The 134,381-nt window shown below is 45.9% G+C and overlaps 7 protein-coding genes and 1 long non-coding RNA gene across 11 annotated transcripts; 2 read left to right on the forward strand and 6 right to left on the reverse strand.

Annotated features, from left to right (window-relative positions):
* The first annotated feature begins 26,609 nt into the window (after positions 1 to 26,609).
* On the forward strand, positions 26,610 to 27,985 carry LOC311342499. The gene is made up of 3 exons (XR_014633405.1): positions 26,610 to 27,224; positions 27,545 to 27,740; positions 27,851 to 27,985. It is a non-coding gene; the product is annotated as an uncharacterized lncRNA (long non-coding RNA).
* A 32,811-nt stretch (positions 27,986 to 60,796) lies between these two features.
* dynll2a (dynein, light chain, LC8-type 2a) lies at positions 60,797 to 63,345 on the reverse strand. Of its 2 annotated transcripts, none has more exons than XM_084466790.1 (3): positions 63,213 to 63,345; positions 62,565 to 62,704; positions 60,797 to 62,472 (listed from the first exon to the last, which is right to left on the reverse strand). In XM_084466790.1, exons 2-3 carry the CDS (start codon positions 62,694 to 62,696, stop codon positions 62,335 to 62,337), a joined length of 270 nt encoding a protein of 89 aa, XP_084322916.1. In that variant the 5' UTR covers positions 62,697 to 62,704; positions 63,213 to 63,345; the 3' UTR covers positions 60,797 to 62,334. The 2 variants fall into 2 exon arrangements, with proteins under 2 accessions (XP_084322916.1, XP_084322917.1); XM_084466791.1 differs by having other exon boundaries at positions 62,565 to 62,701; positions 63,213 to 63,339.
* A 339-nt stretch (positions 63,346 to 63,684) lies between these two features.
* srsf1a (serine and arginine rich splicing factor 1a) lies at positions 63,685 to 67,497 on the reverse strand. Of its 2 annotated transcripts, XR_014633355.1 has the most exons (5): positions 67,038 to 67,497; positions 66,194 to 66,435; positions 65,455 to 65,627; positions 64,446 to 65,280; positions 63,685 to 64,058 (listed from the first exon to the last, which is right to left on the reverse strand). XR_014633355.1 is itself a non-coding variant. In XM_084466528.1 (4 exons), the coding sequence occupies exons 1-4, from the start codon at positions 67,226 to 67,228 to the stop codon at positions 65,083 to 65,085; spliced, it is 804 nt and encodes a 267-aa protein (XP_084322654.1). In that variant the 5' UTR covers positions 67,229 to 67,497; the 3' UTR covers positions 63,685 to 65,082. The 2 variants fall into 2 exon arrangements, 1 of the variants encoding a protein (XP_084322654.1); XM_084466528.1 differs by having other exon boundaries at positions 63,685 to 65,280.
* Positions 67,498 to 68,415: 918 nt separating this feature from the next.
* Positions 68,416 to 71,706, reverse strand: LOC311341839 (fructose-bisphosphate aldolase C-like; the record flags this gene model as incomplete). Its single annotated transcript, XM_084466656.1, has 8 exons — positions 68,416 to 68,567; positions 69,204 to 69,403; positions 69,522 to 69,696; positions 69,800 to 69,883; positions 69,997 to 70,157; positions 70,297 to 70,351; positions 70,623 to 70,830; positions 71,591 to 71,706. 8 exons carry the CDS (start codon positions 71,704 to 71,706, stop codon positions 68,475 to 68,477), a joined length of 1,092 nt encoding a protein of 363 aa, XP_084322782.1. The 3' UTR covers positions 68,416 to 68,474.
* Positions 71,707 to 74,612: 2,906 nt separating this feature from the next.
* On the reverse strand, positions 74,613 to 77,921 carry LOC311342385 (ribosomal protein S6 kinase-related protein-like; the record flags this gene model as incomplete). Its single annotated transcript, XM_084467226.1, has 6 exons — positions 74,613 to 74,743; positions 75,200 to 75,296; positions 75,687 to 75,775; positions 76,885 to 76,912; positions 77,037 to 77,217; positions 77,854 to 77,921. 5 exons carry the CDS (start codon positions 77,919 to 77,921, stop codon positions 75,201 to 75,203), a joined length of 462 nt encoding a protein of 153 aa, XP_084323352.1. The 3' UTR covers positions 74,613 to 74,743; position 75,200.
* Positions 77,922 to 83,190: 5,269 nt separating this feature from the next.
* On the reverse strand, positions 83,191 to 113,709 carry LOC311342629 (bridge-like lipid transfer protein family member 2). 2 transcript variants are annotated; one of them, XM_084467490.1, is made up of 40 exons: positions 113,577 to 113,709; positions 112,867 to 113,013; positions 112,316 to 112,442; positions 112,135 to 112,184; positions 111,882 to 112,023; positions 110,915 to 111,033; positions 110,513 to 110,573; positions 110,243 to 110,426; positions 109,444 to 109,567; positions 109,125 to 109,249; positions 108,435 to 108,502; positions 108,191 to 108,327; positions 107,663 to 107,781; positions 106,984 to 107,192; positions 106,179 to 106,569; positions 104,649 to 104,854; positions 103,052 to 104,108; positions 102,473 to 102,664; positions 101,423 to 101,625; positions 100,712 to 100,830; positions 97,812 to 98,035; positions 96,133 to 96,323; positions 95,738 to 95,837; positions 94,865 to 95,064; positions 94,085 to 94,382; positions 92,761 to 92,918; positions 92,361 to 92,567; positions 91,704 to 91,803; positions 90,303 to 90,485; positions 89,758 to 89,879; positions 89,390 to 89,545; positions 88,651 to 88,772; positions 87,856 to 88,036; positions 87,318 to 87,404; positions 86,609 to 86,719; positions 86,266 to 86,401; positions 85,470 to 85,591; positions 85,267 to 85,368; positions 84,006 to 84,140; positions 83,191 to 83,462 (listed from the first exon to the last, which is right to left on the reverse strand). In XM_084467490.1, the coding sequence occupies exons 2-40, from the start codon at positions 112,938 to 112,940 to the stop codon at positions 83,274 to 83,276; spliced, it is 6,831 nt and encodes a 2,276-aa protein (XP_084323616.1). In that variant the 5' UTR covers positions 112,941 to 113,013; positions 113,577 to 113,709; the 3' UTR covers positions 83,191 to 83,273. The 2 variants fall into 2 exon arrangements, with proteins under 2 accessions (XP_084323616.1, XP_084323615.1); XM_084467489.1 differs by having other exon boundaries at positions 107,663 to 107,817.
* A 342-nt stretch (positions 113,710 to 114,051) lies between these two features.
* glod4 (glyoxalase domain containing 4) lies at positions 114,052 to 116,651 on the reverse strand. The gene is made up of 9 exons (XM_084466306.1): positions 116,522 to 116,651; positions 116,325 to 116,374; positions 116,082 to 116,202; positions 115,835 to 115,979; positions 115,083 to 115,219; positions 114,855 to 114,941; positions 114,639 to 114,752; positions 114,473 to 114,559; positions 114,052 to 114,381 (listed from the first exon to the last, which is right to left on the reverse strand). The coding sequence occupies exons 1-9, from the start codon at positions 116,609 to 116,611 to the stop codon at positions 114,316 to 114,318; spliced, it is 897 nt and encodes a 298-aa protein (XP_084322432.1). The 5' UTR covers positions 116,612 to 116,651; the 3' UTR covers positions 114,052 to 114,315.
* Positions 116,652 to 117,080: 429 nt separating this feature from the next.
* mrm3a (mitochondrial rRNA methyltransferase 3a) lies at positions 117,081 to 119,875 on the forward strand (the record flags this gene model as incomplete). The annotated part of the gene is made up of 4 exons (XM_084466471.1): positions 117,081 to 117,454; positions 117,982 to 118,226; positions 118,660 to 118,821; positions 119,024 to 119,875. The coding sequence occupies 4 exons, from the start codon at positions 117,081 to 117,083 to the stop codon at positions 119,626 to 119,628; spliced, it is 1,386 nt and encodes a 461-aa protein (XP_084322597.1). The 3' UTR covers positions 119,629 to 119,875.
* Between the last annotated feature and the right edge of the window lie 14,506 nt (positions 119,876 to 134,381).

Consider the following 134,381-nt stretch of genomic DNA (forward strand, 5'->3'; position numbering starts at 1 on the left):
ACGTCTACTCTTTAGAATGTCTATGATAGCTGTTTAGCAAATCACACACTATAAATATGATAGAGAAGCAGAAACAGGGCGAGTAAAATCAGCTATTTTAATATGTTGAAGAAACAATTAACATATGATTAGGCTATATATAAATACACACATAGCCTACATAATATATATATTCTGGCAACTCCGATAGTCGGCGGGGGGGTTCTCAAATCACACGCACAAACAGGGTTGCAGTGCAACCGTTTTTATTTCATGCAACTCACAAAAAAAGGAGAATCATAAAGCAACACAGGTTATTCCCCAGCGGGCCAAACAACAAGGGAAAGCGTCTCCGAATCGGGTCCGTCCGGGAGGGTGGCGTGGCTCTCGCTCCCGGCTTCCCCCCGCTCAGCGCTGTGGGAGAAAAGTTCCAGCGTCAGTGCGCTATGTGGATATCGGTGCCTTACCCCGACTGTCTTCCACTCGACTTACTCCTCGTCTCCAACGTGCCCGGTCCTTAAAACCCCTCTGCCGTCTTGCTCCCCCAGGTGATCCCAATGTCCCCGATTGCCCTGGTTTGCTGGATGAGCCCTCCAGCGCGCCGCGGTAAATGGCACGTAGCCTATCTCCCGCGGACGGAGCCGCTCGGGGTGCTGGCGCTGTTCGTCCACGCCAGACAGCGCGGGGTTGCCACAATATATATATATATATATATATTATATATAATATAAATATAACTTGTGAAACACACACACAAGCAAGTCCGGTTGTCACACTGAGTCCGACAGCTCAAGTGTACTGACTCACGTGTTGCTTGTTGCTGTCGTGCGGTGAACGGGGGGCGTTCAAAGACCGTCGGAAAGTTGAATTAGTAAACAATAGCCGTACCGACACTTTCGGGTGGCAGAACGCGAGTGGCTACCACTGACCTGAAGCCAACCAGCCGGCTGTAAACATACACATAGTCAAAAAACGAAGAACATAGTGTGACGTCATGGTGAATCGTCGACTCACCTGTTGCTCTGTTGTCGTGCGGTAAACGGGGGACGTTCAAGGACCGTCGGAAAGTTGAATTGTTTTCAAACAGCCTAGTAACGCCACTGATACACAATACATACACACAATACACAGCTGCACAGTGCTCCGACATCTTGTTAGGGACTGAGGCAAAACTGGAATTACATCAATTCGCGAAAATTTTTAAAAATGCGCTTCTTTAAAAGTGTGCTTCTTTAAAACTGCAATTCTTTAAAGCTGTGCTTCATTAAAACTGCGCGCAGTGATGAACGGGACCTCGTACTCCGACATCTTGTTAGGGACTGAGGCAAAACTGGAATTACATCAATTCGCGAAAATTTTTAAAAATGTGCTTTTTTTAAAAGTGTGCTTCTTTAAAAGTGTGCTTCTTTAAAAATGTGCTTCTTTAAAAGTGTGCTTCTTTAAAAGTGTGCTTGTTTAAAAGTGTGCTTCTTTAAAAGTGTGCTTCTTTAAAACTACAATTCTTTAAAGCTGTGCTTCATTAAAACTGCACGCAGTGATGAACGGGACCTCGTACCGGCTTGCGGCCGCGTCACGTGCCGTCGTAACATGTGCACACTTGTCAGCGCACATGTTACAACGGCACGTGACGCGGCCGCAAGCCGGTGCGAGGTCCCGTTCATCACTGTGCGCAGCCAGAGGCTCAAAATCACTCAGCAAAGACCGTAATAGTTATGAATATGAAATTCACAGGACACGTGTAAACTGGTGCCTTTAGCTCACATACCAAAATTCGTATTTGTCATGTTTGTAGCGGCCCCTACAGGAACTTTAAAAAGCAGCCCCTGCGCCACGTTTCACCAATATGTATGAAAATCGGTGGGCAGGTATAACGTGGCAATACCTACAGAAAAGCCCATGCCCCAAAACCCACCGGAAGTCGGCTAATTGCATTTGTATTTTTCACTTTGGGCGGCAAAGTTCACTTTTGCGCCTTGTATTTCAACAAACTCCTCCTAGGGAATATATCGAATCTGCTTCACAATTAGTCAGTACAGTCAAAAAATGGTGCTCAACCAACGCCGTGTTATTTGTGACTGGCCGTTTAAAATTTGTTGGCTTATTTTCGCTTTTTTCACCTTGTATTTGAACAAACTCCTCCTAGGGAATTTATCGGATCTGCTTCACAATTGGTCAGTACAGTCAAAAAATGGTGCTCAACCAACGCTGTGTTATTTGTGACTGGCCGTTTAGAATTTGGTGGCTTATTTTCGCTTTTTTCACCTTGTATTTAAACAAAATCCTCCTAGGGAATTTATCGGATCTGCTTCACAATTGGTCAGTACAGTCAAAAAATGGTGCTCAACCAACGCTGTGTTATTTGTGACTGTACGTTGAAGGGCGTATCCGTGGCGTGCCGTCAAATTTACCCGTTTTCAATGGAATTTTGTCACTTTTTCACCTTTCACATTTCAACAAACTCCTCCTAGGAAATTTATCTCATATGCTTCTACAGATTACATAAGTTCACAAAAAATTTAAATTACATAAGTTCGCGAAACATTAAAATTAAAACAGCGGGCAGTGATGAACGGGACCGAGCACCGGCTTGCGGCCGCGTCACGTGCCGTTGTAACATGTGCGCTGACAAGTGTGCACATGTTACGACGGCACGTGACGCGGCCGCAAGCCGGTACGAGGTCCCGTTCATCACTGCGTGCAGTTTTAATGAAGCACAGCTTTAAAGAATTGTAGTTTTAAAGAAGCACACTTTTAAAGAAGCACACTTTTAAACAAGCACACTTTTAAAGAAGCACACTTTTAAAGAAGCACATTTTTAAAGAAGCACACTTTTAAAGAAGCACACTTTTAATTAGGGACCGAGCCAAACTTGGCAAGGACCCTATTGAAACCCTCATGTTTATTAGGGACCGAGCCAAACATGGCAAGGTCCCTATTGAAACCCTCATGTTTATTATTATTCTTCTTCTTATTTTCCCTCATCTTCGACTGCATTTTTCCCCCCCTGAACATATTCTAAAACTAAAATTTTTTTGGTGCAATTGTGGGGACTGGTGAAAAATTTGATATTCTAGCCCTCAAATTCACATTCGCCCCTAGGTGGCGCTATAGCAACTGTTCAAAAGTGCAAACTTTGCACAAGCAGCACGCGTCACCGGTTTGACCTACACTCATGAAACTTTGCACACACATGAAAATCCTCATGATGAACAAAAAAGTCTCTTGAACTGAACACTTCCGGTAGCCATATTTTCCGCCATTTTGAATTTAGTTAAAAACAGTAAATTCCCCAAGGATCCCAGGTTTTTCGACTTTGACCAAAATCCTTTGGCACATATCATGTATGGCCCATTATCTTCAATCTGACTTAAGGATTAGTCTGTACAATAAAGTTTAGAGCACCAATGAGTTCTAAAAGGGGTGTGGTTGAAACCTCGAAAATAGTTAATTGCTCATATCAACGTCAAGTTGGACGCCTATGATGTTGGCCCCAATACAAAAGTTGTTCAGAATCAAATTCTGAACAAGATAAAGTCAACATATTTTCAAATGGGGCGTGGCATCGAAATGGGCGTGGCCTGACACTAAAATCGCCACAGTTCATAGACGCAATGTTTGATTTCAGCAGGACCGACTTAGTGGCCGTTAGGTACCAAAGTTCTAACTGCTCACCAAAAATTTAGTCGATTTAAAAAACAACATGGCCGCCAGAGCCTCAAAATCACTGTGCGGAGACCGTAATAGTTATGAATATGAAATTCACAGCACACGTGTAAACTGGTGCCGATAGCTCACATACCAAAATTCGTGTTTCTATTTTTTGTAGCGCCCCCTACAGGAACTTTAAAAAGCAGCCCCTGCGCCACGTTTCACCAATATGTATGAAACTCAGTATTCACGTACAATGTGCCCATACCTACAGAAAAGCCTCTTGGACCCATGCCCCAAACCCCACAGGAAGTCGGCTATTTGCATTTCTAATTTTCACTTTTGGCGGCCATTTTGAATTTTTTTCACTTTTTTGCCTTGTATTTGAATGAACTCCTCCTAGGGAATTTATCGGATCTGCTTCAAAATTGGTCAGTACAGTCATGAAGTGGTGCTAAACCAAAATCGTGCTATTTGTGACTGTACGTTGAAGGGCGTGTCCGTGGCATGCCGTCAAAGTTGGCCATTTTTGAATTCCGTCGCCTTGTATTTGAATGAACTCCTCCTAGGGAATTTATCGGATTTGCTTCAAAATTGGTCAGTACAGTCATGAAGTGGTGCTAAACCAAAATCGTGCTATTTGTGACTGTACGTTGAAGGGCGTGTCCGTGGCATGCTGTCAAAGTTGGCCATTTTTGAATTCCGTCGCGTTGTATTTGAACTAACTCCTCCTAGGGAATTTATCGGATCTGCTTCAAATTTGGTCAGTACAGTCATGAAGTGGTGCTGAACCAAAATCGTGCTATTTGGGACTGTACGTTGAAGGGCGTGTCCGTGGCATGATGTCAAATTTGGCCATTTTGAATGGAATTTCACTTTTTCGCATTGTATTTGAACGAACTCCTCCTAGGGAATTTATCGCATCTGCTTCACAATTGGTCAGTACAGTCATGAAGTGGTGCTGAACCAAAATCGTGCTATTTGTGACTGTACGTTGAAGGGCGTGTCCGTGGCGTGCCGTCAAAGTTGGCCATTTTTGAAATCCGTCGCCTTGTATTAAACTAACTCCTCCTAGGGAATTTATCGGATCTGCTTCAAAATTGGTCAGTACAGTCATGAAGTGGTGCTGAAACAAAATCGTGCTATTTGTGACTGTACATTGAAGGGCATGGCCGTGGCGTGCTGTTAAAGTTGGCCATTTTGAATGGAATACTTTCACTTTTTCGCCTTGTATTTCAACTAACTCCTCCTAGGGAATTTATCGGATCATTGATGTAGGGTTAATAATGTTAGTTAAAGTTGTTACAACATGTAATTCAGTTAAATGTGGTCTTACATGTTAATGTCAAAACAATCAGTAGGACACCACAGGGCACCTCTGCTTCTACAGATTACATAAATTTGCGAATTTTTTTTAAAACTGCGCTTTTTTAAAACTGCGCGCAGTGATGAACGGGACCTCGTGCCGGCTTGCGGCTGCGTCACGTGCGGTCCTAACATGTGCACATCTTGCCAGCACACATGTTACGACGGCACGTGACGCGGCCGCAAGCCGGCGCGATTTTTTTTTAAAACTGCGCGCAGTGATGAACGGGACCTCGTAGTGGCGGCTGCAAGCCGGCGCGAGGTCCCGTTCATCACTGCGCGCAGTTTTAATTAGGGACCGAGCAGAACCTGCAAGGTCCCTATTGTTTTTGATCCGATTATTATTAGGGACCGAGCAGAACCTGCAAGGTCCCTATTGTTTTTGATCCGATTATTATTATTATTATTCTTTTCCTTCGTCTTCGACTGCATTTTTCCCCCCCTGAACATATACAAAAACTCCATTTTACTTGGTTCATTTGTGGGGACTGCTGTAAATTAGATATTCTATGCGTCAAATTCACATTCGCCCCAAGGTGGCGCTATACCAACTGTTCAAAAGTGAAAACTTCGCACTAGCAGCACGCGTCACTGGTTTGACCTACACTCATGAAATTTTGCACACACATGCAAATCCTCATGATGAACAAAAAAGTCTCTTGAACTGAAAATTTCCGGGTTGCCAGATCTTCCGCCATTTTGAATTATGTTAAAAACAGCAAATTCCCCAAGGATCCCAGGTTTTTCGACATTGACAAAAATCCTTTGGCACATATTATCTATGTCCCATTATCTTCAATCTGACATAAGGAGTAGTCTGTACAATAAAGTTTAAAGCTCCCATGAGCCTTTGAGTTCTAAAATGGGTGTGGTTAAAAATTGCTCAAAAGTTAATTGCTCATATCAACACCAACTTTCACTCCTATGATGTTGACCCAGATACAAAAGTTGTTCAGAATCAAATTCTGAACAAGATAGAGTAAAAAAAATAAATTATGGGGCGTGGCTTCAAAATGGGCGTGGCCTGACACTAAAATCGCCACAGTTCATAGACGCAATGTTTGATTTGAGCGGGACCAACTCAGTGGCCTTTGGGGACCTAAGTTCTAACTGCTGAAATCAAATGACGTTGATTGGAAAAACAACATGGCCGCCAGAGGAGGGTAAATCACACTGCGGAGACCGTAATAGTTATGAATATGAAATTCACAGGACACGTGTAGACTGGTGCCTGTAGCTCACATACCAAAATTCGTGTTTGTCATGTTTGTAGCGCCCCCTACAGGATCTTTAAAAAGCAGCCCCTGCGCCACGTTTCACCAATATGTATGAAACTCGGTAGGCACGTACAACATGCCAATACCTACAGAAAAGCCTCTTGGACCCATGCCCCAAAACCCACCGGAAGTCGGCTGTTTTCTTTTTTAATTTGCACTTTTACCGGCAAATTTCACTTTTTTACCGGCAAATTTCACTTTTTCGCCTTGTATTTGAACGAACTCCTCCTAGGGAATTTATCGGACCTGCTTCACAATTGGTCAGTACAGTCATGAAATGGAGCTGAACCAACGCCGTGTTATTTGTGACTCTATGTTGAAGGGCGTGTCCGTGGCGTGCCGTCAAAGTTGGCCATTTTGAATGGAATTTTTTCACTTTTTCGCCTTGTATTTCAACAAACTCCTCCTAGGGAATGTATCTCATCTGCTTCTACAGATTATATGAATTCGCTAAAAATTAAAATTAAAACTGCGCGCAGTGATGAACGGGACCTCGTGGCAGCGCACATGTTACGAGGTCCCGTTCATCACTGCGCGCAGTTTTAAAAAAGCGCACATGTTACGAGGTCCCGTTCATCACTGCGCGCAGTTTTAAAAAAGAGCACATGTTACGAGGTCCCGTTCATCACTGCGCGCAGTTTTAAAAAAGCGCACATGTTACGAGGTCCCGTTCATCACTGCGCGCAGTTTTAATTATTATTATTATTCTTTTCCTTCGTCTTCGACTGCATTTTTCCCCCCCTGAACATATACAAAAACTCCATTTTACTTGGTGCATTTGTGGGGACTGCTGTAAATTAGATATTCTATGCGTCAAATTCACATTCGCCCCAAGGTGGCGCTATACCAACTGTTCAAAAGTGAAAACTTCGCACTAGCAGCACGTGTCACTGGTTTGACCTACACTCATGAAACTTTGCACAGACATGCAAATCCTCATGATGAACAAAAAAGTCTCTTGAACTGAAAATTTCCGGGTTGCCAGATCTTCCGCCATTTTGAATTATGTTAAAAACAGCAAATTCCCCAAGGATCCCAGGTTTTTCGACATTGACAAAAATCCTTTGGCACATATTATCTATGGCCCATTATCTTCAATCTGACATAAGGATTAGTCTGTACAATAAAGTTTAAAGCTCCCATGAGCCTTTGAGTTCTAAAATGGGTGTGGTTAAAAATTACTCAAAAGTTAATTGCTCATATCAACATCAACTTTCACTCCTATGATGTTGACCCAGATACAAAAGTTGTTCAGAATCAAATTCTGAACAAGATAGAGTAAAAAATAATAATTATGGGGCGTGGCTTCAAAATGGGCGTGGCCTGACACTAAAATCGCCACAGTTCATAGACGCAATGTTTGATTTGAGCGGGACCAACTCAGTGGCCTTTGGGGACCTAAGTTCTAACTGCTGAAATCAAATGACGTTGATTGGAAAAACAACATGGCCGCCAGAGGAGGGTAAATCACACTGCGGAGACCGTAATAGTTATGAATATGAAATTCACAGGACACGTGTAGACTGGTGCCTGTAGCTCACATACCAAAATTCGTGTTTGTCATGTTTGTAGCGCCCCCTACAGGATCTTTAAAAAGCAGCCCCTGCGCCACGTTTCACCAATATGTATGAAACTCGGTAGGCACGTACAACATGCCAATACCTACAGAAAAGCCTCTTGGACCCATGCCCCAAAACCCACCGGAAGTCGGCTGTTTTCTTTTTTAATTTGCACTTTTACCGGCAAATTTCACTTTTTTACCGGCAAATTTCACTTTTTCGCCTTGTATTTGAACGAACTCCTCCTAGGGAATTTATCGGACCTGCTTCACAATTGGTCAGTACAGTCATGAAATGGAGCTGAACCAACGCCGTGTTATTTGTGACTCTACGTTGAAGGGCGTGTCCGTGGCGTGCCGTCAAAGTTGGCCATTTTGAATGGAATTTTTTCACTTTTTCGCCTTGTATTTCAACAAACTCCTCCTAGGGAATGTATCTCATCTGCTTCTACAGATTATATGAATTCGCTAAAAATTAAAATTAAAACTGCGCGCAGTGATGAACGGGACCTCGTGGCAGCGCACATGTTACGAGGTCCCGTTCATCACTGCGCGCAGTTTTAAAAAAGCGCACATGTTACGAGGTCCCGTTCATCACTGCGCGCAGTTTTAAAAAAGCGCACATGTTACGAGGTCCCGTTCATCACTGCGCGCAGTTTTAAAAAAGCGCACATGTTACGAGGTCCCGTTCATCACTGCGCGCAGTTTTAATTAGGGACCGAGCCAAACATGGCAAGGTCCCTATTGAAACCCTCGTGTTTATTATTATTATTATTATTATTTTTAGCCACTTCGACTGCATTTTTCCCCCCCTGCACATATTCTAAAACTCAAAATTTTTTGGTGCAATTGTGGGGACTGGTGAAAAATTTGATATTCTAGCCCTCAAATTCACATTCGCCCCTAGGTGGCGCTATAGCAACTGTTCAAAAGTGCAAACTTTGCACAAGCATATCTCGCCACCGGTTTGACCTACCCTCATGAAACTTTGCACACACATGCATATCCTCATGATGAACAAAAAAGTCTCTTGAACTGAACACTTCCGGTAGCCATATTTTCCGCCATTTTGAATTCAGTTAAAAACAGTAAATTCCCCAAGAATCCCAGGTTTTTCGACTTTGACCAAAATCCTTTGGAAAATATCATATATGGCCCATTATCTTCAATCTCACTTAAGGATTAGTCTGTACAATAAAGTTTAGAGCACCAATGAGTTCTAAAAGGGGTGTGGTTGAAACCTCGAAAATAGTTAATTGCTCATATCAACGTCAAGTTGGACGCCTATGATGTTGGCCCCAATACAAAAGTTGTTCAGAATCAAATTCTGAACAAGATAAAGTCAACATATTTTCAAATGGGGCGTGGCTTCGAAGTGGGCGTGGCCCGTTACTAAAATAGCCACAGTTCATAGACGCAATGTTTGATTTGAGCGGGACCAACTCAGTGGTCGTTAGGTACCAAAGTTCTAACTGCTCAATTAAAATTGAGTCGATTGAAAAAACAACATGGCCGCCAGAGCCTCAAAATCACTGTGCGGAGATCATAATAGTTATGAATATGAAATTCACAGGACACGTGTAGACTGGTGCCGGTAGCTCACATACCAAAAATCGTGCTTCTCATCTGTGTAGCGCCCCCTACAGGAACTTTAAAAAGCAGCCCCTGCGCCACGTTTAACCAATATGTATGAAACTCAGTATTCACGTACAATGTGCCCATACCTACAGAAAAGCCTCTTGGACCCATGCCCCAAACCCCACAGGAAGTCGGCTATTTGCATTTCTAATTTTCACTTTTGGCGGCCATTTTGAATTTTTTTCACTTTTTTGCCTTGTATTTGAATGAACTCCTCCTAGGGAATTTATCGGATCTGCTTCAAAATTGGTCAGTACAGTCATGAAGTGGTGCTGAACCAAAATCCTGCTATTTGTGACTGTACGTTGAAGGGCGTGTCCGTGGCGTGCCGTCAAAGTTGGCCATTTTGAATGGAATTCTTTCACTTTTTCGCCTTGTATTTCAACTAACTCCTCCTAGGGAATTTATCGGATCATTGATGTAGGGTTAATAATGTTAGTTAAAGTTGTTACAACATGTAATTCAGTTAAATGAGGTCTTACATGTTAATGTCAAAACAATCAGTAGGACACCACAGGGCACCTCTGCTTCTACAGATTACATAAATTTGCGAATTTTTTTTGAAACTGCGCTTTTTTAAAACTGAGCGCAGTGATGAACGGGACCTCGTGCCGGCTTGCGGCTGCGTCACGTGCGGTCCTAACATGTGCACATCTTGCCAGCACACATGTTACGACGGCACGTGACGCGGCCGCAAGCCGGCGCGATTTTTTTTTAAAACTGCGCGCAGTGATGAACGGGACCTCGTAGTGGCGGCTGCAAGCCGGCGCGAGGTCCCGTTCATCACTGCGCGCAGTTTTAATTCTTCTTCTTATTTTACCTCATCTTCGACTGCATTTTTCCCCCCCTGCACATATTCGAAAACTCATTTTTATTTGGCACATTTTGTGGGACTGGTGAAAAATTTGATATTCTAGCCCTCAAATTCACATTCGCCCCTAGGTGGCGCTATACCAACTATGCCAAAATTTCAACGTTTGCACAAGCATAACTCGTCACCGGTTGGACCTAAACTCATGAAACTTTGCACACATATGCAAATCCTCATAATGAAGAACTTTGCAGATACTAACTTAGCACTTCCGGTAGCCAGATTTCCCGCCATTTTGAATTTAGTTAAAAACAGTAAATTCCCCAAGGATCCCAGGTTTTTGGACTTTGACAAAAATCCTTTGGCACATATCATCTATGGCCCATTATCTTCAATCTGACATAAGGATTAGTCTGTAGGATAAATTTCAAAGTACCCATGAGCCATTGAGTTCAAAAAGGGGTGTGTTTTTCACCCCAAAAATAGTAAATTGCACATATCTACATTAATTGGACTCCTATGGTGTTGGACCTCTCTACTAAAGTTGTTCATAATCAAATTCTGAACAAGAATAAGTCAACAATTTTTCAAATGGGGCGTGGCATCGAAGTGGGCGTGGCCCGTTACTAAAATAGCCACAGTTCATAGACGCAATGTTTGATTTGAGCGGGACCAACTCAATGGCCGTTAGGTACCAAAGTTCTAACTGGTCACCAAGAATTAAGTCGATTTAAAAAACAACATGGCCGCCAGAGGAGGGTCGATCACTCTGCGGACACCGTAATAGTTATGAATATGAAATTCACAGGACACGTGTAAACTGGTGCCTCTAGCTCACATACCAAAATTCGTGTTTCTCATATGTGTTGCGCCCCCTACAGGAACTTTAAAAACCAGCCCCTGCGCCACGTTTCACCAATATGTATGAAACTTGGTAGGCACGTATAAGGTCCCATGACCTACAGAAAAGCCTCTTGGACCCATGCTCCAAACCCCACCGGAAGTCGGAAATTTAAATTTTTTCATTTTCACTCTCGGCGGCCATTTTGAAATTTTTTCACTTTTTTGCCTTGTATTTGAATGAACTCCTCCTAGGGAATTTACTGGATTTGCTTCAAAATTGGTCAGTACAGTCATGAAGTGGTGCTAAACCAAAATCGTGCTATTTGTGACTGTACGTTGAAGGGCGTGTCCGTGGCATGCCGTCAAAGTTGGCCATTTTTGAATTCCGTCGCGTTGTATTTGAACTAACTCCTCCTAGGGAATTTATCGGATCTGCTTCAAATTTGGTCAGTACAGTCATGAAGTGGTGCTGAACCAAAATCGTGCTATTTGGGACTGTACGTTGAAGGGCGTGTCCGTGGCGTGATGTCAAAGTTGGCCATTTTGAATGGAATTTCACTTTTTCGCATTGTATTTGAACGAACTCCTCCTAGGGCATTTATCGCATCTGCTTCACAATTGGTCAGTACAGTCATGAAGTGGTGCTGAACCAAAATCGTGCTATTTGTGACTGTACGTTGAAGGGCGTGTCCGTGGCGTGCCGTCAAAGTTGGCCATTTTTGAATTCCGTCGCCAATAGTTGCCTATTTTTGAATTCCGTCGCCTTGTATTTGAACTAACTCCTCCTAGGGAATTTATTGGATCTGCTTCAAAATTGGTCAGTACAGTCATGAAGTGGTGCTGAACCAAAATCGTGCTATTTGGGACTGTACGTTGAAGGGCATGGCCGTGGCGTGCTGTCAAAGTTGGCCGTTTTGAATTCTGTGGTCTTATTTTCGCTTTTTTCCCCTTGTATTTGAACAAACTCCTCCTAGGGTATTTATCGGATCTGCTTCACAATTAGTCAGTACAGTCAAAAAATGGTGCTCAACCAACGCTGTGTTATTTGTGACTGTACGTTGAAGGGCATGGCCGTGGCGTGCTGTCAAAGTTGGCCATTTTGAATGGAATTCTTTCACTTTTTCGCCTTGTATTTCAACTAACTCCTCCTAGGGAATTTATCGGATCATTGATGTAGGGTTAATAATGTTAGTTAAAGTTGTTATAACATGTAATTCTGTTAAATGTGGTCATACATGTTAATGTCAAAACAATCAGCAGGACACCACAGGGAATCGAACCCCATCCCAGTAAACCAGGAGTACCATTACTAGTGTCTTTTTGCTTTTTGACAATACATGAAAGGTAAAGCAAAAAATGCATCAGCAATAGCATTTAAGTGTTTACAATTCTAAATATGCCACAGTTGCATTTCATTTGATAACTTTAATGTCTGTAGTTATTAATAACTGTTGGATTATATAAATGATTATCAATACTTTTTTTTAGTTACAAATGCTGTTGCAATGCAGAAACGAAACCCTTTGATGATATTTAACATGCAATAGAAGAACCTATAAAAAACATGCATATTAGAACATTTAATGTTATCATGATAGAAAGAAGCCAAACCAGCATGACCAAGAGCAAACAGCATGCAGGAACTTTTATTAATTTCATCATATTATTCACATTAACATCATTCATTACGCCTAGATGTAAATGAACATCAAGAGCAAACAGCATGCAAGAACTTTTATTCATTTAATTATTTTATTCACAGACATGCACATTATCAATACAGTTTTTTTCTAAACTCCTAGATGTAAATGAACATAGAATCCCTTCATGGCCTTACATGTTAATGTCAAAACAATCAGCAGGACACCACAGGGAATCGAACCCCATCCCAGTAAACCAGGAGTACCATTACGAGTGTCTTTTTGCTTTTTGACAATACATGAAAGGTAAAGCAAAAACTGCATTAGCAATAGCATTTAAGTGTTTACAATTCTAAATATGCCATAGTTGCATTTCATTTGGGATATTTCATATACATAACTTTAATGTCTGCAGTTATTAATAACTGTTGTATAATATAAATGATTATCAATACTTTTTTTTGTTACAAATGCTGTTGCCAATGCAGAAACGAAACCCTTTGATATTCAACATGCAGTAGAATAAACTATATATAATTCATAAAACATGATTTCATTATTTTATTCACATTAAGATAATTCATAAAACACAATATCAACACAGTTATTCAAGTTGTCCCTGTTCATGTTCTAAACGCCTAGATGTAAATGAACATAGAATCCCTTCATGGTCACTGAAATATGTCGGAACGACAACAGCCTGTACATCATAATGTGATGTTTTCACATACACATGATCAATTAATGTGCCTTTTTCTGTTGTAGCTTGTTTGACAATTTGGATAAATCCTTTATCGATCATGAACTTGCAGACAGTTGATGATTTCAAAATGTTGTCATTGAAATCTCCCATGACAGCAATTGTGGTACTTTGATGATTTAGCCAATCAAGTACTTTGTCAAGGTTTTCTTTGAACAATGTCATGGTATATGATGGTGGGCGATAAATAATGCCCATTAATATATCCTGTGTAGTGCAGTGGTAAACCAAACATTCTAAATTTACAGTTGGTACCTGGATAATACTGTATGCCAAATTGTTTGCACTATACATGCCAACTCCACCATGTTGTTGGTCTTGAATTTCTTGGAATAAGGAGTTGCTGCTATCGTAAGACAGACTCCTTGGATGGTTGTGAAAAGCATAACCATCCAGTCGTACAGTTTCCAATGAGGAAGCTGCCGGCAACCATGTTTCAGTAACAGCAATACAGTTAAGCTGCAGATGCTGTGTACACAAAGCCAAATCTGTCACATGTCGAGTCAAACTTTGCACATTCATCAAAAACACATTAAATGGTGGTGTAGTGAAATTATTAACTGGAATATTTGGGACCAAGAAGGGAGGCATGGTTGCAATTGCATCCTGAATTTTGGGTTTGCAATATATCGCTTTCTCGTTAAAGTCCTGAATAATTAAACCCGAATAATCTGTAACGCGACTTAAAGCCACATATGCTTGACCAGCTGCAAAGATTTTCTTTAGCGAAACTACGGCTTTATCTACAGTAAGTCCTTGGACTTTATGGACTGTACAAGCCCAGGCAAGCCTCACTGGAAATTGCCGGCGCGATCCACCATGTTTGGTAACTCGTTCCTCTTCTGCTTCAATGCCCGTGGAAAGCATTTCAACAGCAGGGGAAAATGCAGAGCAATTCCTCCTTTTAGTTCCTACTTGATGATCATCAAACTTTACATAAACGGTCTTTGGGAACCTATCATCATTAGGTGGATAAACGATATGTGTGATTATGCCACACACACCATTCACTAAACCGTCATCGACATCCAGATTTTTCAGCAGCATGACACGAGCACCTACTCCCAAAAGCAGGGTCTCTTCCAGACATGTACTGTATGTTTGGGTATGATGTCCATCCCTCAACTCGAGCTTGCCTGTTTTCTTACTATTTACAAAATCTTTTGCTTCGATCGTAACATATGCAGGACAACTCTTGAATAACTGTTGAATGTTATGCTCATTTACTTGTCGGTTCGTAGGGAAAATGTGTAAAGCTGAGCTCACTTCACCAGTTTCACAACGCTTTAATGATTGAATGTCCGAAGCCAGCATGGGGGTCCCTTTCGCACGACATCTAACCCTGTTCAACAACTCCGCAAAGACACTATCTTTTTGACGGACAACAGTTTTCAGTTCCACTACCTGAAAATGTGTCCACAAACCGACAGTAACATCCTCTGAATACAACGCTTTCCCTTTCACTGGAGGCAACTGATAAAAATCCCCAACTGCAATTATGCAAACGTTTCCAAACGGGGAGTCACCACACTGTTTAATTTGTCTTAAACGTCCATGGATGTAGGCCAATAGGTTATGATCAACCATGGAGATTTCGTCGATTATCAAAATCTGCAAGCTACTATATTTAGCACGCAAAGAATTGAGCTTTGCCTCACCCAGTGGAATGTAAGGCAAGCGCACGTCTTTACCAATGCCAAATGAACTGTGAATAGTACCTGCATGTATATTGTGTGCAGCTATCCCCGTAGGAGCAGTTAGCAAAACGCAAACGTCGTCCGGATTACGACAGCCTCGTGACAACAACCTCATTGCCTCGTACTGCACAGCCTTTATTAAGTGGCTTTTACCTGTCCCTGCACCACCTGTGACAAAAACGCGCAACGCAGCTACCTTCTCGCCATTAACCTTACTTAAACACCACTGCCTAATCCTGTAAAAGACAGACAGCTGGGTTTCATTAAGAGACCGAATTAACGCCAAGCCATCACTCCTGCACAGTACATTCTGTCTCTTCTCTAAATGACTAACTTCTCTGCTATTAACCACTAAATCCGGAATAACTTCTACAGGCCCATCTGAAGCTTCTTCACTCTCCCTACGCTCTTCCAAACACTGTAGACGCTCCTGCTCTTGCTCCGGGCAGAGCTCACCCCAGGCGTCTTCTAAAACCACATCACTGTCTACCGAATTCCGTATATTATCTAACTCTTCAGCATTGATTTCAAATCCCCTGCGATTTGAATCAACTATGGACTTCACTGAATGCAACAGTCCATCACTTAATCTAACATGACCACGACTATGGAATTCTTCAAACGTTTCGAAACCTGCGGGTCTCAGGTGCATATCTAAACGAAACGGTAAAAACAACTGCAACTGACTCTGATAAAACAATTCTGGATTCTTCGTTTCTGAAAAGCGCGCATAACGAACCACTGCAGGTTCGGAAAGCGTTCTTTTCAAAATGAAGCCACAATTGTTCTCTAGTTCTATCCTTTTGGCAGATCGCTGTGATTTGCTCAAAACGCGGTACTCTGAGGCTAATGTCGCCATACACATATCATTAAACACACTGTCCCTTGGCCTATTCTTATATCTATCCATAAAAGTAGTCATCCACATGTCCTCTGTGCTAAGGTCATTGGATGATGCCTTTTGTTTTAACACAGATAAAGGCAAACTCATTTTAACACTATTCTCCCCAACTGGAACAAACACAACTGCCCTAGAACACTCCCTCAAATGCATTCCTGTCAACCTATACACAGACTCTTGGGCACACACATCTCTATTGTGTAAATACACACTTCCTAACTTTTTAAGTGCGTCCTTAGCACTACTATTTCTATCCTTAGCCGATTCCCTCTGTGCATTCCCTAACAATAATCCTATCTCCCGCTCTGCTTTTGAAATATACGAAATAATGTACACTACACACGCATACGCGTCAACAACATATTGGATATCAATATTTGCATTCCAACATTTTAAAAGTGGTTTGCTATAGTGATTAATCCAAACCTCACTAGTTTCCCTGCTTAAAACAACACTAGTCTTCCTAGCACAAATACCGTACGCCTCCTCAAACACCCTTTGGTCTACCTGTAAATGATCAAACAACTGCTCCACACTGTCAAAACTGGGATTGTCATCTGAAAGGGCCTCTTTTATTTTGGTCATAGTGCGCACTGCCATTTGTTTTTGTTCCAATTTAATCCGTTTCCTAAGTTGACATGCACATTCTGACAATGTCAGTGCTCCGTCTTCTTGACATGTGCATGTTTTGTCCTCCTCCTCCTCAATAGGCGGGCGAGATATAAAAGTTCTCGCAGACGGAGGCTTAGGAAAATTAAAACGGCAAACAGTTCCATTTTTCTTACATGTTTTTGAATGCCGTTTGGAATGCTTTTGCACAGATGAAACGATGTCCAATAGTGTCTCATCCTGTGCGGGTAATTCACATGTTACGTAATTATCTATAAATTGAATTACCTCTTCATCTGAATTTCGATCAATTATTGGAGCATTTTCGATCCAAAACAGGCAGTGAACATGCGGTGAACCACGCTGCTGGAATTCAACCCTATAGAAATAATCCTTAATTTTCCCAATAGGATTAGACGGAGACATCAAAACCTCTTTCAGAAAACAATGCCACCTAAAATCAAACATCCTCGCCGCAGTAACCGGATTACGCCGCAACAGTTCACACCTATCTGCCCACTCCAGCTGTTCAGCCGTCTCCGTCCTACCTTCCTGCTTCAAAATGCTACTCAAAAGATTCTTCCACCGCATGTCGGCAGAAGAAAAGGAACAAAACCACGTCGGGATCCCCAGCTGACGGACACAAGCTAACAAATCGCGCTGCACGCCCTGCCAATAAGATGGGGTACCTCTAATAGGTTTAAGAAAACGATACCCATCGTCAAACTGCAACAACTGCTTGAATTGATCCTCGTCGTTTAATACGCTTGTGCTAATCTTTTTATATTGCCCACCCTTTCCCTTCCGTAACGCTATTGATACGTTTGACACAACCTGTTGAACCTCAGACATGTACTGAGCAAAGAAGATGTAATCAACATTTTGTGCAAACCTACCATCAGCGTGTAAAATACGATTATTAAAATAACGACACAAAGTTAAGCGGTGTGGCCTGGCGTCGTGGTACGTCGCGGATCCAGTCGGAAACAACACTGGGAAACATTTTGCTTCATTTGAATGATCAGTCAACAACTTGACGGGACTGTTTCCCTCTGCTGGAGCTAAATTTAATATGTTATCAAAATATTGATCAAGGGCTTCTTGACCAATGTCAACAGGCATAAGACAAGTGTCTTGAAACATACAATGCTGTTGTCTGTCATGCAGAAGCTCATCTTCCTCAGCAGCATCGTTACCATTAACGTCTACTGCTATGTTACCGTTATCTACTGCTATGTTACCGTTATCTACTGCTATGCTATCCTTATCTACTGCCACACTCTCTTGTTCCCTACAAAACTCATTTAGCCACACTTCGTTAAATTCGATATCTTTATAATGTGCATTAGACCGTTTCAGATACTGCAAAGCCTGCTTTATGCGCAAACTATCAACATACTGGTACTCATAATGCCCTTTGTATGTGAGCTTGCGCTTCAATTTAACAGGTAGCAAAGATCCATCCATGTCTGAACGTGGAAGCAAATTGCTCGTCTGCACAATATTAGCAGGAACACACGTCACAGGCCCATGGACGCCATTTTGCCCACCTTTAGGCAACGCTAGTAACTTCATGAACGGAATATGCAGCGCGATTAAATGTTGCTCTAAATTATTCAGGCATGCCAATTCTGGGGGAATGTAACACGTCTCCAAATTATTTATAGCACACTCAGGTGGCATTTGACCTGTACTAATTTTATGGTGACACGTAGAACAAATCCACAGCTTGCCCCTAGCTGTATCTAACCACTGACAAGGCAATACGCAGTCTGTACTACATTTATGCAAATACGCATCACTAATACATTTACCTGCAATTACTGTTATTTCTTTAGTTTTACTATAATCCTTGATGCTACAAGGTGAAACTTGATTCCTAAACAACTTTCTAAAGCACACACAGCAGACAAAATCCGGGCCATCAGTTACTTTGGCCAAAAACTGCTGCATAACTAAATCAAAATCTTTCAATGTTGCTTTTATATGTTGCCTCTTCAATTTTACATCTGCAATAACACGCTGCCTATGCTGACAATTTCCAAGATATTTAGTTTTACTACTTTCCTTTTTGGTGTCCCTGTGAGAGTTATTTGTACGATATTTAGTTTTACTAATTTCCTTTTTTGTGTCCCTGTTAGACTTATTTGTACGATATTTAGTTTTACTAATTTCCTTTTTTGTGTCCCTGTGAGACTTATTTTTACGATATTTACTTTCACTAATTTCCTTTAATGTGTCCCTGTGACACTTATTTTTACGATATTTGGCTTTACTAATTTCCTGCAATTTTACCTTGTACAAATTTTTTTCCTGATAAATCTTTTTCACCTTTTCTATAAACTTTTGCCTGTTTACCTGATATTTTATTCTATATTGTAAATTAATTTTATTTACTAAATAATTAGACTTAGATTGGGCTTTTACAGATGTAATACACTGCTGTTTTATTACATTTTGTTCAATAATGTCTACTTTAGCTTCAAAAATTGAGGACGCAACCGAAGTCAAATTGTCTGCACAAACCCTATGTTTTCTAAAATTGTAGCTAGACCCACCCACTTTGCAATACCCATAGCAACACTGCATGTTTGGCTGCTGAACACAAACAACAGTCTCATAATGATTACCATTACAATTTTCTAAATAAATTCCCTGATCTGACAACGACTCGTACTTACAACTATATTCAAGCCAGCGACCATCACAGTAAGTGAATATACTTACTCCCAAAATGTCTGCCGCTGCTTGAATCTCTACTTCAGTGGCCCAACTACCAACATAGGCCATTTTTGAGACTGTGAGATATTCCTCCATGGAAGAATACTCAGTTCTCAAAACACCACCATTAGCTTTCAAATGCTTAACTACAGCAAGTCTAATTCTCCTGTGATTCTTTTGTGTACCACACACAGACTGACAAACTGCTCTAAAGAAACAATTACCATCCCCAACAATTTTCTCCTTTAGACAAGGAGCACCCAATGGACCAACTTGTGTAGAAACTAAATCTACTTTCTCAGAGTCAACATGTAACTGTTTGCACAGAGTTTCTACAACTTCACCAGAAAGCGGTTTAAACTGGAGGGCTTTACTCGAAACATCAGCTACAAAAACAACATCCGAATCATTAACTTCACCAGAAAGCAGTTTAAACTGGAGGGCTTTACTCGAAACATCAGCTACGAAAACAACATCCGAATCATAATCACTGTTTATGAACTCCTTCGATGAAGACCCAGTCGTTAATGTCGGTAAACTACAACCCAGCTGATTTCCCCTGCCGTCTACTGCTACTTTTGAACCAGACCTCTGGAAAACACAAACACCGGCAATCTCAAACGGTTTGGGAGGTTTCAATGCTGTTGCAAATTTGCAGATGTGCTCAAAAACATCATCTAGGCACGTGAAATACACTACAACACTCTTCCCGTCCCCGTCCACCATCCCGTCCGCACTGCGCGCATGCGAATCAACGATAGCAAAATGTCCACCTTGACTAATGACTGCGCATGTACTAGCACCCAATGTCAGTAAACATGTGCGATATTTAACAAACATCTTTAATAATCCAGATCTGAGACTGATGAGAAAACCACAATCAACCAGCTCACCTGTCACCACATCCACATGTCCACAAACATGTTCCCCATACTCAAAGTCAAACGTTTGTCCATCAATAACAGACTGTAGAGGCAAATCAGGAACACTAAGCAGTTGCGAACCATTGCTGGTGGCATTGCTGTCCCTCAACCTATTGTACAGTTGATCCCCCAAAACAACAACCTTGTCCAGATTGTCGGTCTGCCACGAAAACACGCTATCAATGGAGTGTTTTGCTATGGCTACCAAACTGATAGCCATACACTGAACTCCATTGTGTCGAAACCGAGAATCTCCCTGATGAAAAGATCCCCTGACAGAACTTGTTGCGACTGTGACATCAACATCTACATCTGTCTGCAATGTAGCACTGTCAATGTCAGAATCCGCCCCCACAGACAAGCTGCTAATGGCATACCACTCTGCACCCAAAGACTTCTTTAGATTCTGAATATGCAACATCAGATCAGCCAGACACGTGTTAAAGACAGCTACAGACCTGCCAATATTAGTTGGAGAACCAGATACATCACAAGTACTACAATCAACTACCACAAAGTAACCATTGTGCTCAATGACAACACTCACGGCACCGTGAAGGTTCAAGAGACACATTCCATCAGTCAACAAAGGTTCCTGTAGCTTTTCAAAGAACACAGAGTCGTCAGAGCTGAAACCTCTGTAGACTGATGGACCAATGGTTACATTCCACTTTCTGCCAAAAACACTGTGCTGTTTTAAGAACTCACACAGATCACTATCAAAGCCACTATCCCTAGTTGACGTACCTACAGAACTAGCCAACTTCTCGCCTTCTGAACAAATGGTATCGACATCTCGACCACCCCATGTACACACAGGGGCAATAACGTGTTTAAGCGCAGCTACAACACCGCACGCAATAGACACATCCGTTGCTGTCGCCGCAACTTTGCCATTAACGCCGGAAACACCAGCAGGTGACGGGGCACCTCTGACATTAGCACCAGAAACAACAGCCTGTGGCTGTTTCTCGGCACACCTGCAAGAGTGAGGGTTAGCGTCAACCTTACTTTGGATGAATCTTGATGGGCGCTGCTGCTCCTCCACCTCCTCCTCCTCCGACAAGGTCACGGTCACGGTCACGGCACTCGGCGTCGCATCCCCCTAAAAAAATGAAGAAAATACATTAACAAAGCTGTCATTATTGCATTTGAGAGAACTTGCTAATCATATACAATCATTTGGAACAATTTGTTTTGGCCAATGCACACAAAATTAAACTGATTTAGAATAAAGTGTACCAACCTCCTCCACAGCAGTGGTAGGCGATGGCTCCGAGGACACGGTCACAGCAGCAGGAGGAGTCGCATCCCCCTAAAAATTAAAAAAAAATACATGAACAAAAGTGTCATTATTGCATTTGAGAGAACTTGCTAGTCATAGCAATAATTTTGTATGTGTATTACACAATTTGTTTTGGCCAAAGACACATGCACATAGAATTAAACTGATTAAGAATAAAGCGTACTAACCTCCTCCTCTGCAACCACGTCCACAACACTGGCACGTGTCAGCCTGGGAGACACCCCAACGCTGGGTGCCGCCTTGACCTGTTTACGCAAAACAAAACCATGTATTTTATTATCGTTTTCAATAATTGCCAAAGTACTAAACAAGTAAAGCAAAGAAACGATTGCATTACATTAATAAAATGAAATGAAGACAAACCTGGCACATTGCAAGTCTCCTCTTGCAGGCAACACGTCTCGGACGCTGCTCCACCACACACGGTGTCTGATTAAAGAAAATCAAACACACTTTTAGAACATATATAGGAATGTTTTAAGGGAGAGGATAGAGTTTTAAAAGACCTCAATCAACACATCACATTTTCAGCTTACCTTTGTGTGTTGTGGAACAGCAGCTGGAACCACGGCGTCCATCGCAGCCAACATGGCGGTGCTGAAGATGACAGGGTTGAGTGGGATGAAACACTCCTTCAGCACGATGGGACGTCCGTCCACCTGTGAAATAAATACAGAAACAGAATATTAGTCACAATTACTGTTGAGTAAATCAATGTGCATAGATATATAATCAATATACATATGTTAACAATTAATGTTACAATATACTACAAACCTGATGCCGAACCAGGCGCCTTTTTGACGGGCTGAAGAGCCGATCCGCAGCTTGGATCCTCTGCAATGACGAATAACAATTATTTGATTAAAATGAATGCATGGTGAACATTTTTGAATTTGAACTATGAACTGTTTTGCAAATATCAGTGGGAAAACACAAGTACTGTATGCAAATATTACCGTCTTGCCGTTCACCACTTCCATCCAGACATACGGGTCAGAGGGGGGAGACGAAGGGGGAGAATCCCTCACAATCACCCTGGGAGGGGTGATTGGACCCGACGATGCTGGTCTGGGAACATCCGGCGCCGCTGGCGCTGGCGCCGGCACTGGGACGTCCAGTTGCATGTAGGCAGCATGCCACAGCAACTTGGCAAAGATACCCATGCCCTCCTCATCGCTGAGGTGAACCTGAAAATGATAGAATAATACATTCACTAACAATAACATTAACTTTCAATTAATAATACTATCAATTCAGCTACAAATAAGTGTAAATGATCAACCTCCTTTGCACACAGTAGGCTACTTACACTATCTCTGACCCAGAGATTCAGGTCACTGAAGGGGAAGTGGTCGAACGTGGCGTAGTACGCGATACCTAAGAAATGAAAAAAAATGTATATATAAATATACTTGCATATATCAACAAATAAAGTAAGCATAAATCTGTTTGTAATACATGAGAAAATATGATTCATTCAACATGTAACATAAACATCTGTTCGAAACATACCCATCGACTTCGCCACAGAACGGAACTCCCGGCTCATGTGCTCCTGCAGTTCTGGCGCAACTGTCAGGCGTGGAACAAAGTCCACCACAAACACCTACACAATAACAGAATAACAGATTTTAAATACAAATCTAGTTTTGTTCAAAATGACATTCCATTTAAACACATGTACGCTGTACTGCAACACCTCATTTACGCATTTTAATAACTGAACAAAAAATGGCACGTTACACACAATCAACGAAATAACTTACATTCTGCCAACGCTGACGAGCGCTGATCAAGAGCTTCCCAAACTCTTGTCCAGCCACCTCGTGGGTAGGGCTGGTCGTCAGGTTGTTACCAGGGGCAACGATGCAGACTGCGTCAGGCGTCCGCGGCAGCGTCGCGTGGATCAGCTCCGTCCTCAGATGAGACGCGCTGGCCCCCGGGGTCGACATGATTCCAAAGGAAAGCCTTCCTTTGGAAATCCCGACCGTCCCATCCGCAAAGGCACGCAGATGGGAATCTCCAATGATAAGAACAAACTGGGAAGATAGAAAAACCTCTTTAGAAATCACGTTTTTACTCTGAACATTTGTTAACAAATTCTTAAACAATAAATTACCTTCTTATCAGGAGAAGGAGCCGGAACAACCAGCTTGTGCGTCTTCCCAGACACAGACACAGGGTACTGGCTCACACGACGGCGTGTCCCTGTACCACAGCCTATTCACAGAAAGAAAAATATTACTCATCTTGATTACACAAATATTGACCTAATTTACTAAACAACTTCACTGTGCACATAGAACTTGGTTAAAAATGGAATAAACCAACTGCTACATACTTGGCACAAACTCGGGACTTGCACGCAGCAGCTCCACCTCTGCTGGCCGTCGGCCTGCCTCTCTCCTCCTGGCTGCCTGAGAGAGGCGGTACGACTTGCCGCGTGGCATCTAAAAACATATAAACATAAGATTATAAAAACCTAATGAAACCTGTTATGAAACATTGTGTTGTGTGTTTAACATTAACCACTACATTTGTTGTAGCCTACATTAGTTTAAAAAAGTAAAAATGTATTCAAATGAAACATGTCCACTTGTAGTTAATAACTATGGCAATAACTAATAATTACGTGTATACTAATCAATGTTTCTGATGATACTGTGAGAATTTCATTCAACTGCATTTATTATGGTAAGGGTTTCCATAAATAGATACATACATACATACATAGATATACAACAAATCCGCCACACATTGCTACCTGGTCTGTGGGACCCACTGAGAGAGAGAGAGAGAGAGAGAGAGAGAGAGAGAGAGAGAGAGAGAGAGAGAGAGAGAGAGAGAGAGAGAGAGAGAGAGAGAGAGAGAGAGAGAGAGAGAGAGAGAGAGAGAGAGAGACAGACAGACAGACAGACAGACAGACAGACAGACAGACAGACAGACAGACAGACAGACAGACAGACAGACAGACAGACAGACAGACAACAAATCCGCCACACATTGCTACCTGGTCTGTGGGACACACTGAGAGAGAGAGAGAGAGAGAGAGAGAGACAGACAGACAGACAGACAGACAGACAGACAGACAGACAGACAGACAGACAGACAGATAGATAGATAGATAGATAGATAGATAGATAGATAGATAGATAGATGTACAACAAATCCGCCACACATTGCTACCTGGTCTGTGGGAAACACTGAGATAGATAGATATATAGATAGATATAGATACATCAGTGTTTCCCACACATAGGCCAATGTGTGGCGCTGCGCCACAGATTGAACAACGAGCGCCACAAATTGATTCTCTACTTTTCTTATTTATTTTTATTGAACGCGATTTTTTAATGTAACTCCGCCACTCCCCCGTCAACAACACCCCCCGTCCGCCCGCAACACAACTCTCCCCCACCGCCCCCCCATTCCGAGTCCTGTGTGCGCGTATGCAAATTAGCCATGTGCGCCCCCCATTCCGAGTCACGTGCGCGTATGCAAATTAGCCATGTGCGCCAGCAGTAGGGCCCTATCTTGCGCCCGGCGCAATTGACTTTCTACACGGACGCATGTGTCGTTGCTAGTTTACACCCGGCGCAAAGCCCCCTCCCCCCCCCCCCCCACCTCCCCCCACCGCGGTGGAATCCCTTTATTATTTTAACGGCGCTACGTGTGCAGTGCGTACCTATGACAAAGTCCTTCTATAGTGTGCATACCTGTGACTATACCAAATACAGTTACCGATAATTATAAATAACTGCATTCTTCTCAGATAATCAGACAGTGTGCTGAGTACATACAGTGCTAGTAACCAACATTGTAGTAACAATATGACAAAAACAGCTGCTGTTTATTATTTAATACACAGCAGATATATACATATAATCAAGTTTACATTTAATAACAAATGAAGTATGAGAAATTAACGAACCGTAAGTAGAATGAAGATCACGTAGTTGAAAAGGGTTGAAACGTTCAAATGGACACTCTCTAAGCCTTGCAAATGCAAACACTCCTCTCCACAGTTTGAAAACAAGAGCCAGATCCCTTCTTCGACAAAGTATTTTTGTACCCTTCGCGCCACACAGTTTGAATTCAGCCAATCACAACACAGGGATGGAAGTGGGCAGCTCCAAAACCCGAACAAAGACCCCCTGTCGATTTCGATCCCTATCACGGTTATAGTGCTATTTGTGCCATTTATAGATATATGATTTATATGATTTATGCAGAATATATACCCAACATTTGAGTGAACATACATGTTATATGTATGTTCAGGAACATACATGTCCCTACATGTTACTCCCGTGTACCACAATACAATGCGGGCGCATTTACTGACGCAAATGACGTTCAGAATTGTTCACCGTAGTGTCCGAATTCTCGTTTGTTCGTACCCTATATAGTTCACTATATCATAAACATTATATAGGTAGTAACCCGCCAATAATAATAATAAACAAGTCTGTTACAACACTATATAGGGAATAGTGAGTGAGTGAGGGAATAGGGAACGATTTCGAACACAGCTCAGTGCTCCGCCATCTTGTGTCTAACTACGGCCTATGGCGGCCGCATTTCTAACGTCCAAGCAATGCCATAATGGCATACATATACAGAGATTTCGCATGAGCTGCGCTGTTCAGTGGAACATAATAATACGTCGATGCCACCGCTATCTTGCCACGGGCTACAACCACCCACCTAAATGAATGAATGTCGATGTCGATCTTTCCCAGTCTAAATGGCTCTAAAACGCCTTTTTAGGGAAATCTTCAATCGGGTCGGGTCAAACGTGTGTTTATGGTAATGCTAGTAAATATATATATATATTACACGTCCGACCTATGTCAGCAACCAACCGGCTTGAATATTGCCGTAATAAGGCGTTTTACAGTGATTTATACTCGGAAAGGACCTTCATTCTTCACTTCCTTCATTCATTCATTCAGATGCCAAGATGGAGGCATTGTTTACGAATACTATCTAGTCAGTAAACATCTGAGCCAATGCAGCGTCTACTCTTTATAGATGATGATAGGTATTTTGCTAATCACACACTATAAATATGACTAAGAAACAGGGGCAGTAAATTCAGATATTTTTGTTGTTACAACGTTACAACGGATAGAACGGATTCATATAGGCCACTTACACACAAGATGGCAGCCGCATTTCTTGCGTCTAGGCAGCCAATGATTGTAAGCGAAATGTGTATTCGCCAAGTGCCGCGAGTGCGCGGGATTTGAGCACGCACCTCTCCTATATAAAGCCGGACCGACAGATGTGTCTGGCAGACGTATTCAGCAACGGTAAGACGCGTTTGTGCTTGCCATGATTGTATTTTATGTTTGTGTGAGAAAGTCATTTGCAAAGGTTTTTTCCACTTTATTCAGTGTTATTGATAGTATGCATTGATGGGTTAACCTCTTCACGGTTTTATGTTTTACAGAACATGGCCAAGTACAATTCCCCAACCAAGTTCCCGACGATGTCGTCCAACTGTGTGGAGGTCGTGAGGCGGGACCTGCAGTTGACTTCTGTAAGTATTAAATGTGTTTCTGTTCTTATAGTGGTTTTATTATTAAGACAGTGTTTAAAGAACTATATTCGTTTGCAGTTGTTCTCAACAACAATGTGTACAATGATGTAGCTACATTTTCCATATAGCCTATGTTTGGTGCTACATTAGTGATGTTTTATTTATTCATTTGTATTTGGGTGAACATTGGTGTAAAAATATGATTGTAGGTTAAAAGGAAAGAGGTGGATTGTTAAAGACTTTATTCAGTGTGATTGATAAACAGTTCTATTAACTCGTAGCCCTATGTATAAATAATATTTGCTTTTGTTTGTTCATAGTATGCCGCCCTGGATAGTAGTATATCCAGAGAGGAACTGTATCATATGATGTTGGCCTCCCATGGCCTGGCCCTAGACGCCCTCATCCGGTCCACAAGAAAGAGTACCTGCGGAGAACAAAAGATGGCCGTAATGAAAACCCTACTACAATCTAAAATAAACGCGTTAGAGCTGGAGCTCATGCTCTGCAGAGCTGGTACGTATGTTATGTTTTATTGTGTGTTGGTGAATTATTTGGAACAACACATTAGATGGAATAAATCCTTTACTGTCACAATTGAGAATATATATTTTGTATGTGTGCAGATCAAGCGCAGGACCTGGCCAACACACAGGCCCACACACCAGCAGAGGACCCAGGGGACCCTGATGAGGACATGTAATTTTTGTTTTCATATTTTTTTTGCTTTTTTTTAATTTGTTTAATTTAATAAATATTTTTTTTGTGTGGCCTATTTGTGTGTTGTGGTTATTTGGTGGATATGTAAAAGTGGATGTGTAGAAAATATATCTGAATTGTTGCGCTTTTCGTTTCTAACAATATCAGTAGAAAATACCGTTTTATTATTTAGAACTTAATTTTAATCTCCAGAAACATTTGTTAGTGCTTTAGTTATAAGATTGATCCACAGGGAAAATGTGTTAATGTGGCACAGACAGTGCCACTGACATCTTGGAGCAAGCTAACCACCCACCAGAAAGAATGTGGGTCTTCTGTCCCATCAATATTCATTCAGGTAGGTGGTTACCATGCCCCAAGATGGCAGCATTGTTGACAGATGCTTAGAAGCCGAATGCAACATCTAGTCAGTGTATATATCTATATCTAGTCAATATACATCTATGAGCCAATGCAGCCTCTACTCTATATAGATAGGTATTTGGTAAATCACGCACTATAAATATGACAAAGAAACAGGGACAATTAATTCAGATATTTTTATGTTGACACAATTCTATTAGGCTATATATTTATTATTATTTCTCGGCACTTTGACTGCATTTTTCCCCCACTGCACATATGCGAAAACTCAATTTTTCAAATATACACAGCCTACATAAAATATATATTCTGGCAACCCCGATCGTCGGCGGCGGGTTCTCCAATCACACGCACAAACATGGTTGCAGTGCAACGGTTTTTATTTCATGCAACTCACAAAAAAAAGGAGAATCATAAAGCAACACAGGCTCCTCCCCAGCGGGCCAAACAAAAAGGGAAAGCGTCTCCGAATCGGGTCCGTCCGGGAGGGTGGCGTGGCTCTCGCTCCCGGCTTCCCCCACGCTCAGCGCTGTGAGGGAAACGTTCCAGCGTTAGTGCGCTATGTGGATATCGGTCCCTTACCCCGACTGTCTTCCACTCGACTTCCTCCTCGTCTCCAAAGTACACGGCCCTTAAAACCCCTCTGCCGTCTTGCTCCCCCAGGTGATCCGAATGTCCCCGTTTGCCCTGGTTTGCTGGATGACCCCTCCAGTGCCGCCGCGGTGAATGACACGTAGCCCGCGGACAGGTAGTCCGCGGGGACGGAGCCGCTCAGAGTGCTGGCCTTGTTCGTCCACGCCAGACAGCGCGGGGTTGCCACAATATATATATATATATATATATATATATATATATATATATATATATATATATATATATATATATATATATATAACTTGTGAAACACACACACAAGCAATGACAACAAGTCTGGTTGTCACACTGAGTCCGACTGCTGAAGTGTACTGACTCACGTGTTGCTTGTTGTTGTCCTGCGGTAAACGGGGGGCGTTCAAGGACCGTCGGAAAGTTGATTTGTTTTTATTTTAGAAAACAGCCTAGTGACGCCACTGCCACACAGTGCATCCACACAATACACAGCTGCACAGTGCTCCGACATCTTGTGTCGGATCTGCTTCTACATTGGTCAGCACACATGTTACGACGGCACATGACGCGGCCGCAAGCCGGCGCGAATTTTTTTTAAAACTGCGCGCAGTGATGAACGGGACCTCTTACCGGCTTGCGGCTGCGTCACGTGCGGTCCTAACATGTGCACATCTTGCCAGCACACATGTTAGGACGGCACGTGACGCGGCCGCAAGCCGGCGCGAGGTCCCGTTCATCACTGCGCGCAGTTTTAATTAGGGACCGAGCCAAACTTGGCAAGGACCCTATTGAAACCCTCATGTTTATTCTTCTTCTTATTATTATTTTTCAGAACTTCGACTGCATTTTTCCCCCCCTGCACATATTCGAAAACTCATTTTTATTTGGCACATTTGTGGGGACTGGTGAAAAATTTGATATTCTAGCCCTCAAATTCACATTCGCCCCTAGGTGGCGCTATAGCAACTGTTCAAAAGTGCAAACTTTGCACAAGCAGCACGTGTCACCGGTTTGACCTACACTCATGAAACTTTGCACACACATGAAAATCCTCATGATGAACAAAAAAGTCTCTTGAACTGAACACTTCCGGTAGCCATATTTTCCGCCATTTTGAATTTAGTTAAAAACAGTAAATTCCCCAAGGATCCCAGGTTTTTCGACTTTGACCAAAATCCCTTGGCACATATCATATATGGCCCATTATCTTCAATTTGACTTAAGGATTAGTCTGTACAATAAAGTTTAGAGCACCAATGAGTTCTAAAAGGGGTGTGGTTGAAACCTCGAAAATAGTTAATTGCTCATATCAACGTCAAGTTGGACGCCTATGATGTTGGCCCCAATACAAAAGTTGTTCAGAATCAAATTCTGAACAAGATAAAGTCAACGTATTTTCAAATGGGGCGTGGCATCGAAATGGGCGTGGCCTGACACTAAAATCGCCACAGTTCATAGACGCAATGTTTGATTTGAGCGGAACCCACTCAGTGGCCGTTAGGTACCAAAGTTCTAACTGCTCAATTAAAATTAAGTCGATTGAAAAAACAACATGGCCGCCAGAGGAGGGTAAATCACTCAGCGGAGACCGTAATAGTTATGAATATGAAATTCACAGGACACGTGTAGACTGGTGCCTCTAGCTCACATACCAAAATTCGTGTTTCTATTTTTTGTAGCGCCCCCTACAGGAACTTTAAAAAGCAGCCCCTGCGCCACGTTTCACCAATATGTATGAAACTCAGTATTCACGTACAATGTGCCCATACCTACAGAAAAGCCTCTTGGACCCATGCCCCAAACCCCACAGGAAGTCGGCTATTTGCATTTCTAATTTTCACTTTTGGCGGCCATTTTGAATTTTTTTCACTTTTTTGCCTTGTATTTGAATGAACTCCTCCTAGGGAATTTATCGGATCTGCTTCAAAATTGGTCTGTACAGTCAATAAATGGTGCCGAACCAACGCCGTGCTATTTGTGACTGTACGTTGAAGGGCGTGTCCGTGGCGTGCCGTCAAAGTTGGCCATTTTTGAATTCCGTCGCCTTGTATTTGAACTAACTCCTCCTAGGGAATTTATGGAATCTGCTTCCAAATTGGTCAGTACAGTCATGAAGTGGTGCTGAATAAACGCCGTGCTATTTGGGACTGTACGTTGAAGGGCGTGTCCGTGGCGTGATGTCAAATTTGGCCATTTTGAATGGAATTTCACTTTTTCGCATTGTATTTGAACAAACTCCTCCTAGGGAATTTATCGCATCTGCTTCCAAATTGGTTAGTACAGTCAAAAAATGGTGCTGAACCAACGCCGTGCTATTTGTGACTGTACGTTGAAGGGCGTGGCCGTGGCGTGCCGTCAAAGTTGGCCATTTTTGAATTCCGTCGCCTTGTATTTGAACTAACTCCTCCTAGGGAATTTATCGGATCATTGATGTAGGGTTAATGAACATGTAATTCAGTTAAATGTGGTCTTACATGTTAATGTCAAAACAATCAGTAGGACACCACAGGGCACCTCTGCTTCTACAGATTACATAAATTCACAAAAAAAATTTTAAACTGCGCTTTTTTAAAACTGCGCACAGTGATGAACGGGACCTCGTGCCGGCTTGCGGCTGCGTCACGTGCGGTCCTAACATGTGCACATCTTGCCAGCACACATGTTACGACGGCACGTGACGCGGCCGCAAGCCGGCGCAATTTTTTTTTAAAACTGCGCGCAGTGATGAACGGGACCTCTTACCGGCTTGCGGCTGCGTCACGTGCGGTCCTAACATGTGCACATCTTGCCAGCACACATGTTAGGACGGCACGTGACGCGGCCGCAAGCCGGCGCGATTTTTTTTTAAAACTGCGCGCAGTGATGAACGGGACCTCGTAGTGGCGGCTGCAAGCCGGCGCGAGGTCCCGTTCATCACTGCGCGCAGTTTTATTCTTCTTCTTATTTTCCCTCATCTTCGACTGCATTTTTCCCCCCCTGAACATATTCTAAAACTCAATTTTTTTTGGTGCAATTGTGGGGACTGGTGAAAAATTTGATATTCTAGCCCTCAAATTCACATTCGCCCCTAGGTGGCGCTATAGCAACTGTTCAAAAGTGCAAACTTTGCACAAGCAGCACGCGTCACCGGTTTGACCTACACTCATGAAACTTTGCACACACATGAAAATCCTCATGATGAACAAAAAAGTCTCTTGAACTGAACACTTCCGGTAGCCATATTTTCCGCCATTTTGAATTTAGTTAAAAACAGTAAATTCCCCAAGGATCCCAGGGTTTTCGACTTTGACCAAAATCCTTTGGCACATATCATATATGGCCCATTATCTTCAATCTGACTTAAGGATTAGTCTGTACAATAAAGATTAGAGCACCAACGAGTTCTAAAAGGGGTGTGGTTGAAACCTCGAAAATAGTTAATTGCTCATATCAACGTCAAGTTGGACGCCTATGATGTTGGCCCCAATACAAAAGTTGTTCAGAATCAAATTCTGAACAAGATAAAGTCAACATATTTTCAAATGGGGCGTGGCATCGAAATGGGCGTGGCCTGACACTAAAATCGCCACAGTTCATAGACGCAATGTTTGATTTCAGCAGGACTGACTTAGTGGCCGTAAGTTACCAAAGTTCTAACTGCTCACCAAAAATTTAGTCGATTTAAAAAACAACATGGCCGCCAGAGCCTCAAAATCACTGTGCGGAGACCGTAATAGTTATGAATATGAAATTCACAGCACACGTGTAAACTGGTGCCGATAGCTCACATACCAAAATTCGTGTTTCTATTTTTTGTAGCGCCCCCTACAGGAACTTTAAAAAGCAGCCCCTGCGCCACGTTTCACCAATATGTATGAAACTCAGTATTCACGTACAATGTGCCCATACCTACAGAAAAGCCTCTTGGACCCATGCCCCAAACCCCACAGGAAGTCGGCTATTTGCATTTCTAATTTTCACTTTTGGCGGCCATTTTGAATTTTTTTCACTTTTTTGCCTTGTATTTGAATGAACTCCTCCTAGGGAATTTATCGGATCTGCTTCAAAATTGGTCAGTACAGTCATGAAGTGGGGCTGAACCAAAATCGTGCTATTTGTGATTGTACGTAGAAGGGCGTGTCCGTGGCATGCCGTCAAAGTTGGCCATTTTTGAATTCCGTCGCCTTGTATTTGAACTAACTCCTCCTAGGGAATTTATCGGATCTGCTTCAAAATTGGTCAGTACAGTCATGAAGTGGTGCTGAAACAAAATCGTGCTATTTGTGACTGTACATTGAAGGGCATGGCCGTGGCGTGCTGTCAAAGTTGGCCATTTTGAATGGAATACTTTCACTTTTTCGCCTTGTATTTCAACTAACTCCTCCTAGGGAATTTATCGGATCATTGATGTAGGGTTAATAATGTTAGTTAAAGTTGTTACAACATGTAATTCAGTTAAATGTGGTCTTACATGTTAATGTCAAAACAATCAGTAGGACACCACAGGGCACCTCTGCTTCTACAGATTACATAAATTTGCGAATTTTTTTTTAAACTGCGCTTTTTTAAAACTGCGCGCAGTGATGAACGGGACCTCGTGCCGGCTTGCGGCTGCGTCACGTGCGGTCCTAACATGTGCACATCTTGCCAGCACACATGTTACGACGGCACGTGACGCGGCCGCAAGCCGGCGCGATTTTTTTTTAAAACTGCGCGCAGTGATGAACGGGACCTCGTAGTGGCGGCTGCAAGCCGGCGCGAGGTCCCGTTCATCACTGCGCGCAGTTTTAATTAGGGACCGAGCCAAACTTGGCAAGGACCCTATTGAAATCCTCGTGTTTATTATTATTAGGGACCGAGCCAGAACCGGCAAGGTCCCTATTGTTTTTGGTCCGATTATTATTCTTATTATTTTTCAGGAACTTTGACTGCATTTTCCCCCCCCTAAACATATACGAAAACTCATTTTTGTTTGGCGCATTTGGTGGGACTGCTGTAAATTAGAGATTCTAGCCGTCTAATTCAGATTGGCCCCAAGGTGGCGCTATAGCAACTATGACAAAATTTCAACGTTTACACAAGCATAACTCGTCACTGGTTGGACCTACACTCATGAAACTTTTGCCACACATGCAAAACCTCATGATGAACACATTTGCAGATACTAACTTAGCACTTCCGGTAGCCAGATTTCCCGCCATTTTGAATTTAGTTAAAAACAGTAAATTCCCCAAGGATCCCAGGTTTTTCGACTTTGACAAAAATCCTTTGCCACATATCATCTATGGCCCATTATCTTCAATTTGACATAAGGATTAGTCTGTACACTAAAGTAGCAAGTACCCATGAGCCATTGAGTTCGAAAAGGGGTGTGGTTTTTACCAAAAAATTGGTAAATTGCACATATCTACATGAATTGGACTCCTATGATCTTGGACCCCTCTACTAAAGTTGTTCAGAATCAAATTCTGAACAAGATGAAGTCAAAAAAAATTCTAATGGGGCGTGGCTTCAAAATGGGCGTGGCCTGTTACTAAAATAGCCACAGTTCATAGACGCAATGTTTCATTTGAGCGGGACCAACTCAGTGGCCTTTGGGGACCAAAGTTCTAACTGCTCAAGTAAAATTAAGTCGATTGGAAAAACAACATGGCCGCCAGAGGCTCAAAATCACTCTGCGGAGACCGTAATAGTTATGAATATGAAATTCATAGGACACGTGTAGACTGGTGCCTGTAGCTCACATACCAAAAATCCTGGTTGTCATGTTTGTAGCGCCCCCTACAGGAACTTTAAAAACCAGCCCCTGCGCCACGTTTCACCAATATGTATGAAACTCGGTAGGCACGTACAACATGACAATACCTACAGAAAAGCCTCTTGGACCCATGCCCCAAAACCCACCGGAAGTCGGCTGTTTTCTTTTTAAATTTGCACTTTTACCGGCAAATTTCACTTTTTTACCGGCAAATTTCACTTTTTCGCCTTGTATTTGAACGAACTCCTCCTAGGGAATTTATCGGACCTGCTTCACAATTGGTCAGTACAGTCATGAAATGGAGCTGAACCAACGCCGTGTTATTTGTGACTGTACGTTGAAGGGCGTGTCCGTGGCGCGCCGTCAAAGTTGGCCATTTTGAATGGAATTTTTTCACTTTTTCGCCTTGTATTTCAACAAACTCCTCCTAGGGAATGTATCTCATCTACTTCTACAGATTACATGAATTCGCTAAAATTTAAAATTAAAACTGCGCGCAGTGATGAACGGGACCTCGTGGCAGCGCACATGTTACGAGGTCCCGTTCATCACTGCGCGCAGTTTTAAAAAAGCGCACATGTTACGAGGTCCCGTTCATCACTGCGCGCAGTTTTAAAAAAGCGCACATGTTACGAGGTCCCGTTCATCACTGCGCGCAGTTTTAAAAAAGCGCACATGTTACGAGGTCCCGTTCATCACTGCGCGCAGTTTTAAAAAAGCGCACATGTTACGAGGTCCCGTTCATCACTGCGCGCAGTTTTAATTATTATTATTTTTAGCCACTTCGACTGCATTTTTCCCCCCCTGCACATATTCGAAAACTCATTTTTTCTTGGTGCATTTTGTGGGACTGGTGAAAAATTTGATATTCTAGCCCTCAAATTCACATTCGCCCCTAGGTGGCGCTATACCAACTATGCCAAAATTTCAACCTTTGCACACGCATAACTCGTCACCGGTCAGACCTAAACTCATGAAACTTTGCACACATATGCAAATCCTCATAATGAAGAAATTTGCAGATACTAACTTAGCACTTCCGGTAGCCAGATTTCCCGCCATTTTGAATTTAGTTAAAAACAGTAAATTCCCCAAGGATCCCAGGTTTTTCGACTTTGACAAAAATCCTTTGGCACATATCATCTATGGCCCATTATCTTAAATCTGCCATAAGGATTAGTCTGTAGGATAAATTTCAAAGTACCCATGAGCCATTGAGTTCAAAAAGGGGTGTGTTTTTCACCCCAAAAATAGTAAATTGCACATATCTACATTAATTGGACTCCTATGGTGTTGGACCTCTCTACTAAAGTTGTTCAGAATTGAATTCTGAACAAGATTAAGTCAACAATTTTTCAAATGGGGCGTGGCATCGAAGTGGGCGTGGCCCGTTACTAAAATAGCCACAGTTCATAGACGCAATGTTTGATTTGAGCGGGACCAACTCAATGGCCGTTAAGTACCAAAGTTCTAACTGCTCACCAAAAATTAAGTCGATTTAAAAAACAACATGGCCGCCAGAGCCTCAAAATCACTGTGCGGAGACCGTAATAGTTATGAATATGAAATTCACAGGACACGTGTAAACTGGTGCCTCTAGCTCACATACCAAAATTCGTGTTTCTCATGTGTGTAGCGCCCCCTACAGGAACTTTAAAAAGCAGCCCCTGCGCCACGTTTCACCGATATGTATGAAACTCAGTATTCACGTACAATGTGCCCATACCTACAGAAAAGCCTCTTGGACCCATGCCCCAAACCCCACAGGAAGTCGGCTATTTGCATTTCTAATTTTCACTTTTGGCGGCCATTTTGAATTTTTTTCACTTTTTTGCAAAATCACTGTGCGGAGACCGTAATAGTTATGAATATGAAATTCACAGGACACGTGTAGACTGGTGCCGGTAGCTCACATACCAAAAATCGTGTTTCTCATGTGTGTAGCGCCCCCTACAGGAACTTTAAAATGCAGCCCCTACGTCACGTTTCACCAATATGTATGAAACTCGGTAAGCACGTACAAGGTCACAATATCTACAGAAAAGCCTCTTGGACCCATGCCCCAAAACCCACCGGAAGTCGGAAATTTTAATTTTTTCATTTTCACTCTCGGCGGCCATTTTGAATTTTTTTCACTTTTTGGCCTTGTATTTGAATGAACTCCTCCTAGGGAATTTATCGGATCTGCTTCTAAATTGGTCAGTACAGTCAATAAATGGTGCCGAACCAACGCCGTGCTATTTGTGACTGTACGTTGAAGGGCGTGTCCGTGGCGTGCCGTCAAAGTTGGCCATTTTTGAATTCCGTCGCCTTGTATTTGAACTAACTCCTCCTAGGGAATTTATCGAATCTGCTTCCAAATTGGTCAGTACAGTCATGAAATGGTGCTGAACCATAATCGTGCTATTTGTGACTGTACGTTGAAGGGCGTGTCCGTGGCGTGATGTCAAAGTTGGCCATTTTGAATGGAATTTCACTTTTTCGCATTGTATTTGAACAAACTCCTCCTAGGGAATTTATCGCATCTGCTTCACAATTGGTTAGTACAGTCAAAAAATGGTGCTGAACCAACGCCGTGCTATTTGTGACTGTACGTTGAAGGGTGTGGCCGTGGCGTGCTGTCAAAGTTGGCCATTTTGAATGGAATACTTTCACTTTTTCGCCTTGTATTTCAACTAACTCCTCCTAGGGAATTTATCGGATCATTGATGTAGGGTTAATAATGTTAGTTAAAGTTGTTACAACATGTAATTCAGTTAAATGTGGTCTTACATGTTAATGTCAAAACAATCAGTAGGACACCACAGGGCACCTCTGCTTCTACAGATTACATAAATTTGCGAATTTTTTTTAAAACTGCGCTTTTTTAAAACTGCGCGCAGTGATGAACGGGACCTCGTGCCGGCTTGCGGCTGCGTCACGTGCGGTCCTAACATGTGCACATCTTGCCAGCACACATGTTACGACGGCACGTGACGCGGCCGCAAGCCGGCGCGATTTTTTTTTAAAACTGCGCGCAGTGATGAACGGGACCTCGTAGTGGCGGCTGCAAGCCGGCGCGAGGTCCCGTTCATCACTGCGCGCAGTTTTATTCTTCTTATTATTTTTCAGAACTTCGACTGCATTTTTCCCCCCCTGAACATATTCGAAAACTCATTTTTTTTTGGTGCAATTGTGGGGACTGGTGAAAAATTTGATATTCTAGCCCTCAAATTCACATTCGCCCCTAGGTGGCGCTATAGCAACTGTTCAAAAGTGCAAACTTTGCACAAGCAGCACGCGTCACCCGTTTGACCTACACTCATGAAACTTTGCACAGACATTAAAATCCTCATGATGAACAAAAAAGTCTCTTGAACTGAACACTTCCGGTAGCCATATTTTCCGCCATTTTGAATTTAGTTAAAAACAGTAAATTCCCCAAGAATCCCAGGTTTTTCGACTTTGACAAAAATCCTTTGGCACATATCATATATGGCCCATTATCTTCAATCTGACTTAAGGATTAGTCTGTACAATAAAGTTTAGAGCACCAATGAGTTCTAAAAGTGGTGTGGTTTAAACCTCAAAAATAGTTAATTGCTCATATCAACGTCAAGTTGGACGCCTATGATGTTGGCCCCAATACAAAAGTTGTTCAGAATAGAATTCTGAACAAGATTAATTCAACAATTTTTCAAATGGGGCGTGGCTTCGAAATGGGCGTGGCCTGTTACTAAAATAGCCACAGTTCATAGACGCAATGTTTGATTTGAGCGGGACCAACTCAATGGCCATTAGGTACCAAAGTTCTAACTGCTCAATTAAAATTAAGTCGATTTAAAAAACAACATGGCCGCCAGAGGAGGGTAAATCACTCAGCGGAGACCGTAATAGTTATGAATATGAAATTCACTGGACACGTGTAGACTGCTGCCTGTAACTCACATACCAAAAATCCTGGTTCTCATGTTTGTAGCGCCCCCTACAGGAACTTTAAAATGCAGCCCCTACGTCACGTTTCACCAAAATGTATGAAACTCGGTAGGCACGTACAAGGTCACAATACCTACAGAAAAGCCTCTTGGACCCATGCCCCAAAACCCACCGGAAGTCGGAAATTTTAATTTTTTCATTTTCACTCTCGGCGGCCATTTTGAATTTTTTTCACTTTTTTGCCTTGTATTTGAATGAACTCCTCCTAGGGAATTTATCGGATCTGCTTCAAAATTGGTCAGTACAGTCATGAAGTGTTGCTAAACCAAAATCGTGCTATTTGTGACCGTACGTTGAAGGGCGTGTCCGTGGCATGCCGTCAAAGTTGGCCATTTTTGAATTCCGTCGCCTTGTATTTGAACTAACTCCTCCTAGGGAATTTATCGGATCTGCTTCAAATTTGGTCAGTACAGTCATGAAGTGGTGCTGAACCAAAATCGTGCTATTTGGGACTGTACGTTGAAGGGCGTGTCCGTGGCGTGATGTCAAAGTTGGCCATTTTGAATGGAATTTCACTTTTTCGCATTGTATTTGAACGAACTCCTCCTAGGGAATTTATCGCATCTGCTTCACAATTGGTCAGTACAGTCATGAAGTGGTGCTGAAACAAAATCGTGCTATTTGTGACTGTACATTGAAGGGCATGGCCGTGGCGTGCTGTCAAAGTTGGCCATTTTTGAAATCCGTCGCCTTGTATTAAACTTACTCCTCCTAGGGAATTTATCGGATCATTGATGTAGGGTTAATAATGTTAGTTAAAGTTGTTACAACATGTAATTCAGTTAAATGTGGTCTTACATGTTAATGTCAAAACAATCAGTAGGACACCACAGGGCACCTCTGCTTCTACAGATTACATAAATTTGCGAATTTTTTTTAAAACTGCGCTTTTTTAAAACTGCGCGCAGTGATGAACGGGACCTCGTGCCGGCTTGCGGCTGCGTCACGTGCGGTCCTAACATGTGCACATCTTGCCAGCACACATGTTACGACGGCACGTGACGCGGCCGCAAGCCGGCGCGATTTTTTTTTAAAACTGCGCGCAGTGATGAACGGGACCTCGTAGTGGCGGCTGCAAGCCGGCGCGAGGTCCCGTTCATCACTGCGCGCAGTTTTATTAGGGACCGAGCCAAACTTGGCAAGGACCCTATTGAAACCCTCATGTTTATTCTTCTTCTTATTTTACCTCATCTTCGACTGCATTTTTCCCCCCCTGCACATATTCGAAAACTCATTTTTATTTGGCACATTTTGTGGGACTGGTGAAAAATTTGATATTCTAGCCCTCAAATTCACATTCGCCCCTAGGTGGCGCTATACCAACTATGCCAAAATTTCAACGTTTGCACAAGCATAACTCGTCACCGGTTGGACCTAAACTCATGAAACTTTGCACACATATGCAAATCCTCATAATGAAGAACTTTGCAGATACTAACTTAGCACTTCCGGTAGCCAGATTTCCCGCCATTTTGAATTTAGTTAAAAACAGTAAATTCCCCAAGGATCCCAGGTTTTTCGACTTTGACAAAAATCCTTTGGCACATATCATCTATGGCCCATTATCTTTAATCTGACATAAGGATTAGTCTGTAGGATAAATTTCAAAGTACCCATGAGCCATTGAGTTCAAAAAGGGGTGTGTTTTTCACCCCAAAAATAGTATATTGCACATATCTACATTAATTGGACTCCTATGGTGTTGGACCTCTCTACTAAAGTTGTTCATAATCAAATTCTGAACAAGAATAAGTCAACAATTTTTCAAATGGGGCGTGGCATCGAAGTGGGCGTGGCCCGTTACTAAAATAGCCACAATTCATAGACGCAATGTTTGATTTGAGCGGGACCAACTCAATGGCCGTTAGGTACCAAAGTTCTAACTGGTCACCAAGAATTAAGTCGATTTAAAAAACAACATGGCCGCCAGAGGAGGGTCGATCACTCTGCGGACACCGTAATAGTTATGAATATGAAATTCACAGGACACGTGTAAACTGGTGCCTCTAGCTCACATACCAAAATTCGTGTTTCTCATATGTGTAGCGCCCCCTACAGGAACTTTAAAAACCAGCCCCTGCGCCACGTTTCACCAATATGTATGAAACTTGGTAGGCACGTATAAGGTCCCATGACCTACAGAAAAGCCTCTTGGACCCATGCTCCAAACCCCACCGGAAGTCGGAAATTTTAATTATTTCATTTTCACTCTCGGCGGCCATTTTGAAATTTTTTCACTTTTTTGCCTTGTATTTGAATGAACTCCTCCTAGGGAATTTACTGGATTTGCTTCAAAATTGGTCAGTACAGTCATGAAGTGGTGCTAAACCAAAATCGTGCTATTTGTGACTGTACGTTGAAGGGCGTGTCCGTGGCATGCCGTCAAAGTTGGCCATTTTTGAATTCCGTCGCGTTGTATTTGAACTAACTCCTCCTAGGGAATTTATCGGATCTGCTTCAAATTTGGTCAGTACAGTCATGAAGTGGTGCTGAACCAAAATCGTGCTATTTGGGACTGTACGTTGAAGGGCGTGTCCGTGGCGTGATGTCAAAGTTGGCCATTTTGAATGGAATTTAACTTTTTCGCATTGTATTTGAACGAACTCCTCCTAGGGCATTTATCGCATCTGCTTCACAATTGGTCAGTACAGTCATGAAGTGGTGCTGAACCAAAATCGTGCTATTTGTGACTGTACGTTGAAGGGCGTGTCCGTGGCGTGCCGTCAAAGTTGGCCATTTTTGAATTCCGTCGCCAAAAGTTGGCCATTTTTGAATTCCGTCGCCTTGTATTTGAACTAACTCCTCCTAGGGAATTTATCGGATCTGCTTCAAAATTGGTCAGTACAGTCATGAAGTGGTGCTGAACCAAAATCGTGCTATTTGTGACTGTACGTTGAAGGGCGTGTCCGTGGCGTGCCGTCAAAGTTGGCCATTTTTGAAATCCGTCGCCTTGTATTAAACTTACTCCTCCTAGGGAATTTGTATTTGAACTAACTCCTCCTATGGAATTTATCGGATCTGCTTCAAAATTGGTCAGTACAGTCATGAAGTGGTGCTGAAACAAAATCGTGCTATTTGTGACTGTACATTGAAGGGCATGGCCGTGGCGTGCTGTCAAAGTTGGCCATTTTGAATGGAATACTTTCACTTTTTCGCCTTGTATTTGAACTAACTCCTCCTAGGGAATTTATCGGATCATTGATGTAGGGTTAATAATGTTAGTTAAAATTGTTACAACATGTAATTCAGTTAAATGTGGTCTTACATGTTAATGTCAAAACAATCAGTAGGACACCACAGGGCACCTCTGCTTCTACAGATTACATAAATTTGCGAATTTTTTTTAAAACTGCGCTTTTGTAAAACTGCGCGCAGTGATGAACGGGACCTCGTGCCGGCTTGCGGCTGCGTCACGTGCGGTCCTAACATGTGCACATCTTGCCAGCACACATGTTACGACGGCACGTGACGCGGCCGCAAGCCGGCGCGATTTTTTTTTAAAACTGCGCGCAGTGATGAACGGGACCTCGTAGTGGCGGCTGCAAGCCGGCGCGAGGTCCCGTTCATCACTGCGCGCAGTTTTATTAGGGACCGAGCCAAACTTGGCAAGGACCCTATTGAAACCCTCGTGTTTCTTCTTATTATTATTTTTAGCAACTTCGACTGCGTTTTTCCCCCCCTGCACATATTCGAAAACTCATTTTTTTTTGGCACATTTGTGGGGACTGGTGAAAAATTTTATAATCTGGCCCTCAAATTAACATTCGCCCCTAGGTGGCGCTATAGCAACTGTTCAAAAGTGCAAACTTTGCACAAGCAGCACGCGTCACCGGTTTGACCTACACTCATGAAACTTTGCACACATATGCATATCCTCATGATGAACAAAAAAGTCTCTTGAACTGAACACTTCCGGTAGCCATATTTTCCGCCATTTTGAATTTAGTTAAAAACAGTAAATTCCCCAAGGATCCTAGGTTTTTCGACTTTGACAAAAATCCTTTGGCAGATATCATCTATGGCCCATTATCTTCAATCTGACTTAAGGATTAGTCTGTACAATAAAGTTTAGAGCACCAATGAGTTCTAAAAGTGGTGTGGTTGAAACCTCGAAAATAGTTAATTGCTCATATCAACGTCAAGTTGGACGCCTATGATGTTGGCCCCAATACAAAAGTTGTTCAGAATCAAATTCTGAACAAGATAAAGTCAACATATTTTCAAATGGGGCGTGGCATCGAAGTGGGCGTGGCCTGACACTAAAATCGCCACAGTTCATAGACGCAATGTTTGATTTGAGCGGGACCCACTCAGTGGCCGTTAGGTACCCAAGTTCTAACTGCTCAATTAAAATTAAGTCGATTGAAAAAAAAACATGGCCGCCACAGGCTCTGGTGTCAGGGTAAATCACTGTGCGGAGACCGTAGTAGTTATGAATATGAAATTCACAGGGCACGTGTAGACTGGTGCCTCTAGCTCACATACCAAAATTCGTGTTTCTCATGTGTGTAGCGCCCCCTACAGGAACTTTAAAAAGCAGCCCCTGCGCCACGTTTCACCAATATGTATGAAAATCGGTAGGCACGTATAACGTGCCAATACCTACAGAAAAGCCTCTTGGACCCATGCTCCAAACCCCACCGGAAGTCGGAAATTTTAATTTTTTCATTTTCACTCTCGGCGGCCATTTTGAATTTTTTTCACTTTTTTGCCTTGTATTTGAATGAACTCCTCCTAGGGAATTTATCGGATCTGCTTCAAAATTGGTCAGTACAGTCATGAAGTGGTGCTAAACCAAAATCGTGCTATTTGTGACTGTACGTTGAAGGGCGTGTCCGTGGCATGCCGTCAAAGTTGGCCATTTTTGAATTCCGTCGCCTTGTATTTGAACTAACTCCTCCTAGGGAATTTATCGGATCTGCTTCAAATTTGGTCAGTACAGTCATGAAGTGGTGCTGAACCAAAATCGTGCTATTTGGGACTGAACGTTGAAGGGCGTGTCCGTGGCGTGCCGTCAAAGTTGGCCATTTTGGAATTCCGTCGCCTTGTATTTGAACTAACTCCTCCTAGGGAATTTATCAGATCTGCTTCAAAATTGGTCAGTACAGTCATGAAGTGGTGCTGAAACAAAATCGTGCTATTTGTGACTGTACATTGAAGGGCATGGCCGTGGCGTGCTGTCAAAGTTGGCCATTTTGAATGGAACTCTTTCACTTTTTCGCGTTGTATTTCAACGAACTCCTCCTAGGGAATTTATCGGATCATTGATGTAGGGTTAATAATGTTAGTTAAAGTTGTTACAACATGTAATTCAGTTAAATGTGGTCTTACATGTTAATGTCAAAACAATCAGTAGGACACCACAGGGCACCTCTGCTTCTACAGATTACATAAATTTGCGAATTTTTTTTAAAACTGCGCTTTTTTAAAACTGCGCGCAGTGATGAACGGGACCTCGTGCCGGCTTGCGGCTGCGTCACGTGCGGTCCTAACATGTGCACATCTTGCCAGCACACATGTTACGACGGCACGTGACGCGGCCGCAAGCCGGCGCGATTTTTTTTTAAAACTGCGCGCAGTGATGAACGGGACCTCGTAGTGGCGGCTGCAAGCCGGCGCGAGGTCCCGTTCATCACTGCGCGCAGTTTTAATTATTCTTCTTCTTCTTATTTTCCCTCATCTTCGACTGCATTTTTCCCCCCCTGCACATATTCGAAAACTCATTTTTTCTTGGTGCATTTTGTGGGACTGGTGAAAAATTTGATATTCTAGCCCTCAAATTCACATTCGCCCCTAGGTGGCGCTATACCAACTATGCCAAAATTTCAACGTTTGCACAAGCATAACTCGTCACCGGTTGGACCTAAACTCATGAAACTTTGCACACATATGCAAATCCTCATAATGAAGAAATTTGCAGATACTAACTTAGCACTTCCGGTAGCCAGATTTTCCGCCATTTTGAATTTAGTTAAAAACAGTAAATTCCCCAAGGATCCCAGGTTTTTCGACTTTGACAAAATTCCTTTGGCACATATCATCTATGGCCCATTATCTTCAATCTGACATAAGGATTAGTCTGTAGGATAAATTTCAAAGTACCCATGAGCCATTGAGTTCAAAAAGGGGTGTGTTTTTCACCCCAAAAATAGTAAATTGCACATATCTACATTAATTGCACTCCTATGGTGTTGGACCTCTCTACTAAAGTTGTTCAGAATCAAATTCTGAACAAGATTAATTCAACAATTTTTCAAATGGGGCGTGGCTTCGAAATGGGCGTGGCCTGTTACTAAAATAGCCACAGTTCATAGACGCAATGTTTGATTCGAGCGCGACCAACTCAATGGCCGTTAGGTACCAAAGTTCTAACTGCTCACCAAAAATTAAGTCGATTTAAAAAACAACATGGCCGCCAGAGGCTCAAAATCACTCTGCGGACACCGTAATAGTTATGAATATGAAATTCACAGGACACGTGTAAACTGATGCCGATAGCTCACATACCAAAATTCGTGTTTCTATTTTTTGTAGCGCCCCCTACAGGAACTTTAAAATGCAGCCCCTACGTCACATTTCACCAATATGTATGAAACTCAGTATTCACGTACAATGTGCCCATACCTACAGAAAAGCCTCTTGGACCCATGCCCCAAACTCCACAGGAAGTCGGCTATTTGCATTTCTAATTTTCACTTTTGGCGGCCATTTTGAATTTTTTTCACTTTTTTGCCTTGTATTTGAATGAACTCCTCCTAGGGAATTTATCGGATTTGCTTCAAAATTGGTCAGTACAGTCATGAAGTGGTGCTAAACCAAAATCGTGCTATTTGTGACTGTACGTTGAAGGGCGTGTCCGTGGCATGCTGTCAAAGTTGGCCATTTTTGAATTCCGTCGCGTTGTATTTGAACTAACTCCTCCTAGGGAATTTATCGGATCTGCTTCAAATTTGGTCAGTACAGTCATGAAGTGGTGCTGAACCAAAATCGTGCTATTTGGGACTGTACGTTGAAGGGCGTGTCCGTGGCGTGATGTCAAAGTTGGCCATTTTGAATGGAATTTCACTTTTTCGCATTGTATTTGAACGAACTCCTCCTAGGGAATTTATCGCATCTGCTTCACAATTGGTCAGTACAGTCATGAAGTGGTGCTGAACCAAAATCGTGCTATTTGTGACTGTACGTTGAAGGGCGTGTCCGTGGCGTGCCGTCAAAGTTGGCCATTTTTGAAATCCGTCGCCTTGTATTAAACTAACTCCTCCTAGGGAATTTATCGGATCTGCTTCAAAATTGGTCAGTACAGTCATGAAGTGGTGCTGAAACAAAATCGTGCTATTTGTGACTGTACATTGAAGGGCATGGCCGTGGCGTGCTGTCAAAGTTGGCCATTTTGAATGGAATACTTTCACTTTTTCGCCTTGTATTTCAACTAACTCCTCCTAGGGAATTTATCCGATCATTGATGTAGGGTTAATAATGTTAGTTAAAGTTGTTACAACATGTAATTCAGTTAAATGTGGTCTTACATGTTAATGTCAAAACAATCAGTAGGACACCACAGGGCACCTCTGCTTCTACAGATTACATAAATTTGCGAATTTTTTTTAAAACTGCGCTTTTTTAAAACTGCGCGCAGTGATGAACGGGACCTCGTGCCGGCTTGCGGCTGCGTCACGTGCGGTCCTAACATGTGCACATCTTGCCAGCACACATGTTACGACGGCACGTGACGCGGCCGCAAGCCGGCGCGATTTTTTTTTAAAACTGTGCGCAGTGATGAACGGGACCTCGTAGTGGCGGCTGCAAGCCGGCGCGAGGTCCCGTTCATCATTCTTCTTCTTATTTTACCTCATCTTCGACTTCATTTTTCCCCCCCTGCACATATTCGAAAACTCATTTTTTCTTGGCACATTTTGTGGGACTGGTGAAAAATTTGATATTCTAGCCCTCAAATTCAAATTCGCCCCTAGGTGGCGCTATACCAACTATGCCAAAATTTCAACGTTTGCACAAGCATAATTCGTCACCGGTTGGACCTAAACCCATGAAACTTTGCACACATATGCAAATCCTCATAATGAAGAAATTTGCAGATACTAACTTAGCACTTCCGGTAGCCAGATTTCCCGCCATTTTGAATTTAGTTAAAAACAGTAAATTCCCCAAGGATCCCAGGTTTTACGACTTTGACAAAATTCCTTTGGCACATATCATCCATGGCCCATTATCTTCAATCTGACATAAGGAGTAGTCTGTAGGATAAATTTCAAAGTACCCATGAGCCATTGAGTTCAAAAAGGGGTGTGTTTTTCACCCCAAAAATAGTAAATTGCACATATCTACATTAATTGGACTCCTATGGTGTTGGACCTCTCTACTAAAGTTGTTCAGAATCAAATTCTGAACAAGATTAAGTCAACAATTTTTCAAATGGGGCGTGGCATCGAAGTGGGCGTGGCCAGTTACTAAAATAGCCACAGTTCATAGACGCAATGTTTGATTTGAGCGGGACCAACTCAATGGCCGTTAGGTACCAAAGTTCTAACTGCTCACCAAAAATTAAGTCGATTTAAAAAACAACATGGCCGCCAGAGGAGGGTCGATCACTCTGCGGAGATAATAATAGTTATGAATATGAAATTCACAGGTCACGTGTAGACTGGTGCCGATAGCTCACATACCAAAAATCGTGTTTCTCATGTGTGTAGCGCCCCCTACAGGAACTTTAAAAAGCAGCCCCTGCGCCACGTTTCACCAATATGTATGAAATTCAGTATTCACGTACAATGTGCCCATACCTACAGAAAAGCCTCTTGGACCCATGCCCCAAACCCCACAGGAAGTCGGCTATTTGCATTTCTAATTTTCACTTTTGGCGGCCATTTTGAATTTTTTTCACTTTTTTGCCTTGTATTTGAATGAACTCCTCCTAGGGAATTTATCGGATCTGCTTCAAAATTGGTCAGTACAGTCATGAAGTGGTGCTAAACCAAAATCGTGCTATTTGTGACTGTACGTTGAAGGGCGTGTCCGTGGCATGCCGTCAAAGTTGGCCATTTTTGAATTCCGTCGCCTTGTATTTGAACTAACTCCTCCTAGGGAATTTATCGGATCTGCCTCAAAATTGGTCAGTACAGTCATGACGTGGTGCTGAACCAAAATCGTGCTATTTGGGACTGTACGTTGATGGGCGTGTCCGTGGCGTGATGTCAAAGTTGGCCATTTTGAATGGAATTTCACTTTTTCGCATTGTATTTGAACGAACTCCTCCTAGGGAATTTATCGGATCTGCTTCACAATTGGTCAGTACAGTCATGAAGTGGTGCTGAACCAAAATCGTGCTATTTGTGATTGTACGTTGAAGGGCGTGGCCGTGGCGTGCCGTCAAAGTTGGCCGTTTTGAATACCGTGGTCTTATTTTCGCTTTTTTCCCCTTGTATTTGAACGAACTCCTCCTAGGGTATTTATCGGATCTGCTTCACAATTAGTCAGTACAGTCAAAACATGGTGCTCAACCAACGCCGTGTTATTTGTGACTGTACATTGAAGGGCATGGCCGTGGCGTGCTGTCAAATTTGGCCATTTTGAATGGAATTCTTTCACTTTTTCGCCTTGTATTTCAACTAACTCTTCCTAGGGAATTTATCAGATCATTGATGTAGGGTTAATGAACATGTAATTCAGTTAAATGTGGTCTTACATGTTAATGTCAAAACAATCAGTAGGACACCACAGGGCACCTCTGCTTCTACAGATTACATAAATTTGCGAATTTTTTTTAAAACTGCGCTTTTTTAAAACTGCGCGCAGTGATGAACGGGACCTCGTGCCGGCTTGCGGCTGCGTCACGTGCGGTCCTAACATGTGCACATCTTGCCAGCACACATGTTACGACGGCACGTGACGCGGCCGCAAGCCGGCGCGATTTTTTTTTAAAACTGCGCGCAGTGATGAACGGGACCTCGTAGTGGCGGCTGCAAGCCGGCGCGAGGTCCCGTTCATCACTGCGCGCAGTTTTAATTAGGGACCGAGCCAAACATGGCAAGGTCCCTATTGAAACCCTCATGATTATTCTTCTTCTTCTTATTATTTTTAGCGACTTCGACTGCATTTTTCCCCCCCTGAACATATTCGAAAACTCATTTTTTTTTGGTGCAATTGTGGGGACTGGTGAAAAATTTGATATTCTAGCCCTCAAATTCACATTCGCCCCTAGGTGGCGCTATAGCAACTGTTCAAAAGTGCAAACTTTGCACAAGCAGCACGCGTCACCGGTTTGACCTACACTCATGAAACTTTGCATACACATGAAAATCCTCATGATGAACAAAAAAGTCTCTTGAACTGAACACTTCCGGTAGCCATATTTTCCGCCATTTTGAATTTTGTTAAAAACAGTAAATTCCCCAAGGATCCCAGGTTTTTCGACTTTGACCAAAATCCTTTGGCACATATCATATATGGCCCATTCTCTTCAATCTGACTTAAGGATTAGTCTGTACAATAAAGTTTAGAGCACCAATGAGTTCTAAAAGGGGTGTGGTTGAAACCTCGAAAATACTTAATTGCTCATATCAACGTCAAGTTGGACGCCTATGATGTTGGCCCCAATACAAAAGTTGTTCAGAATCAAATTCTGAACAAGATAAAGTCAACATATTTTCAAATGGGGCGTGGCATCGAAATGGGCGTGGCCCGACACTAAAATCGCCACAGTTCATAGACGCAATGTTTGATTTGAGCGGGACCAACTCAATGGCCGTTAGGTACCAAAGTTTTAACTGCTCACCAAAAATTAAGTCGATTTAAAAAACAACATGGCCGCCAGAGCCTCAAAATCACTGTGTGGAGACCGTAATAGTTATGAATATGAAATTCACAGGACACGTGTAGACTGGTGCCGATAGCTCACATACCAAAATTCGTGTTTCTCATGTGTGTAGCGCCCCCTACAGGAACTTTAAAAAGCAGCCCCTGCGCCACGTTTCACCAATATGTATGAAACTCAGTATTCACGTACAATGTGCCCATACCTACAGAAAAGCCTCTTGGACCCATGCCCCAAACCCCACAGGAAGTCGGCTATTTGCATTTTTAATTTTCACTCTTGGCGGCCATTTTGAAGTTTTCTCACTTTTTTGCCTTGTATTTGAATGAACTCCTCCTAGGGAATTTATTGGATCTGCTTCAAAATTGGTCAGTACAGTCATGAAGTGGTGCTAAACCAAAATCGTGCTATTTGTGACTGTACGTTGAAGGGCGTGTCCGTGGCATGCCGTCAAAGTTGGCCATTTTTGAATTCCGTCGCCTTGTATTTGAACTTACTCCTCCTAGGGAATTTATCGGATCTGCTTCAAAATTGGTCTCTACAGTCATGAAGTGGTGCTGAACCAAAATCGTGCTATTTGGGACTGTACGTTGAAGGGCGTGTCCGTGGCGTGATGTCAAAGTTGGCCATTTTGAATGGAATTTCACTTTTTCGCATTGTATTTGAACGAACTCCTCTTAGGGAATTTATCGCATCTGCTTCACAATTGGTCAGTACAGTCATGAAGTGGTGCTGAACCAAAATCGTGCTATTTGTGACTGTACGTTGAAGGGCGTGTCCGTGGCGTGCCGTCAAAGTTGGCCATTTTTGAAATCCGTCGCCTTGTATTAAACTTACTCCTCCTAGGGAATTTGTATTTGAACTAACTCCTCCTAGGGAATTTATCGGATCTGCTTCAAAATTGGTCAGTACAGTCATGAAGTGGTGCTGAAACAAAATCGTGCTATTTGTGACTGTACATTGAAGGGCATGGCCGTGGCGTGCTGTCAAAGTTGGCCATTTTGAATGGAATACTTTCACTTTTTCGCCTTGTATTTCAACTAACTCCTCCTAGGGAATTTATCGGATCATTGATGTAGGGTTAATAATGTTAGTTAAAGTTGTTACAACATGTAATTCAGTTAAATGTGGTCTTACATGTTAATGTCAAAACAATCAGTAGGACACCACAGGGCACCTCTGCTTCTACAGATTACATAAATTTGCGAATTTTTTTTAAAACTGCGCTTTTTTAAAACTGCGCGCAGTGATGAACGGGACCTCGTGCCGGCTTGCGGCTGCGTCACGTGCGGTCCTAACATGTGCACATCTTGCCAGCACACATGTTACGACGGCACGTGACGCGGCCGCAAGCCGGCGCGATTTTTTTTTAAAACTGCGCGCAGTGATGAACGGGACCTCGTAGTGGCGGCTGCAAGCCGGCGCGAGGTCCCGTTCATCACTGCGCGCAGTTTTAAAAAAGCGCAGTTTTAATTAGGGACCGAGCCAAACTTGGCAAGGACCCTATTGAAATCCTCATGTTTATTCTTCTTCTTCTTCTTATTTTTCCTCATCTTCGACTGCATTTTTCCCCCCCTGCACATATTCGAAAACTCATTTTTATTTGGCACATTTTGTGGGACTGGTGAAAAATTTGATATTCTAGCCCTCAAATTCACATTCGCCCCTAGGTGGCGCTATACCAACTATGCCAAAATTTCAACGTTTGCACAAGCATAACTCGTCACCGGTTGGACCTAAACTCATGAAACTTTGCACACATATGCAAATCCTCATAATGAAGAAATTTGCAGATACTAACTTAGCACTTCCGGTAGCCAGATTTCCCGCCATTTTGAATTTAGTTAAAAACAGTAAATTCCCCAAGGATCCCAGGTTTTTCGACTTTGACATAAATCCTTTGGCACATATCATCTATGGCCCATTATCTTCAATCTGACATAAGGATTAGTCTGTAGGATAAATTTCAAAGTACCCATGAGCCATTGAGTTCAAAAAGGGGTGTGTTTTTCACCCCAAAATTAGTAAATTGCACATATCTACATTAATTGGACTCCTATGGTGTTGAACCTCTCTACTAAAGTTGTTCATAATCAAATTCTGAACAAGATTAAGTCAACACTTTTTCAAATGGGGCGTGGCATCGAAGTGGGCGTGGCCCGTTACTAAAATAGCCACAGTTCATAGACGCAATGTTTGATTTGAGCGGGACCAATTCAATGGCCGTTAGGTACCAAAGTTCTAACTGCTCAATTAAAATTAAGTCGATTGAAAAAACAACATGGCCGCCAGAGGAGGGTCGATCACTCTGCGGAGATCATAATAGTTATGAATATGAAATTCACAGGACACGTGTATACTGGTGCCGGTAGCTCACATACCAAAAATCGTGTTTCTCATGTGTGTAGCGCCCCCTACAGTAACTTTAAAATGCAGCCCCTACGTCACGTTTCACCAATATGTATGAAACTCGGTAAGCACATACAAGGTCACAATATCTACAGAAAAGCCTCTTGGACCCATGCCCCAAAACCCACCGGAAGTCGGAAATTTTAATTTTTTCATTTTCACTCTCGGCGGCCATTTTGAATTTTTTTCACTTTTTGGCCTTGTATTTGAATGAACTCCTCCTAGGGAATTTATCGGATCTGCTTCAAAATTGGTCAGTACAGTCAATAAATGGTGCCGAACCAACGCCGTGCTATTTGTGACTGTACGTTGAAGGGCGTGTCCGTGGCGTGCCGTCAAAGTTGGCCATTTTTGAATTCCGTCGCCTTGTATTTGAACTAACTCCTCCTAGGGAATTTATCGAATCTGCTTCCAAATTGGTCAGTACAGTCATGAAATGGTGCTGAATAAACGCCGTGCTATTTGGGACTGTACGTTGAAGGGCGTGTCCGTGGCGTGATGTCAAAGTTGGCCATTTTGAATGGAATTTCACTTTTTCGCATTGTATTTGAACAAACTTCTCCTAGGGAATTTATCGCATCTGCTTCACAATTGGTTAGTACAGTCAAAAAATGGTGCTGAACCAACACCGTGCTATTTGTGACTGTACATTGAAGGGCGTGGCCGTGGCGTGCCGTCAAAGTTGGCCATTTTTGAATTCCGTCGCCTTGTATTTGAACTAACTCCTCCTAGGGAATTTATCGGATCATTGATGTAGGGTTAATAATGTTAGTTAAAGTTGTTACAACATGTAATTCAGTTAAATGTGCTCTTACATGTTAATGTCAAAACATGTCAAAACAATCAGTAGGACACCACAGGGCACCTCTGCTTCTACAGATTACATAAATTCGCGAATTTTTTTTTAAACTGCGCTTTTTTAAAACTGCGCGCAGTGATGAACGGGACCTCGTAGTGGCGGCTGCAAGCCGGCGCGAGGTCCCGTTCATCACTGCGCGCAGTTTTAATTATTATTATTATTTTTAGCCACTTCGACTGCATTTTTCCCCCCCTGCACATATTCGAAAACTCATTTTTTCTTGGTGCATTTTGTGGGACTGGTGAAAAATTTGATATTCTAGCCCTCAAATTCACATTCGCCCCTAGGTGGCGCTATACCAACTATGCCAAAATTTCAACATTTGCACACGCATAACTCGTCACCGGTCAGACCTAAACTCATGAAACTTTGCACACATATGCAAATCCTCATAATGAAGAAATTTGCAGATACTAACTTAGCACTTCCGGTAGCCAGATTTCCCGCCATTTTGAATTTAGTTAAAAACAGTAAATTCCCCAAGGATCCCAGGTTTTTCGACTTTGACAAAAATCCTTTGGCACATATCATCTATGGCCCATTATCTTAAATCTGACATAAGGATTAGTCTGTAGGATAAATTTCAAAGTACCCATGAGCCATTGAGTTCAAAAAGGGGTGTGTTTTTCACCCCAAAAATAGTAAATTGCACATATCTACATTAATTGGACTCCTATGGTGTTGGACCTCTCTACTAAAGTTGTTCAGAATCGAATTCTGAACAAGATTAAGTCAACAATTTTTCAAATGGGGCGTGGCATCGAAGTGGGCGTGGCCCGTTACTAAAATAGCCACAGTTCATAGACGCAATGTTTGATTTGAGCGGGACCAACTCAATGGCCGTTAAGTACCAAAGTTCTAACTGCTCACCAAAAATTAAGTCGATTTAAAAAACAACATGGCCGCCAGAGCCTCAAAATCACTGTGCGGAGACCGTAATAGTTATGAATATGAAATTCACAGGACACGTGTAAACTGGTGCCTCTAGCTCACATACCAAAATTCGTGTTTCTCATGTGTGTAGCGCCCCCTACAGGAACTTTAAAAAGCAGCCCCTGCGCCACGTTTCACCGATATGTATGAAACTCAGTATTCACGTACAATGTGCCCATACCTACAGAAAAGCCTCTTGGATCCATGCCCCAAACCCCACAGGAAGTCGGCTATTTGCATTTCTAATTTTCACTTTTGGCGGCCATTTTGAATTTTTTTCACTTTTTTGCAAAATCACTGTGCGGAGACCGTAATAGTTATGAATATGAAATTCACAGGACACGTGTAGACTGGTGCCGGTAGCTCACATACCAAAAATCGTGTTTCTCATGTGTGTAGCGCCCCCTACAGGAACTTTAAAAAGCAGCCCCTGCGCCACGTTTCACCAATATGTATGAAAATTGGTAGGCACGTATAACGTGCCAATACCTACAGAAAAGCCTCTTGGACCCATGCCCCAAAACCCACCGGAAGTCGGAAATTTAATTTTTTTATTTTTCACTCTCGGCGGCCATTTTGAATTTTTTTCACTTTTTGGCCTTGTATTTGAATGAACTCCTCCTAGGGAATTTATCGGATCTGCTTCAAAATTGGTCAGTACAGTCATGAAGTGGTGCCGAACCAACGCCGTGCTATTTGTGACTGTACGTTGAAGGGCGTGTCCGTGGCGTGCCGTCAAAGTTGGCCATTTTTGAATTCCGTCGCCTTGTATTTGAACTAACTCCTCCTAGGGAATTTATCGAATCTGCTTCCAAATTGGTCAGTACAGTCATGAAATGGTGCTGAATAAACGCCGTGCTATTTGTGACTGTACGTTGAAGGGCGTGGCCGTGGCGTGCCGTCAAAGTTGGCCATTTTTGAATTCCGTCGCCTTGTATTTGAACTAACTCCTCCTAGGGAATTTATGGGATCATTGATGTAGGGTTAATGAACATGTAATTCAGTTAAATGTGGTCTTACATGTTAATGTCAAAACAATCAGTAGGACACCACAGGGCACCTCTGCTTCTACAGATTACATAAATTTGCGAATTTTTTTTAAAACTGCGCCTTTTTAAAACTGCGCGCAGTGATGAACGGGACCTCGTGCCGGCTTGCAGCTGCGTCACGTGCGGTCCTAACATGTGCACATCTTGCCAGCACACATGTTACGACGGCACGTGACGCGGCCGCAAACCGGCGCGATTTTTTTTTAAAACTGCGCGCAGTGATGAACGGGACCTCGTAGTGGCGGCTGCAAGCCGGCGCGAGGTCCCGTTCATCACTGCGCGCAGTTTTAATTTTCTTTGTATTTGTACCACAATGGTAATTTTAATGTTGATTTAAAATGTTCTCAAACACTTGATGTCAATCAATAGTAAACTATGTGATATGATGGTTGATTCTTTTATATTGAGTAAATGTTCCACCATGTTCATACGTGTCACTAGTTAACAATATGTCACCAACTGGGCAACTCTAGTTATCAAAATCTGGCCCCAGTTGCCAAAAGGAAGTAGAATCATCAGAGCATCATGAGGTGTTGTCCATGAGAACTTTCGAGAAAATGTTTCCCCCATAATTCCTAGCAATCTGAGCGCACCATAAGTATAAGCATTTGAAGTGAACCAAAGAACAACTTAAAACTTAGAATAAAGTACTCTTCAAGTGTACTACAATACACTTTTAGCTAAATTAAAGTAGTAGGCTACAGTAACTTACCACTAGAAGTATTTGCAATTTAATAAAGCATTTTAATTGTGTATTACAAAGGACTTGAAAATAAGTGTACTTTTCATAAGTACACTAAATTACCACTTTAAGTATTTGCAACTTTAGCCGTTTCTCAATACCAAGTACGCGGACTACGTTCTCGCGGACTTGGAAGTACGTACTTGGCAAGTCCAGACTTTCAAGTACAGACTTCCGAGAACGCGAGTACGCACCTGCAATTGGAACAGCAGCAGACTCGATGATGCATTCTGGGATATTTAATGGTCCCAAGTCCACACGAGTCACCTCCGATGCATCCTCGGTAGAACGGCCTCATCGAGAACGCATCGAGAACACTTCCGGGTTTTACGACAGTACTCGCGTTCTCGCGTACTTGGAATTGGAACAGTGCTTGGGCTACCACTGATGGCGTTTATCGAGAACGCAAGTACACGAGCACACACGAGAACGCAAATTGAGAAACGGCTTTAGTATACTGTTACGCCACGTCCTGCTACACGGTCCAACACCCCCATCTAGTGGCCGCTTGTCGCCACTGGTCCTCATTCTCCCGACACACCTGTCCTCAATCTGCGATCTCCATTCCCTACTTCAGCCGGGGATCTCCAATCAGCCGGCGCCAGTTCGTCGTTTAGGCCTACAACTACCAAGTTCGTATCGGTCCTACCAGTGTTGGGAGAAACAGTCTGTCTAGTTACTTGACCAGATAAAATGAGACGGAGAGGTAATAAAGTCTGTCAGCACGAGGGCCTCGGATTTATTGAGTAAAGTAGCAAAGGTAATACTGATTCATAAAGTGTGAGAGATAGAATATTTCTAAGTCCCCAACACTGTGTGTTTCTGGATGTTTAGCTTGACCTTGAGCCTCCGGGCTCTGATGTCTTTATGAGTGTCTTCTGTGTTTCTCCTAACGAGCTGTGAGGGCTTTTCGAGGGGTATCTTGACCCTGAGCTGTGGCCGAATGTTATCAGCAGACTGACTCCTGTTCTTGCGAATATGTGGTGCATTATTATCATTAGTATGAGTCTCCAACATCTCCCATAGTTGGGATATGCGACCTCCGGCTCAGGCCTTGACCTGAAAAAATAGCTGACTATATTCGTAATGTACATGTGATGTGTTCGTTAGGTTAGAACAAGTTAACTATATTCGTAATGTACATGTCATGTAATGTGCTTGTTAGGCTATTTTGCCCATCACCAGCATTCTCTGAGACTAGCTCCGTTTCCCTGTCCTCCTCGTAACCCTCTTCCCTCTCCTCTAGTTCTCTGCCTACCTGTCGCCGAACCCCTGCCTGCCTGACTACCTGCCTGTCGCCAAGTCCTTGCCTGCCTGACTGCCTGCCTGTTGCCGGACCCTCGCCTGCCTGACCACCCGCCTGTTGCTGGACCCTTGCCTGCCTGACTGCCCGTTACCGGACCCTAAGTACAATGAAATACAGCTTAAAATTAACTTGCATTAAAGTAAACTTTATGGAAGTATACTACTTAAATACACTTCTAACGAATTGAAATGAAAGTAGGCCCTACACTTTAATAAAGCATTTTAATATTTTAATAGTCAAAAGACTTGAAAATAAGTGTACTTTTCATAAATACTCTAAATTGCCACTTTAAGTATTTGCAACTTACAAAAGACTTGGAAAAAAAAGTATTTTTCGTACACTTACAATAAAGTAGTTTTTATAAGTAGGCCTACAATGCAATATCACCGGCCGTGAGCAGGAAGTAGAAGGAGACGATAGTCTTGTTGTCGCCGCCGTCGGATAATGGATAACGAGAAACGGCGATTTATTTAAAAGGTGGCACAGAAGATGGAGGAGGCCAGTCAATGTAGTTACCCCCTAAGAATTGTGTCCCAGCCGCGGGAGCGCGCATGGCATGCATTCATTAAAGGTGGAAGCACACGGACATACGCTTCCATTTCACCCAAGGCTGAATTAAAAGTACATGTTTTACTAAATGTGGGTCATCAACAAGGTTGTAAAGTAGTAACTTCGGGCACATCTGTCAAAATAAATGTTTTTTTTCTCCCGACGTGTTTACGATCTTTATTCATTCCTTGCGATGCGGCGGGGAATGTATACGGACGGGCGGCGGAGGGTCTGCTCCAGTGGGAGAAAGATGTTTTCAGCAGACAGCTGTCAACTAACTTTGGGTCTGCGATTTATTTAAAAAGCTGGCGCAGAAGATGGAGGAAGCCGGTGTCGTGCCAATGTAGTTACCCCCTATAAGGAGTGTATCATCATCAATCATCATGCGGACTGCTCCGCCGGCAGAGCAGCCGGAGGAGTCGGCATACGACCGAGAGGTCGGAACAATGGAGCGTCGGAGAAATGATATGGACCCGAAGTGAACTGACAGCTGTCTGCTGAAACATCGCTTTCTCGAATGAGTTTGTTGTTGCTGGTGACGTAAAGAGGTCAACCGGTGGCTCTATTACCACTAGTTGAAATGGGCACAGCGCCACCTATCGTACCGGGGCATGACACGCCAATGAATCGATTTACTCACCGCCATGTATACGCGGACAATTGCAGTTGTCCAATTGAGGAGCATAATCGAGCTATGGCTTTAATCGAATTAAGCTGTGCATGTAAACTACTGAGTGAGAGCTTCTAGAGGGATAACAGGCGGAAGGATGTTGAGCCTGACATGTGGTAAGGCTTTAACGGGTAGTCATGCCACACAGTCCCTCTGCCTGCCGTTTGCTACAGCTTTTTATGGTAGCCTATTTCTATTTATTTCAGAGGAGATCTGGTAGTCTAGTTCTCGTGGCTCTGTGTTGTAGTTTAGTCTTTGCTTTGGTAGTCAGACTTATTTCTGTGTCCGACAGGCCAAAGCGTCATTTGGCCAGTTGTTTTCTTCACCTTTTGTTCTGTTTGGCAAGATCTCTCAAGATCTGTAAATGGTATCCCTTTAATAAATGCATGCTTTTGTCCCTTTTGCAATTCGGTTTGAGCCGATCCAGATAGGGTTCTCAACAGGCATATGGGGGTCCCCCCGGTCGACTAGTCAACCTTTAGGGTACAGCCCTAACTTCCTCAACTTATCTCCCGTCAGTAGCGGACAAAGGTCCACTGGTCTACGCAGAGTTCACCTCATACCTGGGGCCTCATTTATAAAACTGCGTTAAACCCTCCCTAAAACATTGCGTACGCCCAAACCTCAGAATGTGCGTACGCACAAAAATATTTTGATTTATAAAACCGTGCGGCGCACACCTGTACGCACTCTTCTCGTTATAAATACCAACTTGCGTTGAATTTGGCGTGCGTGCACGAGTGCCATGCTCCTCCCAAGTTCGTCCCATAATGGTCCTTATAAGGTCAATGCTAATTAATCAATGAATATTCCTAGTATATAATGATCCTTTGCTGACCTATCATTACACGGGAACACACGCATGCACGCGCTCGCGTCTCATACTACCCCTCGCTCGAGGGGCAATTCGAGCAATTCCAAAGCTGCCATATTTTAGCCCGTTATAATACACCTATACCGTTAGAATACAGAGGCCAACAGAGCATTATTTATTGGCCTTGTGCCAATATGATAATTAATTACTATGTCATATAGGCTTATTTAATGTAGGCCTACATATGTATCAGGAAAATTAATACAACTTAAGTGATACAGTTGGTCTGGCCGAGGATTGTGATTTGAATGGGTTGTAGTGTGTTGAACATAATATTGCCTTAATTCATATTTCATAATGGGTGCTTTTTATAAAATGAATAAATAATCCCGAAGTCATAGCATGTGGTGCGCAATGTGCGTTGGGTATCGGGAGGCAAAGACATCTTATATCAGATGTCTATGTCGGGAGGTAGCGTTTTCTTCTTCTTTTGGCGTTATTGGCGGATTGCAAACCGATATGGTGCATTACCGCCACCAACTTTCTGTTGTCGTCTCCGGAGATCACTGTTTGAAAAACTTTGCGGGACCTTTACTCCAGGGTGAAAGGATGCGTAGAACTGCGCACTCTTTCCGCAAGGATTTTTTCTATAAATCACGACGTTGGCGGTGAAAGATGCGTACACACATTTCATCCCTGTTTCCGCAACATTTTCGTGCGCAGATAAATGAGCCCCTGGCGTCTCCCTGGCTTAGACAGGGTGGCACCTGTCCCTTGACAGTGGCAGTAGCTCAGGAGGTAGACTCAGCGGGTTGACTTGTAACCGGAAGGTTGCTGGTTCGATCCCCGGCTCCTCTTAGCTCTGTGTCCCTGAGCAAGATACCTAAGCCTGCTCCTGACGAGCTGGCTGTCGCCTTGCATGGTTGACACTGCCGTCGGTTTGTGTATGAAATGGTTTTAAGTCGCTATGGATGAAAGCGTCTGCTAAATGTTATTTTCTCCCTTCAGGGTAAGCTGCACTATTAAATAATCGTGGCACTCTTTCACCCTTGTCAGTCTTTTACTTGCGTCACTGTAACATTGAGTCAAACTTTGGTGCCCCTACCGTCCCTTTTATTTGATTATTTTGTTAGTTTAAAAATACAAATTGTTGAAACAAAACAATGACGTATGGAGGCAGAGCAAAAGTATTTTCCGGTTATGAAAATCGCAACCATGTACGATACATCCCCAGCACCAGAAAGCTCCATGTCCTCCTAGACCCACTAAACACCAGTCTGCACAATGCAGACACAACCCTAGACCCACTAAACACCGGTCTGCGCAATGCAGACACAACCCTAGACCCACTAAACACCGGTCTGCACAATGCAGACACAACCCTAGACCCACTAAACACCGGTCTGCACAATGCAGACACAACCCTTGGTGCGACGAAGTCCCCAAGATGCCAGGGCGAGACGTATGCCAGTGGGCCATGGACTGTATAAAACAGACAGGATAAGGCACATATACAGTCTATGGTTAGCCCTAGCGGAGGAAAACTATTGTTGCTTCTTTGCGGGGGAGGCCATACCTTCAGTGGGATCACAAGAACACAGTGAGAGCCTACGAATACTACATGACAGGTCAGGTCATGACAGGTCATCCAGGCCATTGCGTGGTTCCTCTTGACAACATTTGCACCCAGCCGCTGGGTAGGTTGCTGCAATGATTAAATAAACAAATGATAACCTGTCAGTATAACGCCTCCGGACAGATCCACCTGAACATGAATGCTGCGTATACACAGAAAACCTCCAACTGATCCATGATTCCTACACCTTGCCAAAGGAAACGCTAGCTTAATTCCACTTAAGTTCCAGGATTGACAAACATTGATCAGTTTTATCCCTTTTCTTTGCAACATGCTGGCAGGACATGGATAACCTGATGAAAGTGTGTGGAGTCCAGCCATTTCAGGGAAATCATTGTCCCACTTTTGTCTCCAGGAATAATAACTCACTCACTACATTGTTCTGCTTCTTTTATTGAACATAAAGGCAAAAAAAACAACACACGTCTTGCACTGGAGTTGGACTTAATTTTGTGTTTACACGGTTTTTGTTCCATCGTAACCTACTGGATAATTGTAATCAAGTGCAATTGTATTCAAGCCAGTAACAGTTCAGAACAATAACAGGCACGTCTTGTGCAAATTGACCAGCATTGGAATAGCTCCTATAGACACAGAATACAAACATGCCAGAGGAAAACAATACAAAATCATTTGTTATTTATATTAATTTGGGAAGATTCTCCATGAGAATGATGTCCATTCACGGAAACAATGTAGAAATCAACACTGTATTCATTGCTGTGAAGAAACGACCAAAACTGAATTTGGTTAACATTCAGTCCTTTATGCAAAAGACAACACATTTTTTTTTACTACCAACAAAACATTGGCCTATTTAATAATAGAGCAGACGTTGTGCATTGTCACTTTAACTTAACGTTTGGACAACCAAATGATATCACGTTCAGTGTCTTAGACCAGGGTTAATCCTGTGCTGAATTATGATAGCACTATCGATTAAAGGGCAGGCTGGACACATTGCATGTGGTCTTCAGAATGACCAGAAGACGATTTCTTTACTTAATTTAACATTGTTGGTCCAATAATATATGCATTTGTACCAAGCATAGGTCCTTCCACTTGTTCACAGTACATATTAAAGCAAATGAAACTAATATCACTAGTGTCATCTTCCCAGAAACCATTGCGCTCGCTTGATTGGCGGTTGTTTATTGTTTTGCCGTGGTTTTGTCGGACAGGACAGACATTAGTGTTTTTGATGCAAAGGATTTACTTGTGTCCTTCGACAATTGCGTTCAGACGGAGGTTAAACACAAACCTGACCTCAAAGCTATCCTACATTTTTGCAAGTGTTGTGATGCTTTCAGATCTACCAATTCACTACATGAACGAAATGTACAGTGGGAGTTACACGGTCGGCGATCCGGTGTATGGTAAAGCAGTAGTCTTCCCGGCAGGCTCTGAGAGGATGTGTGATCGGGTGGAAACTACTGGAATCAATAAGAGCCAATCGTCATCCTGACAGTCCATCAGTTTAATTTATCATATTGGGCAATAAGCCATGTAGAATGAGGTTCAACTGATGCACACCCATTAGATTTCTTTCTTGTTTTAACAGCAGATGAAGGCCACAGACCCGATTGAAAGGGCCCAGCGTTGCGGCTTCTGCCACACAGAACTTGCATTCTGTAGCTTTCCACCATTTTACAATCAAGGGACGTTTGGGAAATCTTGTGAGACCTAGATTGAATAACATTAACAAAACTACCCCAGTTGCATTCAAATGGCAACTAGTGAAAAGTAAACTTACTTTAACATACATATTAAATAGTGTGAAGTCCATGCAATTGCGCATGGCTGGTTTGCATCAAATATGGTATGTCGTTATTTGTGTATGGGAGACATCGGCCACCAGTGCATTCTTGCTAAAGTTACACATAGAGGAACTCACTGCTTTAGCGCAACCAATCACCCAGACTTGAAGAGCAAGATGGCCACTTGGCCCAGGTAGAAGTAAATAAAATGCTTTGTTTCATGGGTAACATAGCTGCCAAAATTTCTCCCGACGATGCAGTGCCAGGTCGGGTTATACTTCTTATCAAACTCCTGAAACGATCAGAAGGGAAAAGGTGAGTGGAGTTCGGCCCCAATAAAATAAAATTTTAGATGTAAGCTAAAGAAATATGGTCCATGCTCACCTTCTTGATGTATGCTGCGATGTCTTTCTCTATGTTATATTTCTCCATTGCCTGGGTGGCACAATCCACCGCATCCTGCTGCATGTCCTCGGACATGTCTGCATTTTTGATAACGGCCTTCCGGTCTGTCATGATGGCTGCTGGGGAGACACAAACATGAAACCGACCCCACACGTGGTGGCTGAACGTGACGGACCAATGGCATACGTGCTGTCGTGGGTCGTGGATACGCAGACATTAATCGACCATTTGGAAAAATGTGTGTTGATCTATAACGAGGCAACTCATTGCATATTTTCCCTCAAATAATTCCGTCCCAGGCGGTATGGGCGTTGCAAAGATGGTCTGTGAAACTTGATCCAGGTAGAGTTAAATTACTTGGCCAAATCACTTCGCAATGTAGGCAGGTTCTCTGGACTAGAGAGGCGTCAAGAGGACGGTCCACCCTCGGTTCATGGTTCATTCGTTTCCAACGTTTGCAACTCCCTGACGGCTACAGAGAAACAACAATAATGACTCGTAGCACGGGTCAAGTCATGCAAGCTACAGTAATTAACCGCCATTAGAAATCGGCCGTTGAAGGATTCAAACCAAACGGGCCACCACATGAATATGTCGCATGCGTCTTACGAAGCAAACGACACTCACCTTTTACCGGACTGTTTGGGTACTTGTGGTGTCTGGAGATCAATTGTAGTGATTTACCAAAGACTAATATGCTTTCAGATTTGCACAACCATGTAGGTAGTCCGTCGGCTATGCTACGAATCCTCACCCGCCCTTCGCTCTACGCTGCGCCCCTCTCATTGGCTGAACAGCTCGCCCTCCGTGTGTTGTGAGCATTCTCCTCCTGCTCCCATCTGCCAGCATCTTATTTCAACCCACAATGCACCACTGATGATACACAGAATGGGGGTTATTGTCACTACTGTATAATGAAATGCCTATTAGTCCATGTTAAAAAGATCTAGAAAAAAAGACTGTAATATGGCATTTTCAGTTGAAAAAGGTTGTGTATATATTTAGATAATTTTCCCCATCTGGTGCTAGATTTATCAGTAATGGCAGTTACTCGCAATAATAATTTCAATGGACCCTCTGAATGAAGCAAACCAGTCAATTCACATTTTAAAAGTTTTTATTGAAAATGCTAAGAGAGAAGAAAATTAGGCAAAGATACAAACTACTACCCAAATGATATCCCAAAACCACCCAATTTGATATCCCTCATACCAGGCATCTACGATTCCATCCTGTGATCCAACCTCCTGGTCCTCTGTTTCGTTTCCTTGTAAATAAAGCCGTGTCGATAAAAAAAAATTAAGATAGGCTATTTAAAAAAAAAAAGTTGCTCTGGGACTCCATAATTAGTTCTTAACTCATTTGATTCCTGGAAAACGAATCCTGTTCCAAGCATCCATCCTTGCCTATCCCTTCCCTAATCGATCCACTCATCCAGCGCCAAGGATTGGGATCCACTCCTCCAATCAAAACCTTGAAATACCAGGAAGAAAATCAGAGGAAACCGTTAGAATAAATGTCAGATCTGGGTCTCATCCATTTTCTTTTTTTTACTATCACTCATGACACACATTGTATGAGGAAAATGCCAATAAGCACCATACGACTCAAATTGATGGAACTATCTGTAAAGGGATTCAACTATCCCGGGGAAAGAAACAAAAACTGAACAATTTAGATTACATTTGACCATAAAAAGCTTACAAAGGTGGAATAATGTCACATGTTTACAAAGTACGACCTGGCCTATGACCAGGGTAGCAGTTAAGGAAAAACAAAAAAGCAATGCACAGCACATTGAGCTTCAGGAAGATAAAGACACCAGGGAAAACCTCAATGTAGGGAATAGACAGAGCGTACCATGGCCTCCACCTGACTGCTCCTGCTCCTCAATTAGAGGTCCTATCCTGACCATACAAATGACATGTGCTCCACACTGGTTTTATTCCAAATCATTGTTTAATCCTTATCTTCAGATGTCTAAAGGAAGACACAAGGGTAAAATACAGTTAAAGCATTGAGACCCCCATCCCTCCGTCCAGACCAACACCCCCCACATAATAAAAAAAATAAAAAAGGCAACTTCCAACATTTTCAAAAACATTGAGTGCAAGTTACTCAACCTTTTTGAACCCGATCACAGCACAGTTTAACGTTGCAAATTCTGAGAAAACAGGAAATGAACTAAAAACACAAACGGGAGGGAGGGGGGAGGGAGCGGGGGGGGGGGCAAAAACAGATGGACAAAGCAGTAGGTGGGAAGGGGAAACACCTACATCCAAAGACATCAAGACGTGAAACGCAAAAAACAAAAAAAAAAATCTGTTGACATCTGGAAAAAACAGACAAGGGGTAAAACAGCAGGGGGGGGGGGGGGGGAGTGTGAGAGAAAGAGAGAGAGCGCGAGAGAAGGGTGTACGGGGGGGGGGGGCGTTCAGATGGGGGAGCAGAAGAAGAACAAAAAACAAAAACAAAAGCCGAAACACTTGGAAAAGATTTAGGAGCGGGAGCGGGAGCGGCTGTGCCGGGGGGAGTAGCGCGGCGATCCTCGGCCGCGGGTCCGGGAGTTGCTGCGGCTGCGGGTGGCGCTGCGGCTCGGGCTCCTGCTGCGGCTGCCGCGGCTCCGGGAGCGGGAGCGGCCGTAGCTCGGGCTGCGGGGGCCGTCGACTTTCACGCGAATGTACGCGGTCTCTCCCTGGGTGACAGAAGAGAACTTAGCGCGGAGAACACCAGCCCCGCGTGGCGCATCGACATCACCACAGACGCCGATGTTTTGGGAGGGGGGGGGGGGGCGGCACTTACCTTGGAAAAGAAAAACTGGGGGGGCATAAACTAGGATCCCTAGAGCTACTCAAAGCGGCACACATACCTCGTGCGAGCGGAATTTGGTGTTGTCCAGTTTTCTCACGGCGTACGTCATGTCTTCCTTGCGCACAAACTCGACCACGCCGGTGCCGTCCCTGAAGACGTCGGCGTAGCACACGTCGCCCGCCTCGCGCATGTGGTCCTTCAGGTCCTGCCAGCTGCCGCTCTGGGGAAGACCTGCACACACACGCACAGGGACACACACACACGGTGGGACACACACACAGACGGTGGCACACACAAATATACATACAGACAAAATTGTTAATTTCATGAGGAAATTTCAGGAAACCCAAATCAATAAGAGTAAAGGATTCAAGTTGTATCATGTTTATTTGCATCAATAACAAGGTAGGTTAGTTTTAGCAAGTTGTCCACGATAAAAGGTAAACAGTGTGAGGTAATGTTAGTCACACAAACTAAAGTCCATTGGAAGAAATGAAAGTTCCCATTTGTGCCAGTCTGCAGTAATTTATTATTTAGGAAGTGAGAAAGGTGAACAGATAATTTCTTTGTTCATTTATAGTTTAGAACTTCATTCCAACTACTGAATTAGTCTTGTCTATTCCTGTACCTTGTGTGTGCATGTTCAAGATTACTCAGGGGAGGCCCGATGTTAAACTGGTACAACGACTGACTGATGGTGAACAGAGGGGGTCATCATCTGACAGCTGCTGCTGCTCAACTCAAGACAAAAGTAAAACGCAGAGTTGGAACAAAAGCAGGGTTTTTCGCCCTCTTACCGGAGACAATGACTCTGTATTCGGAGCGCCTGGAAGGAGGCCCGTATCTGCCTCTTGGAGCACCGATGCCGCCGCCACCTCCACCGCCTCCTCCTCTACCTCCATCCCCGCCTCCGAATCCTCCACCGCCGCCTCCGCCGCCACCTCTCCCCGACCCCCTGCCGCTCCGGGGGAACTCAACGCGGAGTCTGTAACCATCGTAATCATAGCCGTCGCGTCCATACACTGCGTCGTCTGCGTCCCTGTCGGGAAGAGAGTAATGGCCAGGGTTGGAGAGCGAAGACACCGTCCAGTGGTTGGAACTTTTAATGAGGCGGTGGATTCGCCGCACATCTTGTGCCCAGATCGTCGGCTACGTTAGCCACCGCGGTCATGTCTGCAGCTCCACCCCTCCATTCATCCATACACCGGCATGCACACAAAACATGCATGGAAACAAGCCACCCCGAAAGCATTCCCTTGGACATGTACTTGCACGGCAATCACTCCCACAGAAACCAGTACCCCCCCCCAGAAACCAAGACAAGTGACTGTGCAGCCAGGCGTGCTTCCTCTCGATGCCAACAACAATGCACACAGTAACGTTATGCCGCCGGCTTCGGGAGATAACATGCTACAAGGGGATGGGGCTCACATCCTCGGGTCTGCCCCGAGCAGCACACCCGCCCTGGGTCACATCTACAGCACGCAGAGGCTCAAATACCAGGTTTTAGAAGATTAAAAGCGCGCCATATGTGCAGAAAGAGTCTTCTTCTAGGCCCTTGACCATCCTCGGGGCACGCGTGAGTTAGCCACACCGCACGGCTAACGTAGCCTAGCATGCTAACTAGCGCTAGCCCGTTACCTGGGGTCTTCGAACTCAATGAAGGCGAACGGGGGTCCTCCTCTCCGGTTCTTCAGGTCGATGTCCCTTATCGCCCCGTATTTGTAGAACACGTCCTCCACGTCCTTAGTGCGAATGTCAGGCGGGAGGTTCCCCACGTAAATTCGGCAGTCGTTGTTCCCCGCGGGGCCTCGCACAACGCTCCCCGACATGGCGGCTAGTCGACTAGCTCTCCGGTGCTGAAGCTAACCCGCGCTAACGTGTGTTGTTATCTGGTCGGGCGGCGGGCACGCGGAGGACGTCGTGCGCGGTTCAGATAACGTGTTTTTTAATTTCTCCCAACGGTCAAAAAGAAAACGGGAGGGAACGCAGGTCAAGCCGCAGCACGTTTGGTACTCCGCCCCCCTAGTCTGCAGGTTTACTACGAAGAGAAGCCGATCCCGCTCGTCGCCTCCCGGTTCCTTCAGGCCGCAGCGCGTCTTATTGGCGCTTCAGGATTCCGGAAACGTGCATTTAGGGAGAGGGAAAGATTTCACTGCTTCCGCCCAACTAAATAGTGCACTAATTGGACAGGTTAATTAGGAATATACTCTCTGTTATTAAGCGTGTTATTAATATTGACTTGATATATATGTAAATATGTTTTATAAAGGAATAATTTACACTAGGCCTATGAATTATGCATTAATTCATTGAGAAATACATACTTTTCATATAGACCTATTTCTAAACTGTCCGTGTCATTTCATGTAGGCCTAAATACAAACTTTTCTTTAGAATTAAATGTCCTCCACACAGGTGGGGAACGTATAATTTTGGCAAAACATTGTACAATATTGCATACTCACAAAATGATTAATGTAAACCAATAATACATAGCTGTATACGGTGAGTGAACTGTCTTTATTGTTTTGTTTTCAGGTGCACATGGATATCAATTATATTAATATGTTCAGTACAAACTAAACCAGCAGCTGATAGACATAAAGGTTACATAAAAGGTTGCAAAATGTGCAAAATGTTTAACGGCATCCAAGTTAAATGGTTAGCCTACTAAACACAATACACACAGTGGTTGCTATTGCACCACAATTAGATCTACACAATTACGATTTTCAAAAGGGGAAACTATTCATAATCCACATTTTTTTTCCATGCAATTGTCAACACTAAATATAAACAGATCATGCATGCTTTCCAACACATAACCAACAGGCAAAACCAGGAGTCTCATTGCCCTTGGATCAAATCAGTCAGTTTTCATCAAACCAGTTTGCTTGCATTAGATTATTTATGACAATCCATTGTTAGATATGGTTAGCCAAGCTATTTGCACATTTTGTAAATGACTAAAGTAGCACAATACAGATCTCCTGGAGGGTTTAACAACAGGGCGGTGGTGGTGGACCATGCAGACGTGTTGGTGCCACTGAGAGCACCCAGGGCGTTCCTGGTGGATCAGTATGCGTGACCGGGGCCGTACAGGTGTGGTCCGCGCTCGCCGCCGCTCTCCCCCCCGGTGTACTTCCCCTGACACGCCAAACTGTTCACCTATGGGCAGGAAACACAAATAAACACACACTGGTCACACAACAGTGACTGACCACGCTTACCGCACGGCTGACCCAGATGGATGAAGGAGTCCTAGGGTTTGTCATTGAGGTCAGCCTCATTGTCTTGCCCTATAATGACAGTGCCCTATCCTACAAGTGGACTGGGGACACGGGGGATCTGACCCCCTTACCTTCTGGCTGGGAACACCCTAACAACTACCCTGGGCTAATTCGGACTAATCTGCAAACTCGTGTTTTATTTGCTTTGGCAGATGCGTCTGGCTCCCCTCCGGTTCAGACAGATTTCCAGGAGACCTGGCCAATGAACACTGTTTATCTAATATGGGGCAGGGTTAATGTGACCACAGTACAGAGGAGACCCCTATGGGAGCGCCGTTGAGGCATTCTCATGAACAACCAAGATGGCTGCTGATGTGTCACGCGTTTCATCGCTCCAATTGGTTCTAGGTCTATCCAATTGCATCCAGAGGCCTTTTTGATAATTCCCCTTGGAGAACCAAAATGAGCCGATAGGTTCCAGACTCACGGGCATCAGCGAAGTGGTCTGGAGATGTCAGGCTACCTGCCTGCTACCCTGTGCTGCCTCCCAGCTAAACCCGGTAAAGACACCTGCCTCGGCCCTCTTGATGAACTGCTCTGTGGCGGCGTTCTGGTTCTCCTTGTGGCCCCGCCACGTCCGGAGAGCTGAGGCCTGCAGCGCCCGGCCGTACGAGAAGCTGAGCACCCAGGGCTTGGCCAGCGGGCAGGTGTTGATGGCGTTGAGATTCACAGAGGCCTCCTCCTCACTCTGCCCTCCTGAGAGAAAAGCCACGCCTACACAAGGAACGGAAAAACATCCTTAACAGCTAAGAGTAATAACGCGGTCTATGTCTTTATGTCTCCCTCTGGTGGTGGGGGGTAGGGGAGGGGGGTGATGCTGCCTTGAGGTGACCTGTAACGGCCGGTGGAACAGTGCGACGCAGGGCGGTGACGGTTGCCATGGCTACCTCCTCCGGGCTGTATTTGGTGGAGCAGGCGTGTCCGGGGGTGACCATGTTGGGTTTGAGTAGGGTGCCCTCCAGGTACACATGGTGGTCCGACATGGCCTTGTAGACCGCAGCCAGCACCTTGGGAAACAAACACACACTGTTCCTGAGTATGGCTGTGGTGTCACGCTGCACGCCGCTATCCCGCTCTGAGGACGTGAGAGGCGGAACACGGAGGACGTACCTTCTCAGTGACATACTGGCACCGTTTCAGGTCATGATCTCCGTCGGGCAACAGCTCCGGCTCGATGATGGGCACGATTCCATTCTGCAAAGCGGGAAACGCACTTAGGATGGCGATCGACGCTCTAGCAGGACCATCATATACCAGCTTTGTAGCCAAGCTCGTATGCTATGGGGTGATGTTGATGCGCTCCTCACCTGCTGGCAGATGCTGCAGTAACGCGCCAGAACGTTAGCGTTTTCCGTGATGGCCAAGCTGGAGGGATTGGTGTCACTGATCTTGAGCACGCAGCGCCACTTGGCGAAGGAGGCTCCATCTTTCTTATATTGAGCGCATCGCTCAGACAGCCCGTCCAGGCCTGCAGAGGGGGAGGTACAAGAGACATCAAGACCACGTGTGTCTCTGGTGCGTCACAGATATAGTATCACCGTGTGGGAGAAAGAAATACACAAACTAACTAACTATAGAAACCAACAAATGAACTTAAAGTATCTTACCCTGTGTGGTGGATTCCCCACTCGTTCCAGCCAATGGAACGACCCCCTTGTCTACCTGAGAATGAAAGGGTGACATATACGACGTTCGTTATGATTGCACAAAAACCTTTTGTATTCACTGTACAAAAACAGTACTTTGACCCAACCCAACTGTGTGTGCACGTGTGCGTGTCTCCGCATATGCTTGTGTGTGTTTGTGTACCAGCACTGTAACCCCACCTTGACACCAATCATCCCAACCCAATTGTGAGTGCACCTGCACATGTATGAGCGCGTGTGTGTGCACGTATGCGTGTGTGTTTGTGTACAGGAGCCGTGACCCCCACCTTGACACCGATCAGGATGCCGCGGTCGCGGATCATCTTGACGAAGGGCACCCCGCCGTCCGAGTGCTGGTACAGAGTCTCGTGGAAGAAGATCACTCCGCCGATGCACGCGTTGATCCGCTCGTCGGCGCTGAACAGAATCTGCCGGTACTGCCGGCGGTTCTCCTCCGTGTTCTCCACGCCCACCTGGGCCAAGCGCTTGGCCATGCTGCCTGTTTGGGCACAAACACACTGGGCTCGACCACGCTGGGAGACGCTTCGTCTGATGACCGACACGGAGCCTCCACACCGAGTTCCCTCGCACAAGCAAAGTTTAAACTTTCGGTTTCCGAGAAGACTCTTTGAATGAGTGACGCATTTCTTGTTCAGTCACTAAGGGCGCCCTCACACTAGGCCATCTGTACCATGCCCGAGTATGTTTGCCCCCTAAAGTCTAGATTGTTTGGCTAGTGTGAGCACGCCATCCGTAAACGCCAAGTACAGTTAAATTCCGTGGCCTCAGTACACTTCGGAGAGGTGCGCTCTGGCCACGGTACTGATGCTAATAAGCCGACATGCGCACACGCACGGAAACGCACCCTGAGCTGGTACAAGATGTACAAGAGGCAACCGTACTCAGGCCCAGTTGAGATTGCCTAGTGTGAGCACAGGCCAGCGGCACATGGGGGGGTCAATCGTACAGTACAGGGCAACTTTGCCTAGTGTGAGTGCTCCCACAGCGTTAGTCACTATCCAAAATGACTCACGGTGTCTGCTTGAGGACTGAATAGGAAATGTGAGGAGGAACAAAGGAGCCCTGTTTCTGTCGGAGTAGACAGCGGACACAGGGGGGCGAGCACACCGCCCCCCCGCCTGGGACTGGCCCCCGCTGGCCCCTACACCATCCTGCCCACCGTGCTTTGTTTAGTTTTAATATGGCACATCACAACACATTTGATGCTTTTTGCGGGGTGTACGGAGAGCGGGACAGACCGACTGACTCGTCGGCCGCCAGGATGCCCTTCCCTGGAGCGAGGATGCGGAGCGCCGTGTCCTGGAGGTCCTTCTTCTGCACGGCGGACAGCGTGGGGCCCTGGTGCGTCATGCTGGGCAGATGGCCTCACAATCTGCCTTGGAAAACACAACTAAATAGCATAGAGCAGTAGAATTTCAGTCAAACTTTTTTTTTCCCGATTTGAATAAAATAATATGTAAACACATTTAACTCGAATATCAGCAAATTGCATCTTGCAGGGGGCACAAAGTGTTAGTTGAAGAGACAAAGGTATGTTTTTTAACAGGTTCAGCTGCATACATACGTACATGGAATACAATTAACTTATAAACTACTGCATGTCCCATGCCGTGTTTATTTCTTAGAATCAAAAGGCAATAAGGAACCTTAGTTACTGAATACTAATCGTTCATAGTCAAAACCTAAATGTATGAACTAGGAAAGTACATTCAAAGGTGCCAGAAGATTTTTCCTAAATGGATTCATTATTTGAAGTTATATAATTCTCTTAATTTGGTTTTGGCCTGGAAGCAAAGTAATGGCTTGCACAAAATAAAAATAAAATCGAAAATGTAAAGAACAAAAAACTAAATTATATCTGAATATTTGTGCATCCAAAATTAAGTCTGACTGAGTTAGAGCTACTGTAAAGCGTTTTATTGCAACTCCCAAAAGCATAACTTTGGAAATACATCATATTTATTAATTTCAAAACTTTGAACTGGAGTTCCGATGACTTAATGGTCCATTCAATAAACAAACAGCTGTCTCCAGTACATACAACGAATTAAAAGAAGAGTAAACGGTCTTACCAGACTGGGTGTCAGAGAGGATCGGTGGGGATGGCTGGGGAGATGGACACTGTCGCAGACTCCCTGACAGATGTAGTTTGTATCCACGGTAACTGTGTCACACCCCACAAGCCGACGCCCCATGGGCGGGCCCACACACCACATGATGTCATTGAGAATACAGAAATGAGGATGAGCTTTGAGTAATCAGTCCAATGCATCTGTGGGAAATCTAGGTTGTACAAAGTGGACCATGTCTTAAGGCTGTGATTGAGCATACATTGGTCAAAACATCCACTGGGAAAAACAGTTTTAACACAAAACTAATAAAAAGATGAAGTGGCATAGAACTTTTTTTTTAAGTTGTTAAAACTTAATTCTAGCATTACCATTTTAAAAGAGCATTGGGAGCACATTATGGTCTTCCGTTTATATATGTTTGGTTACACCCCCATAAAGTAACCTAATTTTTGCATAAAACCATACCTCTCAGCTATTTATATCTTAATTAGATGAAATGTGCCCAGAGTGCTGAATACCCCAGATTAATGGATCCTCACCCTTACACCCCCAGGAGAACGAAGAGTCTCCGAGCGATTCACGCACTCAGTGGCTTCATGCCCCAGCAACCACGGAACATTCCAGACCGTTTAAAATAAGAAAACAGGAATCATGGTCTTGCGAAAAAATAAATAAATAAATAAAGATAAAGGATGGTAATTTTGTTCTGCATGTGTCAACATGCATATGACTTGCATATGAATATGAGTTGCATCATATGGAGCCCAGGTTATATGCTTTGGGAAATCAATTTTATTAATAAATTCTATATATAATGAAGACAAGCATCTTGCTCAAGGACACTACAGTTGTTCTGCAGATACACGGGGATCAACCCAATAACTTTCGGCCTGTACTATCTGGGAGTACTTCTGGTACTACCCCCCCCCCCCCCCCCCCACAACAACAAACTCCACCGTGGCTGATGTGTAGCGTTGAGAGGCAGCTCACAGCCGCCCTGCCTTTCCTTCCCAGTGACAGTGGGTCAGTGTGTCTGTGGGAGCGGATGTGGGCCACTGGACCAGAGACTGCTGCCAGAGCCATCCAGAGACCCGGCGGACCCGCTGAAGACAGGGGCCTGACGAGGGAGCTCAGAGTCAGGTGCTTCCCTGACTGTTAGACGCCGTTCTGGAGACGCCCGGACAGAGGCAGGAGCGGCACCGGTTATATCCGGCCCGCTCCGCTGGGGCTCTACGTTTTTAAACTTTCCTTTGTACCTAATTAAAAGTGTGTCGTGATGAGTTGGAGCGAGTCCTGGTTTTTGCGGTCCTATTAGGGTCGGTGGAAGTAGGTCGCTCCTCTCCCGGAGCTGCTCCAGAGGAGAGCGTGCATCGATGCCACTCTTGACTAAAATACACAGAGGTACGTATGAAAGTTATAAGAGGAAAATTGACGTTGAAATATAGTGTAATACGATGGTGAGTATTCCACTTCAGTGGTAAACTACACTGTGTGCAACATGAGATGGGGATAAGGGATTCCCTCACCCAGGAACATCGCCATTCGGGCGTCACAATAAGGATTTATTTATCAAGGTTAAAGACAACTGACTGTAAACAACTCCCCTAGTCAAGGTAGCTGCCGTTGATACAGGGTAGGTGTGAGCGCTTTGGTGCGTGGAAAAGGTACAGAGGTTTTTGGTATCTGTGGGCATATGGTGCCTTTTGTCAGCATATAGCCTGGGTCGGACTACGAATGTGTAGAAACATAAAGTCAACTGGAATAGCCTGGATTTAGTGACAGTCTGCTAAAATGTCCATTCTCCACGGGTCTCAATTCCCAGCAGAAGACCGTGGTAATTAAATCTAATTCGAACGAAACTTTTGAAATAAAATAGTAAAAAAATGATATAATATATATTAGACGAAGAGAGTACTTACATAGCAACTACCTAACTGAGGTAAAGCAGTAACATCGCTCACAACTAAATCAAACAACACTGCTCACTCCACTGAAGAGGGGCTCACAGGCTCACTACAGAAACAGCCGACAGAGGCCTCAGTGTCCAGCCACTGCTCCTGAGCGACAGCGCTGCCCTGGTCCTGGTCCGCTTGGGCCAGCGTCTCATCACAGTCAAAGTTCCGGAAGAGGTCCTGCGGTGACCAGAGGACTCTCATAGCCTTGGCCTGGCGGTCCGGATGGTTGGGGAGTTTCAGGACTGCCTCCACCGGGGACTTCTGGAGCAGCAGGGGGTCGAACAAGGTTCCGTAGAAGAACTTCTGGCTCTGGAAACGATCCAGAGTGTGAAGGCGGCGTGTGGGGTCCTTACACAGCAGCTAACGGTAAGGCAAGGCAGGGTGAGTTAGAAAGCACCCTTCAAACAGGCCCTTCAGACCGCTCCACATAGACATCACATTATAGAGGAAGAATGATTCAACAAGCAATCAGTCAAAGATAATAAACAAGAAGGAAGCATGGCTGTCCACACCAGAGAGTAACGCCTGGTACAGACCTCAGAGTGTCTAGAGAGTAACGCCTGGTACAGACCTCAGAGTGTCTAGAGAGTAACGCCTGGTACAGACCTCAGAGTGTCTAGAGAGTAACGCCTGGTACAGACCTCAGAGTGTCTAGAGAGTAACGCCTGGTACAGACCTCAGAGTGTCTAGAGAGTAACGCCTGGTACAGACCTCAGAGTGTCTAGAGAGTAACGCCTGGTACAGACCTCAGAGTGTCTAGAGAGTAACGCCTGGTACAGACCTCAGAGTGTCTAGAGAGTAACGCCTGGTACAGACCTCAGAGAGCAGGAGGGCGAGGGCCGAGCTGAGTGTCTCGGGGACAGCTGTCCTTCTCCAGCATGGAACCATGGTCTGGTTCTGGAGGCACTGGGAACTAGGCACATAATAACTCACACTCAAGGCAGGTACATCAAGAACAATGTGTAGTCACCTTATAGATATGTGTCCGCGAGTGATGACATGACACTCTTACTTGTTGTTTTTAAGTACACATAACTACCGGGGTATCTAGAAAGACGGTCAAAAATCAACGGAGAGTGTAGTAGATGGGCGGTTTGACTCCCAGGCTAAAGGTACTGGGTTCAATTCCCCAACGTCCGCCCCTAACCTGTAGGCATCCATGAGCAAGATGCCCGCAGGTAAACACCCGACCTGTTCCCTGACGACGTGTATCTCAGTTTACCGCAGGTCACTCTGGCTCCAAGCGCCTGCTCTGTGACGAAGCACCAGAGTACTAAACGGCCGTACCAGGACGTTGCCGTACCTCTCCTGTCGCCAAGGACAACAGGGCGACACCCACGGACCACCAGTCTGCTGCGTGGTTGTAAGGACCTCCGCCCAGGACCTCAGGAGCTACAGACACACATCATCCAGGGTCTCACGCATCACATCCTGTTAGATCGCTTTCAAGCTCCCAGCCTTAAACCAGTAAAACAAAAAAACAAAAATTGAAGAATGTTAGTTCAGTTCAGTTCAGTTTTATTTGTCATTGTTACAGAATAACAACGAAATGTTGTTGGAGCAAAAACACAGGCATGTAGTTTTAGTTGTCCACCAATTTATACATAATTGAATCCCTGTGAATCAATTAATTAATCACCCAGTACTTCATACTACTACTCATAAGCCTCATAAATACCCCGTAGACTCCACATAACCAGTAAAGTGCTTAGTGCAATAAATAAATAAATAGATACCAGAGTAACGCCTGGTACAGACCTCTTAAGCGTCGGCAATAATTCTGCCTTCCCTCCTGCATCTCCGATTGGCGTGGTTTTTAATAGACAGACAGGCAGACGTGCAGACAGACGTATTGGACGGACACCCAGGCAGAACTGACACACAGGAACAGAAATACACTGCAGACCAATTTGAGAACAGGCCTATTTCTGGCTTGCCATCATTTAAGAGTTAAGGTAAAAAAAAGCCATGCAAAAAAATCCTTGTCGTTGTTGACATATTTCCGTTCCATTCCACTTCTATTTTTGAAACGTAACCTCGGGGGGATTGTGCAAACATTGAACTATATAACTAATAATACTTATTAGCTCATTCTTTCCCGGGGTTTGATCAGAGGGGGACCCTGAATCTGTGAGATTGGATCTTAGTGCTTGGTGACTCCTGAATTATTGTTTTTCATACATCAATTCCATATAAGCTTGCAGACAGCAGGGCGCTATTGTGCAGCCATTAAAGCTCTTAGGCATGTATTGGAGGTCCCACATGTGGTGAGGGCTCTTCCTCCATGTCTCAGGCGGCGGGAGAGCATCGGGGGGATTATAAACGGAGGAGTGGGGGACGTTTGTTTAAATACGTATGTGTAACTTACTGCTACAAGTATAAGGTTGTGATCCATTATTGATTTGATTGATTGGCTCGATGGCTCTTTGTTTTGTGACTCTTTAAAAAAATATTTATATATACAATGTGTTTATTAGGTAGAATGATTATGATAAATATACCTTTGTTAGTCAAGAGAATGTTTTCCATCTGGAAAGAAAGCAACATTGCACATTCCCAGACCGATTTAAGAAAGGATCAGATTCCCTCCTTTGTGATAGTGTCGCCCGTAATAGCTTCCTAAACTATTTATTTTACAAAACTCGATTCTTACCTTCACATCCCTATGGATGATCCCTAAATTATGCAGGAATCCTACATAAGAGGACAAAAAAAGCAGCAAACTTCTAAATTCCCCAGCTCCGTCGTCTTCTTCATGGTTCTCACTGAGCAGCCAGTAGGTGTGCAGGTCCCCGCTGCTACAGAACTCAGCCACTGGGGGGCAGCAGACGCAGCTGACACAGGGCGGTCAGGCCTTGTCCCCGCTGCTGCAGAACTCAGCCACTGGGGGGCAGCAGACACAGCTGAAACAAGGCGGTCAGGCCGTTACAACAGACGGACCACGCACAGTGGAAAGTACCTGCTCGGTTCTTTCTGCCACTACGGCGGTACTTTGTGCAGAAAACCAAGGAGAAGGTAAATTGTACGATCACCACAATGCAGGTTGCATGCAGCTCAATCAAGAAATATTTTTTTGAGTCCCATTTTATGAAGTTTAAAAGTTAAAAGTCAATGTGCATTTAATATTTCGATTTTTGTCAAAGGTTGTTAAACCTTTGACAAGGTTGTCAAACGACCACTGCACAAACTCTGGTGGACAGCAGAGCAAAACACAAACGCAATAAATAATATAGTATATTGGTATGAGTTGGAGAGTTGGAGACAGTGAGTAATGCCCCTTTTCCATCGACAGTACCAGCTCAACCCATAGTGGCCTAATATAGTCATATTTTACAGAGGGCAGAGGGCACCGGTTGGGTGCTCGCCATACCACTGGTGGAGCTTTTTTGGAGATTGGAGCACATCATAGGTAGCTCTGATGATGAAGCTGATGTTGCTTGCCTCCATTTCGCTCACCCCCCACCACCCACCTTGAGGCCCTGATGATGACCTCCCTGGCCATTGTGAAGGCCAGGGGGGAGATTGTACAGCCTGCCATGATGCCTACTTCTTGGCGCTGCCATGATGTTGTAAAGTCGGCTGTTGTGAAGCACAGCTGCAGGTCTAGGACATGAAGTAGGCTTTCACTAGAGTAGTGATGGATGATGGAATGTGGAAGAAGTTGAAGGATTCCCAGAGGAGGCTAAGGGGAACTGATCCAAAGGCATTGGCCAGGTAAAGGAAGGTGACATGGAGGTCTCTTTTGACCTTCTCAGCTTGGATCTGGTGCCAATCACAATCCATCAATCCATCAATGAACCAGTCGGCCAATTTCGAATTATGTACATATTATTGACACATTGGGTGTATGGATGCAACCTATCGTCAGCATGCATCCAAATAAATGAGAATATAAAAGCATGCACAAAATGTGGCAATAATCGATAGGTTGACAATGGCAGTGTTGGCCTTGTTAGAAGTTGGTCGCATTCAAAATTAACGGGTGTTCCGCGACTATTATGATTTTTTGGTCAAAAAAGAGCCGATCCCAAATCACAGCTGCCACCCTTTGCTCAAATAGGGCGAGCTCCCAGACTCCGCCCCGCTGCACTCTGACCCACGCTTCTCCGGTGGGCAGAGACCTTCCTTTTTACGTCCACCTTGATGTTTTTTTTTTATGTCAGCCACATCACACTTGCGCTCAATTTCACGTTAATTGGGATGTACAAAGAGAATCTGCATGAAATCGTGCTTACGCAAGGATTGATACATCCAGATTTATTTGTGCGCAGCAGCTTTCCAGATTTTGGCGTCCGCAAAGTTTTAGTCAGAAATCCACGCAAGTCTTTGTACATGAGGCCCCAGGTAGGTGGACAGCCTGTGCGATCACACTGAAAAAGATTTTCCCCTCAACGTTGAGAAGGCAAATTGGTCGGAATTGACTGATGTCTGCTGCATCCTTCTCCTTGGGAATTAGCACACAGCCCTTCGCCACGCCTTATCATTCCCTTCTGCCACACTATCCTCATGAGCCTCCAAAGACAGCGAAGAACATCTAGTGCATTCTTGTAAAGCTTATACGGTACTCCATTCGGCTCAGGGGCTGATGCTGATCTTGCGTGCCGTACTGTATTCTCTGCTTCTTTCCATTTTGAGGGCCAGTCTCCAAGTCGAATTCACGAGGTTGAATAGGTGGGATCATAGGATGTCATGTAGGATAACTAGCTGTTCGTGCCTTTTCGTGTCAGAGTGGACCTTTTCCAGATGTTCTTCCAGTTCCTGCTTTGGAGTTTTCAGGGTTATGCTTTTTTCCTTAACGAAGAGGTCTTTGACAAACTTGAAGGGTTTTTTACAGAACCGTGTTCTTGTGCGTTCCTCCCTCTTACAAACTTTCCTGAAGTTCTCTGCTCTTCGCAAGGTTGCCAACCGGCATTTTATGTCCCCCTGGAGTAACATGAGACCATCTCTCTCTGCATCAGAGGCCTTCTTCCACTGCTTTCTCAGCTGCCTTCTCTCTTTGACCAGTCTTTCGATCTCTTGCTGCCTCCTGGATTTGGCTGGTGCTGGTGTTGCTTTGTTGTTCTTATGTTCACTTTAAAGCGCTCTTCTCCGTAGTGGTAGATGATGTCGCCCATCCTTTCCAGCTTTTTCTCTGCTGTGCCCACTTGTTGCTCCAGGATCTTTGTTATGTTGTGGTTTCCCACTCACTCTTTTGAACAGCTTTGGGCCACTTCACACTCGGTCTGTGCCCTTTGATCTTTTCTTCCTCTGGAGGTCTCTGTGGTTGGGTGGGTTCTTCCACCAGCATTTCTGTGCTTGTATTATCCTCTTCAGTGACAGGGGTGCTGATGCTCTGCAAACTTTGGTTTTCGTCCTGTTGCTGTGCTTCAATCGACTGATTTGACTGGTTGCTTCGTAAGAAGTACTGGTCAATGCGAGGCCCCTGTCTCTGCTCTCTCAAGCACCCTCTCTTTCCTTGGTGGATTCTCAACCCCCTGAATGATGTTATGTTCTCCCATCCACAGGTGCACACCTGAAGTGAGTGTCCTGCTGATGCTGTGGTTGCCTCATGTGCCGTGTTCTTGCTCGTAGTCATGTCCTTTCCTGGGTCTGTAGCCGTGTTGTCAATCGTCGAGCCATCTTGAGCCCCAGCTCCCGCAGGCTCTAGGGGTATGTTTCTTTGTTTACTTTCTGTAGCACTTGGTGGGTGTCTCCAACAATCTGAAACAGCGTCGGAGACTGCCGCCATGGGTAGCTAGCCAATGACGGCCCCAGTGGGGTCTATTTCCTCCAGTCAGCTGTCACACAGACTTTCCTATGTTGTCAGCTGTCCTTTCACACCCAGCCAGTGTTAATGCCTTGCACCCCGCCCTAACCCAGCCAGTGTTAATGCCTTGCACCGCTAACCCAGCCAGTGTTAATGCCTTGCACCGCTAACCCAGCCAGTGTTAATGCCTTGCACCCCGCCCTAACCCAGCCAGTGTTAATGCCTTGCACTGCTAACCCAGCCAGTGTTAATGCCTTGCACCGCTAACCCAGCCAGTGTTAATGCCTTGCACCGCTAACCCAGCCAGTGTTAATGCCTTGCACCGCTAACCCAGCCAGTGTTAATGCCCTGCCCTCCAGTGTTAACCACAAGATCTCACGATGCTGCTGCCACCTCACTCCTCTGGTCCATGCATCTTCTGCTCCCCCGATTGGACCTGAGGCCAGCGGAAACATACGGGTTACCGGGTGAAGCCACTTCAGAATGAACGCACCTGAATCAGGAGCTTGTCCTTGGCCTGCTGCAGAAGGCACGACCTCCGCCTTGGGGTGAACCAGTGTGTCGTGGACATGAGGGGGATGGAGACGTGCATCTTATGTTGTACCACTCATGTTGATCTCATGATGTGCAGGAAGGTGTACCTTCACCGCGTAGGTCTTCTGGGAGAGCCTGTCCCTCACCCCAGCACCGGACCCAGGGAGCCTCTGGCCACCAGGCCCAGGATCTGAACCCTTGACACAGGAGGAGTCATTACTACCGGCCCACCCGCACACTTCATATCTAACCGAATTGTATTGTAGGCTTTAGAAATTGATTTATTCACATGTATTTTGTATTACATATTATTATATATATTACGTATTCATAAAGGCAGGTGTTGTGGACTAGACCTCTAAATGTTCTCGCCCTGCTGGGAAACTCCGGCAGGAAAACCACGATGTTCCCCGGGGGCAGACCCCTCCTGGGGGGCTCCATCGGGGACCTGAGGACCGTCACCCCCCGCGGGCCGGGTGGGGACCCCTGGAGTCCGGACTGTGGGGGTCTTGGAGAGAGACAAACCCTGATGGGGGGAGAGGAAGCCACGGTGGGCGTGATGCTCTCCACCGTCAGGCTAGACCCAGAGTACAACCACCACATACCCAGGGCCTGCAGTTCTCAGCTTCATACTTTTACAGAACGCAAACTTGTTAAAAGGAGGTTAATAACATCGATATTAAACGACAGATGGATAAAAATAATTTTTTTTAAAGTCTAAAAACTGTTTGTCTGCAGGTCACTTTTATGCATGTCGAAATAGTAATGACTCCACAACCAGGGTTGGAGATGATCGAGATGCGCTTTAGGAGAGAACCGTTTTTGGTTTGAGACGACATGCGGTGAGAAACGAATCCCTGACACGATTGTGTTTAACTCACCTTGCCGTCTGTACTAATGTCGTTTCCCATCACATCATTCTGCGTCTGGCTTTAGCTGCTTCCTTCTTTGAAGAGCGTGTGTCCGTATGAATACATTCACCACCTTATCCCCGATGGTTCTCCACTAATGAACGACGCTACACCGCCTCACAGCTCCAGTTCGAGGAGACTCTAAATGGAGGGCTGAGGTCCGCTCCGGGGCAGGCCGTCCTACGAACGGCCAGGCTGTCTGTCTGTCTGTAGTCAGCTGCCCATGGAGAATCCCACCCTGAACACAACACCACCATACTGGGAAAAGACTCTCAGACGGAGATCAACTTGTGAGACCCAGGAACACTTTTATTGACAGAAAAAAAGGGGGTAGGGAGGGGATATTTAAAACAATGTTTACGCAAATATACTGCGCTGTGAACTGTTTGGGTTGAAATGTTGGGACGAAAATACATTTGGTTAACATGTGACTGGATGAATGGGCACAGCAGCACACAAACGCACACATAAAACAAACAACCAGCTTACAAAAATATCAGAAAATACTTTGATAAAAAGTGCTTTAGTTTTAAAATTAGAAAACATCAGCTGATAGCTGCAACACACGTTTCCATGAGGGTCAATTTCATCTACCCAAGTGCTATAAATTATTCAACATGTATATATATATATATATATATATATAATTTTATATATTTACGTTGCACTGTTCATGATGTATATTGCACCGGTTTGAAATACGAGGCGTAAGAGGCAGAAAAGACAGGCTGTCTTGGTAAAAATAAAATCTGTGGTACTTTCATAGCGATAGGCCTTCCTGTCAAAGTGACGATCATACAGGCGTATTCTTATTCCCTCAATATCTCAGTTTCAAAACAAACTAAATCAAACACCGTGAGAGGTGACGTATATAGCAGGGGAACTCCCCAACCTAAACTCTAGCGCTGCCGATCGAAGAGGATCTGAAAGCGCTTCCAACGTTTCTCGTTGGAAAAACTCCTAGCAAAACTCCTAGCATGCTAACTGATCCGACAGACGGCCTTCCCAGCCAGCGGGAACCGGCTTCATCCAGCGCGCTCGCTCGCTCACTCACTCACTCACTCACACACACACTATGTGGGATGACTTTACGCGGCACATTAAAACATATTCAACTCAAATTACATGAAATGGCGAATGTTTGTTTTTGGTCAGAATTCCACTTCGGGAACGTCCCAATCGCCCGGACACAAAGCCCGGGATTGGAACCATCATCACCATCATCATCATCTGCATCTTTTCCGTTTAACCGTTTCTAGTTCAAACAGGCCCACCCAGACGCTTGCGGAACAGCGCTGTAGCCTGGGGCAGCAGAGACGCACACATATTTATCCACCAGCACCCCCAACACCACCATCACTACCTCCAACACCTCCACCACCACCACCATCACTACCTCCAACACCCCCAACACCACCATCACTACCTCCAACACCCCCATCACTACCTCCAACACCACCATCACTACCTCCAACACCTCCACCACCACCATCACTACCTCCACCACCTCCACCATCACTACCTCCACCACCACTACTACTACCACCACCACCACCACCACTATCACTACTACCTCCACCACCACCACCACCACCACCACCCTGCTTCACCACCACCACCCCCAACCCCGACCACCACCCCGACCGCCCCGAGCCAGGTGGTGGTGCTCCAGGTGGTGGTCCTCCGGCTGGAGGCGTCTTCACTTGCGGCGGCTGAAGATGCTCTTCTTGCTGGAGCTCTTGTCTGCGGCGCTGAACCCGATGAGCAGGCGGGCCTTCTCGTCCTCCTCCTGCTGCTGCTGCTTCATGCTGCTGTCCAGCTTGGCCTCCAGCGCCTTGCGCGACTCCGTCCCCTGTGTGGGCTTCAGCCGCAGCTTCTCCTTGATCATCTGCAGGAGCACGGGGGGGGGGGGGGGCGTAAGCCGTCACTCGAGGGGGGGGGGCGTCAGCCGTCACTCAGGGGGAGAATCGGGGGGGGTCGGAGCTTTACAATACTGCCCAACATTCACACAGCGACGGTGGAGTCAGCCATGCAGGGCGAGAGCCAGCTCGTCAGGGGCAGTTAGGGCGAGGCGTCTCGCTCAGGGACACCTTGCTAGGAGGAGCCGGGGATCGAACCGGCAGCCTTCCGGTTTCCAGCCAACCCGCTCTACCTCCTGAGCCACATTTAGGTGAAACAAGTCGTTTTGGTGAAACCGTATTTACGCCTGGTTGTGGGAGCACCCATCAGCTGGGCTGACGGATCCCATAAAGCGGATTCCCACCCTGCCCGCCCTGCGTCCTCGCGTTCAGAGGAGCCCAGCAGAAGACCCCTCGGTGGCGTGTAGCCCCTTCAAACACCTGCACCGTCTCCAGGGCAATTCAGCCCCTGAATTGAGACGCAGCCCAGGTGTTTGAAGGCCTTTGACGGCGAGAAGGTGTCGGATGTGTACCTGGGCGACGAGCGCCTTGCGGCTGTCCCTCTTCACCGCCATGGCGAAGTCCAGCCAGGTCCAGGTGTTGTTGTGGTACTCCAGGCAGGGCAGGACCAGGTTCAGGTCCTTCCAGTCCACGCTGCTCTTCTCTCCCTGGAGACAGAGGAGGCACGTTTGAACCCTGAAGACGTCTGGGGCAGAGGGATTTATGCTGCTATCCATTTGTACGGTACGCCCGCCCGTACGAGTCCTAAGGTGTGAATCTCACAGCTTTCTTGCGTCATTTCACGGAGGAGGAACGGCCCCTTTTGGTCGGTCCCGCTCGCTGTTCTGAAAGTAGAGCGAGTTCAGTGAGGCCGACCGCACGACTCCACAACAAAAAGGGCTGCGCCCGTAAAGAGAATTCTTTTCTTTGTATTTGTACCACGTTGGTGGTTTTAATGTTGATTTTAAATGCTCTTACACATTTTATTACATTGGTACTTAATTACGTAATTTCCTGGCTTGCAGCACTTATAGCGTTCCCGTTTCTCATTGGCTAGTCGTTGTTATTGTTTGCTACATTAGCCTCTTTAGCAAACCAGCTCGAAAAACAAACAACACAACTTTACAATGTATTGCATGCACAGCAAGACTGTGCAATGCATAAATAGGTGACCGGAATAAAATAGCAATGTAATCAAGTGTGTAAGAGCATTTAAAATGTACATTAAAATGACCAACGTGGTACAAACACAAAAAAAATTATCTCTTTACGGGCCCAGACATTTTTGTTGTAGAGTCGTACAGTCGGCCTTACTGAACTCGGTCTACTCTCCGAATCCCGAGTGGGAGCGACCAAAAGGGGGCGTTCCTCCGCGAAATGCCGCAAACCTTCGGAGGTCACAACAATGAAGTGAGTATAAAGAAGTAGAGAATATAAAAGCGAGGCCCAGCAGCAGGATCAGAATGCGTTCTGTTAGCAGAAGAGTGAATGTGATCAGATACCAGGGATCAATGGTCAAGGAGAGACGCAAAGGAGAGGGAGACAGAGATGGAGAAGAAGAGAGAGACAGAAAGGAGAGAGAAAGAGAGAGAGGGAGAGACAGACTGAGAAGAAGTCAGACAGAAAAGAGAGAGACGAAGAGAAGAAGAGAAAGAGAGACAGAGAAACACAGAAAGGAGGGAGAGACCGAGATGGAGAAGAAGAGAGACAGGAGAAAGGAGAAACAGGAAGAGAGACGGAGAGAGAGAGAGAGAGAGAGAGAGAGAGGGCGTGGCAGAGGTGCGCGGGGCCCACCTTGTAGCTGACACAGAGGGGCACCTGGGGGATCTTGACGTAGATGAAGGAGTTGTTCATGGCCGCCCGCTCCTTCATCTTATCGATGTCGTCCACCGGGTGCTGGGGGGGGGGAGGGGGGAGGGGGGGCACAGCCATTAAACTCTCCTCCCGTCTGGGTGTGGCTCACAGCGCCTGACGGGGAGGAGCGGGGTGGGCTTTACCTCCGGTGTTTTCCGGAAGGACCTCCTGACGCCGGTGCGGTTGGGGCCCTGGGCCGCCGCCTTGCTGGGCCCCAGCGGCCCCATGGAGTCCTCCGACAGCTGGCGGGCCTTCACCTGGACCCCTGGGGAGCACAGGACCCTCAGGGTCAGTGGGGGGCGCTGGCTCTGACCGCCTGTAACCCTAGACTCACTGTACCCCTAGACTCACTGTACCCCTAGACTCACTGTACCCCAAGACTCACTGTACCCCCCCTAGACTCACTGTACCCCTAGACTCACTGTACCCCCCCTAGACTCACTGTACCCCCCCTAGACTCACTGTACCCCCCCTAGACTCACTGTACCCCCCCTAGACTCACTGTACCCCTAGACTCACTGTACCCCCCCTAGACTCACTGTACCCCCCCTAGACTCACTGTACCCCTAGACTCACTGTACCCCCCCTAGACTCACTGTACCCCCCCTAGACTCACTGTACCCCTAGACTCACTGTACCCCTAGACTCACTGTACCCCCCCTAGACTCACTGTACCCCTAGACTCACTGTACCCCTAGACTCACTGTACCCCCCCTAGACTCACTGTACCCCCCCTAGACTCACTGTACCCCCCCTAGACTCACTGTACCCCCCCTAGACTCACTGTACCCCCTAGACTCACTGTACACACACACACACACACACACACACACACACACACACACACACACACACACACACACACACACACACACACACACACAAGATTACATAACAGGCATAACAGACACTCCGGGGGGGGGGGGGGGTCAGACCTACCGGTGGTCACCAGTCTGAACTTGTCTTCCTCGTCCGCCACCTCCTCTTCCTCCACGTTGCGTCCAGGGAAGAAGAAGCCCATCATCCTCTTGAAGAACTGGTACATCAGCTGGATGGTGAGTGGCACCACGTTCACCTGAAGGGGGGGGGGCACGATTCATCAACCCCCTCATCATCACCATCCTCATCATCACCATCATCAGTAAACTGTGAGCGTTGGGCTCTGAACCTACAACCTTTTGGGTGGAGAGTCCAACCCCCTGAGCCCGGCCCCTCCCGGCCCCTGGAGCTGTTCCCAGAGGTCTGGGTGTGGTGTGCAGGGCAGCGGTGGCGTCTGGCTCACCTCAAAGTGCTCCTTCACAGAGATCCCGCCCACCGGCGGCCGCACTTTGCTGAAGATGCGCAGAGCGAACTGCCGCCCGGACTGACTCTGGCTCTGGGGCCGCAGCACCACCTGGGGGGGGAGACGAGAGGTTAACTCCAGGGGAAGAGAAGCACGCGAAAACGAAAGCATACAAAAAGAAATCGAGGAAGTCAATCAAAAGTGTACGAGACGGATGAGAAACGATAGAGAACACGATGGACACAGCACTGAATGCGTTGGTTGATTCAAAGCATTCCTTTGGGTACGCATGCAGCCCATGCGATTCGTCAGCGTGCAACGTAAACATGAACGTGTTGCTGGGACCGTCCATCTGGACACACAAGATGGAGTCCAACACAGCCACCACCACCACCACCACCACCACCACCACAACACGACCAGCGAGCGCCGCTCTGCCAGTGCTGTACATACCCTCACTCGCTGCACAGAGAAAACCAAGGACAGCAGCGTTATTTATGTGTGCGACCGACACCTCTGCGCTTTGTGCACCAACAAACAACTGCAGCGTCATCACTTCAAATGCTACTCAAACGTTTTATTGCGGTGGCGCGCGGCCCGGGAGGAAAGGTCAATTGTCGCTGTGCGTTGTCCCCCTGCGGGCCGGAGCGGAGAGCGCTCCGGCGGGGGGCTGACGGCCGGCCGGGCGGCGGGCGGCGGGCGGGCTCACCTTGTAGGAGGCGTTGGGCAGCAGGTTGTTCATGGTGAACCAGCCCAGCTCCAGCAGATGCTCAGCGGTGTCGTCAGACTTGTTGAGCTGGAAGAGGAGAAGCACAACGGGGGGGGGGGGGGGGGGGGGGGGTCAATTATACATCCAACGATTTGCCGTACTAGACCTGCATAGTGAGCACTGAAGTGTGTATAGAATACTGTTTCTGTATCCTCAATAAATGATTAATGATTTTGTTGATTTATTTGATAGATATTATATTAATAGATATAATGTAAAAGATATTGAGTATCGGATCGAACAGTGGGGAATTCTGAAGTATCGAAAATAATCGAATCGTTGGCTTAAGAAATCGATCAAATCGTATCGAATCGTCATGAAGGCTCCGATTTACGCCCCTACTGAGAACCGCTCCGAGAACCGCTCCCAGACCGGCGGATCCCGATTGGCCGAGGCGCGGCCCCGCCCCATCAGTCCTGCGGCTACATTAAGCTGGACGTGGCTCCCGATTGGCCCGTGCGGCGCCGGGCCCGCCCACCTTGCTGTACATGAACCTCTGCAGCTCCAGCTCGGCGATGCCCAGCTGGCCGTCCTCCTCCGTCAGGCACCAGCTGGCCTGGGCGAAGAAGATCTCGGTGCGCCGCACCACGCTCACGTCCTCCGGAGGCTTCCGCAGCTCCAGCTTGTTGGCCCGCTGCAGCTGGAAGTCCTTGAAGCACCTGGGGGCACGCACACACACACACATGAGGCCACGCACACACACACACACACGCACACACACACACACACGCACACATGAGGCCACGCACACACACACACACACACACACACACACACACACGGACAGGCACACACACACACACACGCGCATACACGCACACACATGAGGCCACACACACACACACACACACACACACACACACACGGACAGGCACACACACGCACACACACACACACACACACACACACACACACACGCATACACACGCACACACACACACACACAAGGCCACGCACACACACACACGCGCATACACGCACACACATGAGGCCACGCACGCACGCGCACGCACACACACACGAGGACAGGCACAGGTGCGCATACAACACACACACACACACACACACACACACACACACACGCACGCACGCACGGAGACACGCACACATACTTACATGAGGCCACGCACCTACGGAGGCACGCGCACACACACATACACGCATACATGAGGACACGCACACACACACACACACGAGGACACAGCAGGACTACAGCTGCAGTGACGTAGAGAAGACAAAGGCCCCGGTGCAGAGCGTAGAGACGAGGCCGCACCTGATGAGGATGTTGAGCTCCTCGCTCTTCATCTGCATGTCGGTCTTCTCCTGGTCCAGCTGGTTCTGCAGCCGCAGGTTGACCTCCTGCAGGTCCTCGCCGCTCTGCTCCTCGGGCTGCGCCTGCAGACCGGAGGGTGGAGGGACGGCGTTCAGACGGCGCTTCACCAGCCGGCGGCCGCTCAGAACCACGCCGCGCAAAGTCAATGAAGAGACGAGTTTGCAGAACTCATTCATTCGTACTCAAACACAAACCATTCACGCAAGTTCTGCTCGATGCCTTGTCGTGACAGCCTATCAGCGTTCACTCCCTGAAGTCCAGAGTGAACGGCAACATGGAGGAGAAAGTGATTGTTGCCGTTTGTGGACTCCCGGAGCTCTATATCTATATAATATAATATAATATAATATAATATAATATAATAGACAATATCTCGGCCAAAAGCTGTATGAACCCTAAACGACTGCGTTGGGTACGTTGGGTACTCTGACGTCTCTGGTACTTCCACAACAAGTAACGCTCGCACTGGTGGTTATCTCAGCCAAGGTTGAGAATTATGGGCAGAAAGAAACGTTGTTGTTCACAAGAGATCTCCTCCTCCTCCTCCTCCTCGCTTCAAAACAGTCGTGCGAGTGCTTAAACGTTCACGACGTGCGTGAAAGCGCACCGCAAACATTCGCCTCGCTTTTGGCGTGGACTGGGTGGGGGGTCCAGAGAGCAGAGCCCAGTGTGCCCTCACCCTGATGTTGGAGTAGATCTGCTTCTCCAGGCAGCGGATCAGGGCCACGTGCTGCCGCACCGCCTCCTGCAGGTGGAGGATGCTGCTGCGCTGCTCCTCAGGGTTACTGGAGATCTCCAGCTGGAAGCGCACCCTCTGCTTCTTCTCACTGTGCTCCTGGACACACACACACACGCAGGCAGATAAGTACACGCATATAAACACAAACACCCACAGCGTGAATGCACAGACACAGACACACACACACAGACACACACACACACACACACAGACACACACACACGGCCCTCAGGTCCTTTGTGTGGAGGGACCAGGGGGACCAGGGGGACCAGGGGGACCAGGGGGACCAGGCCAGGCTGTGTCTCTACCTTGCGTTTGGTTTCCACGTGCAGCAGCAGGTTGTTGACGATGTCCAGGATCATGGCGTACTGCACGGGGTTGGTGGAGATCTCCAGCTCGTGGTGGATGAGGGTGAAGGTGTCCACGGCCCCTGGGGGAGGAAGTGTGTTGAGAACAGAGTTGGAACTCCTCCTAAAAGTAATCTGGGCTGGTTCTCTTGGCCAAACTAAGACCAGGGACCCCATCCCCCGGGACCAGGGACCCCATCCCCCAGGACCAGGGACCCCATCCCCCAGGACCAGGGACCCCATCCCCCAGGACCATGGACCCCATCCCCCAGGACCAGGGACCCCATCCCCCGGGACCAGGGACCCCATCCCCCAGGACCAGGGACCCCATCCCCCAGGACCATGGACCCCATCCCCCGGGACCAGGGACCCCATCCCCCGGGACCAGGGACCCCATCCCCCGGGACCAGGGACCCCATCCCCCAGGACCAGGGACCCCAGGACCAGGGACCAGGGACCCCATCCCCCGGGACCAGGGACCCCATCCCCCGGGACCAGGGACCTACCGGCCTGCTTCTTGAGCAGGTCCTCCTTCTCGTGGTCGTCCCGGACCTGCGGGGGCTTGATCTGCGTGGCGAGCTCGGGGTCGATGTCGTGGCTGTAGCCGATGTAGTACATGCGGCAGCTGCAGCGGGAGATGATGCGCTGGACCTGCTGCGTGTCGTTCACCTGCGCCGGCTGGTTCCAGTCTGAAGGTGGAGGGAAGACATCTCGGTTTACTTTACACCTTCTGGTCGCGTCTCAGTCGTCGGTCAGCAATCACGTTGTCTGTCACATCGTCAGCGCTCGTAAACGGTGGGGATACAAAGCGTGGCCCTCGCGTTGCAGACTAGAGCAGTGGTTCTCAAATGGGGGTACGCGTGCCCCTAGGGGTGATTTGGAATACTGCAGGGGGTACCCTAAAAAATAAAAAGCAAACTACAGTTTTTTTCCACCCTGAGCAAGTTTAAATCCTGAAAGATAGAAAATCTAAAATCTAAAAATGGACATGTGGTTGAAATGTAAACAAGGAGAATCTGTGAAAAAGAAAGATCATCCAGAATCACCAAAATGTCGTCAGTTTCAGGAGGAATATATCTTAATGGCATTCCCCTCTACATGCTCTGACCCTCCCCGGCTTTGTGCTTCCTTTGTGGGGAGGAATTAGCCAACAGTTTCATGAAGCACAGTATTTTTTTCTCCCAAAGATGTTTTGTGCCCGTGAAAGGGGGCTGAAGAACCTCTTAAAAGGGACACTAGTAGAGAAGGTTTAAGACCACCGGACTAGAGCAACAGCACATCTCATGTCCAGACCAAAGAGATGGCTGCATCACAGCACCACAAATCAATAGGCTCTATGCACGCAACACTTCCGCATTGGTCTCAGAATGCTTCTACTAATCCGGTTACGGTGTTATACTGATTTCTGCGACCCACCGAAGTGTGACCCAAATAACGATCCAAATGTTACGTTTTAAGCTTGTGCACGTTTCCGCACGTGAACGACTTCATGCCTGTCTACACTTCATACTCATGTGCATGTTTCAGAAAATGTTCAACAGCGCTTGGGTCACACTTCGGTGGGTCGCAGAAATCAGTATAACACCGTAACCGGATTTGTAGAAGCATTCTGAGACCAATGCGGAAGTGTTGCGTGCACAGAGCCCATTGAAAGGCTTCAGCATTTAAATAGCACAGACCGCCGTGGCCTACTAAAGGAAAGTGGACTGTGTGTGTGTGTGAGTGTGAGAGAGCGTGTGTGTGAGAGAGCGTGTGTGAGTGAGTGAGTGAGTGAGTGAGTGAGTGAGTGAGTGAGTGAGTGAGTGAGTGAGTGAGTGAGTGAGTGAGTGAGTGAGTGAGAGAGAGAGAGAGAGAGTGAGTGAGTGTGTGTGTGAGTGTGTGTGTGTGTGAGTGTGTGTGTGTGAGACCTGTGGTGGTGCTGACCATCCCGCCCACAGCCTGTCCACTCTCCATCAGCTCCAACACAGAGTCCAGGTTCCTCTCCCTGTGCTCCTCGATGTTCTTCACCTGAACACAAACAGCGCCCCCCGCAGGTCACACCATCAGTAGAAAGAGGAAGAGCCGTGAGTGATTCTCGGTGCGAACCACTCGAGTGTCTCACAGCCCTTTATAGAGGACGGGCTGCACACAGCCGGAGGCCTTGATCACCTGCTGCTCCTTCACTTCACCCCCACCCAGCTGCAAATGGGTTTTTTTCGTAGGCGGAATCCGGGAAAATCATGTATATTAATGAGGGGATAGCCGGAGATTATCCAATCACGTTGGTTCAAATCCCTGATCCAATCCAAAAAGGCTAAAATCTGTCACGTGACCACGGGGAAGGTAACTTAAATTGTAATGTATATTAAACTAACGTTAGTCAAACGCATTTCTCTGATAGGGTTATGGTTAGGGTTAAGGTTAGGGTTATGGTTAGGGTTAGGGTTGGGGTTAGGAGTCAGCGTGCAAGTTTGACTGACAGGCTGCCTGTCCAATCCTAGCGCTTCTGCCTACGAAAAACACAGTGGCCTCCCGGCTAGATGGACCCAAGACGGCCGCCGGGGGGGACCGGGCCCGCCGCCTACCTCCAGCCAGCGCTGCCGCTCCTCCTGCACCGAGGGGCTGGGCTCCATGGTGGCGAAGTACTGCATGCCGTCCAGCAGGCAGGTCCAGGTGGTCTTCTGCTTCAGCGTGTCGTTGTACCAGGCCGGGTGGTGCTCGCACTGCAGCAGCTGGGCCTTGGCGGCCGACACCAGCACGCAGCCGGCCGTCTCCGTGCCCCGCAGCATCATCTGGAGCCGGGGGGGGGGGGGGTAGAGGAGGGGCACCGTCGATCATCGTCGTGATTGGATTACGGCTTCGCTCCCCCACACGCTAACAAGGGGGTGTCAGTAGCTCAGGAGGGAGAGCGGGTTGGCTGGTAACCGGAAGGGTTGCTAGTTCGATGGGGTGAGGGTCAGGGTGGGGGAGGGGGAGGGGGTTTACCTGGCAGTTGACCAGCTCGATGAACCAGTTGCGGTTGTAGACGTCGTCGGTCTGGGAGGCGGCGATGCCACACAGCGGCTCGCCCAGCCCGGAGTCCTCCTCCGAGAACACCACAAACTTATCGTTCTCCTCGATCAGCTTCTGCAGCATGGAGGTTCCTGAGGGAGGAGAACCGGACGTCAGAACCTGACCCATTGAGCATCAGAGGCCCTTCAGCTAGAACCTGAAACATCAGGGGACCTTCAGCTAGAACCTGACCGATGGAACATCAGAGGACGCTGAGGAGAAGTGATCCGTTCACGTGGTTATTCTCCACTGAACGTGAGGAAGTGGAGACTTATTATCAGTATTTAAGTATTATCACGATAAGTCTTTGTCCGTTTTTCATGATTGTGTTTGAGTCAAACACAGCTAACCTGGATTTCACCTTTGAGGCATTACCTCCAAGATCCCCCGAGATCACAGATCTAATCCTGAAGGATCATTTCACTTCAGCCCCGGTGTCCTGGTTTACTTTGAAATGTGTTACATCACCCAAAATAAAAATGCTGGTTCACGCCACCTTTAAGAGTCGGAAGCAGAGGTGCTGAAGAGCAGAAATTAATGGGAAGGCTCTAAAGAAATGGCGCCTCCTGTATGGGTTCACACAGGCTTAGCATTTGTCTCATATATGGGTGAAACTGTGATTCATTGATGGGTGGGGTTGGTTCATATGTCCTACAGCAAAAGCGCTGCAGTGCTCATACTTTCTGGGGAGAGTATAATGTAAGAACGTGTTCATGGGTGAAAAAGGTAGTTTTTGGTCTACTAGTGAATCCTACCCTTTCCTCGTGAGGCTGGGTCTACGTACACTGCACTCCAAGCTCACTACCTCAACGTTGTGCTCAATCACAGGTTTAACTCAGGTCCAGACTAACCTTGCGTAGCCAAACGTCCGTCCCGGAGGTTCACAGTGATTGGCCTCACAGGAGCTACATGCTAACCCCTTTCTGATGAGACGTAAGAGTCTCCTAAAGTTAGCGCAGGGTTCCTACAGGGAATATCCCCGCCTCTGCGAGAGGCTGGTCCTCTAAGACCAGGGACCCCATCCTCTAAGACCAGGGACCCCATCCTCTAAGACCAGGGACCCCATCCTCTAAGACCAGGGACCCCATCCTCTAAGACCAGGGACCCCATCCTCTAAGACCAGGGACCCCATCCTCTAAGACCAGGGACCCCATCCTCTAAGACCAGGGACCCCATCCTCTGAGACCAGGGACCCCATCCTCTAAGACCAGGGACCCCATCCTCTAAGACCAGGGACCCCATCCCAACCCCGACCCACCTTCGTTCTGGTTCTTCTCGGCGCGGGCGGGGGCTGTGAGGACGGGCGTGGCGGGGGCCGTGCTGGGGGAGTAGTTGGAGGGCGACCGGCGGAGCTTCTTGCTCTGCAGCTGGGGGTCGATGCGCAGCCCCTTCAGGGCCTCCGTGGAGAGGTTCCTCTTCAGCACCGCCGCCTTCTTGTAGCCGTCGTACAGGCCGAAGGCGATGTTGCGGTTGGTGGTGGTCCAGGACGCGCGCAGGTCCACCAGACGCAGCCGGTGGGTGTAGGAGGCGTTGCTCTCCGCCTTGGAGCTGGGGTCCTGGGGGGGGGGGGGGGACGGGGGACGTGATACAAGTTCAAAATGGTTCCCATGCACACACGTTCTGCCCGCGTTACGATTTGGTCGTTTAGCAGATCACATCTTCCATCTCATTTAGGACACTTTTATTCATTTGAAGTAGGGACGTCGTTAATGATCAGGGAGGGGATCCGGCTCATGGATGCCTGCAGGTTGACGGTGAACAACGGGGTTCAAACCTAGCCTGGAAATCCAGACCCACATCTAGAAAGCTGTAGGGTCTGGCAACGAGTAATGAAAATGGCCCAACTCGAGGGGCGGAACCAAGCGTGCATTGGAAAATATCACTGCACGCAATTGGATAACACTACGACCAACGGGGTCGAACACTCCGAGGGGAACCAGTACCGACACAACTCCGTCCCGGGTCATGCTGGTCTTTGACCCATCGGAGTGACAGCAGAGCGCGGCCGACGTGGCGGTGGGGTTAGGGTTAGGCTCACCTCCTCCGTGCGGTTGCTCTGCCGCTGGTAGCTGAGCGAGGACAGGCTGAGCAGGTGAGTCTTCTTCACCTGGGCGTTCATCTGGTGGTCGGCCGTCTCGTCCCAGGTGGAGGCCATCAGGTGCACCGTCACCTCCGACAGCTCGCTGACCATCTGGGTCACGTTCCACTCCGAGATCAGACGCCTCATCACAGTGCCGGCTGAGGAGGGGGGAGGGGAGGAGCATGTTGAATATGTTGCTGCTCCGAGATAAATGGTAAACAGACTGCATTAATACAGCGCTGTTCTAACCAGCGGCCACTCAAAATACTTTACACTATTGCTTAACATTCACCCATTCATGCACACATTCACACAGCGACATGTGGTGTCAACCACACAAGGTGACAGCCAGCTCGTCGGGAGCAGTCAGGGTGAGGCGCCTTGCTCAGGGACACCTCAACACTCACACGCGCCGGGGATCGAACTAGCAACCGTCCAGTTGCTAGTTCGAACCCGCTCGACCTCCAGAGCCACATGCCGATAAGATGGCATGAGAGCCACATCGAGGCACACTGCTGTTTTTTCAGGGAGGGGTGAGGCATCTCACTACAGGATGGCTTCAGGTAGTCAACGGACATTGGGGTTCGAAGGCAGAACCTTTTATCTGGGGGTTATATGTCCAGACTAGAACATCCCGCCTCGGATGAGATCTGATCCAATTTGAACAGAAGCAGATGGCGACAACAGAGCACTCCTGCTATCCGTGATCCACGCCTTCCAATCCGTCTACAAACAACATTGACACCACCTCCCAGGCCTGCTCCAAGTCTCCCTGCTATCCTACAACGTCTCCCTTGATATCTCCTGAGTTAAGTCCCCGGCGAGTCCTACCCTGTGGGATGAGCCTCTGGGCCCCCCGGGTGAAGACGTGGCCCTTCCTGCACTCCACCTGGATGCCCCTCTGCTGGGCGAAGGAGGCCCAGTAGTGGACCTGGAGGGGGGGGGAGGACACAGAGACACGCGGCTCAGAGGAGAGGACACAGCTTTATTCATATGGAGGGGGGGAGGGAGAGAGAGAGAGAGAGAGAGAGAGAGAGAGAGAGAGAGAGAGAGAGAGAGAGAGATGGATTTCCCTTTGTAGAGAAATGGAGAAATGAGAACAATACAAATGGAACACCCACTATAAACGCACACAGAACAGAACAGGAAGGATACACCAACACAGACTCCTACGGGCCCTGCCCATGGGTCCCTGGCAGACGGACACCAGGGGGTGTGAAGGGTACCTGCAGCTGAGGGAAGGCTGCGGTGTAGGACAGCTGCTTGTAGTGCTGGCCCAGCTTCCTGCGGACGGGCCGCAGGCTGTGGAACAGCTTCCCCCGGCAGATGGGCCGCGACACGCTCGTCCAGGTGGCCCAGAAGTTCTGCATCCAGCGCAGGGTGCTGCTGTAGAACAGCATCCGGGGCTGGCACGGCTCTGAACGGGGAGACACACACAGCGCGCCCTCAGACGTGGGACTCTTTACTAGTCACCGGGGAGATCGTCCAAGTCTCGATCGGATGAAAAATGACTGCGTAAAAATAGAGAGTAGGATATAAACCGTGAAACTATAAAGCACAGTCGGCCAATAAAAATGTACGTACAAATAAATGTACATAGGAATATGTGCAGCTCACTATGAACGGTAATGACTGTAGCGGCTGTGGTGGCTAGGGAGGTGGACTAGGGAGGTGGACTAGGGAGGAGGACTAGTGAGGTGGACTAGGGAGGTGGACTAGGGAGGTGGACTAGGGAGGTGGACTAGTGAGGTGGACTAGGGAGGTGGACTAGTGAGGTGGACTAGGGAGGTGGACTAGGGAGGTGGACTAGTGAGGTGGACTAGGGAGGTGGACTAGGGAGGTGGACTAGTGAGGTGGACTAGGGAGGTGGACTAGGAGGTGGACTAGTGAGGTGGACTAGGGAGGTGGACTAGGGAGGTGGACTAGGAGGTGGACTAGGGAGGTGGACTAGGGAGGTGGACTAGGGAGGTGGACTAGGAGGTGGACTAGGGAGGTGGACTAGGAGGTGGACTAGGAGGTGGACTAGTGAGGTGGACTCCTCCCAGCTGGAGGGTCTGGGTCTGAACCCCTACCTGCTCATAAGGACTCTGAGCTCACTGTGAGTCCCTTTGGATGCAAGCCTCTATGCTACTAAAAGACCTGATGTTGGTAGTCATAGTGATGGTGATGATGTTGGTAGTCATAGTGATGGTGATGATGTTAGTAGTCATAGTGATGGTGATGATGTTAGTAGTCATAGTCATGGTGATGATGTTGGTAGTCATAGTGATGGTGATGATGTTAGTAGTCATAGTGATGGTGATGATGTTGGTAGTCATAGTGATGATGTTGCTAGTCATAGTGATGGTGATGATGTTGGTAGTCATAGTGATGGTACTGATGTCGGTAGTCATAGTGATGATGTTGGTAGTCATAGTGATGGTGATGATGTCGGTAGTCATAGTGATGGTGTTGGTAGTCCTAGTGATGATGTTAGTAGTCATAGTGATGGTGATGATGTTAGTAGTCATAGTGATGGTGATGATGTTGGTAGTCATAGTGATGGTACTGATGTTGGTAGTCATAGTGATGATGTTGGTAGTCATAGTGATGGTACTGATGTTGGTAGTCATAGTGATGGTGATGATGTTGATAGTCATAGTGCTGATGTAGGTAGTCATAGTGATGGTGCTGATGTAGGTAGTCATAGTGATGGTGCTGATGTAGGTAGTCATAGTGATGATGTTGGTAGTCATAGTGATGGTGCTGATGTAGGTAGTCATAGTGATGGTGCTGATGTAGGTAGTCATAGTGATGGTGCTGATGTAGGTAGTCATAGTGATGGTGCTGATGTAGGTAGTCATAGTGATGGTGCTGATGTAGGTAGTCATAGTGATGGTGATGTGAAGGTGAGCTGCCAGCCTACCGGTGCCACAGTGCTGGTTGAGGTCCATGGTGATGGACAGGTTGAGGTTCTCTGAGCGGAAGGCGCGGTACGAGTCGTGAGGCTGCCCCGAGGTCACGTCCGCCACGTTGTCCGCGCAGCAGAGCGTCACGGCGTAGTGGTCGTGGGGGTTGCCATGGCAAAGCCACTGGAGGTCGAGGGTCATGCACAGGTTGGGCAGGTGGAGGAAGCAGATGTCGTCGTACCTGGAGCGAGAGGAGATTATAACCTGGCTCACTGCCAAGTGGCTGGCACTTAATGTACTCACTTATTGTATGTTGTACGTCCTGGCACTTATGCCGCTTTTCCACCGCCAGTACCAACTCGACTCGACTCGACTCGCCTCGACTCAACTCGGTTTGGTTGCGTTTCCATCTAAAAAAGTACCTCTTCAATGTGGGCGGGTCGTAGAAAAGAACCTCTCCACCATGGGCGGGTCGTCATTAGGTTTTAATCACGGGAGACGCGATTCCCGGGAAATCTGAATCTGATCAAGACTATTTCCTGATTCCCGGGAAAGGTTATGATGGGAAATAAAATAAAATAAAAAGCGCAATGACTGCGCGTCTATTGTTGTCATACGGTAACGTTGATAGAGGCGAAACTCGAGCCCTAGGAAAGAAACGACACTGAAACGAAACAGCGAAACGCTGATCCTCCGGAGCCGGTCCGTGGACTCCAGCCACGCCGGACACACACAACCACGCCGGACACACATAACGACGCGCAGCCTAACTCTAGCCCCGGGAAAGGAGCGACACACACGGCGAAACGCTGATCAGTGTCCCCCTCGGGAGCGGGTTCGTGGACTCCAACCACGCCGGACACAACTTAACTTTGAGTGATTATTCCCATTGACAGCCGCTGGCCAATCAGTTACCAGCAGCCTGTTTACGTCACACAAAAGTACCTACTCCGCTCGCTTGGAACCTCGACGGAGGTAGTACTAAAAAAAAGTACCCGGTACTAGGTACCGGGTACTTTTTTTGCCAATGGAAACGCAAAAAAGGCGTGGCGAGTCGAGTCGAGTCGAGCTGGTACTGGCGGTGGAAAAGCGGCATTAATGTACACACTGATTGTATGTTGTACCACCTGGCACTTAATGTACACTTATTGTATGTTGTACATCCTGGCACTTAATGTACACATTTATTGTATGTTGTACGTCCTGGCACTTAATGTACACACTAGGGATGCAAATTATCGATTAATTCATTAATCGTTAGTTGATTGACCTTATCGATCGATTAACGATTAACTGATAAGCGGCTTTTTTCCTGAGAACATACATTTCTCATGGTGTCTTTAACGTAAAGCAAAATGTTGCTTATATACTGAATAAAAAATGCACGTTATATTCCTCAATTAATGTTTTATTGTACCTTGGAATACGGTACAGATAATGGCATTTAACCAAAATTCTGCACAGAAAATTTAAATACATAAAAAAATAATTGTGCACTGGCTCACCTGTTGCATGTGAAACATTAAGCAACATAACATTTTAAATCTATACAATATGGGCTTAGCCTACACAACATTAAGCCTACATATAATTATCTGGTAAAGTATAAAAAAAACTTGAAACATTAGCAGCAGCACTTAAGAATCCCCCTTGTTCTGAGAAAGGTAACAGTAAGATCACTAGCCCTGGAAACTTAACATAACATGTAGTACTGAACACAACTTAAATCCCTGAGGAAGGTGACAGTAAAATTAGAGGGCCTCTATTAAACAATTAAATTAAGATATAGGCTACCTCTCCTGAAACAAAAACATTCCTGTCTCAATGTGTTTTCAATAGACTCCTGACCTAGACCCCTGTATTTTTGTTCAGGAAAATAAGCATATTAACATGGTCTGGAGTAAGTCGTGTGCGCAGCCTGTTTACAGTGAGGCCAGCTGCTGAGAATACATGTTCAGATTTTAGTTTTTGTAGCGTGCTTCCAGGCGGGTAGTTACGGTCGCTCGAGAAGGGATATTATAACCTGGCTCCATGAAGTGTATTAACTCCCGAAATCCCTCGCCGTCAGTGGTGCTAATTGGCATCATATCTTTTTCGATCATGATGCCGAAAATCGTCTGAGTAGGCCTAATGCCCTCAGATTTCCTGTCGTCGCATACTCGCCTTCCCATCACCGCGGCGATAGTCGGTTGTGAAGGCGATGGACTTCCTCCCTGCAACACGGCTGCATGCAGGTTTTGAAGGTGGTATCTTAGCGAACTCGTAGAGCTGCTGAACTTAAACGTAGTACCGCAGAGTTTACATTGAGCGTCTTTGTCATCATTAAGTTTGAAATGCTCCCATACTCCACTCCGTTTTGATCGCCTCATGTTTATGTGCCGGGTCTCTCGCCGCCCGCGAGAAACCCGCGGGTGTCTCGTAACGCGGGATAACCGCGTTAACCTATCCCGTAGGTTAACGTGGTTATCCCGCGTTAACCTACAATTAATTTAATTTAATCGATTAAATTATTTTCGACAATTAACCGATAGTCGATTAACCGTTTACATCCCTAGTACACACTTATTGTATGTTGTACGTCCTGGCACTTAATGTACACACTTATTGTATGTTGTATGTCCTGGCACTTAATGTACACACTGATTGTATGTTGTATGTCCTGGCACTTAATGTACGCACTGATTGTATGTTGTACCACCTGGCACTTAAAAACCGTAGGCCTACTTAGCATTGTGTAGAGTCTTATCCTAGCTATCCTTGTTGTATGCGGGGAACGGGTTAACCTAGTGATTGTTAGCACTGGCCACTTGGTTCTATGAACATCCTTACTGTACTGACAGAGATATATGGTTGTTTCTCTTTCTTCTGACAAGACTCGGGTTCTTCTCGGACAGCAGGGCCTGCTTCCTCTACTTACTTTGAGGCTGTTCTGACGTTGACGTCCATGTCCCCTTTGAAGACGAACTGGCCCGGGTTCCAGTCGTAGTTCACCTTGTTCCACTCCCAGTGCAGGTTCTCTGTCGTGTTGTACGGGTCCTGTAAACGCCCAACAATCAAGTTTACCGCCAGAAATGTGGGAGAAAGTCAGGACAATTCCTAAACATGTGATTATGTCGCTGTGATTATGACAGCAACGCTGTGTTGACCGTAGGCTGCAGGTTTGAGGTGGACAAGACCACTAATGAAACAGTAATCAGCTAGAGCAGTGGTTCTCAAACTTTTTCTACTAGGCCATCCCCTCTTAGGTATTACCCCCACCACCGGCACAAAACATTTTTGGGAGAAAAGAAGCCCAACGCCATGGGAGCGTCATAGCATGTGGTGCGAGAGGTGAATCCCATTAAAATATATTCTTCCTGAAACTGACGAAATTTTGGTGTTTCTGGATGCGCTTTTTTCCAGATTCTCCTTTCACCTTGTTTACATTTCAACCACTTTGATTTTTTTATTGTCTACCTATTGTCTATTTGAAGGAGGGGTTACTTTTCAAAGCAGCAATACAACGAAAATTAAAAAATCAAAAATGTAACAAATTAAAAGTCATCTATTCTTTCTTCGCGACCCGGGACCGGGTCCCGACCCCAAGGTTGGGGGCCGCTGAGCTAGAGGACGTCAGTCAGACCAGCACCTCGGTGGCCAACTGGTGCAGGTTGGCGTGGTCGATGTCCATCACAAAGCGCCCGTGCAGCAGCAGGCGGCTCTTGTCCCACCAGGCCAGCTGAGGGGAGGGGTCCACGGAGGCCTTGGTCAGCAGGTCCGCCACCTGGCCAATCAGAGTCCAGGCCGGGTCCCAGCACGGCCCCCACACGATGGTGTACAGAGAGATGGTGGCTGCGGAGGAAAAGGTTTCCAATGAGCAGTTTCTAGAGAAAAAATATATATATTAAAAAAGGAGAAAGGGGAGAGAAGGGAAGGAGGTTATGTGGTGGAGGCGATCTTGAAAAGGTGTGTTTTGAGGGCCTGTTGAAATGAAGGGAGTGTGTTGGCCTGTCGGATGTGGCTGGGGAGGGCGTTCCAGAGGGAGCGGCCACTGAGAAGTCACCCTAGGTCCGGAGCTTGGACCTGGGGGTTCTGAGTATGGTTGTGTCCGTAGGCCTGAGGCAGCGGGTAGGAGTGAGGAGGAGGAGGAGGAGGAGAGGAACCTGAAAACCTTCCTGGTGCAGCCCATGAGGAGCCAAGATGATAATAGGTATAACAGGGGTCAGGAGAGGGTTCGACTCCCTGCCCAAAGGCACTGGGTTCCGTCCATAGACTCCCTATAGGCATCCTGGGCTGCATGTGAGCTCAGGCGGTAGAGCGGGTTGGCTGGTAACCTGAAGGTTGCTAGTTCAATCCCAGACTCCTCCCAGCTGAGTGTCGAGGTGTCCCAGAGCGAGACGCCTCACCCTGACTGCTCTGGACGAGATGGCTGTCGCCCTGCATGGCTGACTCCGCCGTCGGTGGGTGAATGTGTGCATGAACGGCTGAATGTCAGGCGATAGTGTAAAGCGCTTTGACTGGTTAGAGAAGGGCTGTATAAAGGCAGTCCATTCACCAGTATGCCTAACCTCCACCTGCTCCATCATGACATGCACCTGAACTGACGGTGCCTCCGTATGGATGAAAGTGCTGTAGATGAATGAATGAATCGTGACTCGTCTGGGTAACCGGCGCTGCAGGTTCGAATCCCGCGACTCACATTTGAAGTCGTAGTAGAACTTGAGCGGGGGCATGTTCCTGTGCACCGTCACGTCCCCCCAGGGGGCCCCCAGAGGGAGGGTGTGCTTGCGGTGGGCCCGGGGCTGCCCGTCCTGCTCCGTGCCCACCAGACGCCCCGACAGCTCCCAATCCCGGATCTCAAACAGGTAGCGGGGGTAGTCCCGGATCCGCACTGGAACACAGAGAACGGCGTGCAGAACCGGTTTACTTTGACATCACGTCGTCCTCTTCACCGGACAGTGGAGGAGTAGATCGGTAGATACGACTTTATGAATCCCCCGGAGGGGAGATGTGTTACAGCACAGCATCAGTGGAACACACAGGATATAATGCAATACAATAAAAGCAGCTCCAATAGATGAGTCCATCCATTTCTTACCAAAACAAACAACGACAACGGAACAGATGTACTGCAGCAGGACACGCTGTTAGCATTAGCATTAGCACTGACCTGCATTCACACCAGACAAACATAAAACGAGACATGACGCCGGCGACCCTCTCGGTTCGTTATCTCCACCCCGCGTCTCCCAGCGGCGGACCAAACACGTCGACTCACCCAGGTAGGCGCTGAGCCTGAACCTCACGGCGCGGCACCACTGCACCACCAGAGACAGCCCGTCCCGCGGGAAGGGGCTGACCCCGTCGATGTCCCTCAGCTGGTCCCGGACGCGCTCCGGCCCGTGCAGCGAGTGGTCGGCCAGCGCCACCAGCTCCAGGTCCGACACCGTCCAGGTGAGCAGGGACTTCCTCATGGGCGTGTTGGCGTAGAGCCGGCGCGAGCGCTGGATGTAGATCTCGATGTGCTTGCGCTCCAGCGAGCTGTACAGGTCCTCGATCTTGCGGGCGGGCAGTAGCTCGCCGTGCTGCTTGCGCAGCTCCGCCACCTTCTTGTCCAGCAGCTGCAGCCGCTTGGCGCTCTCCTTATTCTCGTCCTTCATCAGCTCGTAGTTGTCCCTCAGCTTGATCTCGAACACGTCGTCCAGGAACACGAAGGAGAACTGCCCCACGCGGAACAGCAGGTCGGGGGGCAGGGGCTGCGGGGCGGCCGGCGGGCCGGCCGGCCGGTGGAGGCTCTTCAGCCACTTCTGGACGCTCACGGCCATGTCGAACGTGTTGGAGAAGTTGTACTGGTACGGGAACTCCACGGCCAGGCTGGGGCAGGTGAAGAGCCACGCCCGGTTGTGCGGCGTGGCCAGGAAGGGGAAGGACTCCCGGTGGGAGCGCGTCTCCGCCGGCTCTTGGACGGCGCGCACGTCCAGGTCCTGGAAGGAGAAGATGTCGTTGCCGTCGAAGTTCATCAGCAGCTGGGGGGACCTGAGCGCCAGGGAGCCGGCGCGCCGGGAGAGGGAGAGGGCCTCCGTGTGCAGGCGGATGTAGTTCTCCTCGCTGACGTGGGCCGTCAGGCGGGTCGGCCCCAGCTCCACGCTCACGCACAGCGCCCTCTGCCGGGCGGGAGGGGGAGCGGTCTCCCCGCCCGCGGGAGGGACAGAGCCGTGGTCTTCCTGCTCCGCTGTGAGCAGGAGCCAGCAGGCGTGGGCCTCCGTCATGTGCTGATACAGGAACATGTGGTCTGACGGCGTCCAATCCAGAACCAGCTCCTGGTCACACTGAACCTGGAGGACACAGAGACCATGGTGCATTCAGGGGAGGCCTGGGCGATATGGCTGAAAGACATATCACAATATAACTTCATCATATTGATCGATATCTTTTGATAATTTTAATGAACTAATAAGACTAGGAATTACTATGCTGGATTTAAACACTTCTGTTTAACACTTAAGACCTTCCACTGTTCTTCATTGATAAATAAATATGTCGATACAACACTGAAAAACACTCAAATATTGTCAATAAGTATGGAACCGTGTTCGTGTAACAAACCCTGCTAGATTCAGTGGTCCAGTCTCTTATCGATATATATTGAACATGTTTTATATTGATATTGATCAAAAGTCTATCACAATAATTTATGGTTTTATTGCCCAGGCCTAATTCAGGGGTTACAAATGAGTGAGGTCCAGATTTTCTTCTTTTAATGGAGCTCACCCTAACACTATTAACTGCATTTCTGGACGAGCAAATCTCCCGAAATGAGACCTGAAAACACAACCTGAGCTATAGAGCTGTAGATGGGGGGGGCCGGGGCCTACCTCGAGGGTGTGGGTGTCGCTGCAGTGGCTGAAGGACAGGGCGCTCAGGCTGAGGACCGGCCGCTGGGTCTCGGCAGCGGGGCAGCAGGGCTCCATGTTGTCCACCAGCACCTTGTCCAGGGCCAGGCTGACGCCGGCCAGAGACACGCTGGAGCTCCCCGCGTCGCCCCGCACCGCGACGCGGTCCAGACGCAGGGACACCGCCCCTGGAGGTGGGGGGGGGGGGGGGAGGTCATCAGTGAAGGTTCAACACTCTGCGCTGCAGAGGGAGTGAACAGGCCCGGTGTGTTTTCAACCACTGACTAGGGATGTAACGGTCCATCGATGTAGATCGATACATCGATTGATTGGCAAACGATCCAACTGCATCGATGCAACGCCCAAACATCGATGCATATCGCTGTATTATACGCTTTTATTTTGATTTATTATCTCCTTGCGCGGGTGTTTGTGAAACTATTTCTGCACAAGTGCGCCAAGCCGCTCACGTATCCGTTCACCAGTCAAACGAGGCAAGCAGCGACAGCGAGCGCATGTGTGCGCACGAGGATGTCTAGTTTTGGTTTGTGTTGCCAGATTAGGCTGGAAAAACGGGAAATCTGCCCAACATAATTAAAAGTCGCCCAATTGGGCGGGAAGATTTGCCCAATCTGGCAACACGGACGGCTTATCCTAACAGCCAAGATGATTCAGAGGGATGTTTTGTTTTTAGAAGAACACTAGCCACACAGACAGGTTGGGAATGGTCTGTATTCAAAATGATCATTACAGGCTCTTTAAGTTAAGCCATAAAAAAACCTTTCGCACTCAAATGCAATGTGGCACTTTATTATTTGTATTAAAAATGGATTGTTTTTGTTTTAAATATTCAGAAGAGCAAAGAAATTAAATTATGAAATTATAATTAAGTTGTTTTTTGTGAATTGATGTGAATGTAAGAGGTTGGGTTAAATGGGCATGAGATATTGTCTCATATCGATCGCATGCCCCTGAATCGAATCAAATCGAAATCTTATCGCAGCAGAATTTTGATATCTGCAAATATTGTATTGTTGTCCAATTAATCGATTTAATATCGTATCGTGATGAAACCAGAGATTGACACCCCTACCGACAGCGCTGTTGTACATGTTGGAACCCTCCCCGCCAGAGGCCTGCTGCTCAGTAACTCCTCTACTGACGTCAGTATTAATTAGTAATGGGCCGTGGTAATCCTGTTATAGATTATTCAGGGTTTAATTAGACCGTTTAAACTTGCTGGTGGGCTGCTATTGCCGCACCATCTCCCTGCAGGTTCAGTCGCAATCAAACCTAATTCAATCTAATGCAATCAGATTTGAATGTAATCCATTTTGATACACATGATTAACGAGACAAGTTATATCTCATTGAAGAGATATATTTCCACAAACTACTGTATTCCAACCATGTTGGAACCATGTTGCTGACTACTTCAGCACCCACTAGTGGCTCCCTGCACTCATTAGTGGACACTGCACTCATTAATATTGACCATTCCAATGGATTTACCTGCCAGGTTAGAGAGTGTGAAGATATTGACGTCCTCCAGACCACACTCCATATTGAACATGAGGGGAGGGGGAGGGCAGGAGGGGGAGGAGGGGGAGGGGGAGGGGGAGGAAGAGGGTGAGGATGACGAGGAGAAGGGGGAGGAGGAGGAGGGGAGTGAACCAGCATCGTCTGTAGCAGAAGAGGCGGAGGCAGAGCGGGCCCCCTCAGCACCGCCGGGGGCCGGGAGGCTGAAGAGGGAGAGCAGGCGAGACAGACAGAGGGTGCCGGTCTCAGAGAGCTCCACCTGCAGCCCGGTCAGTTTGGAGGCCATGTTGAGGCTGGGGGGCTGGAGGCTGGGCGGGGGCTGGCTGCTGCTGGGGGGCTCCGAGAGGGGGCTGAGGTAGCTCCCCTGTAGGGATGGAGGAATGAGAGAGTCAGTTATGAATTATGAATACTAACACACACACACACACACACACACACACACACACACACACACACACACACACACACACACACACACACACACACACACACACACACACACACACACACAGCTTTTTCACAGGAAATGTAAAAAATGTAAATGCATGAGATAAACAGCGTCTTTTCCAAATGTACTTTTCCAAAGTTATTGGAGATCATCATTTGTGGGTTGAAACAAACCAAAAAAAAAAGTTATTTAATACAATTTAACAAAAACAAAACAAACAAAAAAGAATGACTACGACATCTTTATAAAGAAACATTGGAGCATTGGAGCACATGCATCTTAACTCCGCTTCATCCCAGAGAAGTCTTTGGGGGTCCTGTGAGTCCGTACCTGCAGGGTGAGGCAGTCCAGGATGAGGGCCTCCCCCCAGACATGCTTCCCCGGGGGGTGGGGGGCCTGCTGGATGTGGGAGCCCTGGCCCACCCTCCACCAGAAGTGGTCCAGGGACAGAGAGGCCCGCTGCTGGACGCATGGGGAGCCAGGACCCTCCTGGTCCACGGTGGGACCAGGACCCTCCTGGTCCACGGAGCGCTGCAGCTCTATGGACGTGGAGAGGAGACAGTGCTGCTTAGACAGGCACACAGACACACACACGCCGAACACGCACACACACGCACTTCACTTTTGTCTCAGTAAACCATACACAGCGTGCCCCGCTCCCCTGTGCGAGCCCACACACACACTAACACACAGATAACTTTGTGGTCTGAGGTGTGCAGTTTGACGCCGGCTAGGCAGACAGGAAGGAACAAGTGGATAATGTTTGACATGGTGTGGCACGGCGTGCGGAAGACAAGTAGAGCTTATCTAATCTCCCTGGGTTTGGTTTGTTTGTAAAGAGTGTGTGAATTCATCGAACACTGTGTGTGTGTGTGTGTGTGTGTGTGTGTGTGTGTGTGTGTGTGTGTGTGTGTGTGTGTGTGTGTGTGTGTGTGTGTGTGTGTGTGTGTGTGTGTGTGTGTGTGTGTGTGTGTGTGTGTGTGTGTGTGTGTGTGTGTGCGCCCAGTACCTGCGCTGGTGGAGATGAAGCCCAGAGCGAAGGGGGTGGTGTCTCCCAGCTGGACGGAGACGTTGACGTTGGAGACGGAGGAGGTGAGCGTCAGCGGGGCGTCGAGGCGGGGGAAGCGTCTGCGGGGCAGAAAGGCATGCAGATACTCTAATGGTCTACTCAACACAACACAACACCATTGATGATGGCAGGGAGGAAGGGAAATGAATGCACACACACACAGACACAAGCAGACACACACACATATAGATACACACATAGACACACACACAAGGAGGAAGTCAGGGAGGAAGGGAAATGTACACACACACACACACACACACACACACACAGACACAAAGACACACACACAAGGAGGAAGAAAGAAAAGAAGGGTTAAAGATTGAAAGGTACATCTAAGTGGCTAAAGACAGCCATGTGTTTTACATAACATACATAATAACGTTTCTTGACTTGATACGAATATTGAACTGATCTCAGCCGCCAGGCAAATGGCGACGTGGCAACGAGACGGTCGACCACACTTGCCTTTTCCTGTGCGCTGCTTTCCGGTGAAACAGCTGTTTCCATGGAAATAGATCCAGCCAATGAGAGAACTCCTGGTGACGGTAGTGGACGATGCAGGTGCTGACCGTGACGGAGCCGGAGATGTTTATTGACGTGACCTGAGGAGACCCGCGGAAAAAACATCAACAACAACAACAACAAGATGAGTCCCACACGGCCCCTCCTGAAGGACCCGGGAACGTCCGGAAGCACGGGTCCCTCCTACCTTCACGTCCGTCTTCAGGGAGCTCAGGCAGAGGATCCGCTGGCGGCTTTGAGAGAGAAGAAGGCCGTCTGGGGAACGTGAATGAAAAGAAAAAGGTTAAAGAACCCATACAATGCTTCTTTATGGTTAATAACTGCATTTAGGGCGACTACTACAACAGGGTTACATGTCTGTATGTTATAGTATTATTCTCACACTGTTAATTTCTACAAAACCAATTTCAGCATCTTTCAAAAAACCTTTCAAAGTCGCTTTAAGGCCCCCCCTCCCCAGTAGCCCAGTCTGCTGTGATTGGTCAAACGCTTTGCGAGCGTGTCGGCAAATTCAAACCCCCCCGAGGAGTTGTGAACATGCGGGTAGCCAGGAGGCGGGACTTCTGCACTTCAGCCCCGCCCACTGCACAGTCTGACGTCACAGTGTCACGGACGTAACGCAAACAAGCTGTTTCACAGTGGTGGGCGCAAATACTCCCCATGGCTCGGACTTGGATTTTTCTTGTTTAGCAGACGTAAAACATGTAAACATACGTCATATAACTGCGGCAAAGGGAAAAGTCGAAAAAGCAGGATGTCACCCCTTTAAGAGTCATCAGAGTAATAAATAAAAACATGCTGCTTTTGGATTCCTAGGTATTCAGACGTCCTCCTCAGTGCTGGCAGTTAGCCTGAGCTGTCCCGTCTGCCTGCTCACCTTCCAGAAGGACCCCCAGGCTGCTGTGGGGGAGGCGGAGTGGGGGGGTGAAGCGCTCCAGGGCGGGCTGGTCCTCGTCCCGCCCGTAGCCCAGCTTCAGAGACTTCAGGGTCCAGTTCAGGTGTCTGCGTGAGACGGACGCCGAGCCACGTCAAAGTGTGAAAGAAAACATTAAAACTCACTCATAATAAATAATAAAACGGTTGACGCAAAAGCAAATCACACTGTGTGGATGTGAAAGTCGCTGAGCAGAATAATAAGTAAGTAATAAGTTTATATCACTCTCAGAACAAAGGCGTGTTGTGCTGGATGACTTCACCTCTTCTGGCTGTGCATGGACAGAGTGACGTTGGTGTTCTCAAACTCCACGTTGACGCTCTGAGGAACGAGCTGATGGAAACGCTCCACCGCCTCCGTTTGGATGAACTGCTCGTTCTCGCCGGCTGAAACGTTATAAATAATTGATTGCGTTCACTTAACCGTACAAACATGGCAATGAAGCCTCTACAAATACACAGCTGTGTAGCTGTGTAGCCAGGCAGATTTTTATTTTTAAAAGTTATTTCATGGATCCAGGATACTATGAATCCTGATGAAGTCACCTAGGCCTTTGGAATTAAAATAGCCCCACATCATCACATACCCTTCACCATACCGAGAGATTGCCATGGTTTTATTTCAGTTAGCCTATTAGCTGGTTTGATTTGCATTGAGAAATCATTAGGCATTAGGCTGCTGATGTGGGGCTATTTTAATTCCAAAGGCCTAGGTGACTTCATCAGGATGCATAGTATCCTGGATCCATGAAATAACTGGCTTTTAAAAATAAAAATCTGCCTGCCTCTATGGGAATTTAACATAGGGGTGTCTATACTTATGCACCCTGTATTTTAATGGAGAACATTTATTTATTTACGATACATTATTCATTCACAAAGCAAATTGGTGTCCTTAAAGGTTGGATTTTTCCTCATTTGTTTAATTAAGGCATTAAGATCAATTTCCAAAAGATGATTTTTCATTCCTCTTTTTAGTCAACTTTAGCATGGGTGCCTAAACTTGCTATGGATGCTATGGTGTTGTAGTATTGGTCATCAAATCCCAAACCCCAGCCTCACCAGCCTGCGTGTGGGAGCCCGCGGTGGGGGCTGGAGGCAGCAGGAGCTGGCTGAGGAACAGGCCCTCATGGAGCTCCGCCAGCAGGTTCCTCACGCTCAGGGACAGCGAGCCCGTCCTCATGTCCGGTAGGCTGACGTCCCCGGACAGGCCCAGGCTCAGGGACACCTCCGCCAGACAGATGTCCTGCCACAGAGGAGAGGTCGTTCAGTGGGACAGTTGAGGACGGTTTATGTTGAGTGTCATTCCGCATGCCTTGCGTCTGGGCCTACCTTCTGGCTGTTCTTGAGCACCTTGCTGCTCAACTGCCCAGCAGTGAAGTCCCATGCCAGCCTGAAATACAAAGTAAAACTGAATGGGTTGGCATTTATTAATCAAGAAATTAAAACTGAAGAGTGAATTAGCAAACACTTTCATCTAAGAGTGGTAACTTTTAAGATTTAGGTCAGTGAGCTTCGGTCAGTGGGGTTCTGTAAGCATTTCACTCAGGGATGCCTTTAGGTAGACTGCAAACATTTGGGTTTGAACCCAGAACCTTTCAGCGGAGAGTCAAACAACCCTCTACCCAGGAGGCGAGCCTTACCCTCAGACATAAGAGATTGTTACTCCAATAGACGGAGTGGCAAGCAGCAGCCGATCGATGGGATCAATAAGCGTGTGGATTGCATGGTTACCGTTTACTCTGATGGTCGAGCAGCAAGCTGAGACCGGTCACTGTCATGTGCCACAGAGACTCTGACAGGGAGAGGTTTAGCACCATCACACTGATGGACGCCATGTGGAAGGACAGCAGCTGAGAGAGAGAGAGAGAGAGAGAGAGAGAGAGAGAGAGAGAGAGAGAGAGAGAGAGAGAGAGAGAGAGAGAGAGAGAGAGAGAGAGAGAGAGAGAGAGAGAGAGAGAGAGAGTTTAGTCAACACGTGTTAACCAAAAAGAGAGTCTGACACAGTCCATCATCGTGAGCGACCTTGTGCTTATCAGTCCATACATTCAGCTTAAAAAATGTAGTGACCCAATCTCGGAAAGTTGACCTTTAAAAACACAACACAAAACCTCCCTACAAAGCACAGATTAAGATCTCAGGAGGCGGATTTTCCAGACCCACCAATATGGGTAACTCAATACAGCCAGCCAGACAAAGCCACGTCACGCAGCTGTTGACACAACAACAGTCTGATTGCATTTTATGTTTAAACAGTCTGAGAAATCATTAACAGCCAGCTTAATTCACTTGGCAGAAAGCAAGTAAGTGGCTCAATCCCCCCTTGCCCTTGTGAAGTGCTTATGCAGCATTAGAAACCAACACCCTTCCCCCCTTATAGAGACGTACCACGCGCTCAACAAACAACGACAAACCAGGACATTTACATTTAGAGAATTTTGCTGACGCTTTTATCCAAAGTGACTCACAACCATTCATTCATACAGTCGCACACCAACAGCGAGGTCGACCATGCAGGGAGACAGCCAGCTCGTCGGGAGCAGTCAGGGTGAGGTGTCTTGTTCAGGGACACCTCAACACTCAGAGCCGGGGATCGAACCAGCGACCTTCCGGTTACCAGCCAACCCTCTCTACCTCCTGAGCCACATGCTGCCCCAGAACCCCGATTCCTCCGTTGAGGGGAGGAGAAAAGGAAGCATACCTGTGAGAGCAGGCGCAGCATTGTGGGGTTGATCTGCATCTTCCCCGGGTTCCTCCCATCGCTCCTCTTCGCCAAGGCCCTCAGAGGAACCTCAAGGTCGAACCTGACCCGCGTCTCCCCCACACAGAGGGCCAGGTACCTCCTGGAAGCATGTAGAACACAACTTAATGGAGAACTGCAGATCTTAACCTGCAGCATGTCTGAGGGCTGCACACACCCTCGCCTCACAGAGAAACACTTAAGCACTACTTACGGCAATTCCGGATTCAACAGCTTGCTCGAGATCCATATTCTATCAATTTCCTGTGGTAGAAACAGGACACAACAACATTCATAACTGGTAGAGTATACAGTGTGTGTCTCTCGGGTGCAGTCGTAACCCCCCCCCCCCGCCTCAGGAAAGCCAGGTGAACACAGCTCAGGCAGTGACCTACCAGAGTGTGCTGGGGTTGAAACTGGATACTTATTCCTCGGACCGAGAACAGGCCGACAGACTTGATCCTCAGCTCAGCGTTTAGTGAGTTCTGGAAGAATCGCACTGCCAGGGTGCATATAAGCCACCTGTGGGAAAAACACAAAGTGGTCTTAGTCTTCACACACAAGCATTGTATTGTGTATTAATGTATTATGTCGTTATTTATTTAATTATCTAATTAGGTACACAAAAACATGCTGGCTGTATCTGATAAAGCCTATAAACTGTATGCACTGTGTATTAAGTTATGCATTCTCTAATAATGTGTGTGCATTCATTTGCGGGCAAGCTGTCACTTGTGGTTCTGCACTTGGGTGTCCTGTTCCAGCTTTCAGACTACAAACACGCACAATATCCTGAAGGAGAATTGTGTACTAGGTATGTAATTTTAAATTTCAGGTGTGGTGAGTGAAAGATGTCGGACTTAAAAGGGGGTGCTGAGTTCAAGTCAATACAAATAAAGGCTGTATGACCTGACTCAACAACAAACACAATAAGAGCCCATCCTACCGGAAGATTAGGGAAAGGAGAAAGGTGATGCCGACAATCAAAGCTCCCAGGGAACATATCAGCAACAAAGACATCTTGCTCCAACTAGCTGGTTCACCCCGCCGTCCCGGTCATATGGCGGGGTGCCGTTGTCCTCGGTGTCAGCGGCTGTCAAGGTGGGAAACATTAGCCCATATTAAACAGAACAGCCACAGTCATGCAAATGGTGCCTGCTTTGGGTAAAAAGAAACAGGAGTGCGATAGTGGCTGTCATAAAGTGCCATGTCTGACAGTGACAGTAGACGGGTGGCTGCGTTTACTAAACGTGCAGACCGAAAGCTGCCATGAGTTTGCGTAATACTCACTAAGAGATGAAACAGCCGCTATATCCCAGATGGGTTAAAACGCCTGGCCAATCTGTGATATTGTAATGAATTAAACATTAGGCTAGATCTATTCTTGGTGGTTTTGAGTTGAGAGCAACCAGTACGGGCTCTGCCCCTCCAGTCCTACACTGCAGGCGGTAACAGCCACGTAGCTAGCCCGGAGAAATGAATGACAACAACGGTCACCAATAATTATGAGCTGGGGCTGGAGGACTGTCGGAATATAACTAGCAAAGTTAGCTTAGCGCAATAACTAGTTATATGCAGCTAGCAGTTCTAATCCTAAACTGAACAAAAATACATTTTTTAAAACCGTACATTTTAACTATCGACTGCAGCACTTACCCTCTGTTTTATGTTTATTATAACATGTTCAGTTGCTTTTTTGCATCTCCCCTAATGCTACACAGCACAGCCCGTAAGACGGTGCTCCTGTTCGGGTAAACACAGGAAACTGAGCCGCTAGCTCCGCTTCCCACTGGTTCTCTGTGCATCCCCGGTTAGCTGCTGCTGCTGCTGCTAGCAGTGTTGCCAGATTGGGCCAGATTTCCTGATTGGGCGGGAAACACGGCCCAATCTGGCAACACTGGCTGCTAGCATCCCATCCGAGCCGCTCGGCGGGGCCAACAGCGCCCTCTGTGGCAAGACAGTGTAACAGTGTGGGCACTCCAAGTCACTATATTGCACTCAATGGCTACAAATAAATAAGAAAGAAAGAATGAAAGAGAGGAAATAATTTATTACATTGACAGTTTATTCGTCATGTTAAATATTGTAGACGTATGGAGGATTACGAATGTGAATTTTCTGGTCATATATATTCACCCAATTACTTTTAGACGGTTGTATATTATAAAATATGAACTCAGTTGTCCTTGTCTCACTTCCTTTTAGTATCTGTAGTGTTGAGTCACTGTTGTGTTGTTAGCATATTCTAGCATACCTTTCTACCAAGTTCAACCTGCATTTTAACAACAATTCTCATGTAATCCAGTCAACAGAATATTCACACTAAAATAGTGTTGTTGTTTTTTAGAAACTGTTGACAAAGTCGAGTAGAGATTTCCATCCAGCCATTTGTTTCTCATACGATAGCTTTCTGTCTGTTGTGTTTGGCAAACCACTCCTCACTCTTGTCCTCAGCCATGGCCTGGAAACAAATGGAGTAAAGAATGCATTGAAAATGGACCTTGTGACCAATGCTTCAAATCAGCTTCATATATTAAACGATCAACACAAACCTTATCAATCAGTGCGTTTCCATTGGGATCAACCTTGGAAAGTTCCCTGAATGCCTCGTCCCCTACAAAGCAAATCTCGTGGGCATCCTGAAAGAAGTGAAAGCATATGATGTTATGGTAAAATACTTAATGATTGGCTCGATCAGATGCTCTGTAATCCACTTACCGGGTCTGCCAAAATGACCACTTCTACTGTAGCCTTCCCTGGGGTATCCAGGCTGACTAATGGAGTGAGGATCTTCTGATTCTCCTTCTTCATCAAGGCTTCCAGGTCAGGTAACTGAAAAGGTAAAACAACTTAGAGCCATTTTTATTCGAGTCAAAAGGTGAACAGAAATGAAGAATGAGTGATGGTGAATGGTTCAATAACTGGTTGTTATACCTGGTCTCTTGGGCATGAAAAGGCTATTCTTCCAAAACTTGTTCCATGGTCTATACTCCCACCCATGTCGTGAAGCTCAAGCTTACACTACACACACACACACACACACACACACACACACACACACACACACACACACACACACACAGTGTAATTCAATTTAATCCAAGGGTTAGTTACAGCTATATTAATTTACTTCTCAGATGCCACATATTCATTTTGACTCACCTGCTTGTCTTCATATCCCATCAGTACGGTTCTCTTTTCCTCATTCTTCCCCAACACCTTCATCCCCAGTAGGTTGGTCCAGTAGTGGGTGGATGTAGGGAGGTCTGACACGCCCAGGCAAACCTTTTGCACTGGATCTGGGACAAGGTGAAGGCGTCATTACACATTTACAGCATCCTATCAATACATGGTATCAGAACGGGAGTCGCAAACTCCTGCATGGATAATATCCTTTTATTGTAGTCAGCTTTACCAGGGTTCTCTCAATTATTTGATTACAACTATGAATAGTTAGTTCATTATACATTATAATAGTTTCATAATGTTTCAATAATTAATTATTTAACTATTGGTGCAAAATTGTGATCCATTTCCAGAATAGCAGCCATGCAGAGTACGAGAAAGAAGGTCAATAGTTTCAGCAATGATTTCCTGGTAAGATATGCTCATGGTATTTTATTTATTTTATTTCACGTTTATTTGACAGGGACAATACACAATATATAAATGGGCCAGATTTTAGCCACAAGGCTAATTTACAACTGCTGTCCCTGGACAGGAGTTGATGTTATAAATCAAATTAAAAGACAACATGTATTGAGTAGGGAATGGTGAAACATTCTTGTGAAATAATGTTGATGTTGAAAGTTAAGGGAGTGTTCAGTTCCAAGTTGTCTTCAAATCTAACCCTATCAACCAACCAGTGACGATCCATAGATGTTGACGGAGACAGAAATCCGGGCCAGACTCACCCCTGGAGGGCTGCTCTCGGTCCACCAGGTAGAAGGGGTATCCTCCGGGCGCCTCCGTGCGGTAAACGGCCTCTTCCACCTCCGTGAGGGGCCATCCAAGACGCTTTGCGTTCCTCACAGCTTGGCTCGATTGCAGAGTCAATCCCTGATGTAATAAGAAAACAAAAAAATAATGATTAACATATAATTAACTATTATGTCACTATGGTGTATAGTTATAACTCATTAAAAAGCCCTTGTTGCGGACCTGGAAGTCATTGCCGAGGGTATACTCTCCGACGCCGTAATTGTATGTCAGTTCAGCCACGAAATGCTCATCTTCTGCACCAAAGCCGACCATTGTCTTGCTCCATTTCCCATCATAAGGCCTGCGGATAGCACCAAGAGATTACAACGGTGCAAGAGATTGCAACGGTGTTGAAATGTTCTCCAGTCCAATACACTTAGCCAAAGTTCAAGAGCAGGTTGGACGTTGCGCAGATCACTGTACCCGTTGCAACTTGCTTTGCAGCCTTCTTCAAACTCTTCATGCCTCAAAATCTGAAACGAAAGGAATACATTAGTAAAAAAAAAAATCCGCCAACGGCATATTTCCATAATTAACATTGAATGAAACAATGCTATGCACGTTAACAACATAGAAGTCAGCGCTGATGTGGATAACCCAATAGTAGAGCCACGAGATACCTTCATGCCCAGAACATCTCGGTAAAACGTGGCTGTTTTGGCCCTGTCACCAACTTTAAAAACAAAATGTAGTGTTCGTCTCATAGCCATCACAGCAGCAGCCGCAGATCCTGTCCAGGCAGAACGAGAAGACAGCATCGACGCTGATCGACTGGATCTCCTCGATGACATCGATGTTTCTGACATCGACTTTATGCTGGATAATACTTTAAATTGCATAATACTTTAAGCTGTATAAAGAATGAAGCTGGTGACTATTGTTTATGACGCATTATAATATTAAAATGTAAATAATGTTTGTGTTAAATATGATTTTAATGCACAACACTGTGTTATTATAATAATATAATTATGTGGATGTACTACCACAACACCCCCTAGAGGGCGGCACCAGGCGGGGCTACTTTAACTATATTAATAATAATAATAATAATAATAATAATTATTATTATTATTATTATTATATAATGTGCATGCACTACCACACCATCCGCTAGAGGGCGGCACCGGGCGGGTTTACTAGGACAGTGTTGTTGGAGGAGAAGAAGAAAGGCCAGACATGGCGGCCTACATAAGAAGCGTGATCATTCTCCTCTCCACGGAGCGTAATGCGTTGCTGAGGAAATGCTGCGACTACACAGTGGAATCAAGGCGATATGTGCGTGGGCTGAGGAGGACGCCCGTCAAGGTGTTGTTTCCCGACAGCAACAGGGAAGCTGTGGCTCTTCCTCAGGGGTCTCAGGGTCGGAAGGAACCAAAGCCAGCTCCTCCAAAAGCTCCTGGGATGAAGAGGACCTTCACTCCTCCAGCAGCGATCATGATCCCGAGCCATGCGTCTGTGCCTGCATCGGAGCAGTCAAACATCCCCGTTTCCAAAGACCGAATCGGAGGACTTCGTTTCGAAACAGCCTTCCCCGGAGATAAAAGACTGGCGTGAGTTAGTTCTTGAGAAGCATTTGAGGTTATGCATTGGATTGAATTGTATTGTATTTGACTTTGGTAAAACTAGTAACATCATTTAATAACCAATCGAATGTCTGTCGTTCGGTTGCTCGTTTTTATATTTAATGTGCAGGACAAATGTATTTCTGTCACATGACAATGTTATCCCGGTTGTCTCATGTGTTTGGGTCACACGCATCCGCATGACAACCAAACTACAGTCAGTGGATGTCGGAATGAGGGTTGTCTCCTCCCCTTTACTTTAATGCCGCGACGTATGGCTCAGGAGGTAGAGCGGGTAGTTCGATCCGCGGCTCCTCACACACACAAGACTGCTCCTGACGAACTGGTTGCTGTCCGTGTGTGCATGAATGGGTGAATGTGAGGCAATATTGTAAAGCGCTTTGAGTGGAAAGCGCAGTATAAATGCAGTCCATTTACCAATAGTGTGTTTATTTCTCACCCATAACAAGATGCGCATCGAGTGTTTAAACAAAAACGATTTCACCCCCCCGCAGGAGGGTGGTGAGTATCGCCCGTTCCCGGACGTTCCGGGAGCACCAGGGTAAGATCCTTCTGGAGGGGAAGCGTCTGATATGCGACGCCCTGGAGGCTGGAGCCCACCCCCAGATGGTGTTCTTCAGCCGGGTGGAGAAGCTGTGTGAGCTGCCCCTGGACAAGCTGAAGAGGGCCACTCTGGTTAAAGTCAAGTTTGAGGAAATCAAGATCTGGTCCGAACTTGTGGCTCCACAGGGGGTGATGGGTATGTTTTCAAAAAGAAATAATGTCCAATAAGCTTATGTGTCTGTCATTATTATACAAATAATTGCTATATTCTGGGCAGGAGTAGTGTTATTTAAGTATAGGTTATCCTAGCCCCTAAACGACAGTAATGTGTTAACGTCAGGTGAACTGTATGGCTTTTTCCATACAGCTCTAGGCAGGATCAGCCCTGTGGCTATAGTCTGGTACCCTAGTCTGCTGATTTGATTCACTCATTGGTACACACTTTTATCTACAGCCACTTAAGTGAATTCAGACACAGGGCAGGCTCTAGAGAGCAGCTAGGGGTTACACCCAAGCCACTGCGCTGCCTTCTGGCCCTCATGCGGTTCCTGCAAATGGTAGGCGGCTGCATGTCTGCCACGAGGAACCGTGTGGATCCTAGCTGACCGGTCGTCTTCTCCCTTCTCCAGCCATATTCTCCCGCCCCGACCCCGAGAAGATGAGCTTCCCCAAGGCCCGCCACACCGTGCCGCTGTCCCTGATCTGTGACAACATCCGGGACCCCGGCAACATGGGCACCATCCTGCGCTCGGCCGCCGCCGCCGGCTGCCAGGACGTCCTGCTCACCAAGGGTAAGGGTCACTCGTGGCACGTTGACTTTGAAACTACTCCAAATGACCCACTGAGAAGACAGACTCTATTCTCCGATAAAGATGGGACTCTGTATTCTCAGATGAAGTGATCGGACTCTGTATTCTCAGATAAAGGACTCTGTATTCTCCGATAAAGAACTGTTCTCAAATAAAGACGACCTGACTCTGTACTCTCCGACAGGCTGTGTGGACCCCTGGGAGCCGAAGGTGTTGCGTGCAGCGATGGGCGCCCACTTCCGCCTCCCCGTCCACTGCAGCCTGGACTGGAAGGACATCAGAGGCCGCCTCCCGGAGAACGCGCCTGTCCACGTGGCCGACAACTACTGCGGCCCCGGGAGCGTAGAAGAAGAGGCTACGCAGCGTCGTCGCCACACAGAGGTCAAAGGTCACCCTACCAGAGCCCTGAAGGCGGGGGACTACGGCTGGGTGAGCACGCGGCACAGACGGGGGGCCCGCGACCACGACGAGTACGACTCGGACTCTGACGACGAGGTCGCCGCGGCGCTCTCGCTGCCTCGCGCCGACGCCCTGCTCTACCACGAGGGGTGGGGCCGCGGGCCGGCCGCGCTGGTGGTGGGCGGAGAGACCCACGGCCTCAGCCTGGAGTCAGTGGAGCTGGCAGAGGAGACGGGGGGCCGCCGGCTGCGGATCCCCATGGTGGCCGGCGTGGACAGCCTGAACTCGGCCATGGCGGCCAGCATCCTGCTGTTCGAGGGCAGGAGGCAGATGTTGGACTTGTTGGAGACTTCCGGAAGGAAAGGGAAGGCGGAGAGGCGGCTTGCATGAGTGTGTTTGTGTTTGAATGAGGAGTTTTTTTGTAATGATTGGTGGTGTTTTGCCCGGTTACAGTTGGTTTGTGTTGGTGCCTCGCGGGCTGAAAGCTTGTGTTGTTTTGTAGGGAGATTGACTGCATTAATCAGGATGTCTTCAGCCTCATGCTCTCGAGAGGCTCGGAGGTCGCCTTGAACTGAGATGGTTTGTGATTTATGTAAGATGTTAGCCTACTCTGTAAATAAAACAATATATTACCCCATGCTAATGTGTTGGTATGCGTCCACCCTCTGAGCCATTAACAAGTCATTACAGAAGAACGCATTGATTTTCTGCTTTTGGCACAGAAGCATGTTTGTGTCTATGAAACTTAATTATCATTAATGACCCAAGTCCATTCAGTGATGGATGTCAATAGACTAGGGCCTTTCATAGACGTCAGTAGTTAGTGATATCGGCGTATCACAGCTCCACAACTGCTTAATGTAGTTTTATACCTGCAGTTATTTATTTCACCACAAGGAGATGCCCTAAACCACGCCTGGCCAATTGCAGCATGATGTGTAAAACATGTGAGAAATACTTTACGGTTACAATTGGAAAAAACATGTCATTTACATATATTATTTGTGCTTGATGGTCTTGGAAAGCTTTAATACCTCAAATATTTCTTTAGTTGACAATGCGAATCATTTCAGCTTGACAGTGAATTTAATGATTGTGAAGTCGTGAGTTGAAATACAACCTGGCAATGGCAAGAAGTTACACAATTATACAATCTTCTCAAAGCGTGTCGTGCCTTTTGAACCGGAGGGACCTTCACTGAAAATCCCTGTGAGTTGTGAGATGAGAACCACCATAAGAATAAGACAGGATTAAGTTAAGCCTATTCCTAGAAAATATCGAGTCCTTTACGACATGTGCAGTCAAACACAACGACAGAGATTGCTTTAGAAAGCAAACAGCTACATCCAACTGGCTCATTAGCACACGTGTACTGTGAACATTTCATCTGCCAGCTATTCTTTCCACGGCTCGTATCACAAAAACAAATGTAACAAGGCTCTCGCCGCTAAGTACATATGTAGGTCCATCGGCTCACTGGCTGGTGTCTTCTGGAGAGGGGGGGAACAAAAACAAATGAATGCTTGACTGCAGACCCAGCAGCTAATACATATAAACACAGATGTATTTCTATGTATCTTACTGTGGGGGCTTCAGTCAACGCAAGGCACCACAGGAGGGGAGCGGACTCCATGGAAGAGGGATGAGTAAAAAAACAACAACCAAAAGATGTAAGATGTCAGTCGACAAGTCTCTAACAGTCTGACAGAGTGGAGTGGGGGGGGGGGGCATAGCAACAGGGGGCTGGAGGGGGGAGATGTGGAGGGAGGGGCATAGTGACAGGGGGCTGGAGGGGGGAGATGTGGAGGGAGGGGCATAGTGACAGGGGGCTGGAGGGGGGAGATGTGGAGGGAGGGGCATAGCGACAGGGGGCTGGAGGGGGGAGATGTGGAGGGAGGGGCATAGTGACAGGGGGCTGGAGGGGGGAGATGTGGAGGGAGGGGCATAGTGACAGGGGGCTGGAGGGGGGGGGAGCTGTGGAGAGAGGGGCATAGTGACAGGGGGCTGGAGGGGGGAGATGTGGAGGGAGGAGCATAGCGACAGGGGGCTGGAGGGGGGTGGGGGGGGTGTCTGAAGATGGGGGCGGGTGGGGAGGGGGGCTTAGAGTCTTTAGACGCGGGGGTCCGGTCCTCAGATGGGCTCTGGCTTCAGCTTCTCGTCCAGGAAGTCGCTGACGAACTGGTCGACGACGTCCTGCGTGATCTCCTCCACGTCGCGCACGTACTTGGCGCGGGCGGACATGTCCAGGATGGTGAGCAGGGGCGCCGCCTCGGGCAGGTTGGTGTAGTCCCGCAAGGAGTCCGTCATGTCGTCCTGTGAGGGGGGGGGAGAGGGTTAGCGGTGTGTAACGTCATCACTGTGTGGTGGCATGTGGCCCAGGAGGTACAGCGGGTTGGGAAGGCTGCTGGTTCGATCCCCGGCTCCTCCTAGCGGAGTGGGGAGGTGTCCCTGAGCGAGGCACCTCACCCTCACTGCTCCTGACCAGCTGGCTGTCGCCGTGCGTCACTGACTCCTTCGTCGGGGTGTGTATGTGTGCATGAATGGGTGAATGTTGGGCAAGCGCTTGAAGCGCTTTGAGTGGCCACTGGTTAGAAAAGCGCTGTATTAATGCAGTCCATTCACCATGTAATGCAGCCATCAGTTTCACTGGACATACTGGAGTGACTTCAGGTCAAATGGGTTTCAAGAAAGATAAATCGACCTGGGCGGTTACGTTCTGTCGACCGGCCATGACGGCTGCAGTGAAGAAGCCGCGGTGTTGTTTATGTCAACGCCACACTACACTCTTAACACACGCTACCATCACCAGAACAAAGCCCTGTTTGTGTGTATTCTTGCCAATGTATCCAATGACATCTGGTTAGTGTCATCGCATGGAGTGTTAGCCTCGCTCCATGCTAATACAGATATAGAAGGGGGGGCAGGGTACTCTCTCTCTGTGTTCAGGGCCCTGGGGGGGGGGGGGTCTGTAGGGAGCTAGGGGTTCTCAAACAACCTAGCACTAAAAAGGGCCGGGGGAGGCTGTTAACAATCCTATTCACCTTGTAACAGCAGGGGGGAAATCAGACACACCCTTTCCGTCTATTTAAAGCCATGCGGTCAGGAGGGAATGTCGCGTACACATGATTAACGTGGGAATGCCTCCTACACGCCCGGCCGCCCTGCGTTTCTGTTGTGGAGAAGCGCCATTTTTCATTTCTCAAGTTTTTGTTCTCCCAAAAGGTTATTCTACTGTTCACACGCCTGAGGCCTCGTATCACCTTTCACCTTTTTACAAGTTAGGATTACAGCTGTGTCGGCCGCGGGGGGGGGGTGTAAATCACTCTGGCACCGCGGCAGACACGGCGGCAGCGCATTCTCAAACCAAACCCACTTGGAAGAGCCATAAAAAGACCATAAAACGAAAGAGAAACAATGGCTCTAAATTCATCCTCTGTGTCAGTACGGCCTCCGCAAAGGGTTCCTCTCCAAACGCTTCACACCCCACAAGGATTCCCGCGTCCCCTCCCTCCGTACCAGGGATTAGTACGTATGTTGACGTGCTCCAGGTTCCACATTTCACTTTTGACAGGTTCAACTTTAAATCTAATCTCACAATCTCTCACTTTCAGCAGGCAGGCCCACAGCTAAGCCTGTCTGGTCCTGGGACAGAGAGACAGAGAGAGCGAGAGAGAGAGAGAGACAGAGACAGAGACAGAGCGAGAGAAGACGAGAGAGAGAGACAGACAGAGACAGAGAGCGAGAGAGGAAGAGAGAGAGACAGAGAGAGCGAGAGAGACAGAGACAGAGAGGCAGAGAGAGAGAGAGAGAAGAGAGACGGAAACATGTTGGTCTTTTTTATGTGGGAGTGATAAAGATGGTGTTTGGTAGTTGAGCTGTACCGGGGATGGCCACCGCAGGGGGCTGTTGTACCTCTGAGACAGCGCGAGGAAGAAGGACTCCGAGGCCGTTATGGCTCTGTGATTTATGCTCCACTATGTGCACTGTCATAACAAAGTAACAGGGTACACCGCCCGGCGCCCGGTACTCATTTTAACTCTCCAGTCCACCTCGCTGTGGGGCCCTTTCTCCCTTATCTCAAATAGAGCCGTCCTTAAGTGGATCCCCTTTGACTGCTGACCCCAGAGCTGCAGTGGTGTAATCTGGGAACCATGAGAGATGGTTATACTGCGTTGTTAGGGAGACGGCGGTCCTCAGACCCATCGCGCCGCAACGCCAAGGCGGCCAGCCGATTGGTCAGTTCAACCAATTGATCAGATGAACGGTACCAGTCCCGCAATTGGCGGCGCAAAATTTGCGATCAAAGTAAAACACAAACGAGAGCCCTTACCATAATGGGCAGAGGATTAACCTGACGCTGTTAATGTTCCCCTGCAAACACAAGGCGGCTATTGTGCCTGCTTATCTCCTGTAAATCATCTGGAAGGACACACACACACACACACACACACACACACACACACACACACACACACACACACACATACACGTTTACTTTACCAACAGGGGACTATCGGTTTTCATCAACCAAGTGTGGACCTCTATTTCTGGTCATTTTAAAAATACAAAAACATAATACAGAGTTTAGTTTTAAGTACTTTTGTCATAATATAACTTCAAATTGTTGTTTTTTATTTTTTTAAAGAAGTTGCCAAGAGGGGACTTGAATCCTTAAGCGATATTTACATATCTAAGAGGGGACTCCATTCACTGCAGCAGGGGAGCTGTCTGGGCCTATTGTTTCACTCAATGAGTGTTTGCCAACCACAACTGTTGCTTCTGTCAGTCTTAACAGTACAAGAGGGGACCTTCTAGTGAATTTAATTGTGTATAAAAATAAATGCTCTGGAATCTATCTTGAAGAGAAAAAATAATCTATTTATGTAAATCACAGATCCCACAATTGAAAAACATCATTTCAAGATATATTTAGAACAGTTAAAAAATGTGTTTTGCGATTAATTTGCGAGTTTACTATGGACAATCATGCAATTAATCACGATTAAATATTTTAATTGATTGATAGCCCTAGTTAGTATTTTTGCTCATGACAAAATTTCCCTCATGAAATGTCTAAAGGCTCTATGAATTATTTTTTACTATAGAGGAAGCAGTAAACTATTTTTTTCTAACCTAATGAATACATAAATGCTGGAGTGTAAGTGTCGCTCCATACCATTTAACAGGGGACCAGTGTCATTTTGTACAGGCTAAGAGGGGACTTCTGTCATCCTGTACAATCCAAATGGGAACCATCTTTTCTGTTTAACAGCACAAAGTAATAAAAAAATCTACACATTAAACTTTCTTTGAAGGTCTGTATACTATTGTGCAGGTTCTGAGATATGCTGTAGGTAACTCCATCAAAAGACATGATAGCTTTAAGGCTGTTCAAGTGCAGGGAACAGTGTTTGTTGATTGATTGAACCGTGATCAATTGTGGTAGTTAAAACTGAAGTCATGTTATTGTGGAAAAACTGTCCCTTACATAAGTTCACATTCAAAGAACAGACAAACTTTGTGCTCTAAATTATAAAAGATGGTCCCCACTTGGATTGTACAACATGACACAAGTCCCCTGTTAAATGGTATGGGGCGACACTCACACTCCTGCATGGATCTATTCACGAAGTGTGGAAAAGACTAAATGTAATCCTCATCAATAACCAATAATCATCTTTTAAGATATATTTAGAACAGTTAAATGTGCGATTAATGAGCAATTTGCAAGTTAACTATGGACAATCATGAGATTAATCACAATTAAATATTTTTAATTGATTGACAGCCCTAGTTAGCCCTGTTATATATAAGTATTTTTTCTTATGACCAAATGTCTCTTATGAACTATGGAAGAGCTGTCTAAAGGCTCTATGGAAAATGATTTATTTTCTACTATAGAGGAAGCAGTAAACTATTTTTTTCTTACCTAATGAATACATAAATGCTGGAGTGTAAGTGTCGCGCCATACCATTTAACAGGGGACCAGTGTCCTTTTGTACAGGCAAAGAGGGGACTTCTGTCATCCTGTACAATCCAAGTGGGAACCATCTTTTCTGTTTAACAGCACAACGTTAAAAAACAAAATTCTATACATTAACCTTTCTTTGAAGGTCTGTATACTATTGTGCAGGTTCTGACATATGCCTTAAGTAACTCCATCAAAAAGACAGATGATAGCTTTAAGGCTGTTCAAGTGCAGGGAACAGTGTTTGTTGATTGATTGAACAGTGATAAATTGTGGTAGTTAAAACTGAAGTCATGTTATTGTGGAAAAATATCATTTAGAAAAAACTGTCCCATACATAAGTTCACATTCAAAGAACAGACAGACTTTGTGCTCTAAAAGATGGTCCCCACTTGGATTGTACAACATGACACAAGTCCCCTGTTAAATGGTATAGGGCGACACTCACACTCCTGCATGGATCTATTCATAAAGTGTGGAAAAAATGTTATCCTCATCAATACGTCATGTGACAAAGCTTGACAAGAAAGAAATAATTGTTTAGTGTTTTGTCAGTTTCAGTGTCAGAGATGTTTCCTGCTATATCTCTCTGCAGAGGGATATGAACATTTTGTCCCAGATCCTTAAGAGGATATTCAATTGTTTGCAAGTAGAAATGCTGCCTGGAAACAACTATTTAAAAATAATGACAAATAAAGATTCATCAGATTGTCAACAATGCAAGAGTTAAGTCAGCTAGAAGATTGATTTAAACCCAAAAGGCCACTGTTAAACTACCGTATAGATTTCTTCTACTATGCTCTGCTGTAATTCTTTACCATCTCCCATTAAAAAAAAAGAAAACTGAAATAAATAAATTTAAATGGAATGGACACATGCAATGATGCTTCCAGAGACAAAAGCTTAAAAGCACCTACAATGTCAGAAGCAGTGAGAAAGTCACAGACACAGTGCTGCTGGTTGTGGTTCAAAGTACAGAAATGTAAATGTATACTGCAATACTCATACTTAACCTTAATTTGTGGTTTTCTTTCTGATTATCACACAATTGATCAAGTAATGATGAACACATACTGGTGAATAAAGAGGTGAAACCATTTCAAGGCTGTCAAAAATTGCGGAATCTCAGAATTTGATGTGAGAGTTTGCATAAAGTGGAAGGCACACAACCCATGCAGCAATTTTTAAATAATTTTTTTAATAATTGTAGGTATTATAGTCATAGTTCTTCTTTAGTCCTAGCTCAGCTCTTTATTCAACAGGGTTGACTTTGAACAAAGGTAGTGGTTGGAAAAGAGTACAGGTCAACTTCCCACTTTTACTTGCAGCATGCAGTTACCACAATGTATCAATCAATATTTTAAAATGTTATCCTGGTAATCCTTATCAGTGGTACAAACAATGACATAATGATTTTCTGATCTAAGACATAGGCTTGTTAGACAAATAATTTAGTAATGAAATAATTGAATAAACGAAACACTGCATACCTTTTTATTTAGAATAATATGCATTTTTAAATAAAGGGCGTCTTTCTTTGCATATGATGATATTTAGTGATGTCTGTTTTTTTTTTTTATCATCACTATATATATGCAAAGAAAGACGCCCTTTATTTAAAAATGCATATTATTCTAAATAAAAAGGTATGCAGTGTTTCGTTTAGTGATGTCTGTTTTTCTGTCTGCTGTACCCTAGTCTCTTGTGATCAAGGGAATGTGATCTCAATGAGCTCACCTACTTAAATAAATACTATATAAATTAGGGAATATCTTTTGAAGGAAGACTGTTCAGTACAGTTCCACAGACTTGACAAGGAGGATCTAAGCTTTACATGTCTTGCAACTGCAGGTTGGGGGTTAGGGTTAGTCAAACATAGGCCCCTGAGTGCCCACTATAGAAAGGCCTAACGACCATCGTCAGCTCCAGGTAACCATCCCCCACACTGCAGACGATTAGACAGACACAGGTTGAAACAGAATGATGAGCAGAGAGCAACAGCATCTGCTAAAATACCCCCCTCCCCCGCTCTAAAGTCTCTCACTTCTCAGAGGCAGAACTCACTCAAGTTAGGATCTGTGAAGGGCATGGTTGCTGGTCACTCAACTTCTTAATGTCCACATAATGAACTAAACCATAAAAAATATAATATAATAATATACAACTGTTTCTAAAAAGGTGTCTATGAATGCAATTAAGTCATTACTACACCATGCACAATGCCATACTATGAAATTATCATAGAGACATTAATGATTATTTAATCAATCAGGCTCCTTTAGATATGCATTTCACCCCATCAATGTACTGGTAATTTTTCATGTCTTTATTTTATTTTTTTAAATACCTTAAAAAGGGTTATTTTCCTCCAACACAAGTCTGAACTAAGCAGCACAAAGTATGTAAATCCATTCCATATCTCAAAATTAGACCCCCCCCCCCCCCCCCCTAAAAACGGTATATAATGTGAAACAAAATTGTATAGTTACAAAATCCTACTGTATCTCTATAGTTAAATTAGTCTTTTATTATGATCACAGCTATTTATTAGAATTCAAGTGAATAAATCAGCTAGTTTGATATTATCTATAATAAAACTGGCATGTCTGATCCTAAGATATATATATATATATATATATATATATATATATATATATATATATATATATATATGTATGTGTATATGTGTGTGTGTGTGTATATATTCTGGACATTTGAGTTCACCTTTTATCTACATTGCTGAGGCTATAGTGAGAGGTAAGTTCCACATGTTTACCATTCACCATGTATTTCTCGATTAATTCAATATTTTCTTCAACTATGTTGTAAAAATACTGTTCTGAGATTAAAATACATGATTCTCTGTTCAAATCAGTATGAAGATAAAAACAATTCATGAAAGAAACTCAGTTGCTTTGGTTATAATTAATAAGCCAGAAAATGGTGTATTCTTACAATCTGGCCATAGCATTATATGTGTAACTATTACAAAATATTTCAAAGGAGTAGTTTGACCTTTTGGTGAAAATACAGATTTGCTTACTTGTCAGGGGTTAGATTCGAAGATCACTGCCACTCTCATATTTGTACACTAAATCACAGCCAGGAGGCTTGTACAGTAAAACAAAACATAAACATGATGGCTAATTGGTATGTTGTGACAGTTATTAAACTTGTATCATACTTATATTATCTGAACAAGATTGAACAAAATTCAAATTATAGACACCCCAACTGTCAATGGAGACATGTTTGTATATTTATATTTACACATTTTGTTATCCATCATTTATCTCAGGAATTTCCGTATGTGATGAGGACTTCTCTCATTCTTAACAATATTAAACATATGCTTTGTAAACTGCCGTTAATACTTTTACGTATTGTTGACACCTAAAATGTAGAGTGGCCTTTATTAGACTGTGAAAAAAGTAGGCATACAGAATGTTGGTGAAAAACTGTAAAGCATAGTAGTTGTGAGTGAGGGGATGGTAGGTATGATTAGTGATCATATGCAATCAGAAAAACTCTCTCACAGTTTTTGTGCATTTTATAGCAATCTCGATGGAAGACAGCATTTGAAAATCTTGACTCCAAGCTCGGCATGATGAAAATCGACCATATTGTATATTTTATCTGTGAACAGTGTTCTTTTGATTGATTTTCTAGAATAGCTATTTTACAGTGAAAAGATCCATGTTGCCTGTGCCTATGTTAAATCATAAATGTGATATCAGCATATTTTGAACAATTTTTTAAATATTAGTCAAACAACAGCAAGGATCAACAAAGCAAAATTCTCCACTATCAGCCTATGTGATGATGAGATGTGTCATAACATCCTCATCCAACAGCATGATCTGAAAGGCTCAGGAATCAGTGCTTCAGTAGAAAAGTGTGAGGTGATTAATTTGAATAGAGACTGTGGGGGTGGGGGGTTGAATGGATTTTCAGGGGGGACCTAAGTATGTAAGAAGTATGCAAGTATGTGTGTGGGGGTTGGGAGAGGGACTCTTCACACCAGTGTGAGTGTGAATGTCACTCTATGCTATCTAAGAGGGAACTTCTGTCATTATATATCAGCCAACAGTGGACCCCTGTCATTCCATACAATACAAGTGTGGACATTTTTCTGCAATGAAACAATTCAAGTGCATTTCTTTAAATATAGATTTGGGACTGAAGTACATTATAAAATTGGTATCACTAATTGTAATATGGTAAATCAAGGTACATTTTGGGGATTGAACAAATTGAAAGGTCTTGACCCTAAAAGTATAAAATTCTTTTAGCACACTTATTTATTATATATTTTTTATTGGTACAAATTAATAGATATGATCTTGCTACTGACTGTTCTATTCCTAATTACAGCTTAGTGTCTGTTTTCTTTTCCCTACATTTTTAAATTCTAAAGTATGCTACTTACTACTCCCTTGCCTTCTGGGTAGCCCTTTAATTTATTTATTTAATACAGTGTCATAGTCGACAATTGTTAAGCGATCCATTAAAGCTTCTCATTAAAGATTCTGTTACAAAAACGTACTAACATCATGTTGGACAAATAATTATTACATTAGTTGAGATTACTATCTTTTCGTTACAATATACTTTTGTTATTTCCTCTTTTGATAAAAGCAGAAGTGTGAATGTCGCTCCACGCTATCTAAGAAGGGACTTGTGTCATTTTGTAATAGCCAACAGTGGACCCCTGTCATTACATACAAAAAAGTGTGGAACTTCTTACTGTAATGTAAATCAACAGATAAAATGCGTTCCTTTAACCATAGACTAAGCAGTTTGCAGTTGTGAAAAAAATAAAAACCTTATTAAGTTGTCCATTGTATCTCAAACAAACTTATGATTTCTGGGCCTCTATCCTATATACCATGCTAAAGTACTCTCTGGCAATATCCAAAATAGCAAGTTCTGTTGTTGCTATCCTTAGATATATAACTTATAGAGATATAAGCTGTAAATACAGCTCACTCAAAAAGCCACAATGACAATATTGTTGTGGCAACTTTACTTACAAAATAACATTATATATATATATATATATATATATATATATCATCATATATATCATATATATCATATATCATCATATTTAGATTGTTATCTCTTAAGAACTATCAATTTTACTTATTTATTTCTTACTCATCTATGTTGGAGTGTGAATGTCACTCTATGCTATCTAAGAGGGGACTTCTGTCATTATGTATCAGCCAACAGTGGACCCCTGTCATTCCATACAATACAAGTGTGGACATTTTTGTGTAAGGCAAATCAACAATTAAATTCATTTCAAAAAATATTGATTGGGGACTGAAGTACATTGTAAAATGAATGGAATTCACTAATTTGTAAGATGGTAGATCAAGGTAAATGTTGGGGTTTGAACAATTTTAAAGGTCTAGACCCTAAATGTGTCATTCTTTTACCAGACTTATTTATTATAATTTTTTATTGGTACAAATTAATATATGGTCTTGCTACTGACTGTTATCTTCCTGATATATTCCTACTAATTACAGCTTAGTGTTTGTTTTCTTTTCCCTGCAGTTTTAAATTTTAAAGTGTGAATGTCACTCTATGCTATCTAAGAGGGAACTTCTGTCATTATGTATCAGCCAACAGTGGACCCCTGTCATTCCATACAGTACAAGTGTGGACCATTTTCTGTAATGCAAATCAACAATTAAAATGCATTTCTTTAAAAAATAGACATTGTAAAATGTATGGAAATTACTAATTGTAAGATGGTAAATTAAGGCACATTTTGGGGATTGAACAATTTCAAAGGTCTAGACCCTTAAAATGTATTTTAGTTTTTTATAATTTTTTATTGATACAAATGAATAGATAGGAGCTTGCTACTGACTGTTCTAAAAACACTAACAAATCATGTTTGACATTTAATTATTACATTAGTTGAGATTACTATCTTTATCGTCTATCCTGTCTTAACTTTTAAAGCTGAGCCTTTACATTTTGTCAGAAAAATACACTAAAATATCATGTTTCAAGAGACTGGTTTTCTTTACTAAGTAGGCTGTTTAACAGCCCTCTACAGTCTGAATGACCTCTTGGGGCTGCAGGCCGTTCACACAATAGAGGAGTGTGATTGAAGCGACGTGTGTGAATTGGTCATTGAACTCCCAGCTCTGGCCAGCAGAGGCGCTGCTGAGTATGGACTAAACACTCACACACTTTCAGGTCCCCTCTTGGCAAAAGTTGAGAAAATGCACCAAAATGTTTTAGGCATGTTTTTAGCTTGATTTAAGGCATGACCAAGAGGGGACCTGAAAAATGTCCCCTCTTGGCTCGGAGGTCCCCTGTTGGTGAAGGTGTTACGACACCGAAGTCCCCTGTTGGATAGTTAGGCAAGTGCACACACACACACACACACACACACACACACACACACACACACACACACACACACACAGAGGCGGTGACACAGAGAGCCATCGTCTGTCACCATGGCCTTTCCCAGGTTTCCAGCGCACTCAGATATGAGGAGATGTAATCTGCACGTCACTCTAGGCTCCGTATGAAGCCGTGCATCTTCTTTTGTGTGGCTGCTTGTGTAAACCGCTTCTCATTGGCCACCGTGGCTGCAGCCGTTCCATATCCCCCGCCCCCCTCCCTCCGGCTAACCCCCCAACAAACAGACAAAAGGACTTATCTGCTTGCCACCCGTAGGCACAGCGCTGTGTGTGTGTGTGTGTGTGTGTGTGTGTGTGTGTGTGTGTGTGTGTGTGTGTGTGTGTGTGTGTGTGTGTCGCCCGAGACAATGTGGCGTTGGGCAGACAATCACCCTCTGATAAGGTCTCCAGCGATAACAGGTTACAGGCCTCTCATTGGCCGACGGCATTGGCTAGCTTTCATGTGACCGGTCGGCTTGCACGTCGGTGGGGTTTTGGCCGCTGCTTCGTACTTGATCTTGACTTGATATTTATTAATACTTAAAAGGTCCAGGGTGTTGACTTCAGTAGCAGTGGGTGGTAAATGGCAGCCGACCGAATGCCCCCACCCTCCCTTTCCAAAAACAACGGTGGCCTTTAGTGGCCTTTATTAGAATAGAAACATGGCGGAGCAACATGGCGGCCTCCGTGGAAGAGGTCCCGCCCCCTCTGTGGCAATTAGGGGCTCATTCAAGGGGAACGAAAAACACATAGATTTGTATTTTAATGGGATTGTACTCATAATAATATATGAATATTATTATATCTGCCCCGTCTGTTGGCTAGATGGAGCTAAATTCTACACACTGCAACTTTAATTATTCTTAAAAAGGTCAATATATTCTGTATATTTTATATACTGAGAAATATCTGATTTTTTTTTCCATGCACCATAGATCTCTCCATTTTATCTTCTCCACTCCCTCCCAATTCACCCACTGCCCTTGTTTTTCCTGCGACACTGCGTTAGTACATCTTACAGTCTCCTCCTGTCTATGTATTTCCTCCACTACCATTTTCTTCTTTTCTCCTGCAGAAGCCTTACCCCACGAGGGTTCACCTACGTCCCTCCCTAAGCCCCCCCGCCCATGCTGAACATGGCCCATGATATCCCTATGCCTAAGCGCTGATTGAGCTTGCTGGACCGCTTGTTTTGGTTTCCATTTCCTCCCTGCATTAACTGTGGGTGCAACCCTCCTCACCACTGGGTCCTTGGACTGAGTAAGAGTCATTTTCAGTCTAACCTTAGCACATTTTAATTCTTCTGTCAGATTAGATATTGGCAACTCTACAATGCCCTTCCCATACAAGGCTACGCTGCTTAGGCAGCGTGGGACTCCGAGCCGCTTTCCGACAAAAGAGTTGATCATTTTTTCCATCCTTTCTACCTTGACAGAGGAACTTCATACACTGTCAATGGCCACATTAGCTGAGGCAATAAACCAAACTGCTTAAGCTTACCTGGCAGCCCTGACTTGCCTATTTTTGCAATACCTTGTCTAGTTTCCTGTCTCAATTCTTCAACCTGTGACAGACTCTTCACTGGCTTCTCCAGAACTGTAGGCATCACCTCTTCATTTATAGCAAACTTCTTATCTACTACCTTCCCTTTAATGATGTAATGCATTGCAGTTTCGTTATAGATCAAATTGCAGATTTATGTACATTTTTCAGTTTCAGAGTCAAAGTGATTATATAATGGTCTTTTTATGAAGACTCCATAGTAACACGTGTGTCTGGGGCTATTAATGCCTCCGCCTTCAGCTCTGGATTCCCGGGGGTAATAGAGCGGGACTTTTTTTTAGAAGGACTAACAAGAGCCACATGTGTTTCCCCCAGGAGGCAGACAGACCTGTTAGTGACAGACATGAGCAGCCAGCAGCTGGTCGGGCCCGGAGTGTGTTGGCACCAGGCTTGACGCAGACCCTGAACCACACCTGACCCAGGCCTGACCCAGGCCTGACACAGGCCAGACACAGGCCTGACACAGGCCTGACCCAGGCCAGACCCAGGCCTGACACAGGCCAGACACAGGCCTGACACAGGCCTGACCCAGGCCAGACCCAGGCCTGACACAGGCCAGACCCAGGCCTGGGTCAGGCCTGACACAGGCCTGACCCAGGCCTGACCCAGGCCTGACACAGGCCAGACCCTGACCCGACACAGGCCAGACACAGGCCTGACCCAGGCCTGACGTCCTGCCTGTGGACCCAGGCTGGGTAGGAACACACCGAGCCTGGGAGTGGAGGGGAGGAGAGTCTCCGAGGAGCGACACCGAGATCGGACTGGAACCACAGAGGAAATCCCCCGGATGATTTCATCGCCGGTCGACCCAGACGACAGGAAATGATCCCTGACTGTAAACCTACACCTGCCCTCCGTGCCGCCCCCCGCAGAGGGAGACGGAGTCACGGCGCGCCCGGCTGTAACCGTAGCCCTGCGGCGGCGAGGAGGGCCTGAAAATAACCGCGGTGCCCCTCCCACAGAGAGAGAGCCATCTGTCCAGTAAAGCCCGTCTGTCCCCCTTCCGTCCGGCCGCTGACATTTCGCGGCCGGGTCGGGTCTCCCCCTCCAGGGGTGAGGAGGCGGCCTGTGAGGGCCCGGCCCAGACGGCCCACACACTGAGCCCTCCTCCTCCGCCAGATACACCCCCACATGTCAGGAACCCAAGCCCCCGCCTCGCTGGGGACCCTGGAGACAGGAC

Source organism: Micromesistius poutassou (assembly GCF_964030765.1).
Source record: "Micromesistius poutassou genome assembly, chromosome: 4".
Classification (NCBI taxonomy): Eukaryota; Metazoa; Chordata; class Actinopteri; order Gadiformes; family Gadidae; genus Micromesistius; species Micromesistius poutassou.

Coding starts and splice junctions, on each gene's coding strand:
- dynll2a (XM_084466790.1), bottom strand. CDS start 62,696: ATGACAGACCGGAAGGCCGTTATCAAAAATGCAGACATGTCCGAGGAC. Junction 62,473..62,564: donor TCGCAGCATACATCAAGAAG/GTGAGCATGGAC, acceptor TGATCGTTTCAG/GAGTTTGATAAGAAGTATAA.
- srsf1a (XM_084466528.1), bottom strand. CDS start 67,228: ATGTCGGGGAGCGTTGTGCGAGGCCCCGCGGGGAACAACGACTGCCGA. Junction 65,628..66,193: donor ATACAGAGTCATTGTCTCCG/GTAAGAGGGCGA, acceptor GTGTGTGTGCAG/GTCTTCCCCAGAGCGGCAGC. Junction 65,281..65,454: donor CCAAATTCCGCTCGCACGAG/GTATGTGTGCCG, acceptor TCTGTCACCCAG/GGAGAGACCGCGTACATTCG.
- LOC311342629 (XM_084467489.1), bottom strand. CDS start 112,940: ATGTCTTTGTTGCTGATATGTTCCCTGGGAGCTTTGATTGTCGGCATC. Junction 106,570..106,983: donor TGGACTGCCTCACCCTGCAG/GTACGGACTCAC, acceptor CCATCCCTACAG/GGGAGCTACCTCAGCCCCCT. Junction 90,486..91,703: donor GATGGTCAGCACCACCACAG/GTCTCACACACA, acceptor CTCCACCTTCAG/ACTGGAACCAGCCGGCGCAG.
- glod4 (XM_084466306.1), bottom strand. CDS start 116,611: ATGGCTATGAGACGAACACTACATTTTGTTTTTAAAGTTGGTGACAGG. Junction 115,220..115,834: donor CCGAGAGCAGCCCTCCAGGG/GTGAGTCTGGCC, acceptor ACCTTGTCCCAG/ATCCAGTGCAAAAGGTTTGC. Junction 114,753..114,854: donor TTTCATGCCCAAGAGACCAG/GTATAACAACCA, acceptor TTACCTTTTCAG/TTACCTGACCTGGAAGCCTT.